The sequence below is a fragment of the Balaenoptera acutorostrata genome, chromosome 9 (genome assembly GCF_949987535.1).
Source record: "Balaenoptera acutorostrata chromosome 9, mBalAcu1.1, whole genome shotgun sequence".
Lineage (NCBI taxonomy): Eukaryota > Metazoa > Chordata > Mammalia > Artiodactyla > Balaenopteridae > Balaenoptera > Balaenoptera acutorostrata.
This window is the reverse complement of record NC_080072.1, coordinates 61,161,040-61,305,218: the sequence shown is the minus strand read 5'-3', so window position 1 is coordinate 61,305,218 and position 144,179 is coordinate 61,161,040.

Genomic DNA, 144,179 nt, shown 5'->3' with positions numbered 1-144,179 from the left:
CACAGGAAAGAAGAAAAATAAAATCAGAAAAAAGAAAATGTTTGAAGAAATGGAGATACATTTACAGGAAATGAAGAAAGATAAATTATCTCAATGGACATCATGCCAAGTGCCAAATAAGAGAGTTAAAAAACTCATATTAGATACATTATAGTGATATTTAAGAGCATCAAAAACAAAGATAGCATTCTAAATGCTTCCAGAAAGAAAGAGCAATTCTCTTACAAAATAAAAAATGTATCATTACATTTGACATTAGCTTCTCAGACGCAATACTAGTTGTAAAAAGACAAGGAAGTAATATATGTTTCTTAGTCACTGAATGAAACTCTTTGTTGTACAGTTTATGTAAAAATATAACTTCCATTTCAATATTAGAGGCTAATAAAATTATTTCATAAAAAAAGTCCTAAGAAGATTTTACCAATTACCCAACTGAAGAAAATGTTGGAATAAGTTCTGAAATAAGATCAAAAACAAAACCAGGAGACACTGCAAGAGATAGGTACAGTAGGGGTAATCAAATATCTTACTAAAGTCTCTTGTTGTTGAGGCAAACATATTCACATACACATACTTACATGTACACACATAAAGATGAAACAAAAATGAGAAATTCTGTCTCTAATAACTCAGAATTAAAGTTATATAAAATACCAACATGCTAAGTCTTTCTTTTGCTGACGCTTTTAAAAATGTTTTTAGTAACTTGTCATGTTGGACACATTGGCAAATTTTTACATTTATATTATAAGTTATTTAAAGCTTTAAGTTTTCTTTGATTTTTTATATATATAATTATCTTTGTCTAAGTATTTTTATAATTTCTATTACTCTTTTTTCTTTGATCAATAAACTATTCAAGTGCCTTCTTAAATGTATAAATTATAGGAATTAAAAATGTAATTAACCCCTGGCTTAATTGCGTTACGGTTTGAAAATATGATCTGTATGATACCAGCTCTGTGTATTTGTTGAGGCTTGTTTTATGGCTGAGCATATGTGTTTATCTGTTTCTAAATGGTTTATGTGCACTTGAGAGAATCTGTATCCACTAAAGTTTGTTTACAGATATCTATACTTACATTTCTGAGTAATTTTAAAATATATTAAGAAATTTAGATAACGGCATTATGTCTAGTGATCAAACTATAGTTATAACCTTTAAATGTAGAGAAAGGAAAAAGCAGCCAAAATATTGATCTATTTAACCAATTAGAACAAAAATAATAATCAAGTTCCATGACTTTTTGAATACATATAGAAGTAAAATGTATTACAACAATAGCACAAAGTCTTGAGGCAAAAAAAAGTGGAAGCACACTATTTTATGGTTCCTATTTTATATGTGTAGTGTTATAATATTCGTTGAAGATAGACTGGGGTAAGTTAAAGATGTATGCTACCACACAAACATATTTACATGAAAAAATAAAGACTGAAAATATTAAATTTTGGAAAGGATGTGGAGCAATCAGAACTCCCACACATTGTTGGAGGAAGACAAAAATGGTTGAAATCAATTTATGTTGAGTGAAAGAAATCTTACAGGAAAAAGGTATACAATGTGAATATTCCATTTAGTTCTAGAATATTCTAGAATAAACTAGTAAAACTCATATATGGTGAGAAAAAATGGAATTCAGTGATATATCTGAGGGAATCTGCTTGAAAAAGAGCACAAGGCAAATTTTTTGGATGATGGAGGTATTCAGTATACTGATGGAGTGAATGCATTTGCCAAATCTAATCAAACTGTGTGCTTAACATCTTATGCATCTTACTGTATAGAAATTTTAAGGAAAACAAACCTGAAAAATAATAACAGATTGGAGTGTGCAACATGGGGATATGTCTCTACCAACACTAGCTTTCCTCCCCCGCCCCAACATCTCAAGACGCCATCCCAAAAGTGAGGAAAAACATAGATTAGAAATGTGACAGATGACAGTATAAAAAAATCCACCACAAGTACGATAAACCAGCTGTGTTAATTGTGAAAAATAATTCACAACTCTATATGGTATGAATGATATAAAATGCATTTTTAATAGTTTTTATAAAGAAAAATGATCAGTTCCAAAATAAAGAAAAATGTATCACTAACTAGCAGATAGGGCTGTATGTAACATTTTTGGTCATATAAATGCTTCTTTAATACAATGCTACTTGTATAAATTCCTTCCATTTTAAACTACCAGGTCCCATATTCAAAGCATTCATAAACATCACCATTTTTAACAACAATCACAGGTGTTAAGGAAATATTATTCTCACTTTGTGATTCACCAACTAAGGTTCAACACGGTTAACTAAAGCTGGTAAATGACAGATCCAGGTTTGAATCTAGGCCTTCAAAGTGAAAACTCTACCCTCTTTATAATTCTTCCTCCATAATTGAGTTCCACCATGATTTCAGATACAAACACTCACCAGGCCTCTTATTTCTTTAGTTCTGGTGCTAGAATCCAGTTTCTCCCCAGGCTCCAGCCTTTTTCACTTAACTTTTCAGGACCTAAAGGTTCTTACTCCGTTTTTCTCTTTCTTTCCCTCTTAGAGATGGGTCTTTTCTCTCCTAACATAAACCAATCGTTTGAAATATACCACCTATTCTGACATCTTGCCTTGCAAGACCTTACTGTTCTGTCAGACCTCAGAGGTAGACATTCTGTTCTTACTGAATTTTCTCCAGGCCTGTGCCCTTGGTATAACCCCCTCCTTCAATTGGTCAATCTATTTCCAGGTTTTGTCCCATCTCCTTTCCTCTGACATATGACATGACGTTGACAACAACATAGGTTTAGGAGATATACATATTAACTTCCAAATACCAGGTCTGCCAATAACTGTGTGCTTTATTTAAGCTTCAACTTTATTTAAGCTTCAGTTTCTCACTGTTAAATATAGATACATGCCTACTATATGGAACTATTTTAAAGGTTACATTCAATGAAATTACATAATTCCCTAGCAGAATGCTAGTAACAGAGTAGGTGTCTAATAAGTTGCACTGTTATTATCATCATTACGATATAATTTTTCTTATGTATGGACCCAAGCTGCTTGGGGGAAAAATAAGTGTCCCTGGGCCAATGTGTTTTAGTATCCCCAATTTGAGATGTGAGAAACATACACATATTAAAGATATTGAAATAGTTTTTGGTAAATTCACTTACAGCTTATAAATATCCCATATAACACAGAATAAACTTTGCAAGATCTTGTCCTCAGAGAAGCCATCCATTGTCTTCCATTTGCTCTTCTGCATATGGAATCCATGCTGCAGGCACCAATATTCTATTAATTTATAGTGGCACTAGAAGTAACCATAAAATAAGTGCTATGGGTCATACTAATAAGACATGTCTGTTCAAAGTGAAGAATGCCGACTAATGATGAAATGCCTAAAGCAAACATATATTGATAAAAACCATTTCAATTGTAGAACATGACAAGTTTCTTAAATATCAAACTAGGTATTGCTGGAAGGTATAAAATCAAATTTTATTAACATTTATTTTTCCACTGGGAAATTTACTTATGCTGAGAGTACTGAACAAATGGACAGGGTTATAAAATTTTGTTTAGCTTTAGATTCAAAGACAAAACTACTACATTTTCTTTCCATTATTATTGTTATTAAGAACAGAAAATTTTTCCTAAATAAATACAAATTAGACCATGCTTCTCTTCTACTTGAAAACATCCAATAGTTTTTTCAGCTTAACATAAAATCACATCCTATAATTTGTCCCTTACTGACCTCTTGAGCCACAGGTCCGATATGGCCCTTTATTACAAGCACTGCGAACATTTAATGTCTCCCTGGGACAATATAGCTGGCCGTATCATAATTTTGTATCTTTCTATAGGAATTTTTTCTGATGTTTAGAATGTCTATTTCTCTCTTTATTTCCCAACTGTATTATTTTACTTCAAGCTCTCATTCCATTAAGCACTCCACAACTGCTGAAAGCCTCTAATAATAATGCCTGACATGTGACAGAACAAGATTTTTTTAGTATTAGGGAAGAGAATTTGAATTCCAGATCTTGCTCCTTCTACCTGTGTGAATATGGATAAGTGGATTAACTTCTTTGAGCTTTGTTTTCCTATTTTTAAAAAATGAGATACAGGAATAATGCCTACCTTAAAGATATTTTCTAATTGTTAAATGAGACGTGTAAATGTCACAATGTCACAGACACACAACTTTACTCTGAGCGAGCATTTGGATGACAAATGTCACATCTATTCATACTATGCCTCCAGGGTTTAATATGATGTTTGTCATATTCCTGTTGTTTAAAAATGGTTATTTTAAATGAAAATATAGTGATAATGATAGTAGTCATCGTTGTCATCCTGACAACTTACAAACAGCTTCTATCCTGCCTTCTTATAAACAATGATGAGTATGATGATTTTTAAACAATAGAAATATGACAAACATATTAAATCAATTATTAACTCTGTTTTCCAGTTCCCTCCTCTCTCTGAAGAATGGAGGCTGAAAGTTCCAAGTTTCTAATCATGGATTGGCCTTTCTAGTGACCAGCCCCCATCCAGGAGCCCACCAAGAGTCATCACCTAGTAGAACAAAAGATGCTCCTATCATCCAGGAAATTCCAAGGGATTTAGGATCTCTGTGTCAGACACTCCTATCATTCAGGAAATTAGAAGGATTTTAGGAACTCTGTCAGGAACTGGGATCAAGGACCAAATATTAGTAGCAGGGGCAGAGACAAATACACACACATACACACACACACACACACACACACACACATATATATAAAATATTATTTCACAACATAGTATTCATCAAGAAACTTTAAAAATTGAATTAGAGAATAATCTTAAAATTCTTAAGATGTTTAAATACAAATGCCCATTCTAAAATGGTTGTCTCATATGTATTTCTTGTACTTCTATGTGCTTTTTGACTTTAGTAGGATATTAAAATATAATAAGTTATTCTGCCAGGCATGAGTATGATAGAATACTAAACACAATATAGAGAAAGCAAAATTCCTTTTATTTATAATGGCCCACTGCTGATAGTCTCAGATTCAGCCTCTTTTGACTGCAAGACATCCGACATGGCTTACCAACAGACACAGAAATCCATGCATAATTTCTTCAATTACTCTGGCTACCTACTGCTTGATATTACATATAACTGACAATGATTTAAGGTATTGATTTTTTTTTTTCAGGCTGTAATTTTTAAAGAGGTTTTTAGAAGAAAAGCACATTAACTAATCAACCATCCATTCATCTTTTAACATGACAGAACTGAGGGAAAATCCTTTAGGAAAAAAAAAAAAAAAAAAAACAAGTAAAATGCCCAGGGACTGTAATTCCAGTTGAAGATCTATTTCATGTCTCTTAAATATTTGTCTCTGGGAATTGCTCTAACAGTTCAGACTTTGAGAGCAGAAACTCTGATATAGATTACCAAAAAAAGACCTTGCAAAAACAATAATTAAACCATATAGAGGAAAGTTAACAAAAGTTAAAAAAGAGTTAGAATAACAATAGTAGATAATATTTGGATATTGCTTTTATCTGTTACTCTGCTATGAGAAATCTAAGACTAGTTTTCATAATCATCAAGTTATATATATAATGTTAAGATCATTTTAAAAATGATGCAATTGAAGCTCAATGGGACTAATAAGGCAAAGTCCACATACAATGGCAGGACCTTTTTGTCAGTAAAGTGGCAGGGTTGAAAGCCCAGGATTTGGGTTCTCTGTGGAGACCTGATTTAGAAATCTGAGTCTGCCCCTTATAATTATGTGATTTTATCCAGTTTTCTTAACCTTTCCATATTAAATATCATGTAATTCCCTTGTAAAATGGGGAATATATAATTAATAGTTTTCTTTCAAGGTTCAGTATTGTTCCCTTGTCACTGTTGAGTGTAGTTTTACTAAAAGTATAGATCTATATTCTCTGTATATGTATTTAAATTGAATGAAAACAGAGAACTGTTAATAAGCCTAAAAGAAGTAGAGGCTCTAGCCAGAACAAGAAGGACCCATCAGACTCACTGTTAACAGACAGAAGTCACAAGAGTTGGACTAAACAGGTGTGAGAAAGAGCTGTTTGTAAGTTAGATCACCTGTTCCCTGAAAGATAAATCTTCTGCATGGCCTTACTAATTACAATAGGGTAGAAATAAAGTATAATGAAGCAAGTAAATCAAAGCAAGAAAATCTGTGACCCAGACTTGAGGAGGAAAGATAAAGATGGCTCTGGCTTAGGAAGAAGAGAAGGCGAGGTGTTCAAGTAAAGGAAGAAAGACTATTTGTATATAAGACAGAATTTTCTCCTAGTCATCGAGTCTTGCCCAGGCTTAAGCTAGTGACAGGGTCCCTTGAAACAGAAGGGAAAAGCAAGAAGAATGAAGTGAAGAAAGTTTGCCACTGGGGTAGATTTCATATGACAGGTGAGGTGTCAGTAGAATCTTTCTGAAATGGTTTGCTTGGTGTGAATGGCTTAATTCCATGAATTGGTGAGGCATTTGCTAAAGTTAGTTACCAGTGTGCAAAGCAGAAATATTCAACATATTGTGAGAACACAATACTGTATTTAAATTACCTGACACATGGTAAGAACTCCTTAAATAATGTTCCTTTATTATTATTTTCTTCTAAATCTATGCTCCTTCTAATACACTGTGTTTTCTGCTTACATAAACCCTGTACCCAAAAGTCAACCTGACATGCCTTTTCACCAATCCCCTACAACTCAATAAATAGATCTACAGATACCTTAAGAGTGTTTAGTGTGAAATATAGGGATGTAGAAAAAAAATTGAGGTTAGGTCATAAAGAGTCATCTTAATCATTTTATAGAGTGCAGATTTTACAAAATAAAAGGGGAATGAAGATTGCTGCTAGATTGTTGTCAAGAGAATCTCACAGGTCCATACTTGAATCCAAAAGAGGTCTCGCACTCTTCTGGCAATTTGAGTCAGTTTCTTTAGATGTGATCAGCCAGACATGCCATGGACACCCACGGTAAGAGGTCACAAGCCCCTCTTTGGGGCCCTGAAAAAACAAATTGACTTAGAAACAAACTAGAGCAGATAAACAGGAACCTTCCACTACCACTCCTTTCCTCATTTTTTTAAAGTAGGATTAAGACTAGTTGTTGTTGGAATTGGGAAACTTGAATTTAATAGTGAGTCCTTAAATACCACTAGCCTCCATTTCCTTATTCTAAAAGGATAAGAAATAACACCTTAAAAATGTGTTCTTAGAATTAAGTAGAATTGAGGTTTCAAGTAGAAAATCTTTAGCCCATTAATTGGTGTTCATAACTGTTTGCTGATTTTGAAGGTTAAGCCCAGCAACTATATGAAACCAATCAATACAAGTAGCAACTTAAAAAAGTAACATTTAAGATAGTGCTTATAAATTAACTAGAACCAAAAAGAAATAAATGTTTTCTTGCATCTTTGTGTACTGATTCCTTGTAAAGAGAGTAATTTCAGTGCAAGTCTTCGTAACAGAGATGTGATTTCCATGGGTGTATCTTTGGAACTTTGAAGAGGACTTATTTATTAAGTACTTATTATTGATTGATTATCTGCTTTTTCCATTCAGAAAGTTTTTCAAATGCCTACTATAGGCCAGAAACTCTTCAGGCAATTTTCTATCTGAAAATATTTTCAATTCCCTTTCATTTTATACCATTTTGTCAAAGTTAACCAAACAAATCCCAAATGCACAAATTACATGTGAACAGTTCAATTAATTTTCACAAAGGAATATTCCCGACATAACAAGCACCCAAGTAAATAGAAAATCACCAGCAACCCAGAAGTCATACCCTCTTTCAGTCATTTACCCCTGTCCCTTTTTATGGGTTGTCTTTTAGCATTGAGCTGTGTAGTTCTTTATATAAAAATGTAAAAACCCTGCTTTGTCAGATATTTTTTTTCAAATGTCTTTTCCCTAACTATAAGTTGCCCAATGTTCATACCATCTGCAGTTGTCAGATGATAAAATCCCAGAAGAATGCCTGGAGGCTGTTGAGGCTTTAGTTCCTTTCTTGAACCAGAAGCCAAAACACAGAGGGAGAGGCAGGTAGGCGGAGGACAGAAAGAGAACTGTCTGGGGGTTGGGGGTAGTGGTGGTAGTGGTGAGGGGCGTCATAAATTGCCTGCAGAGAGGAATGGATGGAAAATAGAGAGACTTGGGGCACCAGAGATGTTGAGGCTAAATCGGGTACAGGGTCTCTGCCACCGTGATGGGTCTCACCTTACTTGGATAGTCTGACTTCCCACTCTTCATGCTCTTTGATGAGACATTAAATTCCTACTTACGGAGCCTCTACTCTGAACAAGACTCAGCCCTTGCCCTCCATTAGCCCATGGTGCAGTGGCGGTGGCTGGTGTCAAAAGAGGTGATGATTTTAGTGCAATGCGGAATGATCTCTAATAGAGGTCTGGACTGAGTCTAAAGAGGAAGGAGGGTTTAGGCAGCATCAGTCACAGAAAGGCATAGATCAGGTAAGCTGCTGTAAGGGACAAGAATATTTACAGTTAAGGACCATTTGATTTCAAAGTGCAGCTCAAGGACTCATTGGATATAGACTACTTAGACCTTGCACATCCACCTCAATATCGGAATCACAAAACAGGGATGCCGTCAGGAGAACGTGGCTTCACATGTTGCTGAGTAGGCTCTTATTACAATACAGACAAATGCCCTCATGGTGTTGTCCAGTCTGCTAGTTCAGTTTAAAAATTTGACTGTGTTGTACTAGAATTCCGAAGCCAATTGGCTAAAAGTATTACAAGTAGCTTCACTGAAATCCTTAGGACACTGATCTATGGCTATAATTTTCTTTTGCCAGGCTGGTAATAGATCTGTATTTGTGTAATCTTAATGAGAGTATATTCTGGAGGCTTTTTGGTTGTCTTTCCAGTGGGTTTCCTCAAATGGTGAATCAGAGTTCATTTATGTAGGCGCTCAGAGGAGAGCCCCAGGGTTAGGGAGAGGAATGCATTTATTTAGGAAAGCTTCCCAAGCCACCCCTCCCATGTCCTGATAATGTCTGAGCTGATAGCCTGACACTCTGAAACTACTACATCCCTCCGGAATTGAGAGACCTAATCCCTCTGATTAAAATAATTCAATGACTTTCCCATTGCTCTTGGGACAAAAGATGAAATGCCTTATCTTGAATTACAAATTTCTTCATGATCTAGTCCCTGCTTATCTCTTAAGCCTTACCTAAAACTAATTTCCTCTTCATTGGTATGTTCTAATCACAGTATTTTTACTTTCTTACACTGAGCCATGCTCTCTCCTATCTCTGTCTTCCTGTTTGTTGTTCCCTCTTTGCTACCTCCACTGTGTCCTCTTCATCCTGTTCATTCCTGCTTTTTTTGTTCAAGTCTCACCTTAGGCATCACCTCCTCTGAAAAACATATAAAATCTTGAGAAGAGTTGAGGTGTCTCTCCAATGGGTCCATGCACAACTTATCAATTATTTTATAACCCCAGTTATTTGTGTGGAATTGAGAATCCTTATTCACATGGCTTCTTCAGTCTATCAACTACTTGAAACCAGAAACCTTAATCCTCTAACCAATGAATCTCCAACTCCTAGGACAGTATCTGGCTCAGAACAGATGCTCAACAAATATTAAAATATTTGAAGAGATGGAAAGATGAATGGAGGACTCTACTCTAGAAAAACATCCTATTTTAAGCAACTGGCTTTCCCTACCTATTGTGGGTGACATTTTCCACTTCCTACCAAGGGACTCACCCTCTTTGTAAACCAATGATAGACTCATAGGGGCAGGCACTGCTCATTTTATAGTCTAGATGTGTTCCTGTTAAGGTTTATTTTAATTTTTTAAATTTGGATTCTAGTTTCCCCTAGATCTATGATGTAATTACCTTCATTTCAGATTGTTCAAAAATCACCAATCACTTTTTATATTTTAGTTGAAATGTTACTGCTATTATCCCCCGCTCCATACATTTCTCTAAATGTTACAGTCAGTAAATGAATCCTTGTATGCATAAGGAAAATACACTTTTACAGAAGGCATAGGATGAGCAAGTGAGCAATGCTTGCAAATTCCAAACAGTTTCTCACTATATTTTGTGGTTTATTAATTTGCCTTTTAATATATTTGGTTTTATTAATGTGCAGCTTAACTATATGATTTGCAAGTGTGTTTGCAGTGTGTAAATTTAAGCCTGAAACTCATTTCTATTAAAAGTTAAAATGGAAAACTTGAAAAAAAAAAACTGTAAGAGTGGTGAAATAATGATTCATTTTTCTTCTTTCTTCTTTTGGCATTTCGTTACATTTCTGTATAATGGGTAAAGAATTTTCTTTAGAAATAAGTAAAAGAAATTTATTGGGCTTCATTACAGACAACTCAAACTTGCCTGGGTTTCTGTGTTTGTGAGCCTTCTCTTCCCTCGGGACACTACTACTCTTTATCATGAGCAGCTGAGAAATCAATTGAATGGGGACTGTGACATTCACACTGTCTGTCTCCTCTGTCCTGCTCTTGGAACTTAAAAGAAAGTCATTTATTCTCTTGTGACTTTTCTGCCAGTACATGATGAAGGCTTTGCAAAGCTTCATTTAAGTGGGACATCCATCACTTACAGCCTACTCCTTCACTTGCCAAAGACTCTCACACTCCAGTACCTGGGATGTAAACAAAGATAATGCTTTTGATTTTCTTATTGATCTTGTCTGTCTTAGAGCCTGGCTGCCTCCACAGGGGCTCTTTCCAGACCAAATGGCCTTCCACTGACCTCACCTGCCACAGCCGAGGATCTCTGCTTTCCCAACCCCTTTTCTGTGAATGCGAATGTACCTACTCATGCTTTCCTCCCTCTCTTCCCCTCTCCTTCTTTTTATCTCAGACAATAAAATAAGTGATGATGATTCCTTAATTTGGATGACATCTTACAGTTTATAAAGAGCCTTTATGAAAGAATAAGTACGTTTAGTGGGTACAGTAGCAGTATACAAAGAACTCAGACTCTACAACCAAATTTTTAGGGATTTGCAAACTGTTTCTACCATTTATCTGTTTCATAGCTAGGAAAGGTTATTTAAATTTTTATTTTATTATTTGTAAAATGGGGATAATTACTTTATTATCTTGCTGTAGACACTTATTTCTTTGTTGGTTGGTTTATTTATTTATTTAGAAAGTAATTATTAAGTTCCAGAACCTCTTCCAGGCACTGGAAATAGAGCACTTTCCAAGACAAATCAAGTTCTTCTTTTGTATAACTTTCATTCTAGTTGATGAGTGAGACAAAGTAATTATAAATATTTGATAATATTAGATAAATGATATCACATATGTCAAGTAACTGGCACATAGTAGGTTTCAATAAATAGTATGTTCCTTTTTATTTCTATTGCTAATACAGGTATTAAGATTTTAATCAGTTTATTTTTCTTTTTCTATTTATAAAAGGAAAGTGATGGCTTTGTGATGTGTCTACTTGGTTGTTCTGAACTACAGTCTCCCAAATTCCTTTTCTAGCATGTTTCCACTTAGAGTTGGCTACAGTGACATTCTTTCAGCGAGCTAGGAGATGAAAGGGAGACAGCAGCCATTTTGTAGCAAACACACACACCTTCTCCAGTTATTCAATCAAACGCTAATTCAGATGCCGCTGTGAAGGGATGTGCAGATACAATTAAAGCCCTTAATCAATACATTTTAAGTTAATCAAAAGGGAAACTGTTTGGGGTGGGTCTGCTTTAACCAGTTGGGAACCCTTTATAAGAGTGCATAGGCTTTCCCTGAGCTGATGGACGTCAAATAGCTGGATCTGTCATAACCTTCTCTTCCCCCTTCCTGGATTTTCGTTCCTGCCTGCCCGCCTGCGGATAACAAGCTTCAGCTCACGCCCGTGGCGTTACAGGCTGCTCGTGGTCTTCCCTTCCTGTTCCCTGTCCTAAGGACTTCAGGCTTTCAGTATAAGACTTTAAATATATTTAATACAATTGGCTTATGCCATATATAGATATATATTTTACCGGTTTTGTTTATGTGGTTGAACTGTACCTGATACAGGAACATATGTTCATTTTCAAAAATTTCCTAAAATTCTAAATGGTAGATAGAAATTATCATTTTAAATATTTAAATTCATCTGTTTCCACAAAAAATATAACATATGCATTTTCCCATAACATTACAAACTCTCTGAAAACAGAATATTATGTATTCCATGATAGTTATTATGTGAATGCCTTTAGGATGATTATTCTGTTTCATTCATGTAAATAATATTAACATCTTTGTGCATAAAGCTTAGTTTGTATTTTGTATTCTTATTTAAGGACAAAGCCCTAGAGCTAGAATTGTTAGGTTTAATGGCATGGGCATTTTGTAGCTATCAATAAATAACAGTTTTTGAATGACTGTAACCTCTGTATTCCCACCAAAAATGCATAAGTAGCAACTGAGATCTTGCCTAAAATAATTACATGTTCACCTAAATTAACTAGTCCTCTTCAAATTGTCACAACTTGCAAATAGCATGGAGTAGAGTTCTGCTACAAATTTCATTCCTGTCTTTACTATAAAATTTGTGAAGGTCTTATCAAAGTTTACATAAGGATATTTTCCTTGAGTTGGTGCTGTTTGGTGTCCATTATTTGTCACTGTCTTGTCTTTTTATATATGCCACAGAGTTCTTCATCTATTTTTTACTGCTTTGTCGTAAGAGAAAATTATTCTAAGTGTTTTTGCTATAATTGCTCAAAATTTGTACTTCAAGTACACGGTCTTTCTCAGTTAGGTATATAGTATTCCTATGACTAATTTGTTACCTAAAAATGTTCTGCTTCTCCATTGAGCACTTAGAAAAATATCACTATTCTTTCTTCCTCTCCCCTACCTCATATAACAAACATTTTTTGGGCACCTAAAGGAAGCATGCCTGGTCTTTACTTTCAAGGTGATTAAAATGTAGCTAAGGAGGCAGAAGTAAACGAACAAATATAATTAAAGTTTTGAAAGTACACTGATGGAAAGAATCACAGTGCAATCATAGAGAATTATGAGTGCTTGTGTATTTAAGAGGGAAGATTCCACATAAGTAGGGTGACCAGGCAAAGCTCTCTGTGGGAGTAACATTTAGTGAAAGACCTAAGGACTAAGAGAGGTTAGCTATGTATGAAATTTACTAGAAGAGGAATGTCCCTGTCAGATAGAAAATACAAGGTTCTGAAATTACCTGTTGGAAGGACTGAAAGTGGGTCAGAGTGAAACACTGTGGGCAAGAAAAAAGGCATAGAGTGAGGCTGGAGAGATCACCGGAGACATGGAACTCAAGGAAACCTGAGCGCCAAGTATAAGTCTGGATTTGTTTTTGAGCACAGTAGGAAACCAGAGAGAAGGGCTTTTAGCAAGTGAATAACAGGATCAAATTTTCATTAAAATAATCTGATATTTATTGAAGTGTCTATTTGCTAAGCACTTTGCATATACTATTTTATTTAATCCTCAAAATCTCCCCAAAAGTGATATTATTATCAATTTAATTTCATGCATGAAAAATTGGAGGTTAAGGTAGCTAAGTCATTCAATTAAGGCCATGTAGTAACTAAGGGACAGAGCCAAGATTTAAGCCACTGCTCTTCCCACAATCCCAAACTGTCCAGTTTTCTGAAACCAATTACATATCTGTTAAACTATATTAATTTTATCTGTTTTTCCCCCTAGCTCCTTCTATCTCTCTCTTCATCTTTCTCTTCCCTTACCTCACTCAGGTTTTTTATCCCTTGTAATTGGGTCTTCGTTTTAATGTCTAGCTTTTAAGTGATTAATGTGGCAATTCTAACACTATTTTTTAAACCTACAAAAGAGAAACATGAATCTTCATTCAAAGTTGTTGTTAAGCTTTTTCTTTAGTTTAGAACACTCTGGGTTTAGATATTTATTTCAAAATGCTTTGCAGGGGACTTCCCTGGTGGCGCAGTGGTTAAGAATCCACCTGCCAATGCAGGGGAAACGGATTCGAGCCCTGGTCCGGGAAGATCAAGCCCGTGTGCCACAATTACTGAGCCTGCGCTCTAGAGCCTGTGAGCCACAACTACTGAGCCCGCATGCCACAACTACTGAAGCCCACGTGCCTAGAGCCTGTGCTCTGCAACAAGAGAAGGCACCGCAACAAAGAGTAGCCCCCTCTCGCCGCAACTAGAGAAAGCCTGTGCGCAGCAAAGAAGATCCAACACAGCCAAAAATAAACAGATAAATAAATAAATAAATAAATTTATACAAAAAAATGTTTTGCAGGCTGGGGGTCCTTTCTTAAGGCTCAGACACATGAAAAGAGCAGAGCCTGCTTATCACCTTTCAAGAGCCATTACAACAGACTGAGGACAGGTGCTCTTAGCCCATTTGGTAGCACTGAAAGCACAAACCTATTTCCCTAAGACTGAATCTCATTTTAATCTGCCTTGATTTCCCATACCAATTACCTTTGTCTCTAAGCTGGAGCACAAATAAGCATTTCTATTTAATTATCAGCAGGTTGTAATAAAAATGACTTAGCAAAGGCACCCTACTATATACATTAAGCTTTTGAAGTAAGCCTTTTATGAGATGCATGCCAAGATACTCTGAGTTGGAAAGTCTTTGCTTCATATCCAGAATAAAGCTTTCATAAAACCTCCTGGCATGAATTTATTACCTTTTAAAATATAATGTTCTGCCCTATAACATTGTATTTCAATATCTGAAAATATTAAAAAATCAAAATTATAGTTGATAGTTGGCCATAAAGAAACAATTCTATTTTTCTATTCCTTTTACATATGAGTTAGGTTTTTGTTATTGTTGTTGTTAACAATCACTCAACAAAAAATTACTGAAATCTGAATGCTGTGATAGGAGCTAGGGATTTTTTGAAATCTAAGAGAAGTGTCTCATCCTCCAGAGCTAACAGTTAGGAAAAGAAATAAAATACAATCACTATAGTGACACTTTAAGGAAGTTTCTAGTACCAGGCCCTGTGGGGCTCAGAGGAGGGAGTAAAGACCTCATCAAGATGTTGAGATTTGAGCTGAGTCTTGGAGTCTTCAAACTGAAGAAGAAAGGATAAGGAAAGTCAAAATAGAAGGAATAGCTTGAGCCATGAAGAACGACAACACATTCATGGAACTGGTAGCATATCCTTTAGAATATGAACTGAAGCACAGAAAATATAAAGGAAACACTAAGAACTTGAAGTTCGGAACTAAGGCAGGATCATGTTAAGGAGTTTGAACATTCAGGGAGCAGGGAACAATCAGGGAGAGTTAAGAAGGGAGTAAAATGCAATTTTTACTTTAATAAAATTATTGAGTTGCAGTTGTATAATGCATTTTTGATAATATCTTACCCAGTGTATATTACTTCCTGCGAAGAATGTACCCAGTAGTCACCCCTTCAGAATCAAATTTATACACTGATTTACCACAGTCACTTAGGTACTGTGGTGCAATAGTAAGATTGTTCAAAATCAACACTGAGTACCTCAACCTCTGGGCTTCTTGGACAAGCAATAGCTGGAACCTGGGGCTCCCTCACTTCTTCCAGGAGGAGGAGTTACACCAAACTCAGCTTCTCACAGCTACCAGATCTCCAGATAATTGGCAGTTGTCATTCTCAGAATACACTTATAAAAACTGACATCTAACCCACCCCCCTAAAAAAAGGGCTGGAGTTGTATTAAGAAAGGTTGTTTTGAGAAGGTAAAGTTTGACCTGGGTCTTGCACGTTTGAGTGGAAAAAAAGATGGGTTGGGTCATTTTAGGGAGAGGTAGTATTTCCGTCAATGTCATGGGGACAAGAAGTATTGTGACAAATTGATATGATTTGGAAGTAGGTTATAGATAAAGGATACCACTGAGGCCTTGAAAAAGATTTTAAACTTATGTATATTAATATTAATATTATGCAATTCTTTGAAATCTGCTTCTCTGGAGATACTTCCTCCTAGTAACTTTAGACACATTGGATATCCAAGCTACATAGATAATTTTGCATATTCATGTAAATAGATCAGTTTAGCTCTTTATGTGCTTTATATTTTCATTCAAGAACTTGTTGAATGTCTATTATATTTTATATTTTGTGGAAATTAAAAGATAAATCAGACTTGGTACTTTCCTTCAAGGGACTCATGGTTCATTAGAATAAAACAATAAGTTTATAATTAAACATTTTAAAGTTATTACAATAATTAAAGCAAGGAAGGCATAAAAAAGTATTATGAATGCCCAAGTCATTATGGAAAACAAGAGCTGAAAAAAAATGGTTATCTATGACATCTAGGTTGTCAGAGAGGCCTTCATAGAGGAAGTGACTTTTTAGCTAGGTCTAGGAAGATGAGTAGGGTTTTCAAAGGTAGCTCATAGAAAGGAAGATCATTTTAGATGAGTAATTTTAGACATATCTGAAAGATTTTATTTCTAATAATAGAAAATTTCTGGATCCAAACTAAGTCTTTTCTTTCTTTCTTTCTGTTTTTAAACTGTACCATGATGTCAAAAGCATAGGGAATACTGAGGTCAGGCATAAAAATAGTATGCTGTGAGGAATGTAGACTCATGATTTGAATTTTAGCCCTTTTTCAATTAGGTGCTGCTTAGGCAAGTGTGTCTTTATCTAATGCTCAGTTTCCTTAGGTGTAAAATAAAGTTAGTAATGACACTGTTTTGTAGGGTTGCTGTGAAGATTAGGAGAGAAGACATAAAGTCCAAAGCACAGTGCTCGATACATGTTAGTTCTTCTTAGTATACCTATCCTACACGTTTGGTTTGTCCCATCTTCATAATAACTAATCAATCTGGCATGTATTTCTTTGGTGTCGTTACCAAGTCATAGATACAACTTTTAAATGAAGGAAAGTGGTCCATGGACAAAGTTCTCAGCTAAATCACTAGAAATCTCATTGTAGAGGAAGTTGATTAGCCAATAAAAACTTGTTTTCATGATTCATTTAGTTCCTAATCAGACTTATCATTCTAGGTTCTGTTCCACATATTTCTTTTTCTCTTATATAGGGTGACTGAAACAGGCTCCTTCAATGGTCTTGCTGATGTCCAGTTACACTATGACCCCCTAAATGCCACTGCTTCATCAGGTGTAAAGAAAGAATACATTAGGCTTTGGGAAGAGGATCATGCCATCTTCGTAAATCATGACATGCAGCTATTTAGAAATACATCGTCTTCCTTAGTGTTGTACTCTAATTTTGGTATTCTTTTCTTTTGTCAGTACCAAAATGTTGGTGTTTACGAACCAGATTTTTTTCAAAATATGCAGAAACACCAGAATTGGGGGACCTATTTCAAAAGAAAAACTAATAACAAATCCATTATCTTTCAACTTTTACTGAGCCAAGACTTTTTCATTATTATCCCTAAGTCTTTGAATGTCTTCTAACTCAAACTATTTTATTTCAAAATATAATAATTGGAAATGTACCATTTTGTCTGGAACATAAAAGTAATTTCTGTTTACATTTTAGCCCATAACACAACGTAAATACCAAATATTATGCCACAGAATTTTTATATGTAGTATTTAATAAACACAAATCAGTTGTCTTTTTCAACTAATTTCTTTTCTCTTTTACATATAAAATTCAATGAAGGCCATATATTTTTCAAAAGATGAATTTACTTTACTCTCTCTTCTTTTCCTCACAAAAATCATCAAGATTACATTACATTACATACAATAGGATTTGGCACTTGAGACTCATGGAAAGAAGTGTAGATGAATTATTCACATCTGAGAGGAAAGCCAATTGGAGAAATAAACATTAAAATGATTTGCAATCTGCAGTTATTCAAGAGAGGCAGAATCATCAAGTGTAAGAAAAAGATGAGAACACCAGGAAATAAATGGCTCAACTGATTTAAGGGATGTTTTCACAGCACCCAAATTTTGAGAAAAGGCTTGGATCGATTGAAAAGTCCCATTAATGTCATTAAGATGGTGAAATTACATATATTATTACCATTTTGACTGTTATTATTAAATAAGATTTTCTCAGAGGCTAAAATCATTTCTTGATTAAAACTTAGAAAAAGTTTTTAAAGTTGTATTAACTTTGGTATAGCTAAGATATAATTCAATAAATTATCCTTTTGATATCCTAAATGGCAGGCAACTAATGTCCCAAGAGTCAGAACTACGTCCAAACTTGCCCAAGAAAACCAAGGAATTACTTGTGAATGATAAGAATACAACTTTAAACGTACACAGCATAACCTTCCTTCCCAGAAAGAAGTGAAGCAGCTAATTGAACAGAGAACATGTTGGCCTTGAAAGCCAACAGGCCTGTGCTCTAATTCTGGCTGTGCCCTTGACCCGTGGGCAAATTACTAAACCTCACCAACCCTGACTAACGAACTTCACTGAAAATGGACTTTCTGCTATTGAGCTGTATGTGAAGTACGTAGGACTTTGCCCAGAGCAAAGCAAAACACACAACCAATATTAGTTTCCTTTTCGTTCTACCTCTTGCCAAACACTGTAGTAGCTCAACATCACAAGTAGGATCACATTTTCCCTTAGCATTTCCAGTCCGCAGTATATGGGGAAAAAACTATTCATCTGGATTTCCAAACTGGCTAAGTCAGAGTAAGATGAGCTTACATGAGAAAACACTAAACAATAGAATGATGTGTACATGACAATTGTTTCATGGTGGCAGTGGTGAGGTCTGAGTGATGATTGTGTAGTTCTGGAATTCAGGTCTTTCTGATTCAACTCTCATGCTCTTACCATTGGAAAAAAACATTAACATGTCACAAGGAATTGATGTCAAGCAACTTAGCAGTGTCTTGGTCGATTTTTCTGTTTCTGTTTTTGTTTTTCCCTGAGAGAACTGATCTTACAGAGGAGTTTTGCAAGAAGTGATTCCACACCTGCATTAATGATGATCCTTCTAAAGAAAAATAGCTGTTTCTAGCTTACAACCAGCAAGAATTAGGAATGAAGTGAATTTTAGAGCAGTAGCTCTACTATAATCTGTGTCACTTTTATAGCAGCATGAGAAGTAATGCTTAGATGTAGCAGATTTGATGTTGGAGCAACAAGAGATGGGATGGAGAGAAAAGGCAGAGAGTGAAGGAGAAAGAAAAGAAAGGGGGGGGGGGAGAGAGAGAGATTTATTTTGAGAAAAATCCACAAGCAGTGGATGGGATGGATGGAGGGGGAAGTCTCCATGATGAGTATGGTAGTGATATTTTCTTTATGAGGATGTTGTGAATATTGATTGAGATTAAGCACACAAAGTGCTATGAACAATGCCTGACACATAGTAAGTATTTAGTAAACACTAGGTATTGCCTTTACCTTCACTGTTGTTGTTATTGTTATGATTATGATTAGAAAAGACAGAGTTATGTGAAAGGTTATGTATATAGAAGGCAAAAGAGTAGGGAGGAAGGAGGGAGAGAGAGCAAGGCAGGAACTCCAGAGAGGAGAACATTCACCACTGAAAGGAAAGCAAAGCAAAGACTTTCAAGAAAAAAAGATTTTAAGCGCAAGAGCAGGTTGTAAGGATTTGTAGCAATGGTAAAGTTTGGTGCACACACACTTGCACACTCTGAATATCAGGGTCTTTCCATTCGCCATTTACAATTTGCACACAAGTACTATTCCCAAAAATGTTTTCTCATTTGGACCTTCCAATAAATCTCAAAATGGGGCTGAAAGAGTATTCTCGTTTTACAAATAAGGGAAAATCTGAAGATTAGGATGTGAGTGTTTTTCTGAAATTTGTGTAGTGAGTAAGAGGTGCTTACACCCAAACTCAGCCTTGAGGCTCAACCCTCACACTGCTGTCCATGGAGCCATGATTCCAAATTGCACAGGAGGAAAGTGCATAGAGACTCGAAGAGAACAGTGTCCCAGACATAGAGGATGTAAAAGTGGGCCTGATCTTTTCATAAACAGTGAAGGGAAATTGATATTTTATTCAAAACTTCAGCCTGCAGAAAATATCCACAATTTTTAGTTTTTGCACTAAAATATTATGCAGAATGTAGCCAGTGACCTGATGAATTATGCATTATAAAGTTAGGCAGAATGTAACCATTGATGTGATGTTTATAAATTCTACCATAGCATAAGCAAATTATTCTTAAGTTACCACTTTTTGTTTCAATTTCTAATTAACAAAATCTAATTAGTTCTAGTAGAAAGAGTGGGGTCATTAATTACAAGACTGGTATCCAGGAAAGGAGAGGTTGCTCATGGTCTATTTTAATTTCTACTGATGCCAACCAAAATGATCAACTATGGGTGTGTAGGTATTTGTACATGTTATTGTCTTTTGAATAGGAAGCCAGTAATTAGGGAAGGAAGAGCCAGGTGCAGTATTGCTCTTTCTGTATTCTCAATTTTCCTAGACTTTTCTGTCTTAATTTTTTATTACATCTTATCTTCATCACAGGAAAATACAGTGTAGCAGTAAAGAAGAGTAAAATTTCTGGAAAGAGAAAGGTCTTTGATGTCAACCATATCTGGATTCAGATCTAGAGTCAATACCTTACTAAAGGTGTCAGGCTGGGCATGTTATAATTTAACTTTCTAGAAACCTTGTTTCCCCATCTGTGAAGTTAATATAATAATAAGGAGGGTTATTTTGAAAATTTAAGATACTATATAAAGCACCTAATGCAGGTTTAGCTATTGTTATCTTCCTCCTTCTACTGAATATATTACCTATATCACATATAAATAGGAACATCGGTCATTGTTGTTACATTCTAAGAGACATTACCTAGATTTCTTATAAAGCATTTTTTTCTGGCAAATATTCTTATTAGGACTTTTTAATTGTAGTTTTTTTTTGGAAACAGGTGTATAAAGAGCTATAGATAGACATTTTCTATTGCATTGTCTTTATTCTCTGGAGTGAATTATAAGCAAGGTTGATAATTTAAAAATATTTTTATAACAAATTTTTAACTCATTTAAAAAATGTAAAATATCAGCAAAATCTCATTTTGCTTCAAATGGTAGCTAATATAGGAAATGGAAGAACTTACAGAATTGCTGAGTGCTTACTGTATGCTAGGCATTCAATCCTCATAACATCCCATGAAACAGATATTATCCCCACTTAACGGATGAAGAACCCATATGTCAGAGACATTAGTTGCACATAAAACAATGGAAGACTTGGATTAGTACCTAGTCATACTGCCACATCCAGGCTTTTTTCTAAACCATCTAGTCTCCTAGAAAAATTATCCCTCTCCACAGGAGTGGTGGAGAAAGGAAGCAGTACTAATTGACTGCCTATTATATGCCAGGCTCTAAAGAAGGTTCTTTAAGCCAAGACCCAGTTTGATCCTCAGAGGAAACTTAGATTGTTATTATATATGCCTTGGAAAACTAAAACTTTGTTAGATTAGTTTGATGATTACCACATCACTGAAAGGAGTGGCAGAGGCAGAATTCAAATCTAGCAATGTCAAGCATTAAAACCTGGATGCAAAAAAGGCCATGATGTTGCCACTCACAATGGTAGAGTCTCATAACATTCAGTGGTACATTAAAAGAGATGAAATCTACATTCTTATCAAAATAATAATTAGTATAGAAGAACTGCTTAAGTGATTAGTAATATACCATTCATTTTGGTATAGGCGAAAATGTTCTGGATTTAGAAACAGAGACCATGGTTTATTTCCAACATTGTTTCTTAATAGGTGCATTGCCCTTTTTATAAGCCACTGAACACATCTGAACCTTTTTCCTCATATGCAAAGTATGGGAGTTGGACTGAATAATATCTAGGGTCCATTCCAAATTTATGACTGTATCATATCAAATTCCCAGATGATTTTTTGTTTCTGATAAATATCTTTCATTTAGCTAAAACCAATAATATTCTCCTTCTTGTTGTCAGTTTCTGATCCAGACACCCATAACAGACCAAAGCTAATGTTTTGGTGATGACTGTTTATTTTCTATTTCCTCTATCCTTTCTCTAAGGGCAAAATGGATGAGTATTTCCTAGTATTACAGTTAATAATAATATCACAATAATAAAAAGGATATAATTAAGCAGGACAATTGTCCAAACACAGTTCTAAATTCTTTACCTCATGAAAGTGACCAACAGAATAGGTGGGTCTTGATATAACAGAAACATTTATTGAGCATAAAGCATTACGACAAGTAATGTGGTAGATATATAGATGAAAAAAGTAATGTACTAGTATCTCTGCCATTTTTCAGTAAATTTAAAACTATTTCAAAATAAAATTTATCTAATGAAGACAACACAATTCTTAATAAATGTATTTCCTAATAAGTATGCATAAAATATATACGGTAATAGCTACAATACAAGGCAATCTATATTTAATTCTATGTGAGAGCATGATAATGATTTAGGATGTTGTGAGGACTAAGGAATATATGTAGCTATATAGATATATCATTTATATATATAAGAGAGCCAATAATGATCACAGTGATAAGCATAAAGTAAATGTTCAATAAGTAGCAAATAAATGAAAAAACTACTAGTAATGAGCCAATAAAATCTTTTAAAAACTTAGGAAACTTAAAAACTTTGAAAGTAAATGTGAAGGAATTATAGTACTTAAAGGCATATGAGGAGCAAAATACAAATATTTTCTATGACTACTAGGAAACATTGTCCTAAATGTTTTACAGAGAGTTAAGATTAATGAATCCAGAAGTTTGACCTTCTACTTAACACTATTATATGTTCAATTTGGCTTACAAAAATTATTTTTTTTTAATTAATTAAAAATTATGCTGTGCCAAACTTCAGAGAAGCCATGTTTGATGGGATAGTACAATTGAAAGAAGTTAGCAAGAGAAAGGTGGAATGTGACAGATATGCTGCTTTTTCCCTGTTCAATATCTTTCTCCATTACCAGGGCAACACAACCTCTGTTTCCCTGCGGTTTGGATAGAGCAGAGCCACCCATCTTTTGCCATGGGGGTGGCACTGTGACCTCTGCTTTGAAAATCAGAGAACACATTTCCCAGGCACTTCCTTTAGATTGTTCCTGGGATAGTATTTGTCCCATGCAGAGCTGCTCAGGCCTCAGACTCTCCTGGAGAGCACGAGAGAAAGGGCATCTTTGCTATTGCTAGCTGTGAAGATATAAACCTGGAGTTGTGCATGGTCACATGTGCCTGAGCCTAACTGAGAGTGAAGCCAACCCAGAGCAAAGCAGAGCCAATAGAAAGTTCAAGAGTCCAGGTGACATCATTTGAACTCTGACCCAGTTGTGTCTTTTACAGTTTACATTTGTTGTTAGTTTGAATTGGGTTTTTGCCTAACTGAAAGAAATAAGTATGAGATGATTGTGATTAATGGAAAGATAGCACTAATTTTTAAAAAAAGATATAAATGATACAGGTCCCTTTTGTCTGTAAAAGTTATAACTTAACTGTGTGAAAAGAGGACTATAAATGGCAACCAGCTGTTGAGTGGAGGAAACTCGTGTCAGTTCCTCCCCAAGGGCCCAGAAGCTCAGGCTGGTCATGTTTCAGGGATGAGGGTCTTATGCCCTCACAGTCATTCTTAACTGTTCTGGGAGACATACAGCCAGTATGTCTATGAAATAACCTGCTGATCTGGAATAGCTAGGTGCAAAATAGAAACTGAAGATCTTAAGGTACAAGGTCATTATGGCCTAGGAGTAACCATAGGTAACGTTTTTAAGTGCTTATTTGTGCCAGACATTATTCTAAGTTATTTATATGTATAACTTATTTAATGCTTACGAAAATCCTATAAGATAGGGGACACTGTTATTCTCCATTACACAGATGAGGAAACTGAGGCATGGAAATGTAAATGACTTGCCCAGAGTCACATAGATTGAACACAGGCAATTCAGCTCTAGAATCTGAGCTCTTACTCAGCAGGTATTATTATCTCTGTCGCTCTCACCAGCTGTGGAGATAATATGAGCTAGTCCCAAAACCTTTCTGAGCAATTATTATGGGGGCCAGTATCTGATTATCTCAGGAAGAACTAAACTTCATGCCTGCCTGGAGTCATCTAAACCTAGACTGTAAAATAATAACTTAAAATGAGAAGCACTTTACACAATATAACTTGAATTAGTTCCTTATGATATATATGTGCATTTAATTTCAGTTAATTTTCATTCAGGCAATGAAGTTGTTATTGTTCTGGTAATCCACTTTACATATGAAGTCCTTTAAATCTTCTGAAAATGGTTTGTTTTGAACCATATTTTACCTTCAGCCCATTTGTGACCCTAATAAGATTATTATTTTTATAACAGGCACTTACTTGCATGTGTTTTTCCTCATTAATGGAATTAGAAACAATGGAAAATGCATTATATCTGGGCAAGAAGATAGAGAATGAGAGTGATTGGATCATTTGAAATATATAAGGTCTGACAGCTCTCTTAACAGTGATTTCATTTCCAATATTGAAAGAACAGGGAAAAATGGCTTGGTAAATAAGACTTCTTGTAATTTCCATCTGTAGTAATGCAATTGCTTCTCTCAAAGGAATAAAGATTGTTCCTGTGTGCTTGACTCCTTTTGCTTTCTAGGAATTTCCACATCACATTGCTTTACATCATTTGAAAGGTGTTAGTTTAGAGCCAAAAGCAGTTGTATGAAAACAGTAAAAACTTTGGGGAGGGAAAAGAAAGACAAAAAGTCTTAGGGGAAAATAAATCCCGATCTTTGTAGCTATTTTATTTAAATATGATATTTCCAGTTTTGTTTTAACTTTTTTGTTTTCATATTTGTAAATTACATTTATAAGCTACTCTTTTTAAGGACAAAATAGAATTTAAGAACTAGAATTGATTACTTTTTCTATATTTGTAGAAACACCCTCACAAATACCATTTTCCTGCATTTCCCTAATAGCCTTAGAAATTATATATTAGTTCCCATTTTACAGAAAAATGTTGAGATTTTGAAAAGGTTTAGTCATTTATAGAATCATAGTCATTAAAGGATAGAATCTGAATTCCTTTATCTGGCCCAAAGGAACTTCTAAGACAATTGTTATCTCTGTGTTCTCATATCTCATATGTCTTCAGATGCATTGAAAAGTTAAATTTCTCTAAGGTCAGTGGTGTAAAAGAGAGTACATTTTTATTCTATGTAATTATTTTATGTTAATGAATGTGATAAAAGTACGTCTCACTGTTTTCCCTGCATAAATCCATTGTAATTCAGTATTTGTGCAAATTGATCTATGGTTTGAGTTTTATGTCAGATATTATTCTTCTTTCTCATATTTACTCATCAATCAGTACTTTGAGTGTAAAATATATTGATTCCATGGCACTCCAGTCTCCCTAGCTAGTGTTAGTTTGTTTGTTTTATCTATAAATGGATGTAAAGGGACTCAATTACATTTTTATTAATCATGTTATAAAGGAAAATATAATTCTGGTAGACAAATTAAAAACAATTTCAGTGTAATTACATGTGTTGCTCCCAGCTCTAGCAAGTAAAGAGAATCTGGAGAAAGCAGCCTCAGTTGGACACTATTTAGGGCTACCTCACAATGGGTAATTGCAAAGCTTTGGCCACATCCTTGGTAAACTAAAGAGAGGGCTTTAATTATTTGGCAGTAGGGTCTGGAGATTCCAGTGCAAAAGAATATGGGTGAAACTGTCTCTTTCTTCCTAAGGCACAAAGATTAGAGAATAGGGTAAGAATAGAGAGGAGACCATCATCAAAAAATCTACAAACAATAAATTCTGGAGAGGGTATGGAAAAAAGGGAACCCTCCTACACTGTTGGTGGGAATGTAAATTGGTACAGTCACTATGGAGAAGAGTATGGAGATTCCTTAGAAAACAAAAAACAGAGTTACCATATGACCCAGCAACCCCACTCCTGGGCATATATCCGGAGAAAACCATAATTTGAAAGGATACATGCACCCCAATGTTTACTGCAGCACTATTCACTACAGCCAGCACATGGAAGCAACCTAAATGTCCATCGGAGAAATGGATAAAGAAGATGTGGTACATATATACAATGGAATATTACTCAGCCATAAAAAAGAGCTAAATAACACCATTTGCAGTGACAGGGATGGACCTAGAGATTGTCATATGGAGTGAAATAAGTCAGACAGAGAAAGACAAATATTATATGATATCGCTTATATGTGTAATCTAAAAAAATGGTACAAAAAAAATGGTACAAATGAACCTATTTACAAAACAGAAATTGAGTCACAGATAGAAAACAAACTTATGGTTACCAAGGGGAAAGGAGGGGGGGATAAATTGGGAGATTGGGATTGACATATACACACTACTACATATAAAATAGATAACTAATAACCTACTGTATAGCACAGGGAACTCTATTAAATACTCTGTAATGTCCTATATGGGAACAGAATCTAAAAAAGAGTGGATATATGTATATGTATAACTGAATCACTTAGCTGTACATGTATAACTAACAAAACATTGTAAATCAACTATACTCCAATTAAAAAAATTAAAAAAATAATAGAGAGGAGAGAATAAACTGAGAGAAACAGAGAGACAGAGAGGGAGAAAGACTGACTAAATCCCAGGACTTCAGATACTGGATATATTGGAGTCAGAGCTGAAGAAATAATTTCTTTTCTTTTTTGAGTTTTACATGTTTGTTTTTAAAAATAGGAATATAGTTATCTAATAATCAAACTTAAATTTTTACTGTGGCGAATGCGACCCTCTGTCTTCCCTCAATCCAGTCACATCTATTTCACATTGGGATAAGTGACATCAAGATTCTTTGAGGAAATTAGTCAAACGGTCTGTGTTTCCAACTTGATCCAATGGGTGGGGAAAAAAGACAGCCCATAGAGAATGGTCAGACCATCCCTGCAGTGAGCAGTATACACGGGAAAAATAGTGCTGAGCCAGGGCTAAAGATGAAAATGAAAGTTTCCAGACAATTGAAGGGATTCAAAATTCCTCAGCATTGGATTTTCTTAATGTGGAGTCAACCAGAAGATGATCTAAGTGTAACTGAGGAGGACCCTATGGGGCCTTCCTAGGAGAGAAACCCCTCCCTCCGTGTCCTCCTCCTGCCTCTTGTCTGAAGAGAAACTTTAGCTGCCTAGGGCTTCCCCGAGTTCCAAAGAGTAAATTTAATCAGAGAAGTGAGAAAATGCAGAAAGAAAGGAAAACAGTCAAGCAAGACAAAATAAGGATAGTTTAGCCATTCAACAAAGTCCAGGACCTTTAGTTCCTCCTCAAGGGCTATAGATAATATTCTGAGCCATGTCCTTTGAGCTGCTTTGCAGATACAGAAACCCCCACCAGGTGGAAGTTAACTGCATGCTGCCCACAAGCATGTAGATCCCAGACCAGTTGGAACCAGGTTGATGCCGCTGACTACTGATTACCTCACCACCAACCAATCAGAAGAATGTCCACGAGCTGATCACGCACCCCACAACCCCCATCCCTTACCCTGTCTTTAAAAACCTTTCCCTGAAAGTCTTTGGGGAATTCAGGCCTTTTAAGCACTAGCTGTCTGGGCTCTTTGCTTGGTGCCCTGCAATAAACACTGCACTTTCCTTCACCAAACCTGGTGTCAGTAGACTGACTTCACTGTACAGGAGCAAGCAGACCCAAGTTCAGTTCGGTTACATAAGTAAAATACATACATCTGTAAAAATCACTCCTTTTCTGCGTTTACTTTTGTCCCTCCTGAATCAGAATCTGGTGATCTAACTAACCCTTCATGGGCAGAATCTTCAGCTCACTAATTGACTCGTCTTTTTGCCACACCAGCCTGAAAACGCCCAAGTAGGAAACAAACTGCTGTCTCTGTTTCTCTCTCGACACTATAAACTGACGAGCTGCAGCGCCTTCAACACCTTCCTTACCTTTATCTGTTTCTTCAGAACTTTTTTATTCTCTGTGGCTTCCTGAAAGATGATGGAGTTTGTCATTCAATGGAAGGGATAATAGAAGAGGAAAGGGAGGTAAACATAAACTAGGTGAATCTCTAAGATAGAAGCAGCACAGAATAATATCCAAAATGCTGAAGATAAACTCAACTTAGTATTCTATAACCTGCCAAATAGGGGTGAAAGAAAATGAAAACGTTTTCCTATTTACCAAAACTAGCTGACTTTAGCAATCCAACTCCCTCACTAAAGAGAGTAAGTCGGCGAGCGCCCTGGCGCAGAGACGAGGCCTGAGCTCCTGCACTCTCGCGAGATCCAAGGGGGTCACGTGACAACGCTGGTGCGCGGTGCGGCCTCGGGTGGCGCGCTGCCAGCTCTTTTTCGCGCCGGGACCTGCTGCCCTCACGCTGGCCTTGTCAGCCCCTGGCCCGCCGGCCCTGGCCCAACCGCCGCAGACCCTGAATTAAAAAAAAAAAAGAGTAAGTAATACACATTGATAAGAGAAATAAATGCAGAAATAAGTTGTGGGGGAAAACGATAAGCACAAAAGTTGATAATATGCTAGTAAAGTCAACTGCTGGATACCTAAAAGTAGGGATTTTTAACAGGAACGATGAGAAGAGACTTTCTATCACGGTAACGACAGCAGAAGAGCGTCTGTTAAATGTGTAATTAAACATGTAAACAGCTCACATATTTGGTAGTGTGATAGGGACAATGCGTTTCTTAATTTTGTTAGAAAAGTTTAGAGGCCAATTTATAGCTTCAAAACTTAAGGAAAACCACTGAAAAATAACTAAAATCTATACCTTCCAATCAGTAGAGGAAAGAAAATACAATTATCTCGATAAAACTAAAAAATACATAAATAAAAATGGTGATGGAAATAGGGGCTGGGGGTGATTTGTTGAACTGCAGGAGGAATTTTGGGAGAACCGAATCTGTTCAGGTCTTTGGGAACCCTTGTCCCTAAGCCCCAAGCCTAGTGGCTGGATGAGGAGGAAGGTTAACCTGAATGGGAGCCAGGTTAAAATCCGGGGATACTCTGGGTTTCTTTGCCCTCTGAGGGAAGAGAGAACCTGGATTCAAGAGTCCAATTGGCCCAACTGGTGCCAGTACCCTGTAGGGCTGAGTCTCCTGCCATGGTGATGAGTCCTCAAGAGACAGACATATTCCTGCTTCCCAAGTTATCCTAGAGGCTGAGTCTTCAGACCTGGAGGCCCCCTTAGGAAAGGCTGGAGTTGGGTTAGGTTAACAGGCAGGCTAGCCATCAGCCCAGAGATGTCCCTGAGGCTCAAAAAGAGTCTGTGAAAGAGTCAATTTGCCCCTAAGTCTCCAGGATTATTTTAAATTATGGTAAAAAGTGCAGAGATTCTCAAGATGGGCTCCTTTAAAGGGCTGACACCATATGGAAAATGACTTCAGAGACACCCATCCGGGCTCTCAGGACCAACCCTGGGGAAGATGGACAGTTGAGTTGCATAGAAGGATGAGGTGAAAAGCCAATTTTCTGGAAGTCCAGGTAGCTTTGAAAGAAGGAGGCAAGTGCCCTCTAGGGAGGGCAGTGGCTTCCAGAACAGAGCCCCCGCGTGTGGGAGCTGTCGACCTCCAGGCTATGCTAGCTGAGGTGGTAGAGGAGAGGTGCATTTGCCACTGCAGGTATCCTGTGGATTTCCATGCAAGGGATTGGCTCAGTTTTCCTTGGCCAGAATATCCTAAAGACAGGACCTGTTCTTTTTCAAAGAAGTCACACTAAAATATAATACAAGAACTGCTTCTGCTAACCCTCCCTTCTCTCATTCTTTGTTGAATATGCAACCCCTGCTATGAGTAAGTTTTTTTCAAAAACAAAATGCTGGGCAGTAAATGTCCCTGGACAAGTAAAGAGAAAAAGAAAGTAAAGAAGTTAGTAAAATAACAAATCCTGATAAATAAAACTAATTAAATACAGAAATACTAAGTAAAGTTACTTAATGTAAAATGAAGAAATAAAGTCAACAAAAGCCAATATTTCTTATTTCTAGAAAAAGGTGGACAGGTCTAAGAAAAAAAAGAAAAGTCAGTAATATCAAAATAAAAGAAAACTATAAGTATATTTAAAAGAGAATTTAAAATCATAAGGCAAAACATTTTAAACTCAGTTGAATTTCTTAATTTCCATAAAAATATAAAGAACATCATAACTGCTGTATAATGAATATAAAAGCTGACCCAAGGATCTCTTAATGAATTGAATAAGTAATGAGTCTACTGCTCCCAAAAGAAAATCTCTTTGATGTTTAAAGATTTATTTTAGAAAATAGAAAACAGAACTGCTACCCTGCTAATTTTATGAAGCTAGTAAAACTTGATAGCAAGGCAGACAAAAAAAAAAAAAAAAGCCACCAAAAATAACATTTACAATTGTAAGAAAACATGAAGATATCCAGGAATAAATGTATCAAATATTTGCAAGGGCTTTGTAGACATAATTACAAAATACTATAAATCATGTCAGTGGATTATGAGTCAATACCATAAAGATACCAATTGTCCCCAGATCAATCTACAAATTCAGTACAATTCTAGATAGAATTCACCATAGAATTTCCCATAGAACTTGATAAGTTGATCCTGAAATTAATATTGGTGAGTATAGGGGCAGGAATAGCAATGACAATTTTGAGAGACATTTTAAGAAGTGAGAGATGCACTAACATGATATTAATGTGGTATAAATCTAAAGTAATTTAAAAAGTATAGAATTGCTTAGAGGATTAACATGGATGAATGGAATACAATTGAGGTTTGATGAAAATTTAAGTAAAAAGGAAAACTCATACCCTGCTTATGAGAATGCAAATATTTACACTTTGTTGAACAATGTAGAAATATAGGAAAGTTGAGGAAGTGTATATTGAATGAACCAGAGATTACAGTTCTGGGTGCAGGTCCTAAAGACATTCTGGAACTTGTGCACAAGGAGACACACAAAAAGACCATTCAGCGTTTTTAATCACAGCAGCAGATCTAATTCTTCTTAAATGTCCATTAGTAGTAGAGTGAATAACTTGTGTTTTATTCATAAATATTACGTAGCACTTAGAATAGTGTTTAGTCATTAACATACATTTTGAAAGTATAGGGTAGGATAAAATAATTAAATTGCAATAAAATTCATAGTATTAACATGTTTAATAAAATAAAAATAACATTATATGTTGTTTATGGAACTATACATTCAAAGTTGAAATATAAAAACATAGAAGAGAAGATTAAACACCAGCTTCAAGAAGATTCTTCCTTTGAGGATGGAGAAGGAGAAATGAGGTCAGGGAAAGATAGTAAGGATGCTCCATCTGTAATAATTTACTTCTCTTTTAAAAAACATCTAAAGACGATGTGGAAAATATTTACGTTTTTTAGTCTGGGGGAGTGGGAACCCATTTTTATTCTCCGACAGTTTAAAATATTTTATAATAAAAAAGCAAATATATGTTAACAAATTACTCTTCATTCAGTCATGCATTTATTGAATCATGTATCCACTCATGTATTCATTTTACAATTCTACACTTAGTGCCAGGCCTGGTGCCAGGCACAAATGATGAGTAAGAGACAGAGTCTCTCCTCTAGGCAGTCTCCTCTAGGTGGTTCACAGCACCATAATTCTGCAAGTTCACACTGGAGTCCAGAGGAAATATTTGAAGTATGCAGTTTACTAGAGGTAATTTAGATAAGGAAAATGATTCTGGAAATGAAATTTGTAGAGATTTGACAATGAAAGTGAGGGAAGAGCATTTATAGATACAACTTGTTTAGATCTCTAATCATCTAAAAGGAAGGAACTTTATGATGCACAACTTTATTCTAGGACTCTGGGCCCCCTGTACAGATATAGTATCTCATCTATTATTGTATTGCATGTACCTGGCAGAGTCCTTGGCTTGTGGGAAGCTTTCAAGAAATATTCAGTTAGCTGAGTTCAAGCACTTTGTGCTCACTCTTGAAGTATTTCAGCCCTGAGAAACCACAGTTGGAATGTTTGCCCTGTATAGGAGCTTCAAGAGTGATTCTATAATTTCCTTATCCTTGCTTTATGGACGCTGGACAAATGTCAGATCTCTTGTCACTCCATGGGCCATTTCGAAAAGATTATGAATTCTGCTTGTGCCACCTTGCAAAAGTGCATGGTACATTATCTTTCTTTTCATATCAATCCAGACAATCAGACTTATTAAAGTATAAAGTTCCTAACCTCTTTCATGGCCTCCAAGCTCAGTGGCCCTAAAATTGTGATGCATTTAAAAATCAGGAGTGGATGTACCTTAAACCCCAGGCATCTAATGGAATTGTAGTTCCTAGTTCCATTAATCTATTGTAATCAACAATTTCAAAATATCTTACAAAAACATCTAATTTCCGTAAAATCCCCCAAAGGAAAAGGCACATTATTTACTAATATAATTTTTATTGAAATGAGACAAAGTCAGGATTATGTACATATATATAAATTAGACAGTATTAGAAATGTTAGGGGGAAAAAAGGATTGCCAAGCTAATAAGCAGAACATTTTAAATCTCAGTATCTTTCCATTCCTTGTTTAATGAGTGCCTATTATGTGCTCTCTGGTGTGTTCAAATTCTGGTGTGTAGAGACAATAAGGTAAAGATAGGTCCTGGTAGAGCCTGGGGTATAACAAGAAAGTAACACACATACAGAAAACACAATAAAGACACAAGGGTGGGAAACACTGACTCTGCCTGAAAACTAGAATAGAGAACACTTGCTTGAATCTTGAGGCCTGGGGCTAGAATATAAAAGACCTCGTGAGCCATGAACAATCCAAATTTATTATGAAGATAATTAAAAACATAATGCAGATTTTTAAAAATTAAATCATATAGAGAATAAAGCTTTAGTTGCAATTCTTGCACAAATTGGTTACATTATCTGCAGCAGAGTCAAGCCTTATTGGCTTAGTCATTCAATCATAATCAATTGTATTAAAGTTTTGGATAAAACCTTCTGTCATAGCTGCCTTCTTCTAAAGCTGACTCATTTTTTTTTTCTAACATGCACTCTTTATTGTTTTCACCCCAGTTATTGATTTAAAGAGCATTTATTGCATTTCAAAGACCTTCCAGAAGCTCTGTGATAAGAAAATACATCATTTGTTTCCATAGAAATACTCTTGTATATGCTGTTCACTGTATGTGCTTGAGCAAGATTTCAGAACATTTGGTGTTCTGAGGTTGAAATGTGCACCCACAAAGCAGAACAACTGCAAAATGCTGCCCTCTGTTGAAAAATGCCCAGTATGCAAATCAATCCTTGGAAGGTAGATCAAAAAATTACACCTACACTAATAAGAGATGATTTGAAGAGCTGAAAAAAAATGGATAGGATCTGTGAAGAATTGATAACTTTTCCAGATTTGAATCAAAAAGTACAAGATCAAAGGAAAAGATGATAAATTTGAATAGTTTAAAAGGATAAAACTACATTGAAAAGTATTAAGCTAAAATAGAGTAACAACTTACATGGAAAAATATTTTCTCTGTGTATGACAGATGCGTGGATAATTTCTATAATTTTAAGTAGCTTATATAAAGCATCAAGATGCCAAAAGATAATTAAGGAAATAATACTGAAGGTACTTCACATAGGAGGTCACAGAAATCATAATATAAGATTTATATATTTAATATATAAATGTTAATACTCTAGCAATTTTAGAATTGAAATATACATCTAAAAATATTTACACTCAATGCTGGAGAGGTAGTTATAAAACAGTAAACTTCTAGGGCTGAATTTTATTAACTGGTATAAACCTATTGTAACTCAATATAGCAATAAGCTGAAATTGGTATTTGATTAAGGAAATAATTAAAAGCTCTAGGTAAGAAGATATCATTTATAATTGCAAAACACAAAAATTAGAACAAATATATATCCTAAGAAATATTCTTTAATATTATGTTATATCAAAATTATGAAGTTTCTTGGAATTCTTTGGGGATCCAGTGGTTAGGACTCCACGCTTCCACTGCAGTGGGCATGGGTTTGATCCCTGGTTGGGGGGAATTAATATCCTGCAAGCCTTACAGCACAGCCAAAACAAAAGATAAAAAACAAAAAGACAACTATTTAAACAAAATTATGAAGTTGCTAAAGATGATGAATGCTGTGATAGGATGAATAATTGTCCCAACCAAAGAAACAAAAGAAAGATGTCCACCTGTGAATATGTTACTCTACATGACAAAACAGGTTTTGCATATATAAGTAAGGTCACAACCCTTAAGAAGGGAAATCATTTGGCATTATCTAGGTGGGTCCAGTCTAATCACATAAGCCTTCAAAATCGGAGAAAACTCTCTAGCTGATGTGAGAGATGGCAGCAGAAGTAGAATATAGGTGACAGAAATGGAAATCAGAGAGATTCTGAATGTGAGAAGGATTTGACACGGCATTGCTGGTTCTAAGATACATGGGGCTCCAGGCAAGAACCAGAGAGAAGACTCTAGGAACTAAGGCTGCCCTCCCGCTAGCAGTCAGTAAGAACATGTGACAGTCTTAAAACCACAAGGTGCTGAATTCAGCTAACAATCTGAATGAAGTTGGAAGCGGATCCTTCCACAGTCTGCAGTAAGGAATAAGCCCTGCCATGACCTTGATTTAGACCCTGTAAGACCTGGGGCTGAGGAATCAACCCAGCCTTGGACTTCTGACCTACAGAACTATGAGATGATAAATTTATGTTGTGCGAAGCCCGAAATTTACAGTAATTTGTTATGGATATAACAGGAAACGAACATACATATGAAGATTATGTAGCAAAATATAAAGTAACCATGCCTGTATGCTTCATGAAAGAGCAGAACACTAACACTCAAAAACACTCTCTCTCTCTCACATATATGCACACACAAAAATAGCAAAACAACACAATACACAAATCTATACACAGACCATTCTCTAACTAAATAAAATATAGAAAAACAACTATGAAAGGAAAAAAAATGTGTTTAAGTTCTAGAATTGGTTTAAAAAATGATTATTTGCAATTATTAATTTATTATTGTGTATTGTTCCTTTATTATAAATTTAAACATTAGTATAAAGTATAGATAATAAAAATATGAAAAGAAAGGTTTTCTTAAACCAGTACCTTTGATGAGGGTGTGTGCTGTCTTCCTGAGACTATACGTCCTCCTGTAGAGAATGTGAGGCAGCTACACACAGATATAGGTGAACTTGTGTGTGTGTCCAGACTTCTAAATTGTTCAACTCTACACAGCTGCTGCCAGGTGATTCCTGAAACAAAATTAGCCCCACTTTTAGTTTTATGACCAATTCTCCACTCTGTCCACAAAACAGATAACTCTGGAGAACTAGTTTAGCCTGAAGAAGAGTCATTTTCTGATCTTATGCCTCAGCTTTGATGATTAGACTCATGATGTGCTCCTTGAGAAGAACCCTTCCCAGAGTCAGTTCAAAAAACAAGGTATGCTTCTTTTCGTGTGTGTGCCTGTGTCCCAATATTGGAATCTCCCCTTTCTCCCCGAATAGATTAGAAGGGCAAACAAGGGTGCTGACCAGCTATAGATATGAGGAGTTTGATCCAGAGAGACTCTGCTATGGCAGGTATATGAACTGAGATACTTCAAGGTAGGGAAAGCCAATGATAAATTAAATCCAGAGTCATTGGAGAGGATTGAGGAATTAACTCAAAGTAATAGAAACAGAATAGAGACATTAAATACTGAAGCAGATCTGAAATAAGCTAGGTAGGTCTGGGATGATATCCACAATCACCGGATTTTGGAATTGTGTGTTAATGGGCATGCAGCACTCCATATAGGGTCAAGCTACATGTCAAGTTAAGCATTTGTCCCAGTAAACTGCCAGCACTCCGGCTCTTCTGGTTCTATGGCCATGCTTTGTTTTCATTTGAAGTTATGCAATTCTGTTCTCAGTTGTTGACCCCATGGTCAAACATTGATGCCTGTTGAGATCTCCTGTGTATGGCATTTTCCCCAGTGTCCTGGTCAGCTGCAATTTGAGGGCCAGAAAATTGTATTTGAATCAAAGAAAACAAAAGGCAGTAGGAATGCTTGAGTAGCCTTCACCACTCTGCTGAGCTCTCTTCTGATCTATGACTGCATTATGCATTTTCAACTCCCTTTCATTTTTACTATTACAACATGTGGCTCTCATCTTTCCCTCTCTGAATCTGTCAGAGCTTAAAAGTAAATACCTCAGAAATTAGGGCAGGCAAAGATATAAAAGAGTGAAAGAACTTCCTTGGGGGACACAGAGAGAAACGCATCTTCCCTACATGTGAGTGGGATTGAAGAGAGCTGTCAGGAGGGAACAGACCAAACAAAGGCTGCCCAGGGACACTCATGTCCCTTTATGCTCAGCTAATGAATCAGAAGTTGGCAACAGACTTTGATGGAATGACTTTGTCAGAGCCGGAAAGTGACCAACTTCTGTCCTTGAAAGTTCTAAGGAAAAAGAAACTTCTGGGATTATAAGGTATTTATAGCTACTGCTATTACCTTAGTTCAAATCAATGTCTTGTTGTCTGAATGACATAATAGATGATATATCTACTTTCCTTCTGCCCCCTCCAATGTAATCTATTAAAAGCTAAATCAGATGATACCATTTCCCTAAAACTTCTCAATTACATCCAGAAAAAAATTAAAACTTGACTATGACCTACAAGACACTATATGATGTAGCCCAATCTAACACTCAGACTTCATCTCTTATTATTCACTTTTTACTCACTAAGCTCTAGGAGATTATATCCCCATCACCTTACGTCCTTCATAATTCTTTGTAATATTACACTTTACATAGTAATCATGTCTAGCTAAATTTATTTATTTATTTGCTTATTATTTACTTACCTGCTGTTTCTTATGAGTTGTGAAAGTTGGCTGGTAACATCTTTGTTCCTCAGTTTCCATAGCTACAAAATAGGGACAATAATAAAAATATCATCTGGGCATTTTTTCCTGCCTTCCCTAGATGTGCCTTTCTCAATTTTAACAGAAGGTACTTCGTGATTGTGTCTGAAAAAATGCTAGACACTTTCTATATCACGAGGTGGGAGGTATATGGAAGCAAATGAACAACCATCTTTATTCTCTGAGACATAGGTCCCTTGGTGAGAGCAACATGAACATGTATGATTATAAAACAAAACAGAATGCAACAAATTCTGGCTGTGGCTCTATTTGTTAAGGACCTATAATTGAATTTGAGGTAGACTTTGTATGGGAAACAAAGTAATTACAATAATTAGGGCCATATATCCTGTGCTAGGTAGGAGACACACATCATCACACTTCACCCTCTCAACAATCAGGCAAGGTTGGTTTTACATCACCTTCTATAGAGGAGCATAGTCTCAGGAAGCTGAGACTGAAAGTTAGATGATCAAAGTGATAAAGTATAGAGCAAGGCCTGGAATGAGAGCCTATTGATTCCCAAACCCACGCTTGTTCTTCCTTGTCATACTCCTACCCATGACTCTACTGGGTTTAGAAGCAAACCCACATGAAAGAATTGAAGGGCACATAAGAAATTGTATGGGTCAGGATCTATTTCCAACTCTGCATGCATAAGTGTTTTATTTATTTATTTTTATTTATTTTTAAATTGAAATGTAGTTTATTTGCAGTACTGTATTAGTTACAAGTGTGCAACATAGTGATTCAATATCTTTATAGATTTTACTCCATTCAGAGTTATTACAAAACAATGGCTGTATCTCCTTGTGCTGTAAATATGTCTTTGTTGGCTTATCTATTTTACACATAGTAGTTTGTATCTCTTTATTCCATATTGCTATCTTGCCCCTCCTCCTTCCCTCTCCCCACTGGTAACCACTAGTTTGTTCTCTATATCTGTGAGCCTGTTTCTGTTTTGTTATATACATTCATTTTATTTTTTAGATTACATATATAAGTGATGACATACAATATTTGTCTTTCTCTGCTTTATTTCACTAAGCATAATACTCTACAGGTCCAATCACGTTGTTGCAAATGGCAAAATTTCATTCTTTTTTTTATGATTGAGTAGTATTCCATTGTTCATATATATGTGTGTATATATGTATATCTCACATCTTTTTTATCCATTCATCTGTTGATGGACACTGAGGTTGCTTCCATATCTTAGCTGCTATAAATAGTGCTGCTATGAACACTGGGGTGCATGTATGTTTTCAAACTAGTGTTTTTATTTTCTTCAGATATATACCCAGGGTGGAATTATTGGATCTTATGGTAGTTCTATTTTTAGTTTTTGAGGAACCACCATACTGTTCTCCATAGTGGCTGCACCAATTTACATTCCCACCAACAGTGTACAAGGGTTCCCTTTTCTCCACATCCTCACCAACATTTGTTATTTGTAGACATTTTGATGATACCCATTCTGACAGGTGTAAGGTGATATTTCATTATGGTTTTGATTTGCATTTCTCTAATTGTTAGTGATGTTGAGCATATTTTCATGTACTTGTTGGCCATCTGTATCTCTTCTTTGGAAAAATTATTCATGTCTTCTGTCCATTTTTTAATTGGGTTGTTTGTTTTTTTGATATTGAGTTGGAAGAGCTGTTTATATATTTTGGATATTAACCCCTTATCAATCATATCATTTGCATGATTCTCCCATTTATTAGGTTGTCTTTTTGATTTGTCAATTTTTTCCTTTGCTGTGCAAAAGCTTTTGAGTTTAATTAGGTCCCACCTGTTTATTTTTGCTTTTATTTCTTTTGCCTTAGGACAAATATTCAAAAAAATATTGCTACAATTTATGTCAAAGAGTGTTTTACCTGTGTATTTTCTAGGAGTTTCAGGGTTTCAGGTCTTACATTTAGGTCCTTAGTTCATTTTGAGTTTATTTTTATATATGGTGTGAGGAAATGTTCTAATTTCATTCTTTTACATGTAGCTGTCCAATTTTCCCAGCACCACTTATTGAAGAGACTCTTTTCCCCACTGTCTATTCTTCCCTCCTTTGTCATAGACTAATTGATCACAGGTGTGTTCGTTTATTTTTGGGCTCTCTATTCTGTTCCATTGATTTATGTTTCTGTTTTGGGGACAGAACCATATTATTTTGATTACTGTAGATTTGTAGTATAGTCTGAAGTCAGGAAGCATGACATGTCCAGCTTTGTTTTTTTTTCTTTTTCTCAAGATTGCTTTGGTAATTTGAGGTCTTTTGTGGTCCCATATAAATTTAGGATTATTTGTTCTAATTCTGGGAAAAATGTCATGAGTGTTTTATAGGGATTGGGTATAATCACCAGGGTAAGTGCCACTAATGACTGACTCCACCGTGCTCAGACACCATTCTGAGTTGGAGCCACCTCCGTGTCTGATGGCCAAGTTCTTTCCTCAGTCATGGTAAACCTCACTCCAGCATGGAGCTCCAATGTGAAGTAAGCAGGGCTGGAGAGTTCACTCGGCTCAGGCTGTGGCACCTGCTAGGGCGGTCACAGGATACAGTCAACCACCTGTGCAATCTGCTTTCTCCACCGTGTTTCAGGAGTAAGCAAGTACGCATGCGTGCTCCTTAGGAGGGGAGTCCAGGCTTCCCACAGCCCTCCTGTTATTACCACTGGCCCTCCAACCAGCCAAGGAGGTTTGTCTTTCTTGTATCAGACCCCAGGAATATGGCACCTAATGTGTGGCTAGAACTACTCACTCCCCAGGGAGGATCTTTGCCCGTGTGTAATCTCCCTTTTCCTCTGGTCTCCTTCCTGGGGCACAGGCCCCAACCTGATCCCTTCTCTTCCTTTACTACCTCATTCTGTGTGGATCTTTATTACTGCCTTGGTTGTACAGGAGCCTTTCTGCCAGTTTCCAGTTTGTTTTCAGTGAGAATTGTTCCTCACGTAGTTGTATTTTTGATGTGTTCATGGTGGGGAGGTGAGTTTCAAGTCCTCCTACTCTTTCATCTTGATCTCCTCCCAGCTTAAGAGTTTTTAAATGTACAGTTAATGTTGGTCCTCTTCTTCCTCCTAGAGAGCAGGGATTAAAGCATTTTTTGTAACCTCCCTTTAACTCTGCCTGTGCTGGCACAGGCAGTGTGGAATATCAGCTTTGGAGTCAATTGAAGCTCAATTCTGTCATGTGTTAGTGTGTGATCTGGGCTGCCTACTTATCCTTCCTAAGAATCAGTTTCCCATCTGTAAAGTGAAATAAAACATACATCAAGCTGTTATAAAAATTAAATCATCTGTGTAGCTTTGACATTAAATCACCTATTATTATTTTATCATTATTTTTCTATTAGTATTACAAAGGTCATTAAGCACTGATGGAGTTTTCAGCCCCATTGGCCCACATGAGGCAAGGAAATCAGGCTGGCATTCTAAATATCTCACTAGTCTTAGTATGCATCTGATAATTTTTTTCTTAATCCTCGTTTAGGCTATTTCCCTCCAAAAGAACTATGACCCTCCCATATCTCCCAATTCTATCCACTCTTAAAATCTTGAAAAATAGTGGATACCCTACTCAATACACACACACAAACACACACACACAGTTTTTTCCAGGCAGCATTCTCTGAATATCGTAGCCCACACTCATTTCTCCTTCCTCTATATACTAGTTATGTAGTATTATCCAAGCAGGATGTACTTACATTTTTATTATTTCACCTGTCTTTGTTCTGTTCCCCAAGTCGAGGTTGAAGAACCTTAAAGTCAGGGAGTATACTTCAAGAGTCCATAATATTGTCCCCAGGGCTTAGCTGGGTACAGAGGGAGCCTGTGTGGAGGGAGCCCTCCACACAGGCTATGCTTAATTAATTCATTTTGATAATATATGTTAGTGATATAATCTGAATTCTTCTCCCGGTTTGATTTCATCAGATGGCTGACGCTTCCAGATTCTAGGACCCATACGAACTCAAAGTTTTTCTATGTGTAGCTTTGTATCTGTTTCATCTGATATCCACTTTAGAAAGCATTTTGACCATTTCCAAGTGTGAAGAAAAAGGATTTTTGTTTAATTAATGAAGCTTTTCTCAGGTCCAGATTTTAGTCTTTTAATGCACTTTCGGCTGTTAGAAAGATACTATTAAAATGCCTTAGCTATTGACTAATGCTTAATTATTCTCTTTCTGGAATAAATCACATTTTTAATGTAGATCAATCCTTGGCTTTCTTAGCAGGAAATCCTTTAGCTTAGTAACATATCAATGATCTGTGTTTATTTTCTATTTCTCCTTGTCTTATTTTAAACGGGAGATTTGCAGTTGGGTTGCACTTATAAAAATACATTAAGAAAGCTTGTGTCTATCTAGAGTCTTGTGCAGGGTGAGCTATATGGTTAACTAAATATAGCCAGACCACTCTCTTCACCAAAGGATGTATATGTATGTATGTATATATACTTATATATATATATGTGTGTGTGTATGTGTGTGTATATATATATATATGGAGTATATGTATTTTATTCATTTGGTGAACCCAAATAGGCTGAGGTTATTAGTTAAAGCAACTTTCATTCAAATGGATCAAGAAATAAATAATCTGGTTATTTGAGTTGTCTGTATTTAGCAAAAATACAGATATTAACATAAAAAGAATGCTCAAATGGTTTAGAAAAAATAAACATACGTAATAACCAAAACTACATATATTCCAAGATAATTTATCTTAAAATATTCCATGTGTCAAGCATTTTTTTTTCAAGTATGAATTTAGGCCATAAAAAGAGGGGAATTTTGGGTCAGTTTAGTAAGTTTCTAGCAATTTCTAATGCAAGTGACCAAAAATCCTACTTTCAGTCATTTGCTGAAGCCAGCTGTATACATATGTTCCCAAATATGCATTTAGTGATATCTAGTTTATAGTTTAAAATCATTCATGGTAGGAGCACTTATAGTATGTTGTGAATAAGCACTTTATTGTCTGCAAAGATCCAGGTGCAGAGATATAACACATACACAATTAAAATGTCCCTAATCTTAGGAAGTGTACCCTCAAATGGAGGAACTAGGACTTAAATGTCATCCAAATGAAATATATTACTTATTATGATAAGATATCTGGAGAAAAGCATATAGTGCGATTGGAAATTAGTGCAGGGTTGACTTTTTTTTTTAATTGCACGTTTAGGTTGGAGGGAAGGTGTATTAGGACAGGCTACTCTGAGGAAGTGGGTTAGCACTAAAAGCCAAAGTGAGGAAAAGGAGCTAGTTTGATGAATCCAGGTAAGTGGAGATTTCCTGCCAGAAGTTCTTTGATATTGCCTAGGAAGAAGTTTAAAGAAACTATCCTGATAAGAAGCATGTTAAAGCTGTCAGGATAACCAGTAAAAGATTAACAAATGAGTGTTTATCTTCTAAACAAAGAAGAAAAATTGAATATTTAAAAAAAAATCTAAAAGAAGACAAGGAAAGAGAAAAAAAGGTCAAATGCTAGCTAGGATAGACAAAATAAGCTAAAATATAGTTTAAAATCAATGTATATCAATAATCACATTAAATATAATTGCCTACCTATCTGCTCCAAGTAAAAGATAATCATTGCCAAATTGATTTTAAACAAACACATATAAAAAATAAACACATCTAAAAATAAGTGTATATAGAGTCTGAAAGTACAGGGTGGAGAGATAAACACTCCAATATAAATAAAAAGCAACCAAACGAATAACAGTGCAACCCAATCATTATTAGATAAAGTAGATTTTAAGAGAACAAGTACTACAAGAAGTAAATAGGATCATTCAATAAATAATCATGGGATGTTTAAATGTATCTAATGCAATCCAAATATGACAGTAAATTGATAACCAGGAAAATCCATTTTAAAAATGTAAGGACAAGTTTTTTAACTTCTTTTGTTCCTTGATATTATTTCATCATTCCACTTGTCCCTCAGAATTTTATCCCAATGTAATACATTTTTACACCCGAATATTTGTATCTCTTATGGGTCACACTATCATATTTTACAACAAAAGTATGTAATCAAATATATATTTTTATTTCCTGAAAATTTGTATAACAAAAATTTTAGACTGCATTATGGTTACAATTATTAATAGTACACAGTTGAACCAAATGACTTAAATTCTGGTACTTATTAACATAATAATTTAAATTTTATTGGAAATGTATCTTGTATAGATATGGTGGGTGAATTATAGAGCTTTGATTAAAGGAGACTTTTCTAGCACCAATATTTTTAATTTTCTGTGACATTCTAGAGATTTTGTTTGTTTGCTTGTTTGTTTTCTGTCATTTCTGGCAGTGCACTATGGTAATTCTAGATGTTTCAGTGTTATATACTTTTCTGTTGTAGTGTGAGAGAAAGGCAATTATGAAAAAGAACATAGAAAAGAGAACCACAGATAAGTTCTCAGGCAGATCCACTGATGGCCTGGAAATCAGGTTCCTCCAATACAAGATGCATCTGTCCAGTTTAAGACCACCAGTCTAGACCAATGTATCTGATGCGTTAATCCTCTCCTACACATCTCTAACAGATAAGTCAGTGGTTACATACATGCACAGTATCCTTCCCCCTAGACTAGTAGAGACCTGGAGTCTTATATTATTCCTAGCCTGGAGCACAGGAATGATATTAAACTGATATATGGAATAAATTCAATAAACATTGATTAAATTGAATTAGGATTATAGTGTATTTGCAACAACCCCTTGTGGAAAAAACCATATATTTCATTAAAAAGAGGTTAGATGGTAAAGCGTTAAAGCCAATACATTGTGTAAAAACTTACATTAAGTTTTTAAATTTCAAACAACACTTGGTGTCGACTAGGAATGAATCAGTTTCTGAAGCACAGGGAGAGAGCCAAAAAAAGGGGAGGGGGGACAAAACAAATAGCAGATGGCGATTTAGGCCAGCCACCCACTCTCCCCACAGGCCCTTTTGAAACCACAGCAGCTCCTTTTCAGATTCCATGTTCTGGAAGTTATTCTGCTGCTTTAGAGATATGTCCCTGGCTCAGTCAACCCTGCCAAAATCCAGATCAGAGGAAAAGAATAGAGAAGTATAGGATGAGTTAGGGAAATTAGTCTTGAAATATTATTTATCCATACTTCCATCTCCCCTTTGAATCCCTGTAACCAAGCTTTGCTTCGTTTATCTAATTTCTTAACTGATCAATTGGGTGAACCCCACATCTCTTTGTGCTCTCTGCTCTTTTGCTTACTTTGCTTGCTGTAACTTTTCTCCCCCTTTTAGAGAACCTTTCCTCCCATTCCTATATAGTTAATAGGTCTTCTGGGATTCCTCTCTTTAAATAGGGTTGATTGATGCATCTCAACCCCACTTTCCATTGACTCTGTCCCAGCAAGCTAGATTAAATGGGGCCAGATTAAATGCTTACATGCTTTCTGATGCATTGCATCAGCTGAAGAATCTTTCTGCAAACTCCCCACCACCACTATTGTTTTTGGCCCATTGTTACTCATTTTGTGTAACTGCTTATACTGTAGAAGTAAAATGAAAGCCAAGTTCATTTTAGTGGTGTCATTGCATAAAGACTGCTGAACTTTTACGGAGGCGTAATCGCTAAATCACCCTTATTCTTTTCTGAGATAAATTAATTCTTTCTCAAATACCTATTTGTCTTCCTGTGTCAATATTTTCATTTTCTCTTGCTTCAAAGTAAACAGTTCAGTTGTCACAAAATTAATGAGCTCTGATTGGATTCAGGCTTAAGATATTTTCCTCCTTTCAGGTTGCATTCTCAAGGAACTGGGATGAAACTCTGCTTTTTAGTCAACTGGTAAATGTATTTCCTTTGATCGGTCCAACACTACTGATGTGAGTGATAAATATTACATTTACTCTCTCTTTCCCTTGTGTCTTCACAGCATAAGGTTTCAAATAAGAGGCATGTTGTATTGAACCAAATGAATGTATTTGGTTTGAGCTTAACTCAGAAACAGCCTTTCTATCAAATAGCTCTGTTTTGGTGCCCCAATGCCTGCTATGTACCAAGACCTTCACGTTATTTATAAAAATTAATGCTACAGCTACATAGTGTTCCCCCATGTTACAAATATTGCAGCTGAGGCTTACAGAGGCTGCATACTTGTGCAAAGGTCCAATTACTGGTAAGTGACATAGCCGAGGCTTTGAATTTTGTCTGTCTGCCTCCACAGAGAGGACTCAAGACTCACTTATGGAAAAAGTACAACCAGAGTAGTCTCTACTTATCTGTGGTTTTGCTTTCCATGGTTTCAGTTATTCAGTCAACTGTGGTCTGAAAATATTAAGTGGTAATTCCAGAAAGAAACAATTCTTAAGTTTTAAATTGTGGCCATTTTGAGTAGCGTGATGAAATCTCAGCTGGCCTGTGCCCTCAGATCCATCTCACCCTGGACGTGAATCATCCCTCTGTCCAGCATATCCTTGCTGTATACCCTAATCTTCTGTTCGTATAGGAAAAAACAGGAAAAAGCATAGTATATGTAGGGTATGATAGTATTTGTAGTTTCAGTCATCCACCAGGGGTTTTGGAGTACATATCCTGCAGGTAAGTGGGGAAAGCTGTATAACTGTGTCATACATTTGTGCTCCACTCCAAACACTTATTAATTTATTCATTCATTCAACACATATATACATTTTTTTTTTTTTTGGCTGCGTTGTGTCTTCATTGCTGCGCGCGAGCTTTCTCTAGTTGCAGCGAGTGACAGCTACTCTTCGTTGCGGTGCGTGGGCTTCTCATTGGCAGTGGCTTCTCTTGTTGTGGAGCACAGGCTCTAAGCACGCGGGCTTCAGTAGTTGTGGCTCACAGGCTCTAGAGCGCAGGCTCAGTAATTGTGGCGCACAGGCTCTAGAGCATAGGCTCAGTAGTTGTGGCGCGTGGGCCTAGTTGCTCCGCGGTATGTGGGATCTGCCCGGACCAGGGATCGAACCTGTGTCCCATGCATTGGCAGGCGGATCCTTAACCACTGCACCTCCAGGGAAGCCCCCACATATTTTTATAATACCTTCTTCAATTAATGGTTAAAAAACCATACAATTAATAAAGTAATGGGTGAGGAAAACATTGTAAATGTATATATACCAGCCCTTATCCTTTGCAATCTGGCTTATTTATCATGATAAGAATCCCACATAGTCCTTTTAAAGGTACATGTCAGAAACTGTAGTATTAGCACTTAGAGAAATCCTTTGTACATAGTAGTAACTTAATAAATAAAAAATATTATATAAGTGAATGAATACTGTTGGTGGTTTCAGGGAGGCTAATGAATTAGAGCCCTTTTCTCTGCCAGGATTCCTGCACAATTTTAGCAATAACATTAAAAAACAAAAGATAAAACCAAAATATTACCTTTATTTCTAGAAAGAAACCAAGTTGGAACACGCGGCGTTAGCACTCCTGGATGATGAAGTGCGCTGTACACCGCAAAGAGCACCTAGGGAGTTAGCAAAACCTTCTCTCAGGGCAGTACACTCCCCCAAAAGAGGAGAATTAGTGAGAAGAGTCTCTTCAATGGGTGTGTATTTAGGGTAAAAATCTCTCTTCATGGAGCTGAAAAACGTTGTTACTGTCCAGCAGCTCCCAAGGTCGTAACTAGAAAGGGCAGAACTCTTAACCCAGACTTGCCTCCAAGCAGAGGGTCTATTCACCGTTTACAATGCAGTGAAAGTGGTATACAGGTCAATATTATTTACTGAGATGTCTCTCAGAAATGTGGTTTTTACATGTAAAAGAACTGCCTCTAGCTCAGCCATTTCTGCCTCTCCACTCATAATGTCTAAGATACTGTTTCTTGCCTCTCCTCACCATCATTAGCCATTCCTCCAACAAAAACATCTAGTGTTCTGATGTTATGCATTTCAGTATATTGGTATTTATTTTTCCATGGAGGAAAGTTAAGCCTGATATTGCAGGATCCAAACTTTTCTGAATGGGAGATGGATAGTAGACAAATAAGAAAAGACAGAGAAAGACATTTCATTTATTCTTTATTATTCTTAGATAGCAACAAAGACATATATACAGTAATCCCTTTATTAAATTGTTCTGCATATATATGAAAAGAGCCTGAAACAAAGAAGATGTTGAAAATGTTTTATATCACTTCATTATTATGATTATGGGCATTACTCTGGCCAGAATAAGGCCTTGTGAGGCACAAGCACTGGATTTCTAGAGGTAATTCCTAGGGGATAAGTTTCCGAATTGAACTTTTGATGTCACCTAGCATGCGCAACTCTGAATGATGCAAATCCCACATCTGGGCAAAACTCAGATGAAATGGTTTCATCTTTTTGAGTTTTACTTTCTCTTAGGAAGATAAAAGAGTTCTCTGACTCAGAAAAGAGATGAGGATATATGATGTGCCTTAAGCCAAAAAACAGATTTCACAGAATCCATAAAGTTCTGAAATTCAGTATTTATTGCTTTTGTCAATCCCCCTCAAAAGTGTTCCTCCTTAACTGTGAAAAGATAATGTAGCGCCACGTATTTGTCAAGAAAAGGAAAAAAGTCTTTGTAAAATTCTGAAGATAGTAAAATAGTTCAGAGAGATGATAGAAATTGATTGATTGATTTATAGTTTTGGGAAGAAAGGATTTACTTAAAAGTTCTATACTTATATCTTTATTTTTAAAATGCCTTGCTTAGAATTAAATATATTCTCGATGAAATCTGAACTTTCACTTAAGTGATTTGCAGTAGAGATGGATTAAAATACTAAATTCTTATTCTTGGTGTAGTGGAAAGATTATTGAATTGAAGCCTCTATTTTGGATCCAACCACCAATTTATAGGAATTGAGAAGAGCAGAGAGCCTTGTTAAATTATACCACAGTGATGCAACAAAATCTAGAGCTGTGCTATCCAATGTGGCAGCCACGAGGCACTAGCACACATAGCTATTTAAATTTAAATTTAACATTAAACATTAAAACAAACCAAAACTTACTTCAGTTCCCGGGCCACACTGTCCACATTTCTTTCAAGAGTTCATTAGCCATATGTGGCTAGTGGCTACCATACTGAAGAGCCTAGAACATTTATATCATCTCAGAAAATTCTGTTGAACAGTGCTGCTCTAAACTGTGCAAAACACTACAGACCAATATCAGTTTCTTCAACAATAAGAGAGTGAAGAAGAGAGCGTCAAGAGAGTGAGGGAGGGCAACAGCAAAAGCAATAAGAGAGTGAAGAAGAGAGAGTCAAGAGAGTGAGGGAGGGCAACAGCAAAAGAGAGAGAGAAAATTTATAGAGACTTATAAAATATACCCATCAATTGTAACCATACTCAACATATCAAATGTGAATATATATTATAAATATAAATGACAATAAATATAAGAATAAAATATTAAAAATGCTTTTTATGTGTATTTTATGAAAAGTTATTATCTTCTAAACTTTCAAAAAATCTAGTGAAATGAAAAGGCCAAACAAAAATAACATTTAAAAATATAATATTTTAAAACATAAATGATTGCAATAATGCTGTTTTATTCAATTTTTAACATTTTGATTAAAATTTATTAATACTTATAAAATTAAAATCTTCACACTTCTAGCATCCAATTAACATTCATTTGCCAATATGAATATCACACTTCAGGTATGGTATGTATAGATTTGCATATATATATGTTTTGGGATGATATATGAATTGTTTAACATTGTGCAATGATTTTCAGCTTCCATGTACTACCACTGTGAATACCACTCTAATTTTTGTGTATTTCCAGAACCACAAATTAGGGCACAAAGAAAAACTAGAAAGTGGGTCTTTGACACTACTCTGAAATTATACTTTTTAAAATGTAGGAATCTGTAACATTCATACTATTTGAGAAGGATTTGTCACTTTAAACAATTTACCTTTTTTCTTAAACATCTTCTCTCCCACTCGATTCTGTGTGGCACCTCAGAGTGCACTAATGTGGGCAGTAGCATATTTCATAAACAGTTGTAGTGTTTATAGTTAGTTGCCTTTTGTTTTGAAAACATTAGTCAAAAATATGGAAATATCTCTCCCTAGGAGACATTATTTCATGTATGTTTGCACAGGATTGTCACATGCTATACCTAAGCCTACCAGTTGATAAGAGGAATAGAAATAGGCTGATTAGCTTAAATTAGAGAGAGAGTAATCCTATTCTGTACCTAAGGTTGTACAATGCTCAAACTTGAACAAAATCAGTATTCTCATAGTAAGAAACAAAGGAAGCGTGGGAAAGTAGGGTGTTGGCTGAGTGAGCAACAATGTCTGCCAGACTCACCTGACTAATAAATAGCATCTTAAAACATTAGAGATGGCTATAAATGACAAAAGGTGCATTTCTAGAAACGGAATGAATAGAAATCACTATCTGATTGATTGGATGTAGCTTTTACTGAAGTGGTCCACCCAAGAAATGGTCCAAGCCTGGACACAGGTAAAGAAAAATCAAAGTAATATGATCATGATCTTGATGCTCCTTCTCTTCTGCATCATCATTATCACAATTCTCATTATCTCAGTGTTTTAAGAAAAATTTAATATTTGCATAATCTCTTTAAAGCAGAGGTCAGCAAACTTTCACTGTAAAGGGCCAGATACTAAATATTTTTACATTTAGGATTTGCAGTCCATATGGTCTTTACTGCAACTATTCAACTCAGTAGTTGTAGTGTGAAAGCAGCCAAAGACAGTGCATAAACAAATGAATATGACTGTTTCAATAAAATTACTGGATACTTTAATTTGAAGTTCATATAATTTTTGCATCAAGAAATAGTTTCTCTTACCCCATTAGAGTGCAAGCTCCTGAAAGTGAGATTATTTATTAACTCATCTTTTATGTCCCACGAAAGCATAAAACAGGCAGACAACACATTATTTTCCTTAAATGGAGAGGAGAAGGTAAAAATAGTTCTTTAGAATTAGGGACCAAAATCTGGAGACAGGATCCTGTCTACTCTCTACTCTTTCATCACGTCAATTGCATCTCTATGCAAAGTAAATCAGTAAATCCTGAATCCACCCTCCCACCAAAGCACTTAGGCCCTTGCTTATACATAGTGTAAATATTTAATTATATGTTAATTACCTCTTTAAAGCCGTTGTGTATCAGTGTATGCCAGTGGCAGCAAACTCTTGGGGATAGGATTGGGATTTAAAAACTTTCTTTGAATTGATTGCTTGCATGTCTCGTGAAAGACGATTGGCACTTCTAGTTGCAATGTCTTTGACCTGCATACTACAGCAGGGAAAAAATCTGGTTTTTCAGGAAGCAAAATTCTCCTATACAAGAGCAGATTCTTCGGTTGGTCATACTTTTTGCAGTATAGGTGACTGATAGCAAGAATATCAGGAGGAGAATAGTGGTTGGTAAAAGCAATCACCAAGAAAAGCAAGGATACGTAGATTATCACTGTATTAGCATAATATGAGAAGCAGCAACTGACTCAATGTAAAATGCATGAATGATTTTTCCCAGTACTTGCACTCAGCTGGAAAGCTGTAAGCAAAAGCACATAGGATTCTTCCCAACTAATATGTTACGTGGCCCCACTGGACTCAAAGTTCTGTGAGCGCCAGGCATGCGTATGTCTCTTTCAAAATTGCCCATTTAGCTCCTAAGAAATTCTCAATATAAAGCTTGCACTAGACATTGTAATTGAATGAACGGGCATGCATCATTATGTGGTTAACCTACATTGTTTCTTCTATATTTCAATATAACCAAAAAGAAAAAGTATTATTATCCCCATTTCATAGATGAAGTAACTGACGTTTAGTGGTTTACCAATGACAACATAAACTGTAAGTGATAAAACAATATTCAAGAATAAGTCTGTATGACTCTAATATGCTTTTTCCAGAAAATAATTTTGGCTTTAAGGGAAACTGAAAGCTAAGAGTCACGCTGGTAAACAAAAAAAAAAATTCCATAGAGTAGTAAAATACACTGCCTCTGAAAGTTTGGGTTCTCCATCATGAGTAATGAATAAGTGAAGAAACTATAGGACCACTTACCAAAGAAACAGCTGTAACAACAGTAAAAAAAAAAAAAAAAGTAATAAAAAGATAAAATAATAAAAATAGTTCAACTAATGTATGTTAAAAGACAAATACTTTCCTCATTTAATCATTACAACAACAATAGGAGGTAATACAATTTTTATCTGTTTCTTCAGGAGACATTAAGCATGAGAAAGCTGAGGTTTAAAAATAGTTAATAACTTGCCTAAGTTACAAATAAGACATAGTTAATAGATAAATAGGAAGTCAATTATTGCCAAGTGGTAACGGTGGGTATACTATAGATTTTGGAACTCTGATTTAAATTAATGTTCACATAATTTTAACACCAGATGTCTTGAGAAAAATAATTCTTACCCAGAGTGCTCATTTAAGTCATTCAAACCGTGTATGAGACCTCTAAAATTATTTCTAGGGTATGTGTGTGTGTATTCACATAACATCAAAACTAATACATCTAAATACAAAATATAAACAGACCAATCACAAGCACTGAAATTGAAACTGTGATTAAAAATCTTCAAACAAGCAAAAGCCCAGTACCAGCTGGTTTCACAGGCGAATTCTATCAAATATTTAGAGAAGAGCTAACACCTATCCTTCTCAAACTCTTCCAAAATATAGCAGAGGGAGGAACACTCCCAAACGCATTCTATGAGGTCACCATCACCCTGATACCAAAAACAGACAAAGATGTCACAAAAAAAGAAAACTACAGGCCAATATCACTGATGAACATAGATGCGAAAATCCTCAACAAAATACTAGCAAACAGAATCCAACAGCACATTAAAAGGATCATGCACCATACCAAGTGGGGTTTATCCCAGGAATGCAAGGATTTTTCAATATATGGAACTCAATCAATGTGATACACCATATTAACAAATTGAAGGGTAAAAACCATATGATCATCTCAATAGATGCAGAAAAAGCTTTTGACAAAATTCAACATACATTTATGATAAAAACCCTCCAGAAAGTAGGCATAGAGGGAACTTACCTCAAAATAATAAAGGCCATACATGACAAACCCACAGCCAACATCATTCTCAATGGTGAAAAACTGAAACCATTTCCACTAAGATCAGGAACAAGACAAGGTTGTCCACTCTCACCACTATTATCCAACATAGTTTTGGAAGTTTTAGCCACAGCAGTCAGAGACGAAAAAGAAATAAAAGGAATCCAAATCAGAAAAGAAGAATTAAAACTGTCACTGTTTGCAGATGACATGATACTATACATAGAGAATCCTAAAGATGCTACCAGAAAACTACTAGAGCTAATCAATGAATTTCATAAAGTAGCAGGATACAAAGTTAATGCACAGAAATCTCTTGCATTCCTAAATACTAATGATGAAAAATCTGAAAGAGAAATTAAGGAAACACTCCCATTTACCATTGCAACAAAAAGAATAAAATACCTAGGAATAAACCTACCTAAGGAGACCAAAGACCTGTAAGCAGAAAACTATAAGACACTGATGAAAGAAATTAAAGATGATACAAACAGATGGAGAGATACACCATGTTCTTGGATTAGAAGAATCAACATTGTGAAAATTACTATACTCCCCAAAGCACTCTACAGATTCAGTGCAATCCCTATCAAACTACCCATGGCATTTTTCACAGAACCAGAACAAAAAATTTCACAATTTGTATGGAAACACGAAAGACCCTAAATAGCCAAAGCAATCTTGAGAAAGAAAAACGGAGTTGGAGGAATCAGGCTCCTGGACTTCAGACTATACTAAAAAGCTACAGTAATCAAGACAGTATGGTACTGGCACAAAAACAGAAATATAGATCAATGGAACAGGATAGAAAGCCCAGAGATCAACCCATGCACATATGGTCACCTTATCTTTGATAAAGGAGGCAAGAATATACAATGGAGAAAAGACGGCCTCTTCAATAAGTGGTGCTGGGAAAACTGGACAGCTACATGTAAAAGAATGAAATTAGAACACTCCCTAACACCATACCCAAAAATAAACTCAAAATGGATTAACAACCTAAATGTAAGGCCAGACACTTTAAAATTCTTAGAGGAAAACGTAGGCAGAACACTCTGACATAAATCACAGCACCTCCTAGAGAAATGGAAATAAAAACACAAATAAACAAATGGGACCTAATGAAACTTAAAATATTTTGCACAGCAAAGGAAACCATAAACAAGACAAAAAGACAATCCTTAGAATGGGAGAAAATATTTGCTAACGAAGCACCTGACAAAGGATTAATCTCCAAAATATACAAGCAGCTCATGCAGCTCAATATCACAAAAACAAACAGCCCAATCCAAAAATGGGCAGAAGACTTAAAAAGGCATTTCTCCAAAGAAGATATACAGATTGCCAACAAACATATGAAAGGATGCTCAACGTCACTAATCATTAGAGACATACAAATCAAAACCACAATGAGATATCATCTCACACCAGTCAGAATGGCCATCATCAAAACTTTCACAAACAATAAATGCTGGAGAGGGTGTGGAGAAAAGGGAACACTCTTGCACTGTTGGTGGGAATGTAAATTGATACAGCCACTATGGAGAACTGTATGGAGGTGCCTTAAAAATCTAAAAATAGAACTACCGTACGACCCAGCAATCCCACTACTGGACATATACCCTGGGAAAACCATAATTCAAAAAGAGGCATGTACCATAATGTTCATTGCAGCACTATTTACAATAGCCAGGATGGGGAAACAACCTAAGTGTCCATCGACAGATGAGTGGATAAAGAAGATGAGGCACATATATACAATGGAATATTACTTGGCCATAAAAAGAAATGAAATTGAGTTATTTGTAGTGAGGTGGATGGACCTAGAGTCTGTCATACAGAGTGAAGTAAGTCAGAAAGAGAAAAACAAATACCATATGCTAACACATATATATGGAATCTAAAAAAAACAAAAAAAAGGTTCTGAAGAGCCTAGGGGCAGGACAGGAATAAAGACGCAGATGTAGAGAATGGACTTGAGGACACGGGGAGGGGGAAGGGTAAGCTGGGATGAAGTGAGAGAGTGGCATGGACATATATACACTACCAAATGTAAAATAGCTAGCTAGTGGGAAGCAGCCACATAGCACAGAGAGATCAGCTCAGTGCTTTGTGACCACCTAGAGGGGTGGCATATGGAGGGTGGGAGGGAGACGCAAGAGGGAGGGGATATGGGGATATACGTAAACCTATAGCTGATTCACTTTGTTATACAGCAGCAACTAACACAACAATGTAAAGCAATTATACTCCAATAAAGATGTTTAAAAAAATAAAAAAAATAATACATACTTCTGGTGTATTATTTACTTAGCGCAATGGTTTGCAAACATTTTGGTCTCAGAGCACAATTACACTTTTAAAAATAATTGAGAGCTACAAAGTGCTTTTGTGTAGGTGATATACATGTATATACTATATATATGTGTATATATATAGTTAAAATTAACACTGAAAAACTTTAAAATATTTAATATTTCATTTGAAAGTAGCAAAAATAAACCCACTACATGTTAACTCATTTTTAATGAAAAATTATATTTTCAAAACAAAAAAATACTAAAAATAGTTGCATTGTTTTATATTTTTGTAAATTGTTCTAATGTGTGACTTAATAGAAGACAGTTACTATCTCATACCATATACAAAAAGAAACTCAAAATGGCTTAAAAACTTAAATGTAAGACCTGAAATCATAAAACTTCTAGAAGATACCCTAGGCAGTATGCTTTTTGACATCGGTCTTAGTAATAATTTTTTGGATGTATCTCCTCAGGCAAGGGCAACATAAGCAAAAATTAACACATGGGGCTACATCAAACTAAAAAGCATTTGCCCAGTGAAGGAAACAAAAAGAAAAAGGCTACCCACTGAATGGAAGAAAATATTTGCAAACCATATATTTGATAAGAGAGTAAATGTCTAAAATATACTAAGAACTCATACAACTCAATATCCAAAATAAAAAATAAAAATAAGCAGAGGCCCTGAAAATAGGCATTTTTCCAAAGAAGACATAGAGTTGGGCAACAGGCACTTGAAAAGATGTTCAACATCACTAATTATTAGGGAAATGCAAATCAAAGCCACAATGATCTATCACCTCACACCTGTCAGAATGGCTATTATCAAAAAAACAGCAAATAACAAGTGTTGGCAAGGATGTGGAGAAAAAGGAACACTCGTGCACTACTGGTATGAATGTAAATTCATACAGCCACTACAGAAGACAGTGTGAAGATTCCTCAAAAAAAATTAAAAATCGAACTATTGTATGACCCATCAATTCCACTCCTGAGTGTTTATCCAAAGAAAACAAAAACACTAATATGAAAAGATATATGCGCCCCTAAGTTTATTGCAGCATTATTTACAATAGCCGAGATAGGGAAGCAACCTAAGTGCCCATCGAAAGGTGAATGATTAAAGAAGATGTGGTATATATATATACAATGGAGTATTGCTCAGCCATAAAAAAGAATGAAATCTTGCCAAATACAAGAACATGGATGAACCTAAGTTAAATAGGTCAAAGACAAATACCTTATGATTTCACTTGTATGTGTAATTTAAAAAGCAGAACAAATGAACAAACATAACTAAACAGAAAAAGATTCACAAATACAGAGAAGAAGCAGGTGGTTGCCAGAGGGGAGGAGAGTAGGGGAAGAGGAGGAATAAATGATGGAGATTGAGGTCAAACTTTCAGTTACAAAATAAGTGAAATCACAGGTATGAAACATACAGTGTGGGGAATATGGTCGATAATTATGTAATACGTTTGTATGGTGACAGATGGTAACTAGACTTATCATGGTGACCATTTTGAAATGTACAGGAATACTGAATAATTATGTTATGTACTAGGAACTAACATAGAGTTGTAAGTCTATCATACTTCAAACACAAACAAACTGACAAATTCATAGAAAAAGAGATCAGGTCACCAGACGTGGGAGGTGGTGGGAAGGTAGATTGGATGAAGGCAGTCAAAAGGTACAGACTTCCAGTTATAAGATAAATAAGTACTAGGGATGTAATGCACAACATAATAAATGTAACTAACACTGCTCTACTGTTACATATGAAAGTGTTAAGAGAGTAAATCCTAAGAGTTCTCATCACAAGGGAAAAAAATTCTGTTTCTTTAATGTTTCTACGTACGATGATGGATGTTCACTAAACTAATTGTGGTAATCATTTCATGAGGTAAGTCAAATAATTATACTGTCCACCTTAAACTTGTATAGTGCTGTATGTCAATTACATCTCAAAACTGGAAACAAAAATAGAAGACAGTTAAATTCTTATCGCTGTTCTGCATTCAAATTGTGGCTTGTACTTCTTGGCCGAAAAATAAAAATATTCAGATAATTGTGGGTATTCTTTTTAGATACTACACCAAAACTTAACCAGTAGAAATTTCTTAAAGATTAGTTCCAAAGTGGAATCTGATTCCATGTTAGTAAACTTTTTTTCTCTGTTGCATGAAAATTTATTAATCTATCTTACATTTTGAATGGATCTCTTACCTATGTATTATTTTATAACAATATTCATCTGTCATTTGGAAAACAATGGTTCCCTGAGTTATACTGATCTTCCAAATATTGACATATTTCATTATAATATATAAAATTTTCATTAAGTAATTTTGCCACCAATCTCATCAGAAAAGTTTTGAGTATTGGGAAAGCTGTCAAGTTCATGGTGGTATACACAAATTTTCTAAAATTCTACTTTTTCTTGAAAGCTCAAATTTTATCATTGGCAACAAATTATGTTACTTGCTTTAACAGAAATGGTAGGCTCACTTCACACATTTTTTGAGAAAGTTTCTGCCAATTATTCCAGTGTGAATAACCATAGTTTGTAAGTTGTGCTTTCAGGTGAAGAAGGTTTCTGTGAATAAAAGTGGCTATTACTGGAAATTACTGGCATTAAAGAACACAAACTGATCGTTTGGTGCCAGTGCCTTGAGTGGTGTTAGAGCACCAGTTGTTTTACTCTCTGTAAATGACTGGGCAGTGATGAAGTTACTGGATATTATAGTCCAGATTAAGAAAGGTTGAAGATTTATCAAGCAGATGTTCAAGAATTTTACTAGAGTGTGGTCTAATATGGTACCCCGAAAAGAGCAGTGCCACTTAGTGAAAACTCCACATATTATGAATATATGTGTAAAGAAAATCAATGGACAAATTGGCTCCTTTATGAAGTCCATCAGAGGATATACTATCAGCCATGCTTCCCTTGTTGCAGAATATCAAAGTGTATTTCATTTCATATCAGTGAAGTCCTATCAGAGAGTGGTGCAAAGATCTTCAACCTGAATTACTTGGTGTTTTGAAACTTTGATATAATTGAGGTGGGAGTGGGTGGAAGGAAAATAACAAAATGGGGTGTGTCTGGCTTAGGACTTGAATAGAAAAGATTTGTTGTTTGGACACTGGCTCTGCTGTCAAGATTGTCTTTGAAAAGAATCATGTAGCTAATTCACATCTTGAGGGATAGTTCCTTGAATTAAATAGCCCATGAGGGATAAATGTGCCTGGGATGTATAACATTAATCTTTCCTGTGTTCAAGTGGAATTCCATTTCCAAATGGAAAGTTTCATTTCATGTATATGAGGTAATATTTGTAATTCAATTAAAAAACTACTGTCAGAAAAAAATTATACCATTACTACAAATGTCTACACAGTAAAACAAATAGCATTGCAAAATTATTATTGAAGTAGTTCCGCCTCATTGACCCATTGAAAGGGAGCTGGGGACCCCCAAATTTTGGTGGAACACACTTTGAGAACTGTTACCTTATAGCAATGACCTTAAGCCTTTCTGAATTGGGATATCCTCTGATTTTGTTAAAGTTCAATTTGATGCTTCTTTTTTGCTTTGGGTAATTCTGAAAATATGCTTTGGATGTTTCCACTGGTAGGCTAAATTTGAGTTACACTGGCTTTAGAAAGCCAATTGTGTGTATCGTTTTCCAATTCTGAATTCAGTGATGTCATGTTGGTGGCTTAAAAATCAATCACTGTATTTATATCACAAAATTGAGAAATGCTACAAATCAGAGCATTTTGCCCCTGGGAGCAACTTGTTAAACATATACCTGTATACTTTGGATGCATATTTTATATCTTCACTACTAATGTCTTATCGGTATCTTCTCAGAGAATTCTAAGTAGATATAGATGCATGTAAGTAGTCCAGGGGTTCGTCTGCTACAGGAGAGTTGAGATGATTTTGACTTGGAAAAACCCCTACCCTTCACTTGCATTTATCTCTTCGTACCTCTGATATTTAACCAGGAGATATAGCACAAATGGACACCGTCCTTAAAAAGTTCATACTCTCCCATTCCATTGGCTAATTATTTATTTGTTTAATACTGAAATAAACACACAAATTGTAATATTTCCAGATGTTATGTCTCTGCCACGTGGGATTCTTAATTATAATGAAGAATTAAGAATAAAATAAAAAAGAATCCCAAAAATGTAGAATCATAACTCCAATAATTTAATTAAGAAACTTATGAACAAATAACAATTATTATTAATTAGTAATCTATGTGCGTATATATATGTGAAAAACACAGAAGGTGCTAACAGTGGGATAATTCTTACCTATTGCAGGTTGTTTCACAGAATGACCCAATTTAAGCCACTTAACTTTTCTCAGATTTTTTATTCTCATTTTTAAATGGTAGGGAATGTATGAGTTAAGCTGGAACCTGAACATAATTCTTATCTTCTTTTTTGTCTAGTTAAAGCCTAGTCATTATTTAAAACTCTCCCCACATGCTATCTGTTTGGAGAAATATTCGTTGATTTCCTTCTGATTAGAGAGTACCCTATTTATTGCATTGCCAATATCCACTTAACTATGAACTACCTGAGGACAGAGCCTATGCCTTTCATTTTTAAATTTTCAGGGTAGAGCGTTCGAACATAGTAGGTGTTCACAAAATGTATGAAGGATATATGAGTGAATAAGCATTTTGATGAAAGAAATTCCATGATTCCATGGCCCAACTCCCTCGTTCACTGCCCTGCATTTGCAAAACTATAGATGAAATAACAAATGAACCTTGTTTATCCTACCATCAAATTAGGCAGTTTCCTATTTTAAAAGTGCCTTTAAAAAAATCTATAGAATTAACATGGATGGGCTCTGAGCAACCAGTGAATGGAAACTGAGGTGTCAGACACACAGCATCCATAATTAACAGGTTTGAATATTTTAAAATGCCTTTTAGAAGCCCTTTATTAGGAGGATTTTTTAGTGCATTTTAAGATTAATGGTTGCTTTCCTGTGTTCATGTTCTGTTTGTGGAAACAGATGGAATTTTAAAGCAATAGAGCTGTAATAAAATTTGTTACTTACTATGACAAAATATTCATTATATGCTGTAAGAGGAATACAGAATCTGAAAAGTTGGCTTTTAAGTAGTTTTCAGGCATAAATGCTTAATTTACTTACTGAGGTAAAAAGTAATGGTGTGAGCTATTGCAACTGTAAACTATATTTCTCTTTGCCTGATAATCCTTTTTATTAGTCACAGAACTGTGGCTGTGTGGGGAGACACATTTGTTCAACCACAGGAGGGATTCTTCTTTATTAAATGCATGTTTCCAAAGAGGAGAGATTATTTACTTTTCTGTGGAAACAACCACATCATCCACTCAAAAGCAAATTGTGTTTTCAGGGCAAAGATATTAAATAGATATTAATAGGCATTCTATTCTTGAGTAACTGATTCTGTTGGTTCAGTTACTGCTCCACCTTCGGAAGATTGCAGAATCGTTGACCTAAAAGATTTCTTAGTCTCAGATATTTACGGTTTGGATTTTTAGTGCCTTTAAAAAAATATGTAATTTTTCCCCCTTAAAAGCTTTACCCTGTTTTTGTTTCACAGCTTGGAAAAAGCTCTGAATTGATAAAACAAAGAGAAAATGAAAGGTTTAGGTGATAAAGTGTATCAGAAAATTCAAACAGCCTGGAGGTACCAGATTTTAGAGAAGATAAATACTGAAGTTTTGAAAGAAATTTTTAAAAATAGCCACTATTATATGACTTACTATCCATCTTTCAAGTCTCCTTTACTGAAAGATTCTGAGTGATGAAGTTAAATTACATACACCAGGGTATCCAACTGGAGATGATGTATGTAGTGGTACTTTGTGAGCCATTAAACTCTATAAAAAGAGGACAGGCTGTTTGTTGCTCTTCCTATGGGTTTAATTACTGATGATCTTAAAGCTTTAGGATAGGGTTGATGATGGTATCCCAAATTTCTAACCTAGAGAATACAACTCTTGGAAGGAGAGAGGAAGAGACAGACAAAGAATTTTATGAATTTTATGAAGAAGTGGCTCAGAAAACATTATTTGAATAACTAACATATTGTTATATATAATGTTATATATTGTGTGTGTGTGTATATATATATATATATATATATACACATATGTATACACATATACATATACATATATAGTGTTACATGTAATATTTATGTAACTACTCCCCAACACCTTAGTGGATGAAGAATCCTACAGTGATGTGTATATCCATGCTTATGCTCCAGATGTCATCCTTAAATACTGTGAGGTTCTTGGGATTTATCAGTTCCCTTCAGCTCCAAATGTTCTTTGATATCTTAAATCCTCTTAAGTTTTTAAGGTTTACAAATGCTCCAATTAAAAATCTAAAGAATCTTTGATTTGGAGTTGATAGACATAGGTCTGCACTTATTTGATATGTGTTAATGTACAAGGAACTTAAGTGTTATTCTATAGTTCTTTGTGTTTTCATCTGTAAGATGAGAATCATATCGCCTAGGTCACAGATTGATTATAAAGTTTCTGTGAGATGTTTATAATGTCCATAATATTTATAGGCATGTAGCCATTCAAAAAATATTTAATTCCTCAAGACCATGCTAAAAATCATGTGAGGCACCTTGACTGATTGGTCCACTCTCTTAGCCATATTACATACTTCCAGCAGGGTTGCCTTTCTCCTTCCTTCCTCTCCCTTTCCTCCCTCCTTCCTTCCTTCCTCCCTCTCTCCCTCCCTCCCTCCCTCCCTTCCTTCCTTCCTTCCTTCCTTCCTTCCTTCCTTCCTTCCTTCCTTCCTTCTTTCTTCTTCTGTTGATGTTGTTGCCGTTGCTTCAGTTATAAGCCAGTGTGTTAAAACAGGTTTCAGCAAGTCAGGAAAGTCTATCCCACTCACCACCTTCAAAGAAATGAACAGGCTCATGGGTGACCAAGAGGTTTAATTTCACAAATAGCTGGATTGGGAAAAGGGAGATCAGTGAAGTTGGTTTTCATTTCAACCTAACAGGTATTTTTGGATAATAAAATTACTTACATGAAGCCCTGAGCATCATGTCTAATACATAATGCATTCTATATATATGATCTTTTCCCTCTTTTCCACCCAGCACTTTATGAGGGCAGAGCAACATTTTATTCTTGTTGGCTTCTCCAGTGTCTAGTGCAGTGCTTAGAATATATTATCCCTCAATAAATGTTGAAAAAATTCTGTTTCCTGGGAGAATATCAGGCTGATCTGACATATGAGCAAGGACAGGTTGGAGTTAGGTCTTGTGAAAGTGAAAAGTCCACAGAGACTGAGGCTCTAGGAATGTTAAATGAAAACAACCAGAGGAGATGAAAAGTATCAGGGAGCAGTGCCAAGGGACTAGCTGTGATCCAGGAACACAGCTCTTCACTAAAGTCAAGCAGAGGATGTTGTGGTTTGTGCTGTCTCCAAGGAGACTGAGAGCACTGAGGACAAACTAGGAACTAACCTCAGCATTGCCCGTAGCCTAACGCCCATAGAGACTGCTTTCTCTATCTGTAGAGTCATCTTTGAATATAAGCCATATTATGTACAATGGTTTAGTTTAAACCTTTAGGCTAATGCCTTTTAGCTTCAATAGCCTTGCTGAACATAGATTCCTGGGCAAAACATTACTGTTCACTTAAACTAAGGATGAGTTTTCTAAAAATATTAGATCCTTAGCAAGACAAAGCTAAATATATAATTTTAGCAATTAATGAACATCTCATATAGCTAAAGGCAACTTTGGCTTAAATATTTAATGATGGGTTTGTATATTGTGAGTAACAGAAAGAATTGCTCAAAAAAATCCTGTTTTGTCCTGCAATTTGTCTTAGCTTGGGGAAGAACTGTCACCCCATATACTTAGCCACCTATTCCATTATTTCATTTTACTTCAAAACTTAAGATTTTTGTTAGGATGTATGCATATTTTCATTCATTTTTTATGAATTAGAATGCTGTTGAATCTTGGTATGCAATGATACAGTGTTCAGTTTTTTCTAAATGCATTTAAATAAAGCTCATTTGTAATTCTGGTCAGGAATATATGCTGTGAGATTCAAAGCCAAGATGTAGGAAGGATTTGGCTAATTGCTGAAGAAGTTTACCAAGACAAGCATCCCATTTTAAGAGTTTCATTGTTCTCACTTTATATTAAACCGTACACTTCTCACAGCAAGCCTGTCTTAGCCCTATTTATGGGATAAAGGATGGGGAAAGTGTATGCTCTAGAGTGTTCAATAAGTAATTGCTGAATAAATGAATGAATGAATGAATACATAATATACAGCATACAGAGTTCTTTGGAAAGAGAAAGTTATAAGAAAGTTCTTGCCCTTGCTTTATTTAAAACCACCTTCAGACATTGTTATTATTTTTCAATTTACTAACTGAGGACTTTGGAGAATACACTGGGGAGCCCAGAGAGGAAAGGTCAGTCCAAAGAATGTGCTTGAGTCTTAAGAAATGTCAAGAAAATAATTTACAATAGGAATTTTTCAAAATGTGGAATTAGTGGCAATATAAGGAAAAATAAAATGAGAAAATGTGAGTTAATAATATGAAATAATTTTATTTTTAACATGGATTTATTTAAATATTTTGAATAAGAAGACTAAAGGAACTAATATTATCCAATAGCACATTCCATCATACTGTGTTGACTTCCATATATCTGAATTTTAGCTATGCCTTTTACAAAAATTTGTTTTTTAAAACGCAGAGAATTAGAATGAGTTTAGCTTGTATATATCACCCAAAGGTATGGAGAAGATCAATATTTTTCTCTTAAGAAAATTTTTAGATAAAATATATGACAGAGAATTATTGTTTTTAATTTTACGAAAAACCGAAAAAATTTTGAAAGCTAAACACGCAAAGATAAAATTTTCCAAAGCCCATATGCAAGTAAATCATTTAAAGAAGAAATACAGAAGGTCAATACACTTGAAAAATATTTAATAGTCAAAGAAATTCAAATTAGATGCCAAGACATGATTTTAAAAATAAGTTTATTCAGAAGAATTACAAATAAAATAAATACTGAGGTGTGAGAGACAATTAAAAAAAAAATCCCCAAACCCCAGAGAACTACGAATGGAGGGACACACTGGGAAGTATGTATCAGAAGCACTGAATTTTTCACAACTTTTCTCCAACTGTCACACTGAGGTTATTAATATTTATTAGTATTTTAAAAATAGCAGTGCTCTTATAGTGAACAACTGGGGAAAAAGTGAATGTACAACAGTAAAAGAAGGATTATTACTCATCCATTTAATAAAATGCAGTAACGAAACATATAGATTGAACCACACTGAGCCCTGACAAGTGCAATGGTGAAGTGCTCTATGAATTTGTGAAAGTCACCAAACTTCTGTCTTGGTTTTTCCAACTGTAAAACTGAGATAATAGTGTCTCCTTGACAGGGACAATGTAAGAGTTACTTTAGGTCTGTGCTTTGAAGATGTAACATTCTCCCTAAAAAGGCACATATTTAATATTCTGCACTTTAATCCAGCATTTCTTTTATTTTATATAACATAATACTCACAATGTAAAAACAAGAATGCAATGATAATATAACACTTCCCTAGGAAATTTATTAGGTCAAGGTTTATTATAATCATGCTTTCTAATAAGCCATAAAACATTTATGGTGGACATGCACATATCATAAAATTTTAATGTGTACACGCATAACTTCGGTTTAAGAAAAAAAACTTAAAGGACATTAATTTAGTAGTATTGAGGATCTTAAATATCTCAGTTTAAACCACAGTGTTGTACAGCTTCCACTGAATTACTTAAGTGTTATGTTTGGCATTGTTTTAATATTTCCCTGTTTTGGAAGCATAGCATGAAAACAATGAGGCAATAACTATGCACTAAAGGCAATGATGATAAAAGACATTTCCTTTAAATTCATTTTTATTTATTTTCCTCCTGTTATTTTTGTTTCCTAATTTAAAAAATTTTCTTAACAGCCTTGTATAATTTTACTTCCAAATAATCCCCCATGCTTAACTGACATAATAGACCCCCACTGAATATTTGTTGAATGAATGTATGCTCCAAAGTGTCAATCTATTCACATTATTTCAAAATTCAGTCCAAATGCACTTCCATCAGGAAGTGTTCAAAAAATTATCTTTTGCTTCTGCCTGAGCTCTAAAGATATCTGCTTTCTATATTCCTCACTTGTCATTCTTGTCATTTATTGGCCGAATTATTATTTCAGACTTAAAGTTGTACCCTTAGGCTTACAGTCTAATGGGAGAGAAAAGCATGTGAACCACTAATTGCAATGTAGTTTAGAAGATGCTAGGATAGGTATGTCCAAAGTACTATGGAAAAGGAGATGATGAGACAAGCTTCTGATATATTTATGAAAACTCTGTAGAGGCGAGGCCATGTGGACAGTATCTTGTTGTTCAATGAGAAGAATTTTGACAAATGAGAACTGATAGGAAATTCAGTCCATTCAGGGCCCCAAGTCAAAATGTCATTAAGGGAAGACAGCCTGAATTTCCTGCTAATTTTATAATTGCCTTATATGCAACGTGGAGATATATTCTCTCTTTCTCTCCCCCTCCCCTGCTCTTTCTTCTTCTTTTTTTTTCTTTCTTTCTCATTTTAAAGCAAGGTCTTAAGCTGTTTTCTAAACACAAGTCTTTCTACAACAATGAATTTGGGAGGGTATTGGCTGTGTAGAATTTAGTAGCCTACGTTCCCACTTCTCTTCTGTCACCTATCATATTGCAAATCTCAAAAACAGGACAAGAATCACATAACAATTTTAACTTTATATTGCTATTTTTTCCCTCCTCTTCTAGATTTTGACCCTGATACAAAGTACTCATATCATCTCTTTGCTTTGTACTTTCCCTGATGAAAGCAGCTCCTTGACATTTTCTGATTGAAGAACTTGTTTTTGTTCTTACGTTGCACCCAACAATTTATCAGCAACACGTTTGTGATTGGTGTGTAAATTTTAAAAAGGGGTAGGAGTTGTGAAAGCATGACAGCTGTACCAAGAAGGAACCAGATAAAATAGCCAAAACCCATTGCGCTAACAAATTTTAAACAGTGTTTTATAAACAAAAAATTATTTATTCTCATATTAATTAGAGTTACCATGATGAAATACTACAGACTGAATGGCTTAAACAGCAGTTTATTTTCTCATAGTTCTGAAGGCTAGAAGTCTAAGATCAGGGTTGACATCCTCTAAGGCCCCTCTTCTTGGCTTATAGATGGCCATCTTCTCCCTCCGTCTTCACCTTGTCATTTTTCTGTGCGTGTCTGTGTCTTAATCTCTTCTTATAAGGACACCAGTCATACTAGCTTAGGTTCCACCCCAATGCCCTCATTGAAGCTTAATTACCTCTTCAGTGTCCGTAGTGCTAAACACATTCATGTCCTGAAGTACTGGATGTTAGAACTTCAACATACACATTTTGGAGGGACAGAATTCAACCCATTAACACTCCCGTTCAGAAGGAAGAGGGCATCTAAACCTGCTCAAGAGCACTTTGGGAGTAGAGTGAATGTGGTTAACTTCCCTGGAAGTTTCTCTAGGAAGGGGTAATGGGTGCTGAACTGTCTGGGGGAAAAAACCACTTGATAGAATGGGATCAATTGGAAAAGGTTACTGTGGCAAATGACCGTGTAATATGATCAGGAGCATTGAAGAAGGTGAGGGCCAGAATTCATGTTTTTACTTGTTCAGTAGTAACGGAAACTCTGCTGCTTTTTATGAAGGCTTTAGTTTTTGTGCTAGCTTCCCTTTTATCTGCTTCTTTCTTACTGCAACTTTAATATTTCTGGTGCTTTGTAAGTAATATTAAGAGTAATTTTATTTCACTGATGCAATTGGTTTGAAGGCCAATGATGGATATTGTGACCAAAGGCAATGGCAAGATGGGAGCTAGTCCAGTCATCTCTTGGGTTAAAGGGAGATAGAGGGCAGGGGTTGTGAAAGGCAGTAACTGAGAATGTGCAGAAAAGTATGTTTTCTCATTGCAGTTTAAACAAAGAAAAGGTGTTGGAAATGGTGGACATCTGGCCACCCACTCTACTTACACTAATACTGGGTATCTTACAAAGGATGAAACACATTTACGAAAAGAAAAATATTTGGATAGAGCCTTGATTATATTTATTGTATTCTGTGATGGTTCACCATGCCTTATTAGTTCATATACTTACTTAAAATATTCAGTAGTGAGTAGTTATACAGACAGCAGCAGTAGCGTTCACCAAGTTATTAGAAAATAACTTGGGTATATAGAGGATTGAAAATTAAAACATAAAATAACTACAAAATCTCCAAGGTTTCCAACTGGCATGCTTTATGTATTTTTTAGCTTCAGTGTCAGTGTAATAACAGCTCTGAAAAATCTGTTTTATGCTTCATTCACACCCAGAATATGAAAAGAGAAAAATATGGGCTTTTTAAAGATGCAGTTTTAAATAGATCACCATGCAGCAGTAAAAACCACTATAACATTGAAATGTTTCTGGGTCTGGGTGCATATTGTTGGAGGGAGATGAGGGGGATTTACATTATTCTTAGCTTTCATTGTTGGTGACCGTGTTGGTTTATTTCCAATTTTCAACGGTCATTCATTCAATACATAAAAATTGGTTACCTCTATGTGCCAAGCTCAGAGAAGGACAAAGACAAACCAAATAATTCAAAATTTAAAGAGTTTGATAACTGAAGCTGTTCTGATGGGCTCCTGGCCCATACTCTTTTTTTCAAGGCTGGTTTTTGGGGACTGGGTATTATAATGTTAATTGGAGGTCAAAGCAAGACCCCGTGGACTGAAGCTTAACAAGTGAAACATATGTTTGTGCAAATACTGCTGATTTTCCAAGATGTGCAGCTGAAGGGAAAAAAAGAAGTTGGAAGGTGTTAAGTTGCCTCCTTAACACATTCATTGTCTCAACTTCGAATTTATTTAGTTAGTTTTACATGTTGTTGGTTTTTTTTAACATCTTTATTGGAGTATAATTGCTTTACAATGGTGTGTTAGTTTCTGCTTTATAACAAAGCGAATCAGCTATATATATACATATATCCCCATATCTCCTCCCTCTTGCATCTCCCTCCCACCCTCCCTATCCCACCCCTCTAGGTGGTCACAAAGCACAGAGCTGATATCCCTGTGCTATGTGGCTGCTTCCCACTAGCCATCCATTTTACATTTGGTAGTGTATATATGTCCATGCCACTCTCTCACTTCATCCCAGCTTACCCTTCCCCCTCCCCGTGTCCTCAAGTCCATTCTCTACATCTGCGTCTTTATTCCTGTCCTGCCCCTAGGTTCTTCAGAACCTTTTTTTTTTTTTTTGAGATTCCATATATATGTGTTAGCATACGGTATCTGTTTTTCTCTTTCTGACTTACTTCACTCTGTATGACAGACTCTAGGTCCATCCACCTCACTACAAATAACTCAGTTTCATTTCTTTTTATGGCTGAGCCATATTCCATTGTATATACGTGCCACATCTTCTTTATCCATTCATCTGTCGATGGACACTTAGGTTGCTTCCATGTCCTGGCGATTGTAAATTTAGATGCTGATATGCCAACACTAAAGTGATCAGGGAAATTGTTGCAGTTTTTGAATACACAGCATAATGTGAAAGATAACATTATGTATTTGGGGCTGAAAAGTAAGTCTAATCAGAGAAGGAAGTTTCAAATTGGAAACAGGTAGTTTTAAAAAATCCTCAAAAATCTTTGGAAAAATTATTCGTTGATACCATTTGAAATCCAAAATGAACACATCTGGATGTTTTTAAAGTGCAGTTTGTGTGTGACTCAGTTTTACCAAAAATAAAACTTTGTCTGCCAAACAATCAGCAGAAATCAGTAAGGGTAGTTTAATAATTAAAGTTGTCCACAGGAACTGAGAAGATTTATCCACACAACATTTGCCAATGTAGAAGCCAGGCTGTGGTTCTGCTTTACACAGAAGTTGGAAGTGAATCCTAGGAATTATCATCTTTTTCCTAAAGTGATCTAGCTAAGGTAGCTTTTCATCTGATCTTGAGGTTAAAAAAAAAAAAAGAAAATTCTGAGTGGTGACCAACGAATGGCAGATCATTCATTCATTCATTCATTAAATTGCCTACTTACTCTCCTTCAGAGAGGGAGTTAGTAACTATGGCTAGTTAGTTCATTGATAAGAATGCCTGTGTTGAAGAGATTAGATACTGTTAAATCCAGAAATTCTCTCAAATTGTTATACCCTCCTTTCATCCATTCTTCCCTTCTTCCTTTCAGGCTTCCTTCAATAAGCATGTACTGAAAAGCAGCTAATCCTAGGCAAGCATTAGGAGGAAAAAAGTCAAGTCCCCTGTACTACTGATGAAATACAACAGGGGTCAGGAATTTTTTTTCAAAGGACCAAAGAGTAAATATTGTAGGCTTTATGGTCTCTTTCAATTGCCATAGTGAAAAAGCAGCCACAGCCAATACTTACACATGTAAGTGTGGCTGTGCCTCAGTGAGATTTTATTTACACAGACAGGCAGCAAGTTGGCTGGCAGACCTGATATTCCAGTGCACACAAAATGCTGGGGAGATGGTGGGGTGTACAAAGGGCTCTGGAGCTCAATCCTAAGCTGCATCCCTTTTTAGCATTGCTAATTACCTAATTCAGTTACCTCATTTATAAATGTAGATATTGCTGTTTGCTTGCCTGATTTCAGTTATTATGAAGATCAAATTATAAGAATGAGTGTATTTCAATTTAAATCTATCCTTCTCTCTTTTTAGATTCATCTTCACAACCTTATAATATACTATCACCTCTAATCTTTGAGGGTAAGTTATATTCTTCTTTGTATATAACTCTAGAGAGCAGTAGTGAGACCAATCAGAGAGCAGAGATCACCTTTCCATATCTTCTGTCCCTTATCATGCACTGTTTTGCAGTACATGTACATCAATATTCAATTTGATTCATTTTTCTATTTTCTACCATTTTTGAAACAGAAGAAATGCGGCACAGGATCACTAAAATGACAGGTCCAACATTAGAGTGGCCTCAAAATAAGAATCTGCATTTTCTTATTACCTAACCAATTACAAAAACAAGATTTTTTAAATGAAAAGAAAAAGTAAAACAGAGACCCCCTAAAATTGTAGTATGTATACAGAGAAGGCCTACTTGCTTACAGTGAGAGTAACTTTACAGTATATAGGCATGCTTCTTCAATTTGCTAAGTGAATAATTTTAGTGACTGAGAAAGATTTTAAGACTGTTAATATGATAATACAAGACAAGAAAGATATTTTCTGGTAAGATAGATTTGTCCCTTCACAATTTACTCCAAATAACAAAATGTCTGGAGTTTTTGCAAAAAAGTACTCCCTACCTCTTTATCTAAATTTCCCATTTTCTTTATATGTGACATTTTGGCTCAGTGTTCTTGCTGTATTTTTTGTTTTTTCTTTAAATGGAATCTGTAGCATGTACTAATAGTCTCTTAATGTGTAAGCTGCTTTTAAAATCCCATTCATCTTGAGGCCATTGTACATTTATCTTGGCTTCTCTGATGTAGCTTCTGGGCTATAATTTAACCTTCCTTCTGTATAACTGCTGCTTATGAAGCTTCCAAAATAGCCATATTTTATTACTTGAAGATTTTAGCAAGATTGAGTATATCAAATATTCACTCTAGAGAAGAGTACTGGCTCATATTCTGCTCTATTACTGTTTATTTGGAAAATGCTCTTTTTGCATTCTTCCCTACAGTCACACAGCCCCATACACAAACTCTGAATGTAGACAGTGTGATGATGAAGAAAAGATTAGGAATAAGAGCTCTGTATCTTCATGGAGAAGCACTCCAATTTTAATTTCCAGTCTTCCAAACTCTTAAGTGCTACCCCAAATGATCTTATCCATCCTATCTTCCTCTAATCCTCTTGTGAAGAAGATTCATTCCAGCCATACTGAATAGCAGTTCCCAACATGGCCAACACCTTCCAACCTCTCTCTGTTTTTTGTTTTAGTGTAGATTTTTTTTTTTTTTTAATGAACTCTGACTTTAGGCAGAAAAGTCACACAGATAACCCTGAAGTATGTCCTAGTGTCCCAGGGCCATCTGTGTGTTCATCCAAGAGACTGGAACTGCATGCTCTCTTTATGAACTGTGAAATTAGATGATCTGGAATAATGGAATGGGCCAAGTATCTAAGATTGAGCTAGTTTCTCTCAGCTATCTCTTACTTAGAAGGGCTGAGGAGAGCTTTGAAATATTGGATAGAGTACAAGTATTTAAATTTGGCCTCTGTAGTGCATCCGTGTGCCATTGAACAAGCTGCAGTGATGCTCTAAGACTCATTTGCTGTCTATAGAGTGGAGAAGGTGATAAAATAAGGCAGATGCTACTTGTGCCATTTACATTTGAGAGCCATGATAAATATTCTTTCTCAGCCTCTGGTCCTATAAAAGCACATCCTGGGTTTCCTAGGCAAGTAAGGGCCACCCCCTTTGCCTTTTAACCTTGAGTTCCTTTTAAAAGAAGGCACATAACCTTTCTGTATATACTGTAAAGAATCTCTCGAAACTGCTTTTCTCAAAAGTGGCAAATGTAATTGGAAGGCATTTTAAAACTTTTTAACCTATCCAGTGGATTCAGATGTACACTTTCTTATTTCACAGAATACCTGACTCTAAAGGAACATATGTCTGGCATTTTGTTCTACTGAGGGTACTGCTCTTGATTTCCAGGGCATTCCCTTACATCTTTCTGCTAAATGTGTATTTTTGGCTAAAGAACATTTAGCTAGAATGTCAAAGCCCTAACTCTTGCACCAACTGAGGGGCTATTTATTCAAATATCCAGTCTGCTATCAATTAGGGTTTTTGTCTCCACCTTTACGTAGACTTTTTTATCTAGTAGGCTAAAAATCCTTGAGTGGTTACGTTCTTTCTATATATACCCCAAATAGATTTAAGTAGTCATGCTCATGGCTTTACTGAATACTACTTTGATCCCTACTTCATCATCTAAAAAGTTTTGAGGGGAATGTTGTCTCTAAGAGGTGGCCTCAGGCATTTTCATCTAACAGATTCATTTGAGAAACCACCAAAAGAAAGGAATGCCCATAAAGAAGACCCTCACTCTTTATCCTCAAAGCTCCAATCCCTACACTGTTAACTTTAAAAAAAAAAAAAAAAACCCGAAATTCCCTTAGAAGTTAGATCAAGATAATAACAGCATTCACTAAGAAAAACAAAAAAAGCAAAAAAAATGAAAAAAACCCACAAACAAACAAAAAAAAGGTTTTGGCCATCTGCTCCTCCATGGGAAATCACCTGCTATACTCAGGACTCGTGTTTTCTAAGGGGTGGGTCCGTGGCCAATTTATTTACCAGGAAAATCTCACTATCTTGAGTTCTGAGTGCTCCTTGGGTCTTCATACACCTCAAGAACCAGTCCTCATGACCAATTAATTTGATGGTCACTACACTAAATCTTTCTTGATTTGTGGTAGGTATAGGGAATCATTGACAACTTTAACAAAATTGTATGAACAATGAGTCAGAAAGAGACAGTATCGAAAAATCCTCCTATAATAAATCCTTACATTATCTTCACAACGGTTTATTTTTTCAACGATCATGGCGTGGCTGTGTCAAATATCACTTCTTCCACTTTTCTGTCCTGAGTAAGAAGCAAGAGAGGCTTGAGTCCACATTACCCATCTCCCTCCTAACTACTTCTAGGCAACCCTTATAGCTTACAGGTTCACGTTTACCCAAACTTCCCTGTACACAGAAGTGATTAATTTTACAAAGAAAAAATGAAAGATGCAATGGAATAAAAGGGAACTATTTACTATCTATGAATTCAGGTTCAGTATACCCTAGGCTATTTGCTTTTTGAGACTTGTGCAAGTTAATCTAAAGATGGAACTGACTCAGATAAGTTGACTTTTGCAGATGGAAAAATCTCAGAGGAGTATATTACTCTTAAAGAAGCATTTATAATCAATCTCTAATTCAAAATCTAGCAAAGTTTCTCAGTTTTAAATCATAGTTTTACGCTTTAAATATATCTTCGTATGTAAATTGTTTGTTTTTTCTAATACCCTGGTCATAATATAGTCTATGTCTCTTTTAAACTAATCAACTGTAACAAATTACATGAAATGGAATATCTGGCCCTGCACAGTTCCTTGGGTGCACACTGGGTGGTGATTGCTAAGATATGACTGGTCCCATCCTGAAATTCCTTTGGTATATTCTGCTAACATCTGAAACTTCTGTACTGTCAGATGACTCTTGTTCAAAGCTTGAGGACACCTCCCTTGCTGTTTTGGCCCAAGATCTTCTCTCATAGGTACTTGTTGCTGTGTCATTTGTATCTTCCTTTGGATTTGGTCCTGGAAGATCATCCCAAATTTGTTTTGTTTTCTCTACTTGCTCCCCCCAGAGAATGCTTTGGCAAGCCACACACTTTCAAACAAGTATCCACCATATAGGAATTGAGAGAGTCTCAAGAATCCTAGGTTAACTTCCCCACATGCCCACTTACTGGGTGATTATGAATTTCTACTTTTTTTAACTATCCTGGGATGGCTCACTTAGCCAGATCCCCTGCGTAACAGTACCCTTCACACTTCCCAGTAGGATGGTGAGGCAAGAATCCCTTGTGAGTTCCACTTCCAGCAAGACAGCATGAGGAGCCTGTGTTCATCAGGATTATCCAGAGAAACAGAACCAATAGGAGATATATATATATATATATATATATATATATATATATATATATAGTATATAGGGAGGCTATACAGATATAGAGCTAGAGTCTAGAAAGACATTGAAGTTCTAGTTCTCAGTAATATGCTACATGACAAATAGAATTAAGGTTACCTATCAGCATACTTTATAATGGAGAGATTATCCTGGATTATCCATGTGGGCCCAATGTAATCACAAGGGTCTTTAAAGGTAGAAGAGTATGGCAGAAGAACATAGAGATGTGATGAAAGGATGGTGAGAAAGATGTAACATTGTTGGGGTTGAGATGGAGGAAGGGGGCCATGAGCCAAGGAATGTGGATTGTTCTCAAGAAACTGGAAAAAGTAAGGAAACGGATGTCACTACAGTTTCCAGAGACAAATAACACTCCCTTGAAACCTTGAATTTTGTCCACTGAGAGCCAGTGAGACTTCTGGCCTACAGAACTGTAAGATAATAAATTTGTGTTGGGTTAAGCCACCAAGTTTAATGGTTATCTGTTATAGTAGAAATTTTAAACTAATAATAATTTTAAAAAGCCTATGTTCTTCTCTTCTTTTAATTTTCCTTATTCCCCTACTATTTTCTTACTGGTTGAAAAATAATTAACTGCTTTACAAAACCAATCTGGGTTCTGTTTGAGCTGACTATGTGAGCAAACCACATTACTAGAAATAATGTTTCAGGCACAAGCTTTTAAAAAAAATCTATCATTAAAATATCAATTTTAGCCTTTGTAGTAATTTAATAACTTTCCCTACCTAAACACTAGAAAGTATCCTTTTCATTTATAATAAAGACCCCATTCTTGATAATGAATAAAATCTGTTATCACTCTGCGGTGAACCCACAGTCTGGACTCAAATCCAGTTGTGATGAGGATTTGCTTAACATTCTAATTCTTGACAGAATAGTGCTGTTATGGGTTGAGTTGTACCCCCCAATTCATATGTTGAGGTCCTAAGCTCCAGTGCCTCAGAATGTGACTTTATTAGGAAATAGGGTCATTGCAGATGTAAATAGTTAAGCTAAGATGAAGTCATATAGGAGTAGGATGGGCCCCTAATGCAATATGACTGGTGTTCTTATACAAAGAAGAAATTTGGATACAAACACACACAAACATGTATAACACTATATAAAAATGAAGGCAGAGATTGAGGTGATGCATCTGCAGGTCAAAGAATGACAAAGATTATCAGCACCCCACTAGAAGCTAGGGGAGAGGCAATGAACAGATTCTTCTTCACAGCCCTCAAAAGGAACCAACCTCATCAATCTGTTGACCTCAGATTTCTCACCTCCAAAAATATGAGACAATAAATTTATGTTGTTGTTTTTTATTTTTTAACATCTTTATTGGAGTATAATTGCTTTACAGTGGTGTGTTAGTTTCTGCTTTATAACAAAGTGAATCAGTTATACATATACATATGTTCCCATATCTCTTCCCTCTTGCATCTCCCTCCCTCCCACCCTCCCTATCCCACCCCTCTAGGTGGTCACAAAGCACCGAGCTGATCTCCCTGTGCTATGCGGATGCTTCCCACTAGCTATCTATTTTACATTTGGTAGTGTATATATGTCCATGCCACTCTCTCACCCTGTCACATCTTACCCCTCCCCCTCCCCATATCCGCAAGTCCATTCTCTAGTAGGTCTGTGTCTTTATTCCCGTCTTGACACTAGGTTCTTCATGACCTTTTTTTTTTTCCCTTAGATTCCATATATATGTGTGAGCATACTGTATTTGTTTTTCTCTTTCTGACTTATTTCACTCTGTATGACAGACCCTAACTCCATCCACCTCATTACAAATACCTCCATTTCATTTCTTTTTATGGCTGAGTAATATTCCATTGTATATATGTGCCACATCTTCTTTATCCATTCATCCGATGATGGACACTTAGGTTGCTTCCATGTCCTGGCTATTGTAAATAGAGCTGCAATGAACATTTTGCTACATGACTCTTTTTGAATTATGGTTTTCTCAGGGTATATGCCCAGTATTGGGATTGCTGGGTCGTATGGTAGTTCTATTTTTAGTTTTTTAAGGAACCTCCATACTGTTCTCCATAGTGGCTGTATCAATTTACATTCCCACCAACAGTGCAAGAGTGTTCCCTTTTCTCCACACCCTCTCCAGCATTTATTGTTTCCAGATTTTTTGATGATGGCCATTCTGACCGATGTGAGATGATATCTCATTGTAGTTTTGATTTGCATTTCTCTAATGATTAATGATGTTGAGCATTCTTTCATGTGTCTGTTGGCAATCTGTATATCTTCTTTGGAGAAATGTCTATTTAGGTCTTCTGCCCATTTTTGGATTGGGTTGTTTGTTTTTTTGTTATTGAGCTGCATGAGCTGCTTGTAAATTTTGGAAATTAATCCTTTGTCAGTTGCTTCATTTACAAATATTTTCTCCCATTCTGAGGGTTGTCTTTTCGTCTTGTTTATGGTTTCCTTTGCTGTGCAAAAGCTTTTAAGTTCCATTAGGTCCCATTTGTTTATTTGTGTTTTTATTTCCATTTCTCTAGGAGCTGGGTCAAAAAGGATCTTACTGTGATTTATGTCATAGAGTGTTCTGCCTATGTTTTCCTCTAAGAGTTTGATAGTGTCTGGCCTTACATTTAGGTCTTTAATCCATTTTGAGTTTATTTTTGTGTATGGTGTTAGGGAGTGTTCTAATTTCATACTTTTACATGTAGCTGTCCAGTTTTCCCAGCACCACTTATTGAAGAGGCTGTCTTTTCTCCACTGTATATGCTTGCCTCCTTTATCAAAGATAAGGTGACCATGTGTGCATGGGTTTATCTCTGGGCTTTCTATCCTGTTCCATTGATCTATGTTTCTGTTTTTGTGCCAGTACCAAACTGTCTTGATTACTGTAGCTTTGTAATATAATCTGAAGTCAGGGAGCCTGAATCCTCCAGCTCCATTTTTCGTTCTCAAGATTGCTTTGGCTATTCGGGGTCTTTTGTGTTTCCATACAAATTGTGAAATTTTTTGTTCTAGTTCTGTGAAAAATGCCATTGGTAGTTTGATAGGGATTGCATTGAATCTGTAGATTGCTTTGGGTAGTAGAGTCATTTTCACAGTGTTGATTCTTCCAATCCAGGAACATGGTATATCTCTCCATCTATTTGTATCATCTTTAATTTCTTTCATCAGTGTCTTATAATTTTCTGCATACGGGTCTTCTGTCTCCTTAGGTAGGTTTATTCCTAGATATTTTATTCTTTTTCTTGCAATGGTAAATGGGAGTGTTTTCTTAATTTCACTTTCAGATTTTTCATCATTAGTGTGTAGGAATGCAAGAGATTTCTGTGCATTAATTTTGTGCATTAATTTTGTATCCTGCTACTTTATGAAATTCATTGATTAGCTCTAGTAGTTTTCTGTTAGCATCTTTAGGATTCTCTATGTATAGTATCATGTCATCTGCAAACAGTGACAGCTTTACTTCTTCTTTTCCAATTTGGATTCCTTTTATTTCTTTGTCTTCTCTGATTGCTGTGGCTAACACTTCCAAAACTATGTTGAATAATAGTGGTGAGAGTGGGCAACCTTGTCTTGTTCCTGATCTTAGTGGAAATGGTTTCAGTTTTTCACCATTGAGGACGATGTTGGCTGTGGGTTTGTCATATATGGCCTTTATTATGTTGAGGAAAGTTCCCTCTATGCCTACTTTCTGGAGGGCTTTTATCATATATGGGTGTTGAATTTTGTCGAAAGCTTTCTCTGCATCTATTGAGATGATCATATGGTTTTTCTCCTTCAATTTGTTAACATGATGTATCACGTTGATTGGTTTGCATATATTGAAGAATCCTTGCATTCCTGGAAGAAACTCCACTTGATCATGGTGTATGATCCTTTTAATGTGCTGTTGGATTCTGTTTGCTAGTATTTTGTTGAGGATTTTCGCATCTATGTTCATCAGTGATATTGGCCTTTAGTTTTCTTTCTTTGTGACATCTTTGTCTGGTTGTGGTATCAGGGTGATGGTGGCCTCGTAGATTGAGTTGGGGAGTGTTCCTCCCTCTGCAATATTTTGGAAGAGTTTGAGAAGGATTGGTGTTAGCTCTTCTCTAAATGTTTGATAGATTTCGCCTGTGAAGCCATCTGGTCCTGGGTTTTTGTTTGTTTGAAGATTTTTAATCACAGTTTCAATTTCAGTGCTTGTGATTGGTCTGTTCATATTTTCTATTTCTTCCTGGTTCAGTCTCGGCAGGTTGTGCATTTCTAAGAATTTGTCCATTTCTTCCAGGTTGTCCATTTTATTGGCATAGAGTTGCTTGTAGTAATCTCTCATGATCGTTTGTATTTCTGCAGTGTCAGTGGTTACTTCTCCTTTTTCATTTCTAATTCTACTGATTTGAGTCTTCTCCCTTTTTCTCTTGATGAGTCTGGCTAATGGTTTATCAATTTTGTTTATCTTCTCAAAGAACCATCTTTTAGTTTTATTGATCTTTGCTATTGTCTTCTTCATTTCTTTTTCATTTATTCCTGATCTGATCTTTATGATTTCTTTCCTTCTGCTAGCTTTGGGGATTTTTTGTTCTTCTTTCTCTAATTGCTTTAGGTGCAAGGTTAGGTTGTTTATTCGAGATGTTTCCTGTTTCTTGATGTAGGCTTGTATTGCTATAAACTTCCCTCTTAGAACTGCTTTTGCTACATCCCATAGGTTTTGGGTCGTCGTGTGTCTGTTGTCATTTGTTTCTAGGTAGTTTTTGATTTCCTCTTTGATTTCTTCAGTGATCACTTCGTTATTAAGTAGTGTACTGTTTAGCCTCCATGTGTTTGTATTTTTTACAGATCTTTTCCTGTAATTGATATCTAGTCTCATAGTGTTGTGGTCAGAAAACATACTTGATATGATTTCAATTTTCTTAAATTTACCAAGGCTTGATTTGTGACCCAAGATATGATCTATCCTGGAGAATGTTCCATGAGCACTTGAGAAAAATGTGTATTCTGTTGTTTTTGGGTGGAATGTCCTATAAATATCAATTAAGTCCATCTTGTTTAATGTATCATTTAAAGCTTGTGTTTCCTTATTTATTTTCATTTTGGATGATCTGTCCATTGGTGAAAGTGGGGTGTTAAAGTCCCCTACTATGATTGTGTTACTGTCGATTTCCCCTTTTATGGCTGTTAGTACTTGCCTTATGTATTTAGGTGCGCCTATGTTGGGTGCATAAATATTTATAATTGTTATAACTTCTTCTTGGATCGATCCCTGGATCATTATATAGTGTCCTTCTTTGTCTCTTGTGATAGTCTTTATTTTAAAGTCTATTTTGTCTGATATGAGAATTGCTACTCCAGCTTTCTTTTGATTTCCATTTGCATGGAATATCTTTTTCCATCCCCTCACTTTCAGTCTGTATGTGTCCCTAGGTCTGAAGTGGGTCTCTTGTAGACAGCATATATATGGGTCTTGTTTTTGTATCCATTCAGCCAGTCTGTGTCTTTTGGTGGGAGCATTTAACCATTTACATTTAAGGTAATTATCGATATGTATGTTCCTATTCCCATTTTCTTAAATGTTGTGGGTTTGTTATTGTAGGTCTTTTCCTTCTCTTGTGTTTCTTGCCTAGAGAAGTTCCTTCAGCATTTGTTGTAAAGCTGGTTTGGTGGTGCTGAACTCTCTCAGCTTTTGCTTGTCTGTAAAGGTTTTAATTTCTCCATCAAATCTGAATGAGATCCTTGCTGGGTAGATTAATCTTGGTTGTAGGTTTTTCTCCTTCATCACTTTAAGTATATCCTGCCACTCCCTTCTGGCTTGCAGAGTTTCTGCTGAAAGATCAGCTGTTAACCTTATGGGGATTCCCTTGTGTGTTATTTGTTGTTTTTCCCTTGCTGCTTTTAATATGTTTTCCTTGTATTTAATTTTTGATAGTTTGATTAATATGTGTCTTGGCGTGTTTCTCCTTGGATTTATCCTGTATGGGACTCTCTGTGCTTCCAGGACTTGATTAACTATTTCCTTTCCCATATTAGGGAAGTTTTCAACTATAATCTCTTCAAATATTTTCTCAGTCTCTTTCTTTTTCTCTTCTTCTTCTGGGACCCCTATAATTCGAATGTTGGTGTGTTTAATGTTGTCCCAGAGGTCTCTGAGACTGTCCTCAGTTCTTTTCATTCTTTTTTCTTTATTCTGCTCTGCAGTAGTTATTTGCACTATTTTATCTTCCAGGTCACTTTTCCATTCTTCTGCCTTAGTTATTCTGCTATCGACCCTGTCTAGAGTACTTTTAATTTCATTTATTGTGTTTTTCATCGTTGCTTGGTTCCTCTTTAGTTCTTCTACATCCTTGTTAAATGTTTCTTTCATTTTGTCTATTCTATTTCCAAGATTTTGGATCATCTTTACTATCATTATTCTGAATTCTTTTTCAGGTAGACTGCCTATTTCCTCTTCATTTGTTAGGTCTGGTGTGTTTTGACCTTGCTCCTTCATCTGCTGTGTGTTATTCTGTCTTCTCATTTTGCTTATCTTACTGTGTTTGGGGTCTCCTTTTCACAGGCTGCAGGTCCGTAGTTCCCATTGTTTTTGGTGTCTGTTCCCAGTGGCTAAGGTTGGTTCAGTGGGTTGTGTAGTCTTCCTGGTGGAGGGGACTAGTGCCTGTGTTCTGGTGGATGAGGCTGGATCTTGTCTTTCTGGTGGGCACGTCCACGTCTGGTGGTGTGTTTTGGGGTGTCTGTGGCCTTATGATTTTAGGCAGCCTCTCTGCTAATGGATGGGGCTGTGTTCCTGTCTTGCTAGTTGTTTGGCATAGGGTGTCCAGCACTGTAGCTTGCTGGTTGTTGAGTGAAGCTGGGTCTTGATGTTGAGATGGAGATCTCTGAGAGATTTTCGCCATTTGGTAGTACGTGGAGCTGGGAGGTCTCTTGTGGATCAGTGTCCTGAAGTTGGCTCTCCCACCTCAGAGGCACAGCCCTGATGCCTGGCTGGAGCACCAAGAGCCTGTCATCCACATGGCTCAGAATAAAAGGGAGAAAAAATAGAAAGAAAGAAACAAAGAAAGAAGATAAAATAAAATAAAATAAAATAAAGCTATTATAATAAAAAATAAGAAAAAAATTAAGAAAAAAACATTTTTTAATTTTTAAATATAAATTTATTAATTTTTTATAATACAAAATAAAAAATTATTAAGAAAAAATTTATTAAGAAAAAATTTTTTAATTTTTTAAAATAAAAAATAAGAAAAAACTTATTATGAAAAAAAATTGTTTTAATAAAAAATAAGGAAAATATTATTAAGAAAAAAATTTTTTTAAGTTAAAAAACAAAAACAAAAACAAAAACGGATGGACCGAACCCTAGGAGAAATGGTGAAAGCAAAGCTATACAGACAAAATCTCACTGAGAAGCATACACATATACACTCACAAAAAAAGGAAAAGGGGAAAAATTAATATATCCTGCTCCCAAATCCACCTCCTGAATTTGGGATGATTCGTTGTCTATTCAGGTATTCAACAGATGCAAGTACATCAAGTTGTTTGTGGAGCTTTAATTCGCTGCTTTTGACACTGCTGGGAGAAATTTCCCTTTCTCTTCTTTGTTCATACAGCTCCAAGGGTTCAGCTTTGGATTTGGACCTGCCTCTGCGTGTAGGTCGCCTGAGGGCGTCTGTTCTTCGCTCACACAGGACGGGGTTAAAGGAGTAGCTGCTTCGGGCTCTGGCTCACTCAGGCGGGGTGTGGGTAGAGAAGGGTATTGATGCGGAGCAAGCCTGCAGCTGCAGAGGCCGGCGTGACGTTGCAGCAGCCTGAGGCGCACCGAGTGTTCTACCGGGTAAGTTGTCCCTGCATCACGGGACCCTGGCAGTGGCGGGCTGCACAGGCTCCCAGGAGGGACGGTGTGGATAGTGATCTGTGCTCGCACACAGGCTTCTTGGTGGCGGCGGCAGCAGCCTTAGCGTTTCATGCCCGTCTCTGGGGTCCGCGCTCATAGCCGTGGCTTGCTCCGGTCTCTGGAGCTCGTTTAGGCGGTGCTCTGAATCCCCTCTCCTCGCGCACCAGGAAACAAAAAGGCAAGAAAAAGTCTCTTGCCTCTTCGGCAGCTGCAGACTTTTTCCCGGACTCCCTCCCGGCTAGCTGTGGCGCACTAGCCCCCTTCAGGCTTTGGTCATGCCGCCAACCCCAGTCCTCTCCCTGCGATCCGACCGAAGCCCGAGCCTCAGCTCCCAGCCCCCGCCCGCCCCGGCGGGTGAGCAGACAAGCCTCTCGGGCTGGTGAGTGCTGCTCGGCACCGATCCTCTGTGCGGGAATCTCTCCGCTTTACCCTCCGCACCACTGTGGCTGCGCTCTCCTCCGTGGCTCCGAAGCTTCCCCCCTCTGCCACCCCCATCTCCACCCGCGAAGGGGCTTCCTAGTGTGTGGAAACCTTTCCTCCTTCACAGCTCCTTCCCACTGGTGCAGGTCCCGTCCCTATTCTTTTGTCTCTGTTATTTCTTTTTTCTTTTGCCCTACCCAAGTACGGGGGGAGTTTCTTGCCTTTTGGGAGGTCTGACGTCTTCTGCCAGCGTTCAGTGGGTGTTCTGTAGGAGCAGTTCCACGTGTAGATGTATTTCTAATGTATCTGTGGGAAGGAAGGTGATCTCCGCATCTTACTCTTCCGGCATCTTGCCCAGACCCCCTATGTTGTTGTTTAAGCCACCCAGTTTGTGGTACTTTGTTATGGCAGCCCTAGCAAAGTAATACAAGTACTAAAGTGATTTGCTTGTATGTCATCATTGAACAAAGTTGCATGGATACCAACACCAAGCACAGTGATGTCTGCAACAACACATCAAATTCAAAGGCCTTCATAAGAAAGTCTAAGATTACTGAGATCAGATCTGCTGCAGAAACTTCAGTCTCTTTTGGTTGTTTATTGAAACTCAAGTGCCTACTTCTCTTTTGTAGGGATTTTTGCTTCATGACCATAAACTTGGCATTTTCAGAATGACCTTTAATAAAATCCCTCTTTCTTTCTGCATTATGAAACTCACTGAAATATATACATTGGAGTCTAAAGGAGACTAAATGTTAATATCTGCTTTATTAATAGTAAAGGTGGATTTAAGATGGTGGCTAGGTCTGGTGACCCAGCTGGGACTTTTCTACGTCTTCCTAAATTTAGACATATATCCAGTCCACCACATGGAGTTCTGACTCATAACGTCTCAATTCTAAGAGGTAGAATTCTACATGGAGTATGGGGCCAAGCTACAGCTTTGCCCCCATCTCAACAATTAAAGTCAGTCCTTCCATGTGGAGGGTTTAGAGAGTGGTGAAACTAGTGTAGAGGCTGTCTCCCCTCTTTCATATATCTAGTGAAGGAAGAAAAATCCATGGTTAATAAAAGAATATTGACAGAATAAAAAAAAAAACACATACTGACTTAGTATATTCAGGTTGCTATAACAAAACTACCATAACCTGGGTGTCTTATAAACAAAATAAATTTATTTCTCACAGTTCTAGAGGTTAAGGGGTCCAAGATCAAGGCATCAACATATTTAGTGTCTGGTGAGAGCCTGCTTCCTGGTTCAGAGATGGTCTCCTTCTTGCTGTTACCTCACATGGTAGAAGGGGAAAGGAAACTCTCTGGGGTCTCTTCTATAAGGGCACTAATCTCATTCATGAAGGCTCCATTTTTATGGCCTAATTACCTCCAAAAGTCTCTGCCTCCAAATACCAACACACTGGAGAGTATGTTTCAACATATGAACTTGGGGGGTACAAATATTTAGTCTATACCACATATAAACAAGTGAACAAAACTAGACTGCATGTATTTTACACTGATAGTAGGGTCAGTCTCTGTCCTAAATGCTAATTTTCTCATGTAATCCTTACTAGAACATTATGCAGTAGGATACATAATAACTCTCCATTAAAGTTTTGTAAAGTGTTCAAATTATGTCCTTTATAGGAAAATAATCCAGTTCTGAGTAACCTTGCATTGAGTTGTCATGCCTCCTTCATCTCCTTCAATACAGGACACTTCCTCATTCTTTATTTTGTGATTAAGTGATTACAGATCACTTATTTTATAGAAAATTTCTCAACTTAGGTTTGATATTGTCTCATAAGGTTTAGTTTATTCGTCTTTTGGAGGAAGACCTCTTAACTAAAGTTCCATATTCTCATTACATTCTGTAAGATTGCACATGATTTTGTTTTTTCTCATTACAGTTGATTTTCACTTTGATCACTTGATGAAGGGGCTGTCTGCCAGGCTTCTCCACTTTAAAATTACTTTTTGTAATTAGTAAGCATTTTTTGATAGAGTTCCTAAAGTAGCTAAGTATCCTACTTCTTATCAGACATTTTTCTCTAACATCCCATGCTGGTTTTTCTCCTGCACAAAAGCATTCCTCAACCTGCCCTGTTCACCAGTACTTTGCCCCATGCCTGCATCTCTACTTGTGGACACCCTCCACACTTGATCACGTTCCAATACTTTGCTCTGCACAACCATAGCTCTCCAATCCCCACCTTGGTTTGAACACTTATCTTATTCGGTCCCCCTAATGGTTTTGGGGCTGAATTGTTAAGAAAGGAAAAGGGAAGAAACAGGAATAATTATTCCAATATAAAGATAAAGAACAGTATAATATGATGGAAGAGAATTGAGATGTGGATACTTGATTCAAGCTAATTTACTACTTTCTTCTACAGACTAATTGAGTGCTGGAGAGACAATAATGAAAAATAGACCCTCCATAGTGTTAGATCAAAATATGATATTTTAACCCCTGCTTTACAGTGTACATGGTATTTTATCTTAGAAAAATTCCTTTTCCTCTCCCAGCAACAGTTGCCTCAGTTGAAAAATGAAAGGTTTTCCTGAGGATTCTCCATAGTCTTTTATTGCTATGATATTCTTTGTTTTACTGAAGGTCGGTGAAAAGGCCCTTGATATAGAAGCTCTATTTCTTCCTACCAGCATTTATGGTTTTCATTGCGCTTTTTAAAGAGCTGTCTCATTTCATATCCAAATTAAGTTACTGATAGTGTTGAAAAAATCAATTCTTTATCATTATTCTTGCAGTTGAATACCTCTCTGACTTATGACTTCATTATATCAAGTAGAACTGGGACCTGTTATTAGATTTTCATCTTGTAGTGGGAGGAAAGTCTAGGGTACATGAAAATTCAATTATGCATTTAGCAACTGAGGAAATAACTACAGGATGAATCTGTGGACCCACTGTGACTTAAATGTAGGCATGAAACTGTATCACCTGGCTGCCAGAAGACTACGTATTGACTAGTGGACCATCATGGCATCTTGGGTTTGCAAGGATTTGTCAATTTAGTATCAGTTTAAGTCCTTCAGTGCATTGTCACGTCACCTCAGTAAATGGCTGCAGTTCCCTTTGGAGAATTCTTGGGGGAAGATTTAAAGTACAAAGTTGCAACACTTTTGAGGAGCTTATCTCAATGGATCCAACCTTCAAGCAAGGTATTGTGGTCTGTGATCTGAGTTAAAATCTAGAAATCTCCATTTTGGCCATCAGGCTGATAGTTGCTGCTATATATACTGTGGTAGGTTTAAATCATCATAAATAGACTGTTGGTTGAATATAGAAATTCAGCAGTAAATGGAGACCATGTCATTAGAACTGGAGGAAAGAAGTTTCTTGCTATATAGTATCAGGAAGCTTAGCAGAATTGCATCCTACAGTTATGTGAAAAGCAAAACGTGTCAGTGATTACCTTGGATATTTAGCTAGGAAGATTTATATGTAAAATGCTGAAGAAATGTTCTAGATTATTCTCGTTGCTAATAGTAAAATAAGAGATAAATTGAGGGAAGAACTGTTAAGTGATAAAGAACCAGAACTTGATGATTTGGGAAATTCTTAGCCTATACAGATTGCCAAAGATATGAAAATTAAAAGATTCACTGTTAGAAAAATGTATTCTACAGAGAAAGCCAAGTGTGTAGATGAAAAATCCCTTGCTAGTGCCTCAGAAGAATCAATAGGTCAAAGCATTCTATCACAGAGAGGGCTTTTTAAAGAGATTAGGCATGTGATTCAGGGATCCCCAAAGCTATCTCAGCAGAAGCTAGGAATAGAGATAAAATTATCCAGGAACGATCTGTGGAGGAGCCTTGTGCCTAATGGAATGAATCCCATGACATTTATGGGAGACTTGCAGAGTTCTTAAGAATCATCTAACAGCAGTGACACTGCCAGCTTAAACTGAAAGGGATAAAGAGAAAACAAAACGGAAGGATGCAAGACTCACAAAATTTTACAGGTAGTAAACAGGCTGATAAAACTACTCAGCTTCAAACATGTACTGTCCTTCATTAAATAGGAATGACGACTCTGAAATTGGAGCCACAGACTCGGAGGAGCCCTGATCCAAAAAAGATTATTCTCAGACCTTGAAACCTAATGAAGTTTGCCCAGCTGGATTTCAGAATTGCTTGAGAATGATGACTACTTTTGGCCTTCCACTTTCCCCCTTTTTAACAGAAATGTTTATAATTTTTATCTTATGTCTGTCCAGCCTTTTTGTTTGGAACAGATAAATTTTCTAGTTTTATAGCTCTGCAGATGGAGAAGAATTTTGCCTGATGTTGGATCATAGTCAAGAGTCTCACCCTTACCTGATTTTAATGATTTAGTTGATGAAATGTGAGACATCTGAGTTAATGCTATGTAGATGAGATTTTGAACTTTGAGTTGATGCTGTTAGACTTGAAGTTGAGACTTGTGGAAATATTGGGATGAGGTGAATGAATGTATTTGGCATGTGGGACAGACATAGTCCGTGTATTGACTCTGGTTAACTAAATAACACCCTCCCTACAAAATCTCTGTCTGAATCCCTTGAACCTGTGAATATGCTACCTTACATGGCAAAAGGGACTTTGTATATATGATTAGATTAAGACTGTGGAGATGGGCAAATTATTCTGTATTATCCAGGCAAATCCAGTGTAATCACAGGGTCCTTATAAGGAAAGGAGATGGAACAGAGTCAGAGAAGGACATGTGACCATGGAAGCAGAGAGAGAGAAGATGTGATGATGGAAGCAGAGGTCAGAGTAGAGGTAGAGAGAAAGGAAGAGAGAGAGAGATAAAGAATCTATGCTACTGGCCTTGAAGATGGAGAAAGGGCCCATGAGCCACATTATAGGTGGACTGAAGAAATTGGAAAAGCCAAGGAACAGATTCTTCTCTAGAGCCCCTATAAGAAATGCAGCCCTGCCAAACCCTGATTTTAGGACTTCTGACCTCCTTGACTGTAGTGTAATACATTTGTGTTCCTTAAAGTCACTAAGTTTGTGATAATTTGTTAAAGCAGCAATGAGAAATTAATACATACATCAATTAATACTTAAAAATACTGCCCATTTTTCATTCCTAGGGACACTGTAATTGATTAGTTATTGCTAAACATCTCAGGGGTCGAGACATTCTGATTACCACTTTGTCTCTGCTCCCCATGATGATAAATGTGACAGCTGTGTCAATGGTACTGATGCACTCACTGACAATCTCTGCTGTTTCACAATCTCATTAGCACCATTGGCATCAAGGATAACTTCTCTATGGTGGCATCTCCTGCTGTTCTACCCAGCCTACAGAGGTAGCTCTCAATGTCCTTTTCTGGGATATTGATGCTCCCTCGCTAGTTATTTGTCTATGCCTTAGTGAAGGAAATATTCTTTAGACCCTCTTGGAACATGTAAATGGCAGGGGGTTGGGGCTATATAGTTCATCTACAATGAATGAACTCAAATATTCCTATCTTACAAAGCTGTTATATTCTATCCTCTACATTATGACAGGGAGTTCTAGCGTCTCAACTTCATTAAATTTAGGCCAGTCACTATCGAACTCTAATTTCAGTCAGTCAGCCTTATACATTTTTAAACTTCCATCTCTATAATGTAACACACAAAACCCAGAATCTCTGGTTAAGTGCAATCATGAGGAAATTTGGTCAGATTAGATGTAAATATTCTATTTTCCTTGGACTCTTAGAATCTATCCCCACATATAGTCAATGTGCTTTGTACCATATATTTTGTGACAATATACCTTAGAAGAAATATTTTAATTATATTTTGAGTATAAACTACTTCTTCTAGATTCAGACTTTGTATATTTTTTCCCCTGGAACATACTTAAATCTGACTCCAGTTAAGAATCTAGTGGCAGGAATTAATTGTGTTGAGTCTTGAAGAGAATAGGCACTTCCTTACAAGATAACCACCCCAGGTTGGGTTACTGCACAGTATCCAAGGAAGAGAAGACTAATATACTCAGACCCAAGAGGGTGGTACGGTTCTATTTAGAAGGGAGTCTCGGGGCCTGGAAGTTCAAGATTATCAATTTTATCTACTTAGAAGGGAATCTTGGGGCCTGGAAGTTCAAGATTATCAATTTTATCTAAGTTCATCTGGATGTTCTTATTCCAAGTATCATAGTTTCAGTACTTTCCCAGTCAATTCTTTTTGCCTGTTTTTCACATTAGAGGATTGGTGAGGCTGTGAATTGGTAACATGTTGGATTCCATGGGAAGCAAAGTTTCAGATGGAGATCACCATGCAGTAGTTATTAGAGAATGCTTTTGGCATCAACATTTGTGGGAAGTAGTGGGAAGAAGCAAGACTGGGCCACAGCTAACCTATGAGAAGCTTTGAAGCTGAACCACCTCTTCAGTATTATACCAAGTGGAAATCAGAGGACCTGGTCTTTATATAACAGCATCAGTCACTGGAGATGTAGAATGTCTCTGGAATGAGGCAAGGCCTTAGAAAAGGCATTTTTCTTCAGTCAAGGTATTCTCTAAGAGAATGCTACAGCTGAGGTCCCTCAAGCACTCAGAGCAGCTGGGAGACTCAGGTCTTCATTCCTCAAGGGAGATTTGGGTGGTACATCACAGCATCTACCAAAGAAATCAACTTATATAACACACACAATTACAATTTTGGTGAGATCAGCCTTGAAGCTCCCAAACTAAGAGATCCTCTTAAGGCCACCATAGAAACTTTCTGTCTTCCTGACTAAGACTTAAGAGTTTAAAGACTTGAGCTTACTCTTTTTATTTTTCTCCCTTAGAGTTTTAGTGCAGTCAAGAGAATATCTCATTCTGCTGTCCTTGTAGTAATTTCTGCCTACAAGGTAGTTAATAGCATAATAGCTTCTTGGTCCCTCAAGGAACTTGTTTCAATAAGGACATTATCACCATCAACCAGAGATGATAATTTAATTAATTATGATGCCATTGCATGACATGGATCCTTCGCATCCTCTTTCTCATTTTCACAAAGCTCAATTCCTGTTAAGTCCAAGGACACAATCAAACCAATCACAAAAAGCCCATCATTTATTGTCTGGGACCCTCCTGGTATGAATTTTTATATCAGTTAGTATTTCTGTTAGGAGATAGAAATTTAATATAAAAGAGAATTTAATACAAATAATTGTTTACCAAGATTGGAGAACCGGAAGAGCAAAAAGCGAACATTAAGTTAATGCAGAAGTGGTAACTGCAGAAAGCAGTTTTGTCTTCAGAATCAGGGAATGGAAGGAAAAGACTAGGATTATTAGAATTTAGAGATTTAGAGGAGGGTTCCTGCAGAGCTGGGATTCCAATCTAGAGGAGGGTTGTTGTCCTACTGGTGCTAGGACCACAGCATCTTGTACAAGAGCCCTTGCCAAGCTGGGCATCAGACAGATGATGCTGGCATCCTTACAGGAGTGTGATGAAGCTAGTTCTGAAATGTGGAGAAAAAAATTGTGCAGAATGGATCCAGGTGTTGCTGCCAGAGTAAAGGACAACTGATTGATGATAATAGCAAACAAAACAGAAAGCAGGGAATCCCTCCTCTGCTGACCTCCCATTCTCCCTCTAGCACTGCCCCATTGACAAAGCCAAACAGGGAACCAGCTGGTAAAAAGAAAATGTGATTTGCAGAATCTCAGCTCTAGTACTACAGAGAGAAGAATAGAGATGAGTTTGAAGCTAAGAGACAGCAACATAGCATCCTTTCATGAAGAAGTCGTATAGCAAATGTTAAGTTAAAATAGTGTATTTCTATATGCAAGAAACATTTCTTAGACACCTTTAATAGGATGTGAAAGTTGTTGACTCCCTTATCTCCCTTGCCCACCCCCTCCACTACAACTGCTCAAAATCAAAATACTTGGTTTTCACTTTCCCTTGCATTTGTAAGATGTCATTTCACTGACTTCTGACCTATGAGGACAAAATCACATGAATTAGAAGATGCAGTCTCACTTTTTCTTCTTCACCATTTCCTTCCATTCTGTGTAACTCAGATGTAAAACTCAAAGACCACTTATGGACTAAGAATTCACTAACTCAAGGATAGACTTAAGTGCTAAGACTGGCAGAGTAACAGCTAAGAGTTTGGGTACCAGATAGCACCTGTGAGCCACTGGATGTACTGCCTACATCCAGACTTCTTGTTTTGTGAGATAATAAACCTATATTTCTTTAAGCTGCTTCGCCCAGGTTTTCTATTATTACCTACAAGCTTTAATGAACCCAAATATTAATGAATGCAGTTGCATACGTTGTGAAAGATTCCAGTAATTTAGAGTAATCGATTTATAGTCTATTCTTGGAGACATACATTTTACATGGTGAGATTTTTAAGAAAATCAGGAAGCATTTTTTTTAGTTGTAAGTCATAAATTAGTTAGGTAATCTTGGAAAATTATTAAATCTTTCTAGGTCTTAAATTTTCCCATCTGTAAAATTTGCTGTAGACTTTGATGAAATCAGATTATCAATTATAAAGTTTCCTCTTGCATAGGGAAGGTTAGATAATAAGCAAATACTAAATTAACTGAGCCAAGAACCACAAAGCATCATTGATATACATAAAAATGGGGCAGAAGGTACAAAAAACAGCATATCATGCATAAGGTTAACTATATGGAAGGTACTACAACACCCCTGGGCTAGTATATACTAAGTAACCAAGAACTCAATTGAAAAGCCAACCTTGGAATTCTGGTTTTAGCTCTAACATGTAAAGTGCTAAGAAGTTTTCATTCCCAATATTACAAGAAAAAAGGTGGAAAAACTGAGTATTGATGACTTTTCTTGGATGCAACAGAGAGCTGAAAGCACAGGGCAAACTGACACCCTGAAATCTGGAGAGACAGATGCACCCATGTAGATAATAAAGATCTGCTCTAGATTCCCAGAGCAGAAACTGCTGGAGTAACATATACATGGTAATTTTAAGGAATTTCTGAAAAGGAATTTCTGAAAACTGACTGTGAACTAGTGTGAGGGTAAGAAAGTCCTGAGGCCATAGTTTAGGGGTCCGCTACACTGACATGGGATTTTCACCCAGAAACACCACCAGTTTCTCATAGTGAGAATATGAGAAAGATTTCCTTATGGTCCCAGGAAGGGGAAGGAAAGAGTAAACATTGTTCAAGACCTGCAGACTTATGTATTAAAACAGACAAACAAACAAACAAAAACCCTATAGTTCAGTGGAAAGGGTTTGAATAGAACACAATTCTGAAACCAGATCCCAGATGGAGGTTGGGTATTACTCCCAACTCAGCAGCACCAGCCTTCCTGTCTCCTTTAAGGGAGGAGACACTAAAACAGAAATACACAAAATTTATAAAACATAGTCAAGACTTCTGATTTCAACTCCAAAATGTAGTTTTTGGAAGTTGTCATTCCTGTCATTACAACCAGAAAAAAAAAGTGAACAAACTGAAAATTAATGTCTTTTTTTTGGACCCATCAGAAAACTAAGACCACCAAGGCAAATCACACCTAAAATCTGGAGACAGAGGCAAATACAGAGTCACAGCTGAGATCAATTTACCTAGAGTAGGGCAGTTACCAGATTAAGTACTTTGGGCCCTGCTCAGGATTTCCAAGGCTCTTTGCCTCTGCAGGTGAGAGTTTTTTTGTTTTAAGTAGGTGAATAACAAAACCAGAAGCTGAGGTCAACACAGCACAAGCTTTATTTGGTGGCCAAAGAATGGAAAAGCAGGAACTAAGTTTACAGATCAACTTCTCCCACCTGGTGAGACTGATTTAATTTTAAAGTGTAAAGACAAAGGGAGAAGGAGTGAGGCTAATGATGAGGAGGTAGATGCATTCTTCTACCTGGGAGGGGCTAGGGCTTCTTCTGAGGGAGTGGGATGCCACCTCCTTTTTTGTCCTTTTTTGGTCCTTAATGTCTGGTCCTGGTCATTGGTAGGTGTGTCATTTAGTACGCTAATGTAGTAAAATCAGCGTATAAGGAGACTCAGGGTCTTTTGGAGGTCAGGTTCACACCATCTTGGTCCCAGCTGGTTCCAACTGGTTTTGTTGTTGGTGGTTTGTAGCTTCCTTTCTTATCTCTGGACCTTTTAACTTAAAGATTTATGTTAACTCCAGCTAAAGGTGGGGAGTTGGCAGGTTTTGAGCAAGGACACTCCTGCTAATAGTGGAGGTTGGAGGATTGTGAGCAAAAACCTGGAGCAGCTCTGGCAACAGGGCTGCTATAGTCACAAACTGTTAGGAATATTTACATAGTCATTTTGACAAATTGCTGGAGGCCGAGTGCAGATTGGTGTAAGAGTGAGAAACTCTTGTGGGGGGGGGGGGCGGTATCAGTCTCAGTTGGCCCTTACTGTTCCTGGCTTTTACCTCCAGAAACCTCACCTGATTCTTAGGGTGTGAAAAACCAAAAATGATACCCTTGAGGCTGAGGCAAGGGGAAGGGGAAAGTAAAACTGTTAAATACTTCCAGAACATTCTCCACAACAAAGACCAACTCTCAAGGTAAAACTACTCTAATAGAAGCTTATCTGACCTGAGAGACTACCATTTCTCAGTCTCCAGCCCCCTCTAATCTCCGTGTTTCACATAAGAAGAAAAAGGAGAAGCTAAGGTATACTCCTTAAGGCCACTATCCAGGTACACAGTCCCTCTACAGAACTGAGATTCAGTCATAAGATAATAGAGCACTGAACCTCTCCCAGGCCTTCCTGCCACCAATAGGGCTCCAGTATACAAACAGAGGATTAAAGCTTACAGGGCTGCAAAATGCAGACTCTATTTAAGGAGCTGTCAAGCAATTTTAAAGACAACGGGTGGGAAAAATTTTAAAAAATAAAGATTGTAGAGGAATTTGAAGCCTCTAGAACCTACAGCTGTAGCAAAAACTAAACTTAGTCCAGCACTAGCCAGATAAACATACTTCAGTTTCTACTACTTGAAATACCATGTTCTTTCAACAATAAGTTGGAACATACAGTAGCAATTAACAAAAAACAGTCTGAAAGTATAAAAAATCATCAAATCTGACTCAGATATGATGAAGATTTTGGAATTATCAGGCAGGGAATTTCCAATGACTATAATTAAGGTTAAGAACTCTAATAGAAAAAGTAGGACTTCCCTGGTGACACAGTGGTTAAGAATCTGCCTGCCAATGCAGGGGACACAGGTTCAAGCCCTGGTCTGGGAAGATTCCACATGCCGCGGAGCAACTAAGCCCATGCACCACAACTACTGAGACTGCGCTCTAGAGCCCGGGAGCCACAACTACTGAGCCCGTGCACCTAGAGCCCGTGCTCCACAACAAGAGAAGCCACCGCAATGAGAAGCCCACGCACCGCAACAAAGAGTAGCCTCCACTCGCTGCAACTAGAGAAAAGCCTACGCACAGCAACGAAGACCCGACCCAGCCAAAAATAAATAAATAAATTAAAAAAAAAAAAAAAGTAAATAACATGCCTACTGAAAGAACTCCCAGTGGCCAAAGCTGGCACAAATTTGAGCTACAAAATCAATAATGTATGAATTATATTACAAAGTACAAAATAAATATCAATGATAAAAATGATTTAGTAAATGATTGAATAAATACGTAAATGGGGGAGAATAGACAAATCTGCCATATAGAGAGTTCCAAATAATTTACGTACATACTTACCCCTCAACGAGGTGGAGCATCACTCCTACCTCATAAGTATGAGCTGTGGATAATGACCTTCTTCCAAGGAATACCGTATTGATAGGGGAAAAAAGTAACCATACAGTGGAGAAACTAAAAACACCAGTTCAACCAGTCTCTCAAAGGCAATATCCATAATGATAAGTCCTGTTGATAGCGTATGCCTTTGACATGATGTTATGAGAATGAAACTTTACCTCTGTGGTTTTCTTCACAAAAACGCAGACCTCAGTCTGATCATGAGAAGAATATCAGAAAATTCTTCTTGAAGGACATTCTACAAAATACCTGACTGCTAATCTTCAAAAGTCTCAAGGTCATCAAAAAAGGGGAAGTCTGAGAAACTGTCACAGAGAGCCAAAGAAGACATGGCAACTAAATTTAATATGATGTGAAACAGAAAAAGGACATTAGGTACAAACTAAATAAATGTGAATGAAACATGGACTTTAGTTAATAATAATGTATTAATGTTGGCTATTTAATTGTGACAAATGTACTATACTAATACAGATGTTAACAATTGGGGAAACAGGGTTGGAGTACATGAGAATTCTTCTCTCGTTGGGTTTTTTTTTTTTTTTGGTAAATCTAAAACTATTTTTATTTTTTTTATTTTTCTTTTTTTAACATCTTTTTTTTTTAATTTTTTTTTTATAGCTACTTTATTTATTTATTTATTTATTTTTGGCTGTGTTGGGTCTTCGGTTCGTGCGAGGGCTTTCTCTAGTTGCGGCAAGCGGGGACCGCTCTTCATTGCAGTGCACGGGCCTTTCACTATCGCGGCCCCTCCCGTTGTGGGGCACAGGCTCCAGACGCGCAGGCTCAGTAGTTGTGGCTCACGGGCCCAGCTGCTCCGTGGCATGTGGGATCTTCCCAGACCAGGGCTCGAACCCGTGTGCCCTGCACTAGCAGGCAGACTCTCAACCACTGCGCCACCAGGGAAGCCCTTTTTAACATCTTTATTAGAGTATAATTGCTTTACAATGGTGTGTCAGTTTCTGCTTTGTAACACAGTGAATCAGTTATACATATACATATGTTCCCATATCTCTTCCCTGTTGCATCTCCCTCCCTCCCACCCTCCCTATCCCACCTTTCTAGATGGTCACAAAGCACCGAGCTGATCTCCCTCTGCTATGCGGCTGCTTCCCATTAGCTATCTATTTTAGGTTTGGTAGTGTATATATGTCCATGCCACTCTCTCACTTTGTCCCAGCTTACCCGTCCCCCTCCCCGTACCCTCAAGTCCATTCTCTAGTAGGTCTGTGTCTTTATTCCCATCTTGCCCCTAGGTTCTTCTGATCATTTTCTTTTTTTTTTAGATTCCATATATATGTGTTAGCATATGGTATTTGTTTTTCTCTTTCTGACTTACTTCACTCTGTATGACAGTCTCTAGGCTCATCCACCTCACTACAAATAACTCAGTTTCGTTCCTTTTTATGGCTGAGTAATATTCCATTGTATATATGTGCCACATCTTCTTTATCCATTCATCTGTTGATGGACACTTAGGTTGCTTCCATGTCCTGGCTATTGTAAATAGAGCTGCAATGAACATTTTGGTGTACGACTCTTGTTGAATTATGGTTTTCTCAGGGTATATGCCCAGTATTGGGATGGCTGGGTCGTATGGTAGTTCTATTTTTAGTTTTTTAAGGAACCTCCATACTGTTCTCCATAGTGACTGTATCAATTTACATTCCCACCAACAGTGCAAGAGGGTTCCCTTTTCTCCATACCCTCTCCAGCATTTATTGTTTGTAGATTTTTTGATGATGGCCATTCTGACCGGTGTGAGATGATATCTCATTGTAGTTTTGATGGTAAATCTAAAACTATTCTAAAATAAAAAGTCTATTTTCAAAAGTCAACCTACTTAAAGATTATCATAGTCTGAAATATTCAACAGGCTGTTTGTAAGTTTGTTGGGAGCACTATTTTCTTTGAGACATTTTTCTTTCTGTTTAAATAATTTGTAAAGAAATTATTCTTGGCTCTGAAAAATAAGAGAAAAACAAGGTAAAAGAAGATGATGTCCCTATGAAGTCAACATTTTATTTGGTGGAGGGTAGTGAGAAGAAGGGATCCAGGAGAAAACCCATAAATCACAGTAACATATACTCTGGCAAAAATAACATGTAAATGCAAAATTTACAATGAAGTTAAAATTCAATGAGATGGTAGACTGTGACTGAGTGTCTATTCTTGATAAAGTGATCATGAAAGTTCTCTCTGATACACATTGAACTGATATCTGATTTTTTAAAAAGCCAGCCATGTAAAAATTACAGTGAGTAGTAATTTCAAAGAGTAGAAACAGATGCTGCATAGACACTAAGGTGGGAATGAGCTTGTGATGTTTGAAAAGAGTAAGAATGGCAGTGTGTCTGGAGAAAAATGGGAAAGACAGGAGGCGGATAGGACAAGAAGGAGAGAGAGACAAAGAGGAAGGGGCAGGATGGAGAGAAAGAGAAGAAGGAAGATATGAATGAGCTCAAAGATGTGGGCCAAAGATAGGTTATGTTAAAGTCAAGAAAGCAATATGTGCATTTCATTCTTGAGTGCAATGGGTAACTTTTTAAGAATTTTAAGCAAGAGTATTAAGTAGCTCCAAACTAGTCCATTTTGGACTCTTGTGCCCTTTTTGGGGAAAAAAAAAAAAAAAAACTCATTATGTCTCATCTTTTCTTGACCATTGCCAATGGTTATCAGAATTTTTGTGTCTTCTTTACCCCTTTGAAAGCAATGAAGTCACAAGGCTGGTTAGAATTACATGTATAACAAGAGTAAATAGGCTTCAAAGGGGTTCTTAAGTTCATGAGGTTTAGTGAATTAATTATGATACAATTTGGCCACTCATAAATATATTTTTAATTGGCTTTCTGTGTGAGCCCTTTGGTGATTTTTTAAAAGACAATTAAGATTCACATGGTGGGCTACCCCTATGTCAAAGTCAAGTATTATTATTTTTAAATGGCTTCTTTACTTTGAAGAATATGTGTATTTTCCCAAAGGCTGATACATATTACCCAATGTTTTTCTTATTTTACTCACTAGACCGGTGGAAACTGGTTTTATTCAAAAAGTCAAAGACCTTTAATAAGATTTAAGGTACCCAAAATAGCAAAAATACACTGCTTAGGGGTCACTGGCTAAATATCTTTGAGAATCAAACTTGAGGTGGAACATCAAGGTTCAAAAGAAAAATTTTACTGAGATTTAATTGGAAGAAATACAGCAAGGCAGAAATTACAAATCAGGAAAACTGGAAAAGGGTAGTGAATTTGATTGTGTGTTAAATGAGTAGTGATTTTTACTGTAAACTGTGGATAATGTGTTGCTCTAAATAGCATATGTTTATGTGATGCCCAGTGCTTGTCAGTACCATGGCAAGACTAGGCTGATGCCCCTTAATCTGGTAACCCCTCCTGGGCTACTGAGAGATAGTTCCAGAGAACTCTAATCATTCCTTAAACAACTGAACCTAAACTCACAAAAGTGAGTCTTATTTAAATGCAGCCTCAGGGTAACCACACTACTAGAGATGCATGGTATTTTCTTTGCATTCTTCATTTCCTTCTGGTTTTAAGCATTTGGTGAATTGGATACAATAGTGTCTTTCACAGGATCATCTTATTTTAATTTTGTCCAGAAATCATCATCATATATATCTCTTCTGAAGGGTTAGGCAACCAACTCCAATATCTTCTAAGCCTTGGTAGCTTTATTTATTTATTTATTTATTTATTTATTTATTTATTTATATCTACATTCTTTAAATCCTTAGGAAGGATGAATATAAAGTATGTGATTCTTTGTAAGGGATATGCATTCTGTCGAATACTTTATGATCTTTCTAAGGCTTATAAAGCAGTTTAAAAATGCTAATACCCATCAAGAGAGTCTTTCACAATAGTATTCTATTTGGATCAGTATACAATTATCTATGTAATATTGCTACTGATAATCTACCATTATCTGGAGAATTGCACATGAAATCATAGACTACTTGAGTGGTAGAGTCTGGCCCAGGTTATCTAACCTATTCTTGAATTCCTCTAGTAGTAGCATACATATTACTTCCCTAGGTTACTCATGCTTCCTTGGTATAGAACTTATTGTAACAAACGGTATTTTCCAAATTTTCTTATGATCCCTTAGAGACTCATTCACCTAGACCAGCATTAATGTTGCCATGTTGAGTGTCATCCTGATGATTTTTTTTTTCTAGTCTAATACTTTCTTTAAAAAATTCCTTACATGATTTGGTAGAAAGTTCTCAGACAAGTGAAAATAAATTATTTGTGGAGAAAATTTGGAAATCTAAAGTACATACATATAGTGTCTCAACAAAGTGGAATTATGGACCAAGAATTTTACTTTTACACCTGAAATCATCCTTAATGTTCTTTTTAGTGTAGTCTGATTTCTCTCACTTTATCACTTATATCTAAGTATTTTCTGCTAATCTTTCCATTTGCTCACCCTAAATCTAGGTTTAGTTCATCCTGTTGGTAGTTGAATTTTTGGAATAATTTCTGTTAAGCAATTTCCTAAAACAATTTAGAAAGCGCACCGTCATCTTTTAGCAGATTCAATCTCATCATGTGTTTAAGCTGAGCATCGGATACCCTTAATGAGTCGCATGGAAAGGTTGTAGTCTGGCTCAGTAGCTGTGCTTCAGCAACATAAATTGTAGTGAAACGTAGAGCAAAAGAATCCAGGAATTGGCACTGACCAGAATTCTCTTACAAAAAAAAATAATCTTCAGTCAATTACTCTGAATTATAAGCACAAAGTACTCAGTATCTCATTTTATGAGCTTCAGCAAGAACTTGATAATAAATTTAAATTGATTCAGGGAATTTATTTTGAGGAATATAAAGTGTCTTACGTATCACAGCTCAGATGTTCCAAACTAGGATCATGTCTGGGTTCAGATAAAAATATTTGGAAATAAATTTGATCTTTACCAGCTGCTAAAGAGAGCCTTTATGGGGATTAGCATTTATTAACCTTGTACTATATGCTAGACAGTATGTTTACTATGGTAAATATTGTCAAACACACACACACACACACACACACACATGGGTGTCTAGTTTTTTCTATTAGTTCTCCAAACAATTTCACAGAGGAGAGTTGGACCCAGGCATACAGTTATTTGCCTAAGGTAAAGCAATGGTTACCAAATTATTAATTTAATGAAAGAAATGGCATTTTGAGAAAATAGATATTTCAAGGGATGTACAAAGAGATTGTCTTTCATCAAAGACATTTTCACATCATAACCAAGAAACATTCCATTTTTAATGAAAAAAAAATGCACCAAAATGGGTCAAATTTTTATTTTTTATTAGCACTCATTATGAAATCAAATGCTCATTCTAGTGGTAGCGTGAAAAATGCCTAACTTTGCCAGCTTTCCACATTTTTCCATGTACCAGTGTTTACACGGGTGCTCTGTTTAATGACCCAACTGTCATTGCGAGGTAATCAGTCTGCTACATGGTGGCCTCTTTTAGTGGGAAGAAGAAAGGATGTCATTGATCTAAGTAAGGGGAAATTTTGTGCTTCCTCATTAGCCAGACTCTTGGATGATATGCCTCTGAACCTTAACATCATAGAGCTAGATATGACAAAAGTTGTCAGCTAGAATGAGGCCTGAAGCTTTCAAAAAAAAAAAAAAAATGAAGCCAAAGAAGATTAGTTTTGCCTTATATTTACAAAATAATAAATTATCGACTAAAAGGACAATATAAAAATTAATTTATAAATTTTCCAAATATCTAAGAATTTGAAAATAGGTGGTGAATAAAACATTTTTGCAGTTGAGTTTTCATTTTTATTTTTGAGCTTGGATTTTGGTACCTAAAAGTCACATTTGTCTGTCTGACTGCATTTTGACTGATGCATTTTTCAATTCATTTTTTTCTTTTTTTTCAAAATGTAACTAATGATTCTGGTAAGTGTTATCTTTCAAAACCCATATGGCAAAATTTTCTAGGTAACCAGTGAAAGATAAAATCGTATTCTTGTATAAGGCAGTTCTAACAGTTAGGTGTGAATAGCAGGTACATACTTCATGCCCATGGGAGAAAGACCCCATAATTTAAATCTGGAAGACATAAATACAGTCTGTCAAACACTAGATAAAATATAAAGACAAGAACATTAATATACTTAATCTTTGTGATTCTCCTTAAAAATTGAATTCATCCTTAAAAATTGAATGAAGTGTTCAACAGGTCTCAGAAGCAAAGGGCACAGTTACTATTGAAAGGCAACTCAGTGGATAAATACTGTTCTTTACACAATTTATTTTATTCAGATTTTCTTTCTATAATATATCATTACACAATCACTTGTATACTTTATTTTAGTTCAATCTATAAACTGGGAGAAAAGGAACCAAACATTTAGTTCATAACAAGTCTTGATTTCTCCCTTAAACTCCAAATCTGTATATCCATTTGCCTGAGCCCCTACTATATTTTAAATCTGTTCAAAACTGAGTTACTGATATTTTCTCCCAAACCAGCTATTCCTTTAATCTTTCTCACCTTAGTTAAAGACAACTCCATGCTTCCTGCTAACCAGGTTAAAAATTGTGGTTATCTTATTTTATTTCTTTTTCTTTCTCTTATAACTCATATCATTTCTGCCAGAATATCTCCAGAATTTGACCACTTCATGCCACCCTCATCACTACCAGTCTGGACCATAGAGTCGTTATAGTTATTGCCATGCCCCTTAAAATTTCTTCCTGCCTCTGCCCCTGAAGCTAGAGTAATCATAGAATACTCTTCTCCCAAATAGATTCCTCTTTTTCTTAGACCTTAACTCAAAAGTCACTTTCTCTGTGGAGCTTTTCCTGGGCACCCTAACTAAATCCTCTTCCCCTTCTGTACTTTGTCTCATATTATACATGCACAGATATAGATGAAGATTTACATATATAATGTAGATAGATGTCACATATAGCTATAAATCATATATGTTATATATAACACATTTAACTTAGTGATTCTTTCTCATCCTCTAGAATATAACCTCCATCATGGTAAAGGTTTTGTTTATTATTGTATCCTCAGTACCTGAAATAGTGCCTGACAGAGTAAGCACTCAATAAATATTTGTTGAGTGGATCAATGAATAGATGAGTGAATCAATGGATGGATGAATTAAATGAGCTTATTTTGGATTCTGTGGAGAAATGGATTTTAGGGGGCAAGGGAGTTATCAGTTAAATCTTTCACAGTAGTCCAAGAAAGAGTTAAGAGTGGCTGGGTCCAGGGTGCTAATAATGGTGATTGTGAGAAGGTGAATATTTTGGAAAGATTATAGAGCCCAGGTGGAGTATGAAGACTGAATCTCCAGTGACAAGAAGAAAAACAAGTAGCATGAATAGTCTACAGATACTAGTGAACTGTCAGTTGATTAAAGGAAGATAAAGAAATGCCCTTCTAATTCTTTCTCTTTTTTTCCAATTAACTATGCTGTACACATGAAACTAACACAATATTGTAAATCAACTATACTTCAATAGAAAATAAAATAAAAATATATGTGTTTATCCATGACGTTTCTGCCAAAAAAAAAAATCATGAAACCAGTTTTATTTACGGATACTAATGAATGCTATTCAGAGCACCGTCAACTCCTCTTTACTAACTTGGTTGAAGGTTGTTTCTATATTCTTGATGTTGAATTTCACTTCATTTAAACATTTGCATATACTTATTAACTGCTCCTTTCTTTTCTGCATTAAACTAAGCATCTCAGTTATCTTGAAGAAATTACTGTCTTTGGGGGGAAAAAAAAAGCATGGAACTTGAAAATAGAAGACTGTGTATAATCAAACAAGGTCAAGTATTAATTTAAATGGTATAGATCTCCAGGGTCTCTGAGATCAGAGAAGGGAGAAATCAGAGAAGATACGGGACTTAGTTCCATTGAGGCAGCATAGGAATAGTATGGGAAAGAAGATTTCATTCAGGTAATATTATAATGGCAGGTGCAGGAATGTATTGCGAGGGACCCACTCCATTGACGAACCCTTCCACCACCTACAAACTGGATCAAATTAGTTAAATCTCTCTTTGCCACATTTTCATCATCTCTATGTTAGTCTAAATAATAGCAGTACCTATTTCACAGAGTTTCTCAGAAGCTTACATTAGATAAGTGACAGAAAGACTTACAGCATATAAGACATTGTACATGCGTTGTTAATTTACTGTCTTCTTCTCTTAAATTAATAGATAAGTCCAGAAAAAATTAGGATTTACTTTATAAGTAGTGAGTTCTTTCTAAATATCAGGGACCTATCATTATTCATTCATTTAGTTTTTAATCTTGTATCAACAATATTTATTCTGACCTGACGTTTTTCTAGTGCTGACTTGTGCTAGGACACAGTTCCTGTCCTCAAGAAAAGACAAGGAATCTATTGACAAAGCTTAGGCCACTAAAGGTCAGGGCAAAGAAACTTTTACCAGAGGTTTGCAAAATATTCCAGATGAGCTGATAGAGCCATGGGTAAACAATCATCTATGGTTGTCATTGTTTTTCAAAATCTCTAGGTAGTAGCAGAAAAAAATGCCTGCCAAAAAAATCAATATAAAATTTTTTTGTCAAATTATAGAAAGTGAGAAAATATCAAAATGTCAGAAATCTTTTAGCCAAGAGAGAAATTGCCAAATGAGTACTTTTTGAGTCTTTTTGTTTTCCACATGAAATAGTTTGCACAGCTTCAATAAAGATATTTGGTTGGGAAGCGAGGCAGAGCTGTAGGATATGATTGAGACTGTTCTGCATTCCTCAAAAATAGCATCTGATCAGACTACTGCGAGTTGTGAATCTATATTACTGTGCATCCTGCTGCTAGCCTTTCCTATGAAATCAAATAATCTGTTTCTGGAGAATAAAGGAGAAATTTAAAATACTCCTAATGCTTATATTCTATTTTCAATAAATTTTTGCTTGAGTTGCTTCACCAGCATGCCATGGAGCAGCCTAACCTTTGAGTAGGATCACCAAAAAATAATCTATACCTTTTTTTCACAAACACTTAACCATTTGACTACAGAAGCAGAGGTCCATAAAAATATAGACTATTGTGAATATTTATGATGTGCTGGTATGACTGTTTTCATATGCAATTTTCCAGTTTAAGTCTCCCAAATATAGATTATAATAACAGTATTCCAAAATTACTCTCTGATAGTTTAAGTAAATTGATCAATATAACACAGCTAATAAGCAGAAGAATTGAGATTTAAACCCAGTGTTCTATTCTCATTTCAACCTTGTATTCTTTCCACTAGGCTGTGCTATCTCATAGTATATCATATAGTATAGTATATCATAGTATAATTCTTAGCCTGTATTTGTCATAAAGTTATTATAGTTAAGATACCATGGTACATGCAGTGGGAGAGGGGGCACCAAAGAATATGAGCTTGCCCAGTCTTTACAAAGATTTTGAAATGCACAAGAAAACACACGCACACACACACACCCAAAATACAATATATGATATGTGTAATAAATAACAGAAAAAGTCTTCCATAACGAAGTATATATTTTATATATTGCATCAGGACAAATTTAGGTAGGTGTGACGTAAAAAATACATTTGTTTGGTCTCTGCTCCTGGACCTGACACAGAGTTCCTAAAACCCCTATAATTTCCACAGAGATGGGGATAATAGGAGCATCTTACATAAACCTCCTAAATCCTTTGGAATGTCCTGGCTCAAAGGAGCATCTTTTGTTCTAAAGAGGTGACTCTTGCTGAGCTCCTGAATAGCTTCAGGATGGGGGCTGGTCACCAGAAAGACCAAGTTATATAATTAGAAGCTTGGAATTTTAAGACCTGCCCCCCTGTCCTCTGGAAATTGAGTTAATCAATCATGTCTACACAATGAGGCCTCCATAAAAATCCCTAAACTATAGGGTTCAGAGAACTTCCAGTTGGTGAAACCTTGGAAGGTGGCACATTCCTGCTCCATGGAGACAGAAGTTCCTGCACTCAGGACCCTTCTTGACCTCACCCTATGCACCCCTTTATCTGGATATTTAACTATATTTTAAAAATATTTTATAAGAAATCAGAAAACATAGGAGAGTTTCCTATTTCCTGAATTCTGTGAGCCATTATAGCAAATTATTAAACCTGAGGAGGAGTTTGTGGGAACCCCTGATTTATAGTCAGACAGAAGTGTGGGTACCCTGGGGACACACTATTTGCCATTGACATTTGAAGTGGGGGGCGGTTTTGTCGGATTGAGCCCTTAACCTGTGGGGTCTGTGCTGATTCCAAATAGTTAAAGCCAGAATTAAATTAAATGATAGAACACCCAGTTGGTGTCCACAGAGAATCAGAGAATTACTTGGTTTGGAAAATTCACACATTTTGTTTCAAAAGTGTTGTAAGTAGAAAAACCGTTTTCTTTTCATAGGAGTCTAAGTTTGACCTGTAACTTGAAAAACAAGCAAAGTTTCAGTAAATAGAGTACAGAAACTTATGCACACCGGTCCGGACATGGGAAAACTCTAAGCATGTTTAGGTAATGACAAATTATTTGAACATTTATTTATAATACAGAGGAATTGGGGTAGATATATAGAAAATGATGAGTTCTGAAAAATAAATGCCATAGAAAAAATTCAGGATAAAGAATTTCAGTTAAATTCTTAAAAATATAAAAAGAGCTAACATAGAAATTTTAGAATTTAAAAATAAAATTACAAATTAAGAAGTCAATGAATAGGTTTAACAGTAGGTTAGAAGAGGCTAGATAAAGAATTATGAAACTAGCATACAGGTCAGTAGAAAATTTCCAAATTAAAACACTGAGTAGTCTAAGTTCCTTGGAGTTTCTGGAAGATGGTAAAATTAACAATTTATATCACAATTTAATTTCAAGGATACATGCAATAACTTTAGAGTAACGACTAAAAGAATAGTTACTGTAACAGTAAAGCTAGTAGAGAGAGAAAATATTAAATATATTTAATAGAGCCAAAAAAGAAAAAGACCATAAAATAGGTAGGACAAATATAAAAAATAGTAATATAGATAGCAAATCTAAATATATCACATATTATATTGCATATAAATATTCTAATTAAAAGACAAGATTATAAGACTAAGTTTTATAAAACAAGAAAACTATATGCATCATACAAAAGACATGATTTCAATATAAGACTAAAGAAAGATTGGATTTTAAAAGATGGGAAAATAAATTATGCAAATATATATAAAGAAATTTGCAAAAATTTTTGTTATAGTAATATGAGAAAAAATAAACTTTAAAGCAAAAAGCATTACTAGAAATAAGGAAGGACTTTCTCAATAATAAAAGATTCTCTTAAAAAGAAAGATATAAAAATATAAGTAAGAATTAAATACATAGATACAAAATATAAAAAGCAAAACAACATTAAAGAACATAACAACATGAAAGATAAATGGGCAAATCCATAATCAAAGTGGAAGATATTAACACTGTGCTGACATTAATGGATAAAATAAGCAAACAAGTCAGTAAGAATATAGATCTGAACAGTACAGTTAACTAACCTGAATTGATTGTCATATGCAGAACCCACATCCAACAAACTGAAATACACATCTTTTTCAAGTGTAAGTGACACAGTTACCAAAACTGGCTCTATGCTATGACACAAAGAACACTTTAATCAATTTTTAAAAAATTAAAATCAATTAAAATATGTTTTCTTACTAAAGTGAAAATAAGCTAGACATAACAGATTACTAGAAAAATATCAAATTGTTTGAAAATAAATGTTTAAGTAACTCACTGTTTAAAGAAAAATTTACAAGCAGAAATTTGAACTTGTGGAGGCAACTAGAGCTGTGGTTTTTTAAACTTTTTTAATTTTTAAAATTTTTATTGGAGTATAGTTGCTTTACAATGTTGCATTAGTTTCTACTGTACGGCAAAGTGAATCAGCTATACGTATACATATAGCCCCTCTTTTTTGGATTTCCATCCCATGTAAGTCACCACAGAGCACTGAATAGAGTTCCCTGTGCTATACAGTAGATTCTCATTAGCTATCTATTTTATACATAGTATCGATAGTGTATATATGTCAGTAGCTGTGTTGAAAAAGAAATGTATAACTTTAACAAACAAATTAGAACAGAGAAACTTCTAAGCGTTCATATCAAATTATAAACAAACAAAAAATCAAACTGAAGCAAAATAGGGGAATAAAATGACAAAGGTTAGAACAGAAGTGAATAAAATAATAAATGTAAAATAAGATGATCAGCAAAGCCAAAATTGTTTGTTTGGAAAGATTAATAAATTAGATTATACCCTGGAAAGAATGATCAAGTAAAACAGAGATTAAACACAAATTACCAATACCTGAAATAACAAATGGATGACCACAACAAATCCTACAGTTATTAAATATATAATAAAATACTATTTTGAATAATCATAAAATAACATTTTAAATTTAGACTAAATAATAAAATTTTAAGAAAATCACAATTTACCAAAATAAAAAGTGGAAAATATAATTTGTTATATATCTCTTAAAGATATAGAATCTGTATTTCAATATTCCCACAGAGGACCGTTCAGGCCCAAATTGCTTCATCAGTGAATTTTACCAAACATTTAATAAAGAAATAACATTAATACTAAACAAACTATTTCAGAATAAAGAGAGGACACATTTTATAAAGCCAAAATAAACTTGAAATAAAAGCATGATGTGACCATTATGAGAAATAAAAATGACAGACTTTTCTCTCATGAACATAGATAGCAAATTGGAGAATATTGCCAAACCACCAAATCCAGTTCTCTCAGTTTCTCTCTCTAATTCTTCAAGGATGCAAATTTGGTTTAATATCAAAAATAAGTTGATGTTATTTATTCAATTAACAGAGGAGAAAAAAGTTTAATAGATGCAGATAAAATTCAACATTCATTTGTTAAGGAATCTTTAAGAAAAATTGGAGTGGGAGATATTTAATATATAATGGAAACTTTATAAATAATCTTGCAAAATTTTGGAAAAAAGGAATTTTAATAGGAGATGCCTACATTAGATGCCATTATTGAATTGCGTAACATTTCTTTTTTTTAAATTTATTTATTTATTTATTTTTGGCTGTGTTGGGTCTTCGTTTCTGTGCGAGGGCTTTCTCTAGTTGCGGCAAGCGGGGGCCACTCTTTATCGCGGTGCGCGGGCCTCTCACTATCGCGGCCTCTCGTTGCGGAGCACAGGCTCCAGACGCGCAGGCTCAGTAGTTGTGGCTCAGGGGCCTAGTTGCTTCGCGGCATGTGGGATCCTCCCAGACCAGGGCTCGAACGCGTGTCCCCTGCATTAGCAGGCAGATTCTCAACCACTGCGCCACCAGGGAAGGCCTAAAATGTATAAATTGTACTAGGTATGATGGAGAATGCCGCTGCTTTTGGAAGACCTATGCTGAAATATTAAATATTAAGAGGTGAATGAACTTTCAAATGTTTCATATGAGAAAAGGTATATGTATGTATATATATAGTGTGTATATATATATGTGTGTGTGTGTATGTATATATATATATGAAGTAAAGGATACACGGCTGTTCCTTGCTGAATTTTCAACTGTTATGTAAGTTTGGAATTTTTTTCAGAATAATAATTTGTGGAATAAAATAATTTTATTTTAAACTCTTTGTCATAAGAACTGGAGAGAAAATAAGAGGGTCTAAATAAATTAAGAGGTAAATCATGTTCCTGGATTGGCTACTTAATTTTGGTAAGTGTCAATTTTCCATTTTGTTCTGTAAAATCCAATGCAATATCAATTAAAACTCCTAGATTTCTTGTGTGATAACTTACAGGCTGACTTTAAAATTTATATGGAAATGGAAATGGCCAAATATTGCCAAGACAACATTAAAGAACCACAAAGAGGTAGGCGTGGTGCCACCAGATATCTAGTTCATTATAAAGTTACAGAAATTAAAAAGTGTGTTATTGGTGTAAAGAGCAAATAGACCTATGCAATAAAATAAACAGTGTAGATACAGAACCTCATGTGTATGAACATTTGACTTACTATAGATGTGAGACTTTAGATTGAGGAGGAAGAAAATTAGTTATCCATGTGAAAAAAAAATTTTGATCCGTAACAAAAACTAGTAATATATATCAACTCCTAGTAGTTTATAGCTGTAAACATGAAACATGAAATAATAATGCTTCTAAATTTTAAAATAGGTGAATATCTTCAAGACTTTAAGATTAGGCAAAAAATTCTTAGGACACAAAAAGTACAATCATAAGAGATAGAAAAATTAGATTAAATTAAACAAAAACTTCTGCAAATACAAAACATCCTTGGGGATGAAAATCCAAGTCAGAGGAAGGGAGAGAACATACAAAGAACTTCTTTTAATAAATAAGAAGAGAAGAAAAAAACATAATAGATAAATGGACAAAGAACTTGAAAAGGAATTTTAGAAATTAGTACATCAAAGTAGCTAATAAATATATGGCAACAGTATTTCACATGTTCTTTTTCTTTTATTTAAGGCTGAGAATTGCTAAATTTAAAATTATTTTAGCTCTAGAAAGATTTAAATTACTAAAAAGAGAGAAAAACAAAAATTCAAAATGCTGTTATTGCAAGGCTGCTGAGCATGGGGATTCTCATAGATTGCTTTTTGAAAGTGTAATTGGTGCAACCACTTTGGAAAATAGTTTTATAACATCTACTACAATTGAATATATGCATATACCATGACTCAGAAATATAATTCTTATGGAAACATGTCCAATTGAAATGTGCACACATGCTCTGTCTTAGTTCGGGTTGCCATTACAAAGTACCATAGACTAGGTGGCTTATAAAAAACAAATTTATTTCTCGTAGTTATGAAAGATGCATGTCCGATATCAGGGTGCCAACATGGTTCTGATAAAGGCATTCTTCCTGGTTTCAGAGAGAGGAAGCAAACTTTTTCATGACCCTTTCAAGGGCACTAGTTTTATTCATGAGGGCTACATCCTCATGACCTCAGCTAATCCTAATTATCTTCCAAAGGCCCTACCTCCTAAAATCATTATTTTGGGGGGTGGGGTTTCAATATATGAATTTTGGAGGATACAAACACTCAATCAATAACTTACTTATTTAATAAGTACATATTATTTAATAGCCTCAAATTTAGAAACATCCATATATCCTTGATGAGTAAAATGAACGATTAAATGGTTTGAATAAATAAAGAGTAGTAAAGTAGTAAAGAACATAAATCATCAGTACATGTGAAACTGTAGATGAAACCCACTTTGAGTGGATTAGAAGCTAAAAATAAACAAAAAATAATTAGTGTATGATTCAATTTACACACAGTTCAAAAACATACAAAACTAATCTCTGTTTATCTGTTTTCTTTAGGGAGAAGGTGTGGTTAGTAATTGAGAGGTTGTAAAATACAGACCACAGATACATGAAGGTGTTCTATTGGTCAAAAATCATCAAGCTCTACACTTTTTCCACTTTTTTATATGTATGATGATTCAATGAAGAGCTTTAAAAATTTTAGATCAAAGAAATGAGCTACATTGTCGAAAATGATTCAAATAAGTCAAGCCAAAATCAGTAATTCTCACCTGTGTGCTTGCACTACACTTTGTGACTGCTTCTATAGCACTTAGCTCATTTCAGTATCTTTTTTTACTTGTGATTCTGTGTACCCTTGAAGACTATACAAGCATGGGAGTCCTTTCTTAATCTTTCTATTTCCAGGGTTGAGTACAGTGCCTGCACATGCAACGTATACTTCAGATATATACTAAATGGATCCACAAGTTTAGAGTTGTTGTCTTCATGATTAGAACATGTAAAAGGTTCAGTCTCCTTACTATTATCTACCAGATTTTCACATGTGATTTAGCTCATTTTGGAAACCCAATTAGATTCCAGCTAGGTGAGGGAAATCATACTTGAAGTGATTGATTTCCTCCCCCGAGAACAAATAAGTGCCTCATGAGAAACTATCTTTTAGTAACAAGATATTAAAACTTCTGCTACCAGCTGTGGCCACAAGGTATCAAATTCCCTTTTTTTAGTAAGCATAGTATTACATATATAGAATGCCTAATATTATATAATAAAAATCTTCCATAGAGCCTAGCTCAGCAATGGACTCAAACCGAGAATTAAAATTGACTCAAAAGTAGAATCGGTACCATTCATTATTTTTGTTTGAATTTTATGACATTGTTATGTTTAAATGTCTGATACATTTCTAGGTAATACAAAACTAAATGAGATTTTTGATAAAAATGGTTAAAAGATGAAGACAAAATGGAACAGTGTAAACAACGCATAAAAATAAAAATATAACTGAGTCAGATGTTATCCTGATACAAAAATGCAGTTATGAATAAGAGTCCCTCTTCTTAAATAATCTTTAGATGAATGAAAGAGGCAAAATATTAAGTAAATATTTTCTGTTAACTCAGACTAGGTTAAGTCTGTTAATTATTGTATATGTTCCAACAACCCTTCATTTCATTTCCTTAATGATATCCATTATCCTTATAAACATTCATTTTCTTTCCTTCTAGTTTGTGTAATCTTTGAAGATAAGGAATAAACCTGTCTAGTTTATTTCAGTCTCTTCAGAACCTAGTAAGATTTAAGAGATGAATTATTAATTGAATAAATGAATAGTTGGAAATCAGGGAAGAAAATTTTAAGTATAAATAATATTTCTAAGAGTTGAAGTATACAAAAGTATAAAGGGCATTCTTATAAAGTAGAGAAGTCCCCATATCTTGATATTTCTACCAGTTGGATTTCATGTCTATTCTGTAAGCCTCTTCTAATTTGAAGTTTCCCTAGTTCACAAATTGAATATATTGATGTAAATTGAATATACTGATGTGAGTTGACGAAGTATCTACAATGAAGGGGAAAGAATATTCTTGGGTTAAAGTCATTCTGAAAGTCATATTATGTAAATGTCTGTGGAATAAGCCACAGCTGTTAAGAAAAAAATAGTAGACTCAGAGTTGTAAGGAGAGGATAAAAGCATGGGATAACAGGGAAGGTCATGAGGATAGACAATTGTTCAATACAACTCACCGGCTAATTCTAACACAAACTGTAAAGATGAATCTGACTTTTCTCAAGTAGAAGGTGAAATTTAAAAAAAGGTTTGTCCTAAACAAGCTGCGATAATAAAACTTGCTTTAATTTGTATTTTATACAGTTTTTGGAAAGAATTCTTCTTTAGTAGAAACATACAAACTAAAGATACATTGTCTCACATTCCAGTACTTCCATTTTTCATCAAAAGTAAAATATAATAAAATAGGGCTTCCCTGGTGGCGCAGTGGTTAAGAATCCGCATGCCAGTGCAGGGGACATGGGTTCAATCCCTGGTCTGGGAAGATGCCACATGCCGTGGAAAAACTAAGCCCGTGCACCACGACTGCTGAGCCTGCGCTCTAGAGCTCGCGTGCCACGACTACTGAAGCCCACGCACCTAGAGCCCATGCTCCGCAGCAGGAGAAGCTACTACAATGAGAAGCCCGCACACCGCAGCAAACAGTAGCCCCCGCTCAGCTCACTGCAATTAGAGAAAGCCCGTGAGCGCCAACAAAGACCCATCGCAGCCTAAATAAATAAATAAGTAAGTAAGTAAGTAAGTAATAAAATAATGATTATGCCCATAATAAAGACCTAATGGTCCTGCCAAACTATGTTATGAATAAACCATCCAAAAATAAAGTTCTGTCCGGTATAGTATTAATGTTATAATATCCATCTATGCAATTTTTTTTTACATTAGCAACCTGGGTCATCTAGGAACCTGGGTAATTAAATCAGATTTTTCATTTCTCCCACTTGGGTTAATAATTACTTTTAAAAAATGATATTTAAAATGACAAAGCTGAGTACTCTGCATACCTTGTTTTTAATCTCACAAGAATCCTCACAGCAAATCTGAAAGATAGATTTAATTATCCTTTTGCCAGAAGAGAAACTGAGGTTCTGTAAGTATCACTACTAAGAAAATCAAATACCTTTAAGATTTCAGTTCAGGCAAATAAATTGAATGAGTGGAGGAGGGAGTAGTAAAAATATACAGAATCAGAGAAAGAATATATGTTCTTTATAGAAGAGGCAGCTTTTACAAAGGACCTACAATGGATTGTGACTTCTAAGCCCTACATATTTCTTTTGTCTTCTAAATGCACCCAAATTGCTTCCCTTCAACTCAGGGAATAGGCAAGGGTACTTGTAAACAAGTTATCAGATTTGGTAAGGCAATGGTATTTTTTCAAATATCTGCTGGTAACAACTTTAAGACAATAATTTATAAAGCAATAAACATTTTTAGTATGACATAAACCACCTTTGAAGGCAAGTTTAAAAGAAGAGATAGAAATATTTTTTAAGTGGTGATAGTGTTAAAATAAGTGCATGGTTATATAGATTACTATTTGGAAAGATCTATTTATTTGGATGTGTAAGTCATTATTTGTTAAAAATGTCACTTTTTTCTATAAGCACAACTTATATTTTCACATACTGTGAATTTATATAAAATGTTGTACAAGGTTAAAAAATATGCCACTCTGATATTACTGTGATTGAGTCTGTTATATCTGTGGAACTGCATTAACCTTCTGCCTTTAATCTCATGCCCTCTAATTCATCCTCCACACTGTCTGTGAGCAATCTTCTAAATGTAAATTGGATGATTTCACTCTTTTCCTTCAAGTTATTCAGTGTTTCTCCACTGCCTTGAAGATAAACCTAAATTACTTTGTGTGTCATACAGTCTTCCGATACTGGTATCCATCAGGTCACGTACTTCTCCTCCAACTCCTATACATACCCTTTAATAATCCCACCATAAACATCCCACACTGTTAAAAGTTCCCTGAGTGTGCCGTGTGCTCTCTTATTGTCCTTTCTTTGTTTAAGATTGTTCTTTCTTCCAACATCCATCTAATTCTTCCTGGTATCTGGAGCTTCCATTTCACCCTAATCTTGGACTTTATCTTCAAGAACTGTGAGAAAATAATACCCAAAAGGGTTGAAGATAGACTAAAACAGGTATTTTTACGTGAATGCTCATAGCAGGAATATTCTCAATAGCCAAAAGGAGGAAAAAACAGAAATGTGCATCAATAGATGAATGGATTAAAAGAATGTGGAATATATATGTAGTGGAATATTATTCAGCATTAAAAATGAACGAAATACTGGTAAATGCTGCAATGTGAATACACCTTGAAAACATACTAAGTGAAAGAAGTCAGACACAAAAGGTTAAATATTGTATGATTCTATCTATGTGAAATATCCAGAATAGGCAAATCCACAGAGACAGAAAACACACCAGTGATTGCCAAGGGCTGGGAGGAGGAGAATATGGACAGTAACTGTTTAATGGGTGTGGAGTTTTGATATTGAGGTGATGAAAATATTTTGGAACTAGTTAGAGTTATTGCTTTCACAACATTGTGAATGTTCTAAATGCCACTAAACTGTTCCCTTTCAAATACTTATTATTATTATTATTTTATTAAATTTATTTATTTATTTATTTATGGCTGTGTTGGGTCTTCGTTTCTGTGCCAGGGCTTTCTCTAGCTGTGGCAAGTGGGGGCCACTCTTCATCGCGGTGCGCGGGCCTCTCACTATCGCGGCCTCTCTTGTTGCGGAGCACAGGCTCCAGACGCGCAGGCTCAGTAATTGTGGCTCACGGGCCCAGTTGCTCCGCGGCATGTGGGATCTTCCCAGACCAGGGCTCGAACCCGTATCCCCTGCACTGGCAGGCAGACTCTCAACCACTGCGCCACCCAGGAAGCCCCTCAAATACTTATTTTTATGTTATGTAAATTTCACTCATTAAAAAAATCCCTATTTGATAATCATCATAGTAACAACGCAATGGTATGATGCTAAAACTTGTGTGTGAATGTGGAATAGGAACAAGATTTTACATAGTCTCAAAGCATACTTCCACAAAATATGCATTTATTTCAAATGAGATAAAAATGTACATTTACTTGGAGAATCTCGAAGGCATCATTATGATGAAATTTCATCAATATGATGAAAGCACCATTAATGGGACATTTCCACATGTGTGTCATTCAGCAAGATGCAGTAAAGAACTCGGCATCACTTCTGTGATATGCAGGACCAAAATGCATGACCTCTGTCTAATCATGGGAAAACAGAAATACATGACAAGTGGCTGGAATGCGTGATTGGATCCTTTTGCTCTAAAGGATTTTTTGGGAAAGTGAGCAAAACATTTGCTGGGCAAATGATACACAGGTGTTCTTTTCTCTGCTTTTTGTGTCTTTCTGTGTATTTTAAATTGTTTCAAAATAAAAATAAACCACAATGGCAGTTATTATAATCACTAAGGTAAGACATAGTATCTCTGATTCAGAACGCAAGTAGGTGCCTTGCAGTTTAATGAGCATTTCTGAAAAAAAATACTTTGACATTAAAAATCATCTGTAAACCATAACCAGTCATACGACTACTTCATAAGGTATTGTATTAAATAAGATAATGCACGTTAAGTGCGCTGCAAATTTCCTGGCTTATGTTAATGACTCAATAAATGTCAACTATGATTACATAATAATGAAGGAAAGTCAGGGCACGATCTCAACTGAGTTCTTTCAGAATAAATTATTTTATAAATTGAAATTTAGATCATATAGCTAAGACAGTCACAAATTATTTTTAATCATCTTATTAAAATTATACCATACTTTGTAATGTTCTTAGCTAGACCAAATAATTACTTCTTACATCTTTATTTTTAGCATTAAAACATTACATATTTTATTGAAGAAATAATATATGCACAAGTTTAAAATGTTTTGAAAAGTATTAAAAAAGAGTAAACAATACACATCTCTTTCAACAATTACTCAAGTTAAACACTTCAGAAGAAGTAGTTGTAAGCATTATCTTATATACATTTTCAGAATTTTTCTTTGCAAAGACACATACTCATATATGTACATACGAATTCACATCATAAATAATGGCATACACATATATCTTATTTTATCACCTAAAAATAAATGCTGAGAATATTTTCATTAAGTACATGTAAACCTCCTTCCTTCATGATATTCCATTGTATTTTATTGTAGACATGCAGGGTATTTATTAAAAATAGTTAATAATCAGTACAAGCATGTCCAATCAGAATGGCTGGCTGACCAGTCAGAACAAATACTGATGTGATAGTGCCACAGAACAACAACAAATATATTCAGTAGCTTATAATTTCAATTACTTAGGTCTCATCCTTGAGTTTACAGATCCACTGATTTTGAGATCAGATAGCTTCTGTGTTTCCTACTCTGTGACCTAGGCTGAAAGAAAGGAGACTCATTGGGGAATGTCCTCAATGTGCACAGCAGGAATGCAAGCGTTTGCCTAACTACACATGCCTTTAGAGGCTTTATGCCTCTAAAGAGATCATTGGAGAAAGCAAAACAGGTGACCCAGGCACAGCACTGTAAGAACAGGATGTAAAGAAACGTTTGTAAACAAATGCTTTATCAAAATGAATGTTGATTCTGTATGGATATGGCACAATTTCATTAAACAAATTTGATTGATGCATGTAGTTACTACTTATTCTCTATTATACACAATGCAATAATGAACAACTTTTTACCTTCAGCTTTCTATATTTCTATTTGTTATCCATTTTCCATTGGATTCTTGCCTTTTTTTTTTTTTTTTTTTTTATTCATTTATTTTTGGCTGTGTTGGGTCTTCGTTTCTGTGCAAGGGCTTTCTCTAGTTGCGGCAAGCGGGGGCCACTCTTCATCGCGGTGCGCGGGCCTCTCACCATCGCGGCCTCTCTTGTTGTGGAGCACAGGCTCCAGACGCGCAGGCTCAGTAGTCGTGGCTCACGGGCCCAGCCGCTCCGTGGCATGTGGGATCTTCCCAGACCAGGGCCCGAACCCGTGTCCCCCGCACCAGCAGGCAGATTCTCAACCACTGCGCCACCAGGGAAGCCCGGATTCTTGCCTTTTAAAAATTATTTGTTCTGTTGTATGTATTATGAATTATTTACATGTATCTGTAAATGAAGTTTACCTTATTACTATGTACGTGGGCTCATGGAGAAGCTTTCCCTTACTGCAAGCCTAAGCAAAAGGGCTCAACGGTACCACTTGGGGAGCTTGTAATGTGTCTTCTGTAGTTAACGGATTACAGTTCACACTTGATGTCAAAGACGTGAGAAACCGCACCTTATAGCTGCTCTGGATAAAAGAGAGAGTTCCGTGCTGGAAATGGGTGCATTTCTCGAGATTGTGGCTAGGAATAAATAAATATTATTGAGGAAAAGATGTGAACCATATAATGGAGAGAGCAGAAAAGAGCTGAGAAAAGGATCTTAAGTGACCAGAAAAAATCCTAAAAATTACAAGTATAATACAATGTTATGCCAAAAGAAAAATAAAGCAAAAATTAGTAGGTTTTAGTCCAGTAATCAAGAACTATTCAATATTATAAAACATACAACCTTACATGTGCTACCATAATATACTTATTTTCTGAATAAAAATCTTTATGAGAATAGGAATACATGGGTCATTTCTCAACTTGATTAAATGTATGTATATGTGTGTTTGTATACAGGAATATAGGAGCGTGTAACACATATCTCAAATCATACAACAGAACCATTAAGTAAATAATAGAAGCACCTCCAATATATTTGTAAATAAGATGTGGTTACTCATTGCTCCTGATACATATTATTCTCGTCTCGTTATTCAATTTGAATCAACAAAGAAACTGAAATATTTTTATTCTTTGTCAGCTTTGATTTGCTAATATCTTATTGGTTGTTTTATTTTTATTCATGAGAGATATTAGTCTGTTAAATCAGTTCTGGTTATGTGTATCTGCTTTTGGTATTAGGGTTTGCCTCAAAGAATTAGGAAATATTTTCTGTTTCCATATTACGAAAGAGATTGTGGAGACGTGGTACATTTATTCTGTACATTTTTGGTGGAATTTACTAGTTTTGCCATTTGGGATTGTGCTTTCACTGTGAGAAGGTCTTTTCATTATCAGTTCAATTTTTATGATAGATACAGGTCAATTATGATGACCTATTTCTTCTTGCATGAATTTAGGTAGATTGTGTACTTCAAAGTGTCATTCCATTTCATCTAAGTTATCAAATGTGTGGCATAAACTTGTTTGTGATATTCATTTATTAACATTTGATATACATTAGTCAGTACTGATGACTCCTTTTTCATTTCTATCATTTGTAAAGTATGTCTTTTTTTTTTTCTTCTCTTAGTAAGACTACATAAAGGTTTATCAATTTCTGTGATCTTTTCAAAGTCCAGTTTTTGGTTTTATTGCTTTCTCTATTTTTCTCTTCAGTGTCATTGGTTTCTGTTCTAATTTTCATTATTCATTTTATTCTGCTTGCTTTAGGCTTAAATTGCTCTTTATTTAGTTTTCTAACAAGGAAGATTCAGGTATTGATTTTAGATCATTCCTTTTTTAAATATATGAATTTTATCCTATAAATTTCCCTCTAACTACTGCTTTTGCTGTATCCTAATGATTTTGATAAGTTGTGGTTTTATTGTGATTTAAAACATTTTAAAACTCTTGAGTCTTCTTTGAACCATGTCATCTGAAAGTGTGGTGTTTAGTTTCCAAATATTCGGTGATTTTCCATCTATTTATCTTGTTATTGATTCCTAATTTAATTCAATTTTGACCTGAAAACATATCTTGAAGGATTTCTATTCTTTTAAACTAGTTAAGGCATGTTATGGGCCAGAATTTGGTCCATCTTGATGAATGTTCTATATTAGCATGAAGGGAATATACATTCTGCTGTTGTAAGATGGGAAATTCTATAAATGTCAGTTAGATCAAGCCGATTGATAATGGTATTCAGGTCAGCTATATCCTTAATGATTTGGGGGACTACATGATCGATTAATCATTGAAAGAGGAATGTTGAAGTTTTCTAACCTACAGCAATGGATTTGTCTGTTGTTTTTTTAAATTCTATCAATTTTACCTCCTATATGTTTGCCTCATAATATTCTATTGCTAGGTGCATATATGTTTAGAGTTGTTATATTTTCTTGGAGAATTGAATACTTTATCATTATGTAATTCCCCTCTTTTTCATTAATAATCTTTATCATTTTGAAGTCTGCTTTTCTTGAAATTAATTTATCTACTCCAAATTTTGTTTTATTAGTATCATTTTATATATTTTTCTCCAGTCCTTTACTTTAAACTTATCTGAATATTTAAAGTATTGGGACTCGTTTGTTTTCCACTATGACAATCTCTGTCTTTAAATTGGTATATTTAAGCCATTCACATCTAAAGTGATTATTGATAGAGTTGAATTAATACCTACTCTATGTATAACTGTTTTCTAGTCATTGTACTTTTTCTTTGTTTGCCTTCCTTCTTTTATTGACATCTCTGGTTTTTACTGAACATTTTATACAGTTAAATTTTATCCCCTCTCTTATGTATTAATTATATTTATTTTTAGTGGTTACATTAGCGTTTCCAACACTTTTAACTAATTAATCTACCTTCAAATAACACCACAACTTTCATATGTATAGCAGAGTATTTTCAATTTTTCTTTTCCACTCTCTATGAATTTTCTCATTTATTTCATGTATCTATTTTGTAATCATCAATACTTGTTACTATTATTACTTTATAAAGTTATCTTTTAGGTAACTTTAGAATAAGAAAAATAAAAATATTTTATTTTACCTTCACTTATTGCTTCTCCTATACTCTTCCTTCCTTTATGTAGACTGAAGTTTCTGACCTATATTATTTTCCTTCTCTTTGAAAAACTTCTCTATATATCTCTTGCAGAGCAAGTCTGCTATTAATGAATTCTTTCAAATTTTGTTTGCAAGATAATGTCTTTATTTCTCCTTCACTTTTAGAAATCAAAATTACTGTGAATATAAATATTTAAAAAATATTTTATATTTGTCCTCCTTGTTCTCTGTGTTCCTGAATCTGTCATTTGTTGTCTGTTATTAATTTTGGGAATTAGCCATTATTTCTTCAAATATGTCTTCTGTTTCATTTTTTCTTTCTCTATTTGGAATTTTCTAATTATACATATGTTATATCTTCTGAAACTGTTCTACAGTCTATAAATACTATGTTTTCTTTTTCTTTTATTCTTTTTTATACTTTTGGAAGTTTCTGTTGACATATGTACAAGTTTACTGATTGTTACTTTGGCTGTGTCAAGTCTGCCGATGCGCATATAAAGGCATTTTCCCTTTCTGTTATAATGCTGTTTTATTTCTAGCATTTTATTTTGATTCTTTCTTAGAGTTCCCATCACTCTGATGGTTTTATCCATTCATTCTTATGTGGTTTTTTTTTTTTTAATTTTATAGCTACTTTATTTATTTATTTATTTATTTTTGGCTGTGTTGGGTCTTCGGTTCGTGCGAGGGCTTTCTCTAGTTGCGGCAAGTGGGGGCCACTCTTCATCGCGGTGTGGGGACCGCTCTTCATCGCGGTGCGCGGGCCTTTCACTATTGCGGCCCCTCCCGTTGCGGGGCACAGGCTCCAGACGCGCAGGCTCAGTAGTTGTGGCTCACGGGCCCAGCTGCTCCGTGGCATGTGGGATCTTCCCAGACCAGGGCTCGAACCCGTGTCCCCTGCATTAGCAGGCAGATTCTCAACCACTGCGCCACCAGGGAAGCCCCTTATGTGGTTTTTTTACTCCTTTTTTCATTAAAGCTATTAACATATATTAGTATGCTATTTCAATTTATCAATAGTTATTTGAAATTTCCTGTCTGATAATTCCAACATCTGCATTATATATGAGTCTGGTTATGCTGCTTCTTGCTTCTTTAGACTGTGATTTTTTGTTGTTGTCAATGTTGTTTGTTTGTCTTTTGGCATGTTGATAATTTTTTGTTGAAAGCCATACATGTTGTATTAGATACTAGGAACTGAGGTAAATAAACATTTACTGAGATTTATGTTAATTTGATTAGGCTGGGCTATATTTAATGCTTGTTGTAGCTGTAGATATGAAAGGTTTCAAATTCCCCTAATATCACTGATTTTTTTCTACTCTGTTCACTTTGGACTTCCCTATGTACTCCTCCTTAAATAGAATCTGCCCTATGTAGCTCTTTCAGGTGTGATTTATGTTATTATACTTGAGCCCTGTTGGTGTGGTGGGAAGGTTTGGAGGAGGGGAAGAATTCTATAACCTTATGATTAACTCTCATTCTTTTAGTGGCCTTGAGACTTGGGACTGTGACATTCCCAAGTATTTCCCCAGTGTTGTATTTTACTCTTTCTCTCTCTCTCTCTCTTTAGAAATAGGAATGCTAGTGGGGGCTGAAGTAAGAAGAATGTCCTTGTGCCAATTTGTATAAGACTCTGGCAAAGTCTTTTTCCTTGGTAGGGAGAATAGATGTTTGCTATGGAGTTTATTCTGGGCTTATTTCACAATGATTCCTGTTTCCTGCCCCCTGCCTGAATCACAAAGGGATGGTTCTCAGATCTTCACAGTGAGAGCCTGATGGAGTTCCTGAATGCAAAAACTAATGAAAATGTTCCCAAGACTGAAGCCCAGAGGAGTTTCTAATTTTCACACTGCTCCACACTCAGTTTCTAACAATTCATCAAAATTGCCACTTTCTGTTCTAGGTAAATAGATCTTGACTTTGACTCTCTGGATTCACCTGTCTCTCCAGGTTCTAAGGTAGCAGTACTCTGCAATCTGTGTTCTTTTATAGGTCCAAGAAAAAGCATTGCTTTTCAGTTTGCTCAGCATTTTTCTTGTTGCAAGGATAGGACTTATGACTTCTTCTTACATGTTGGAGCTGAAACTGGACTTCTGCCCATGAATTTTTGAAGTGCAAAATTTTAAATAATATTACCCATGAAGCATGAGGAATGTCTAATACTATCCAATGGCATTTTCTTACTTTTTAATATTTCAAACAGACTATGGCTAAAATCTTTATTATCTAATGCAAGACATCAAAGATTCTAAATTGCGTAGATACTTTGTACACAAGATACACACACACATTCTTTATTATTCCCAAGCCCTATGCTTGCTCATTGATGTGAAGGAAATATGTCACTTAACCTTTAGAGAGATATTTGCTTCAATTTTCAGGGAACAATATACACAGGTTGGCCATCAACAGTAACTGGCCTCTAAGTTAAGGTTATCTACTGGGTGAGAGCTCACATTTGACAAAAATTGTTACTTTTCTGAAGGTTATTTTCTCAGACCTGGGTATGTTCACTAACATGTTTCAGGGGTGGTTGTTCACCATGCATGAAGTGTAGAATATGATGGAGAGAACTGGTGATAGGTGGGAATGCCACAGTAATCAGAAGACATCTTGACAGCTCTTAAATGGCATATTAAGGTGTTTTGGCTTTACTATAATTACAATAGTGAGTTATTGAAGAATTTTAAATGAGGCACTTAAACATTTGAAAAATTTTCTTTGACTTCGATGTGGAGAATTGATTAAACTGGGGCAACACTGCATCAAAAATGATCAAATAGGAAAATCATGCAGGAATTCAAGCAAGTCAAAGTAGCTTGTTTTGACCCTACTTCCTTTGTAGATGATGTCCGCATCAGCTGAATGGGAAGGTAAATAAACATGATTCATGTTTATTTTCTAGGACAGTGACTTGATTGGAAGATTGAAATATATTACTACCAACTATAGATACAATGAATGCTTGATTAATTTAATTTTTATTTATGCTTATTTTTGAGAAAAAAATTGTATAGTGTTTCTATGATAACTTATCATTATTTAATTACACTGGGATTAGATCATTCCCTAAAATTAAAAAAATAGAATGTAACTCATTCACGTAAGTTGATGGAAATGTGTCTATGTACCCAGGTGAAAAAGTGTAGGTTTTCCCAGCTTCCGTTACATCACAGGTACACAGTTACAAGCTCAAGACCCTGCCTGACAAGTATGTATAGTGGAGGAGTGGGTGATATCACCCTGTGGGTAAGGGTAGTTTTTTATACAGGACTCAGATTTCTCTTTGGCAATAAATATCCACTTCCATCCACATACTTTTGAAAATAGGTGTTTACTGTTGGGTGAATATTTGGCTTCAGCTATGCCAGAACTAAACTTCATAGGCTGTTACAAAGGGTAGGGTGCATAGATAATCCTTCTCACTCTCTCTTTCTATACCCAAGTAAAAACTCAGAGAATTTAAGTGACTTATCCATACAAAGACCAGAGGCGACTATGTTTTAGTAGAAAACTAATGAGTTTTGATATTGTATCTGGTTTCCACTCTCAGCTTTACCACTTACTATGCATGCTTTGATCATAGTTATTGAAATTTAAAATTTTAGTTTTATCATTTGCATAGTGGTGAAGATAATCACACCTATCAGGGTGTGAAGTTTACATGAAATAATATGTATAATGTGTTTAATTTCCTTCCTGGCACATAGTAGACACCTAATATTACTATTTTTTCATTAATTATTATTACTATTATTAAGGATAAGGATAGTTAGATCTCGATTGGAGATATACCACTTGAAACAAACACGCATGAATTAGAGAGCTGAGGCTAAACCAAAATGATTAGAAAGTATTGAGGCCAAGTTTGGAAACTAAGATCATTTGAAAAGGGCAAGAAAGGCCAAAAGCAAGGGAGAAAAAGGAAAGGAAAAAAAAATGATCAAGTGACCTTTCAGCAGCAAAAGAGGAGTATCTTAACAGATAAAATAGAATTGAACTGTTTGGACTCTAATTTTGCTGGTACTGATATTAGGTAGGAACTTTCAGTGATGTTGTCCAGGGTTGGCCCCTGATTTTCTGACCCCTAAACAATGTTGAACCCCAATTTTCTGGAATTTATGATCCCCAACTAAGAACATTAAAATTTTACCAGTAATGATTTTTTAATATTAATGTGTTGTATGGAATGACATTCATTTCATAAATATGTATATTTATGAAATGAACGTCATCCTATAAATTAACTTTAAATTTTCAACCTAAAATGAGCAATTTTTTTCTCAATAACATGAAAGTCTAATCTTATAATTTACCTTATATATTCTAATATGAAATTCAGATACTGGAATATGGTAAAGCAAATACATTAGACTTTAATAAAAATCTTAATTTAGCAACATATTAAAAGAGCAACTTGTTGGGAGTTTGGTTTTATTTTTAAAAATGAAATATCTTATTTAATGCTCAGAACATACCTGGCATGTAGTTATTATTTTTAATTAAGAGAAGACGAAACAAAGTTTTGAAAGTAAAGAGATTTGCCCAAGTTTCCTGAGATAAAGAAACAGGATCAAGACTGGAGGAATTTCGCTCAAGTATTCTGAACACAAAATTCCATGTCCTCACGGTAACTTTATATTTTCTGTTAGACAAGTAGGCTAAATTAGACAAAAGGATGCCAACATGGTAAATCTACTTTGCACATACTTGTCATGATTTTTTTCAGTCATTCCAGGTTGAGTCCAATGAGAAAATGTAAATTTATGGCAGGTGATTAAATCTTTTGTAGTGGACACTTTTCTGATAAAATTATTTTGGCCTAGATTTTTAAGTAGAAATCTTCAAACTTAGTTTATCACTTGTTTGTGTATTGACATCAACCTAATATTGTTTACTGAGAAAAGGCATGCCTTTAAGAAGTGACACAGAATAATAAATAGAACTTGAATTTTTTAAATCAGGAAGAAGTGGGTTCACATTTCATCTCTGCCACTTCACTGTGTGAACTATATGAACTTTTGTCTGTATCCCTTTTTTTTTTTTTTTTTTTTTTTTGCTGCACTGGGTGGCTGCAGGATCTTAGTTCCCTGACCAGGGAACCCCGACTAGGGATCAAACCCGTGCCCCCTGCAGTGGAAGTGCAGAGCCCTAACCACTGGACTGCCAGGGAATTCCCTGCATCCCTTTTCTGTAAAAAGAGATAACTCCTTCAGAGATTTCTTTAGCACTTTAATCCAAAGAATATGTTTAAAATGTCTAGGAGAATTTGTAGCATATAATCAGCAACAAACTAGTCTTCTTCCTCTTTAAGTATTTGTGTTCCTCATCTTTCTACGGAGATGAGATGGTATTTCATCTGGATGAGAAAAATAATTTTATTTCTAAATCTTAATAAAATACCAACCCTGATGTCCACTTCATTTTTCTAAAGCATTTTGTCAATGTGATTTCTGTATTTGTTAGTTTTGTTCAAGGGCAAACAACCCCCAAATTTTAAGGCCTTATATCAACAAAGACTTATTTATCTCTTATTTAACATCTAGGTGGTTGGTCAGTGGCGATTCTGTTCCAGGATCCAACTTACTCAAGGTTGTATCTCTGTTCCATGTGTCTTCTCATTCAGAGACTTGGGGTACTGGAGAAACCATTTATAAGGGGCATGGCCCTTAGGAATACTCTTAGGAGTGCTATTTAGGGAAAATATATATTTAAGGAAAAATATGTCCAGTGGCTCTTCCAGGAATTTTATCTATTGAACATTCTAATTTTTCAAGATGTTTTACTTTTAAACTAAGGTAGTTTACTTCACTAAGTTGCATGTTAAAATTATGTCCTTGGATTTTATTGAAAGTCACTACCAAAATGAGTAATATAAATGCTCTATTTCAAGAGCTGTTAGATTCTCACTATAAAGTAATAGATAAGAAATCTTTTGGAATTCAGACATATAAAAGGTGTTATTTCTTTGACTAATGGAGATATTTTCCTTCTGATTCATTTACTGTTTTGCTTTGGCTATGAGGAAGCTCAAAAACAAATATAAAGGTCATCACTGAAATTATGTTGATCCTTATGGTTGGCCCATGTTAACGTTTACCTCTATTGGACACCAATTTTCTACTCGTGTGTTTTATATTTATATCCATTCATATATATTTCTTATTACTAACTAACCTCTTTGTAAAAACAAGATGCGCATGTTTGTGTGTTTGAAGTTTAGCAGCATAAACTTACTGTGCTTCTGATAACTGGTTGATTTTAAAAAGCTGTCACATGTTTAAGTTGATGATTTTATTTATGGAGATGGCCAAATTAAATAATCAGGACAAAAAGATCCCTGCTTCTACTTTTTAAAAACCAGGTTAGTATTCTCAGTGTGATTGGTGTCATTAGGTATTTCCAGGTGAAAGGCTATGCATGCAATCCCTTCAGGGAAAACTGTTAATAGCTGTTAAAATAGAAGCTATTAAGAAATATAAATCATATTCACTATCATTTCAATGGCTATGCTTTTCATTTGGGGCCTCAAATTAAGTTACTTTAGGCTTTGAGAGGAGAAAAAGGAAAAAAGAGAAGGTCAGTGATCTGGAAGAGTCTGTATAAGAGGAAGAATAAATATAAAAAACATGAGTTTTGGAGGCAGGCCAACCAGGTGTGGCAGCCAAGCTCTGCCAACTATGAACAGTGTGAATTTAGACTGATTTCGTAACCTCTGTAAATTTCAAAATTCTCTATTTTTGTAAACTTCGTGTTGATGTATAACGTACAAACAGTACATACAGCGCATAAGTCTTAAGTGTAAAGACATGAATTTTTGTATAGGTTTATTGCCATTTAACCACAACCTAAAATAAGATTTGGAACATTTACAAGACACAACACTCAGGTGCCACTTCCCAGTCAATACTCCCTCTTTATCTGCACAGAGGTAACCATTTTTCTAACTTCTTTGAAAACGAATTTGTTTTGCTTGAAATATATATATATGTGTATATATATATATATATATATATATATATATATATATAAATATAAATATAAATATATATATACACACATACATGCATATATTCACATAAATTCATACAATATATATACTTTTGTGTCTGGATTCATTTACTTAACATTTTGTTTGTGAGGTTCATCAATTTTATTAAGTATACCAGTGGTCCTTTTTGTTAATGCGTAATATTCCATTGTATAACTATGCATTTTGTTTAGCCATTCTACTGTTGATGGGAATTTAGGTGGTTTCCATTTGGGAGCTTTTATGAATGAATCTGCTCTGAACGTCTTTTGTGGACTGCGGACTTAGAATCTCATTTTTCTAAAATATAGACCTAAATATTGGAATCATAGAGTAGGCATGTGTTAAGCTTGAATGAAACCGATTTCAAAAATAGTTGTATCAATGTACACTCAATGGATGATACTTCCGTTTGCTTCATATCTTTGCCCACACTCGATAGTGTGAGTCTTTTTAATTATAACCATTGTTGAAGTGGTATATTCGCATATCATTTTGGCTTTAATTTACATTTCCATGAAGGTTAATTATGTTGTACACTTTTTCATACAGTAGTCCCTACACATCCTCTTTTAGGAAGGACTTCTTTCATCTATTGTGCCCGATATTTTTATTAAGTTGTTGGTCTTTTTTATTGATATTTAATAATTCTTTGCATATTATCAATTTTAGTCCTTTGTCAGATATTTGCATTGATACTACCTTCTCCCAGTCTTTGGCTTGATTTTTCATGTACTAACTGGTGCCATATGGTAAACAGATGTTCTTGCTTTTAATAAAAGCCACTTTATAAATCTTTTTTGATATTTAGTAAATTTTGTGTTCTCTTTCTGAAATTTATGTGTACTCAAAGGTCAGAAAATATTTTTTATGTTTTCTCCTAGAAGTTTTGGTCTTTTATCTTTCACATTTAGATGTATGATCTATTTCAACTTCATTTATGAGGTAGATAACACGGTTCACTATTTGTCATAAATATATCCAATTTTCCAGTACATTTATTAGACAAACTCTACATTTCCCCACTAAATTGCAGTGAAATCTTCACCGTAAGTCAACTGAATGTTTAATTATGGGTGTTTCTGCATTTCCTTTTTGGTTTAATTGTTGCTTCACTGTCTGAATTACTGTCGCTTTATAGAACATTTTAAAATTTGGTGTTAACAAGTTTTTCAAATTCATTTATTTTCAAGATATGAGAGTCTAGAACATTCCAAGTCATTTGCATTCTCATATAAACTTTAAATTCACCTTGTTGATTTCCAAGACATATATATACACACATCTTCTTGTATCCATTCATCCATTGACAGACACTTAGGTTGTTTTCACAGCTTGGCAATTGTGAATAATGCTGCAATAAATATGGGAATGTAGGTATCTCTTTGAGATCCAGTTTTCATTTCTTTTGAATATATACCCAGAACTGGGATTGCTGGATCATACAGTAGCTCTATTTTTAATTTTTTGAGGAACCTCCATAATATTTTCCAGAGTGGCTGCACTGATTTTTAGTGCACAAGGGTCCCCTTTTCTCCATATCCTTGCCAGCACTTGTTATCTCTTGTCCTTTTTTTTTTCTTTTGTGAGTGAGTGTGTGTATGTAAGAGTGTGATAGCGTGGTGTGTAAGTATATTTGAGTATGTATGCGTGACTGTGTGAGTGGGTTGTTGTGTGAGAGCGTGTATGTGTGTGTACATGATAGAGTATGTGTGTATGGGATAGTGTGTGTGAGTGTGTGCATGTGTGTGCCACACATTCACACATGTATAGGGTACAAGGTAAGCTCCGTGCACTCCCGGGTGGACTGGACAGCACAGGGGTTTTCTAACTGGTAAGGACTCCCCAGATTGGCTGGTCTCGCTCAGAGGCAGCGGGAGAGCCTGTGCTCAGACAGGCCCTGAGCCTCTTTCCCAGTTTAGTTGGTGGGTGGTTTGGGCTGAGAGCAGGGAGAGGAGCTCTCTGAGACGGCTCGCCCCTGATCTAAAATTTCTGACCCCACCAGAAGGCAATAAAGAGAGATGGAGAGTCAAGGGTCGGAGGTGAAACTGGGACACAGGTGAAACCTCGGAGGCCAGTTGCCTCTGCAGGCAGCAGCTTGTTCCCAGACCATCAGAGAGGAGCTGGACTAAGGATACCCTCTTAGAATCAGAAAGCTCGCAGCTGCAGGACCCCTCTGTGTCAGCCAAGCCCTCAGGATACTGTGAGAACTGCAGCATTAACTTCGATTTTGGTTCTGATTAGCCGGAGCAAAGACAGGGCGGGCCTGAGAGGCAAGGAGGATGCACCTGCCCCTGACCATCTCCGCGTTGTGCCTCTCTCTGCAGGAGGAGCCATGGGGGCCACCGTCAGTGCCGTGGCCTCGCTGGGGGACCTGGCGGCGTCCAGTCATTTGACAGTGCCCGGCTTTTTCCTGACCACAGACGTCTTCCTGGCACTCTGCCTCGGGCTCTACCTGCTGCTGCCGCTGCTGGGCTATACCAGGTGAGGCGCCACTGCTCACTCTCTCCTCAGCGTTCTTCTTTGATGTATGCTATATCTTTACATTATCTACTTGTGTTCTTCTATCATCTAATTAGGGGTCATGTTTGTTTCCTGGTTTACTGCTCGTCTCCTGCTGGAGAGTGACCCATCGTGAGGGCAGAAATTGTGTGAATTTCATTCTCTACTTTATCTGTGCCGGGCTCATAGTAGTTTCTCAGTAAATCGGCTGGGCCTATGGATGTGAGAAGTGGGCTTTGCACTGCGCCCCCAAGCAACTGGAGGCTGCAAGTTTTCGGTCAAGGAAGCAGGCAGCAGAAGTGGGACCTGAGAAACCATAATCTCTCTTGTCTTTTTGGTGATAACTATACCATTATAGGTTAGGTGATATCTCATTGTGGTTTTGATTTGTAATTTTCTAATAATTAGTGATATTGAACATCTTTTCATGTGCCAGTTGGAGGAGATCTGAATGTCTTCTTTGGAAAAATGTCTATTCAGGTCCTTTGCCCATCTTTAAATCAGGTCATTTGTTTTCCTGTTGTTGAGTTGTATGAGTTCTTTATACATTTTGAATTTTGACCCCTTAACAAATATATGACTTGTACTATTTTCTCCTATTCCATAGATTGTCCTTTCAGTTTTTGAAGGTTTCCTTTGCTGTGAAGAAACTATTTAGTATGATGTAGTCCCACTTGTTTATTTTTACTTTTGTTGCCTTTGCTTTTGTTGTCAAATCCAAAAACTGTGTGCCAAGACTGTTGTCAAGGAGCTTACCCACCATGTTTTCTTCTAGGAATTTTACCCTTCCAGGTATTATATTTAAGTCTTTAACCCATCGTGAATTGGTCTTGTGTGTATGGTGTAAGATAGGGTCTAGCTTTATTCTTTTCCATGTGGGTATACAGTTTTCCAAACACCATTTATTGAAGAGACTATCCTTTCCTATTGTAAATTCTTGGCTCCTTTGTTGATAATTAATTGACCGTATGTACATGGGTTTATTTCTGGGCTTTCATTTATGTTCCATCAATCTACGTGCCTGTTTTTATGCAAATACCATACTGTTTTGATTACTATACTTTGTAATATTGTTTGAAATCGGAGTGTGATGCCTCCAGCTTTGTTCTTCTTTCTCAAGATTGTTTTGGCTATTCGGGGACTTTTGTGGTTACATACAAATTTTAGGTTGGTTTATATTTCTGTGAAAAATGCTATCAGAATGTTCATAGGGGTTGCCTTGAATCTGTAGATCACTTTGGGTAGTATGGATATTTTACCAACAATTATTCTTCTAATCCATGAGCATAAAATATCTTTCCATTTATTTGTGTCTTCTTCAATTTCTTTCATCAATCAAAGATTCATAGAAGCAGAGAGTAGAATGATTGTTGCCAGGCACTAAGGGATGGAAGGATATGGGAAGATGCTGGTCAGAGGTTACAAAGTTTCAGTTATAAGATGAATAAGTTCTGGGAATCTGATGTACAGCATGATGATTGTAGTTAATAAGACTGTTCACTTAAATTTTACTAAGAGAGTAGATCTTCAGTGTTCTCACCACACACACACAAAAGCTAATTCTGGGAGGTGATGAATATGTTCATTAAGTTGATTGTGGTAATCACTTGACAACATATACATATATTAAGTCTTGTACACCTTTAAAAAAATCACATGTACAACCTAAATTTTAAGAAAGGTTCTTAAACTTAACCATATCTACAAATGCAAAAACCATTTTCCCAAATAAAGTAACAGGGATTAGGACCTGATATCTTTGAGGTCACCTCTCAGCCCACTACAATAATCAAGAGTTGTCTTGTTCTATTGACACTAATGAAATAAGTGTCAATGATGAAATAAAATTTTAATTTTATTCAAAGTATATACAGTTGAGCTTTATTTTCATCGAAAGTGTAAATTTAAATAAGTGTAAAAAAAGTTTAAAAAAGAAAAAGCTTTCTCTCCATGTTTTCTTCTTTGAGTATGTTTTTTTAAAATCTGAGGAAATCTTTTAAGATTTCCTCTGTTTTTCTTTTCTTTTTCTTTTCTTTTTTTTTTTAGCAGTTTCACTATGGTGCGCTTATATGTGATTTATTTTATTTTTAATCTGTGTAGTTTTTTGAGTTTCTTGAATCTGGTGGTTGATATTTTTCTTCAGTTTCAGAAATTTTCAGCCATTCATTGATTTAAAATATCGTGTAATTTTAACTTCTTTTGGGAATGAAATTTCTTTTATGTTAGGCTGTTGGACTGGGTAGCACATATTTCTCAGGGTCTTTTCTGTTCTCTCATTCTTTTTTTCTTTGTGTTCATTTTGGAAAACTTCTAATAATGGTCTTTGAGTTTTCTAATGCAGTCCTGCAAAATTCTGTCCATTGAGTTCTTAATTTCAAATGTTGTATGTTTCAGTTCTAGATGTTCCATTAGATTATTTTATGTTTTTCTTTTGACATTTTCTATTTTTATACATTTTAATCCATAATGCTCTGTATTTTTAACTTTTTTACTTTACAGTTTTAATGTTTAAAGTCCTTTCATAATGTTTACATTATCTGACAAATTGGTGTTATGCTTCTTGTCTTGTTCTTGTATTTCTCTTTGCAATTGGTCACATTTTCTTTCCCTTTTGTGTGCAGCTTATTTTGAAAGAATTATTATATACCTGATATTTTGTATGACAAGACTATGGTGTTTGTTGTGTTGGTATTTTTCACCAGGGAAGGATTCCACGTTGCTTTTTCAATCAATTAAAGTAAGTGGCTGATTCCCACAGAGGATTTTGTTGCATCTAAGCTGGGTTACGATTTTGTAAAGAGTGATTATAGCTCTAAATCCTCAGATGAGGATCTCCCAAATTTTCGTTTGAGAACATAGCAGTATTTGTCTTCTCAGACCTAGAAGACTGATGGGGGTGGGGGTTCAGATCTGCCCTTTCAATGTTTTGGCATTTCATTCTTCGTTTAAATTTAAATTTTTTTAAATTGAAGTATAGTTGCTTTACAACGTTGTGTAAATTTCTGCTGTACAGCAAAGTGATTCAGTTATACATATATATATATATATATATATATATATATGTATATATATATATATATATATATACACACGTTCTTTTTTATATTCTTTTCCATTATGGTTTATCACAGGATATTGAATATAGTTCCTTGTGCTATACAGTAGGACCTTGTTGTTTATCCATTCTATATATAATAAGCATTTCATTCTTTAGTCTCATCCCATAGAGACTCAAAATATGTCAGCTGTCTTCAGAGGAAAACTGGTCTTGTGTTTGAGAGAAGTCCTCTTCCTCTCACTGAGCATCATCTCCTAAACACTGTGAGGCTTAAGGAGATTTCGCTCGCACCATTTCCTACATGAAGCTCCGAGTCTCAGCATATTTCCCATGGAGAAATCTGGCTGTATATTTGGGGATTCTCCAGATTCCAGTACTTAGTGCTAGCCTTTGTGATTATCAGAAGCTCTGCTGGTTTCTCTTTTCCCCCAAATAGTCCTTCCCTTGGGCCAGACAAATCTTCAGTACTTGTCCAAAATTGATGACTTCTGCCAGGGAAGAATATTTTCAGCAATATCTTGCCTAGGAAGGGCTGGGGGAAATTACCAAAATATAAAAATTATACAAATTTAAGGATATTCAGCATATCAAATAAGCTTGCCCAATTTAGATAGATAGATAGAAAGAGGGTAAATAGATAATTATTTAATGGAATAGTGAAGATTTTCTGCATCCTAGTAAAATAGGATATTTAAACTGAAACAAATAAACAAATTCAGCTTATTCTTACAAATGTTTGAATGTTTATTGAGCACCTACTGTGAGCATGGCTCCATACAAGGCAATAGAGTGTGTGTAATGCAAGACATTGGACTTGACTTCGTTGGGCTCATAATTCTTTAAGTAAATCTGACGTATCATATTTTTACAAATACAACAATGGAGTCATGCAAAAGGTTCAGAGTTAATACACTAAAGAGAACAGATAAATACATGAGATGTGGTTACACAAAGTAGGTACTATAGATTTTATGATATTTGAGGTGGGATTTGATAGTTAAACATTAATTTGTCAGAAAAGTAAGGAAGTTGTAAAAAGACGAATTTTTTCACAGGTGAGAAAACATGTACAAAATCATACAGTGTGAAATAGCTGAATGTGTTTAGGAGTTCTAAACAACTTAACATAATTTTTTGGAAGTATAGTAGGTTATAAAGTTGGAGAGGTTAGCAGTTATTATAACTTAATGGCTTATGTCCTGTCCTACAATTATTGAGATATACATTTTAGAAACACAGGACCAATTGAAAATTTTATATCTAAAATTATAAAGGAAAATAAAAATAGATAATACAGTGTTTGATCTGTCCTCACTCTTCCCAGTGCAGTCTGTATAAAATACTAACACATCCATATCATAGCCCTGCTTAAAACTTCAAAACAGACTCATCATGTGTAAGCCAAATTCTCCTCCTACATTACCATTTCTCTTTCTCCATTGGCTCTTTCCATCAGCACAAAAACACCTTCTAGCATCTGTCGTCTTAATACATAAACATACAAACAAATAACCCACATGCCTCCACCTGCCTCTCAGCTACTACTTCTATTTTTTTTCTGTTATATTTCACCAAAGAAACCCACAAAAGCCTTTTAAATATTTATTATTTTCTGTGTCTCTCTAATTTTTCAATTCCTATTTATGGTAGGTGGAAAATAGCCTTCTAGAAGATATTCACCTCCTAATCCCTGGGACTTGTCTTTGCAGATGTAAGTGACTAAAGGATATTGAGATGAGATTATCTTGGGTTATCCAAGTGTGTCATAAATACAACCATATGTGTTTTTGTAAGAGAGAGGAAGATGGAGAGTTGATGACACAGAGACAGAATAGGAGAAGCCAACGTGACCACAGAGACAGAGTAGAGAGATTCAGCTGTAAGCCAAGGGATGCTGGCAGCTACCAGAAACTGGAAGAAGAATGTATCTCAAATGTAGGATGTCCAGCAAATAATTATTGGTTTACTATCCATCTCCAATAGTTCTTTCCCCAATCTTCTTATATCTCACTCTATGGTATCACAGCCCTCACAGTTACTCAGGTGAAAAACCTGAGTTATTCTTCCCTGTGCTTCACCTTGTACTAAAAACATGAGCAAGCTTTGTCAATTGTTCTTCATAATGTAATTTCAGTTTTCCTACTCATCCACTACACCCCCTAGCCCATGATACCATTATTTCTAATCTGGACAATGTCACTATTATTCCACCTTGGTCTCCCAGCTTTCTATTCTATTCTACAGTTTAATCTCCACTCAACAGAGGGAGATCTTTTAAAAATTAATTAGACTGTATTACTCTTCTGTTTAAAATTCTCTGTTTATTTCTTACTTCAGTTAGAATTAATATTAACTTTTCATCACGAATTCTAACGCCCCCAATGTTACAGCCTGTGCGTATACACATTACTCTCTACTTTTTAGTAACAAAACTCTTATGCCCCCAAGCCTTTGAGCTTGTAATTTTTTCCTTCCTTGAATTTCCATCCTTCATAACTTCTCACGGTCAACTTCATTTTATTAATGAGATCTCACTCAAATATCATTAAAGTTTCTCACTTTGGTCATCCAATCTCAGTATGTGACAACTATCATCCTCTTGTCAATCTTTTATATTTTATCCTATTTTAGTGTCTTCAAAGCACTTAATACTATAGAAAACTTTATTGTTTGCTTATAGTTTTATTTTTGCCCCCAACTCAGAAAAATCTTGGCATATAGCAGATGCTTAATAAATATATTTGAGAGAATGAAAATTCAAACTTATTTTAGCATTGCAGATAAGACCTTTATATATTGAGTCTCTTCTTTTACAAATTCATCTACAAATTTACTACTCTGAATACACAATTTATACACCTGCTTATCGTAATTTTATTTCTAAAAATGTCTTTCCCTCTTTCCTTACCTGAAAAAATCCAGTCCTTTTGCATGGTGATAAAATCTTTCCCAGAAACAACCCAACACACTTTTCTTCACAGCTCATTGGCAGGAGTTGTATCTCATGCCAAGCTCAGAACAGATCACTGAGAAAGGGAATGAGAATATCAATACTGGCTTGAGCTAGTCCTTTGGAGGAATGGATACTCAGTCAAAACCTGAACTGTGCTAGAATAGAAGATGGAAAAAATAGCTGTAGGGTAGAACTAACAATGTCGGCTATACATATTACCACAGAAGTCACTGCAGGATAGAGAAGACATTGTGTAATTGTCACGTTGATAATAGAACTGTAATTTACACATTTCTACTTCTTGTCTAGGTAAGATAATATCTGAGCTTAAATATTTATTTTAAAAGGTCAGTAGGAGAGTTTGAAAATCTTATTGGAAATAAGGAAAAATGATTATGACACATTTATTACCATGCAAGTATATTCACTACAACATATCTGTGAGACAAAAAAGAAAATTTGTTCAAGGTTAAAAATCTCATTTTTCATGCAAGGATTCTGTTATGCCTTTATTATTTCCTGTGAGTCTTATATCTACTGCCTTTCCGAAGGAAATAAAAAATATTTTATGCTGAATAAAATATGCTAATATCTCTGTTGGCAATTCCCATTTTTTAGTTATATTACACACTGTTACTATTGAAAGAGACAGAAGTTTTTCCATGTGCCTAATCTCTTTGCTATCTTCTTCGGGTCTCCTAGAGGCAGATGTGTTACAGTGGGAAGAGAATCGGAAGTGGTAGCAGATGATGCTCCTGAAAACATAAATGGGTGCAATCTCTTGGAAAACAATTTAGGAGCATGTATGTGGAGTCTAAACATGTATATGTTCTTGCTAGTAATTTCAGTTTCAGCAGCGCATCTTAAGGAAATAATAGGTTGAAGAGAATGACTTTTATATGTAAGGATTTTCACTGCACAGTTATTTATATTACGGAATAAATTGGTCATGACCCAATTACATAAAAGTAAAAGATGGGTTAACTATGGCATATCCATATAATGGAATACAATACTACTAATAAAAATGCAATGTATTAATATTTAATGCCATGGAAAGGCATTCATAATAAATTATGTGAAAGTGCTGGCTACAAACCTGCATGAACTGAAAAATTCCAATTTTGTGGGAAGAGATTGTATATGTCTGTGTGTGTATGTGTGTATGAGAGAGGGGGAAATGACAGAAAAAAATATTTTTAAATTATAGTGGTTTTTCCATGACTGGTGGCTTATAATGTTTTTGGGTTTATAGTGTTTTATAAATATGTCCATTAATTTATATATATACAAATATATACATGCTTATATATATAACATTTAATATATAAATGTATATGTTTGTGCATGTTACTCTGTGTGTATCTGTGTGTGCAGTGCATTTTCTTTAAGAAAATGACACTGATTTGGTGTTAGAAGAGCAGGATTTGGAAGCTGACCTTGTAACTTGGTAACAATCTGAATCCTTCTTTCTCTTCTTAAAGCACCAGGGTTGATCCAGCTGTATGGAAGCTGAGGGTCCGCATTGTGCTTGAGTCCTGAGTGGTGAGGGTTGAAGGGTGGAGTCCTCTGGTACCAACAAGGGAGACAGTGGGGTCAGGTGAATCAAACTAGGCCAGAGTTCACTAAGCGATACAAAGTCCAAGTGCGAGATAATGTAAGAAAAAGGGCATAGCTCATGGGTCCAAATGTGGTAATAAAATTTGTAGTTTTAGAATTATGGAGTCAAAGCTTTTCTGAATAGATCAAACTTTGTAAGCACCAGAGTAATACCTTTATTTTTCGCATTTCTTGTCCCTAACATCTTTCTAAGTTCCCATACCTCTCTGGAAGCCCTCTTTTACTGCGCAGGGAATTAATTCATTCACAATGTTCTTTGAATGTCTACTATGATACTATAACACTGGAAAATATACACCATCCTTGAGATCATGGAATTCATCTCTCTAGGCTCTACCTTTCACTGTGAAAATTCCCTTTTGTTTGGTTTTCTTGTTGACTTTGGTCTAACTTCTCTCTTTCTGCCTAGTAATTTCTACCTGCCTTATTTGATTGCACATTTTCTTCAAATGCTATGTTTTGATTATATCTTTTATTTATAGGCAAGTAGCACATAGGAAAATCAGACAGCAATCTAATGCTTGACTTAGGATCCTGTATGCTGGAGCAATACGAAGTTCTGAGTATGGAGAACTTATTTTTAAGAGGAGACTGATGATGATAATAATGATAATACAGTATGTGTGAGACATTCTTCTGCATGCTTTATTTATATTAATTTGATCTTTACAGCAACTCTATGATATAGATACAGTTATTATCTTCATTTTTTTTTTTTAAACTTTTTTTTTTTTTTTTTAAGTTTTATTTATTTATGGCTGTGTTGGGTCTTCGTTTTCTGTGCGAGGGCTCTCTCCAGTTGCGGCAAGCAGGGGCGACTCTTCATCGCGGTGCGCGGGCCTCTCACTATCGCGGCCTCTCTTGCTGCGGAGCACAGGCTCCAGACGCGCAGGCTCAGTAATTGTGGCTCACGGGCCTAGCCGCTCCGCGGCACGTGGGATCTTCCCAGACCAGGGCTCGAACCCGTGTCCCCTGCATTGGCAGGCAGATTCTCAACCACTGCACCACCAGGGAAGCCCTATCTTCATTTTATAGGTAGAAAGACTGAAATATAGAGTCTTGCCCAGGGCACAAAGTGTGTTACTGGTAGAACTGTAGTTCAAACCCACGTAGTCTGACTTCAGAGGTCACACATTTAACTCCTCTGTTACTGTATCTCCTTCAAACATCTGACCTCTCCTTGGTTTGGACACCTATGACAACTTTATTTTCTGATCTCTGTTGAACTCATCTGGAAGTCAAGTATCCAGGTCACACTTTTGTATGTGTGAGATTTCAGCTCCCTTCACAGACATTGAGGTTTCTCCATGTGGCAGGCACTGTACTGGGCATTGAGAATAACAGTGCTGAATCAGACACAACTGTTGACTTTGAGTTGTTCACATCTTAGGAGATAAAAGCAAATAATAATATATGTATTTTAAGAGTAAATATTTGCTGGGTAGGTAAAATGTGACAGATACTGAACAGTTAAAGAATATATTCATGACACAGAAGTCTTAAAGGGAAACTTTCACTGATTTAGAGAGTCTAATTTTACTAATCTAGAGTCAAATCCATAAAGAGGGAGCCTTACTTTTTCATTCCTTGCATCTGTATCATAGTGTTTGGCATGCAGTAGACATTCGATAAATACCAAATGGTTAATTAAGTGAGATAGAGTATTTTAATAATATTAATAGTTACCAGTTTTATTTATCATCACTTATTCTATATAACAACTGGGCTATATGCTTTATATAGATACTCTTTTAAAACATTGCAGTAACACTACCATGTAGTTAACTATTGTCTTCAGTTTTCCAGATTACAAATAGAAGCTCACAGAAATTATCTTAATCGAGGTCACATTGATGATAATATTATCAGGTTTGAAGCAAAAAGACTTGTTCTTAACCATTTGCATGATTGTTTCTTTTTTTTTTTTAACATCTTTATTGGAGTATAATTGCTTTACAATGATGTGTTAGGTTCTGCTTTATAACAAAGTGAATCAACTATACATATACATATATGCATGATTGTTTCTTAATTAGAAAGAATAGATAGTAGAGTTCAACATAGTAGGTGCTCAAGGTCTGTTTGTTTTCTTTTCATTCATTCATTTTCTTTTTTATTTAGCAAATGTTTATTGAGTGCCCAATATGTGATAGATTCTACCTAATTTCTGTAGATACATCAATGAATAAAACAAAGAACATCCCTTTACCCTGTACTTATTAAGTTCATATTCTTCTCTTCTCCTTTATGCCTGCAGCCAACACCCCTTTCCTTTTTTTTTTTTTTTTTTTTTTTTGGTGTTCTTTATTGTAGTATTTCTTTTCCCAAGCACCTACTATTCAACTTGTCTTGCATTTTACTAGTTTAGCTCTTATTCTTTATGCTACAGACACCTCATTTCCATCCTGTGCCACTTTATTATTTAATGTAAGTTGATCAATATATTTTGATTATAAATTTGGTAATTGTAATCAATTCCACTGTTCACTGTTGCCATGCCTACTAGCTCTCTGGCCAGGGATAATCATCATTAATTTTGCTTCTTTAAATCCCTCATTCATAGTCATGCGGCAAGGGAAATTCCTAAGTTCCTAACCCCCTGGGTATTTATGGGAAGAATTTCCAAGGTACTAAAATAGCATATTCATTTAAAATATGCATCATATTCTGAACCATATTCCACTTCTAAGAATCTATCTTAAGGAAGATATTTGTTCTTAGAGTTACAAAAACACCATTTGCTTTCTGTTTGTTATTGCTTTCTGTGGTTTGCCTAGAACATCTTTGCCTTGCTCCAGGTTATGCAGATATTCTCTTATGTCTTCTACTAAAATTTTTATAATTCTAGCATTTTCATTTAGATATCTGATCCATCTTAAATTAATTTTGTATACCTGTGAGAAAAGTATGGAGTTTTGTTTTTTCTTTTCATACTGATAACCTGTTGTTTAGCATCAATTACCAAAAATATTTTACTTTCAATTTGAATTGATTGGTGCCTTTGAGGAAATTATAAATGTGGATCAATTTATGGGTTCTCTATTTGGTTCCAATTTTATTTTCTACTTGTTGTACAAATACAAAACTATGTTGATTACTGTAGCTTTATGGAAAGGGCTGAAGTCAAGTAGTGTTTGTCCTACAACTTCATCATTCTTTTTCACCTTTTTGGTCAATTCTATGTTATTTGCATTTCCCTATTCATTTTAGATTTAGATTAACAATTCCTATTAAAAATCCAGCAGTGATTATTATTGAAATTGCATCAAGTCTATAGATTAATTAGGTGTGATTTTTCATATTAACGATATTTTGCTTTCTGCTCCATGAACACTTTATCTCTGTCCTTTTACTTGGGTCTAATTTAACTAAGCAATATTTGGCTTTTTTCAGTGTAATAATTTTTCCCAGTCTTTGTTAAATTTATTTCATTGTACTTTAAACATTTTGAAGCTATCTTAAATGGAATTTAAAAAATATTTTCCAACTGTTTGTTGTTTCTGGTACCTAGAATACAATTGATCTTTTAAAAGTGAACTTTTATTCCGGAACTTTGTAAATTTGCTTATTAATTTTAGGAATTTCTTTGCTAATTTTTAGGACTTTCTACATAAACAATCATGTGAGATTAAGGATTGTTTTAACACATCCTTTCTCATCTATATACTTTTATTACTTTTTCTGTTTTCTGTCCCCTCCATATTATGTTAAATAGAAAGGATGAGAGAGAACCAAAACAACCCAAATGTTCATCAACAAGTGAATAGAAACATAATTTATGGTATATTCATATAATACAAAGCTACTTAGCAATAAAAATAAATGAACCGTTGATACATGCAATAATGTGCTTAAGTCTCAAAATCATTTAGGTCAGTAAAAGAAGTCAGAAAAACGAATACATACTATATGAATTTATTTACATAAAATTCTGGAAAATACAAACTCATCTATAGTGAAAGAAAGCAGATTAGTGTTTGCCTGGTGATGGAAGGAATGGTGGACAGAGGAAAGCAGGATGCAGGAAATACAAAGGGACACAAGAAACTTTTCAAGGAGGGATGTGTGATACATTTATTTTCTTGATTGAGGTGATGGTTTCCACTGGTGATGTCAATTTTTTTCAGATTTTATACTTTAAATGTAATTTATTAAAAGTGAATTATAAATCATTATGGCTATAAAAATGTTTAAAAAATGTAAAAAAATGAACCATCTGAAAATTAAAATCCTTCTTCTGAACAATTCTTGGGTAAAAAGAAAGTGTAAGTTATTAAAACATATTACAATACCTTCGTAAGTAAGTTATATAGTATGGGTACTTGATTAGACAGTCAGACTAATGGAATAAAATGGCAAGTCCAGAAATAGATAGAACCATATTTAGAAATATAGTACGTGACAAATCTGATATCTCGATCACTGGGTAAAAATATAATTTTAGTCGTTGTTAGGACAACTGAATAGCCATTTGGAAAAAAATACAATTAGATCCATTTCTCACGCTATACCCAAGTATAAGCTTCAAACGAATCATAATTCTATGGGTATTCCTTTAAAATGTTTCATATATCAATTTTATTCATTTCTATTGCTGAGTAATACACTAACAGGCCACGATTTAACTATTCTTCTGTTAATGTACATCAGAGGTGTTTCAACTTTTGATTATTATAAATGAAGCTTCTGTAAACACTCATGTACAGGCCTTTCTGTGTACATAAGTCTTTGTTTTTCTGGGATATCCGGGAGTTCAATAACTGTGTCGTATGGTGGCTATTAATCACTTACAAAGCTAATATGAAGGTTAAAGACAAAAGTGGCTAAAAATAACTATAACTACAACAATTAGTAAAGGTATACACAAAATAAAAAAAGATATAAAATGTGACATCAAAACATAAAATGTGGGAGAAGGGGAGTAAAAATGTATAGTTCTGGAATGTGTTCAAACTTAACTTGCTATCAACTTAAAATAGACCTTTTTATGTATAAGGCTGATATAAGTGAGCCTGATGGTAACCACAAAGCAAAAATCTATAGTAAGTACACAAAAATAATGAGACTGGAATCTAACTGTAGCACTAAAGAAAGTCATCAAACCACAAGGAAAGAAAGCAAGAGGAGAAAGGAAGAGAGAATAACTACAAAACAGCCAGAAAACAGTTAACAAAATGGCAGTAAGTATACACTTATCTATAATTACTTTAAATGAAAATGAACTTAATGATTCAATCAGAAAATATAAAGTAGCTGAATGGATAAAAAACAAAACCCATCTATATACTGCCTATAGGAGACTTCAGTTATAAGGATACACACAGACTGAAAGTGAAGGGATGGAAAAAGGTAGTGCATGCAGAAAGAAACCAGAAGAAAGCTGGGGTAGCTATACCTATATCAGAAAGCAGACTTTAAAATGAAGACTGCAATAAAAGACAAAAAGGGCATTACATAAAAGGTCAATCCAATAAGATATAACCTGAACCTAATCATTAGGAAACATAAGACAAATGCAAAATTGGAAATTTTTCCAAAATTGGAAATTGGTTTATTAAGAAAAAAGAGAGAAGTGAATTCTTCAAAAATGTCATAAAAGCCAAAGAACAGCTATGGAATTTCCAGATTAAAGGAAACCAAAAAGACATGACAGTCAAATGCAACAGCTGACCCTAGATTGGATACTCTCCTAGAGGGAGAAATGCTATAAAGAACATGCTTAGTTCAAGTGGCAAATTGGAAAATGGATAATATATTAGATTAAGCCTATATTAGTGTTAAATTTACTGAAGTTGATAAAAGTACTTGATTATATAGAGAAATATCACTACTCATAAAGTGTATAGTGAAATAACCACTAAAGGAACATGATATATCTATATTATCCTCAAATGGCTCCTGTCTCTCTTTCTCTCTCTCTCTCTCTCTCTCTCTTTCTGTCTGTAGAACAAATTATAAAGCAGATAGACTAAATGTTAATGATAAATAAATCTAAGCAGAGGATATACAGGTATTTTGTATTATTCTTTTTCTTGTGACTTTCCTGCATGTTTGAAGTTATTCCCAAATTTAAAAAAGTTTTTTTCAATTAAATACTTTCCATAGTTGCATAAATTAATAAAACTGAGCCCTGAAAAAATTGTTAGCCATTGACTTTCCTATTCTCTCTCTTGCTGTCCTAATCTGAAAAATGGGGATAATATTATTATCCACCTCATGATGTTGTTGTGAAGGTTAAAAATATTAATAAATGCAAAAAGATGCTTAGAAAGTGCCTGGTAGGTAGTAAGCACTCAATAAATACTAGCTTTCATTGTGTGCTTGCTGTGGTGGTGGTGGTAGTGATGGTTAGTACCATTCTCATTGTTAGAGACCAAAGCTTAGGGATCAAGAGACTTCATGCAGATCAGACTGACACCTAGTACTTTGATTCTCATTCTGCTCTTTTCTACTGTGTGGCATTTCTTGATTTGAGTTTGGTCTAATATTGCTAGTGGCAAACCCTGATTTGAAGGAAGATAATTCCAGCCTTTAAATCCTTTTGGCAGATATAGGACATGGTAAGCAATATATGTTCAAGGACAACTTCTGTTCTGGCTTTACAGATGTGTTGGTTCTAGAATCTGAAATAAAAGGGAATAGCTCCAAGTTCAGCAATGCAACTTGCTAATATCATTTAGGGTACAGACTCTGAAAAGGCTCCTTTGTGTCTCATAGAGCCTTGCACAATTTTTTGGCAATTTTTTTAAAATCCGTAATTTATGGTTAACCCTTTATAGCTTACAAAGCATTTTCATGTGCACTTCAATAATTCACTCATAGCACAGGGTTTTCCTCATACTTGGCATTGGATTAATGATTAAGAAAAACCTGAGTTGGATTCTGCCTCTAGTCCCAAACATTTACACTCGTGACATGGAATCCCTGATTTTGAAAATACTTCATTAGTTTAAACCATCATAATTTGATTGTTATAAATCCAAGTCTGCATCTGATAGATTTCTATGGGATAAATGTTCTGAATTGCCTTCTAGGTAAGAGCCTACCCTGCTTAGGAAAAAAACGTGGAAAGTTTTTTGTTTGTTTGTTTTGTTTTTTGTTTTTGCTTTTTTTAAAAAAGTTTTTTAACTTAGGGACTCATCCATTAGACTTTATGCTCAAGACATGGGAGCTTAAAGGGAAAAAAATCAATTCTAAATATAAAATGTTGAGTAGAGATATCTTTTTTTTGTTGTTTATTAATTTCAGTGCTTATGAGGAAAACACTTGTCTCTATCTCAGGCTTGATCCCATCTCCTTTATTTGATTGATTGTTAATACTATTGATGAGTGAGTTGTTCAGCCAGCATCCCCAGCAGCAAGGTCAGTGGACTGATTCTTCAGCGGGGAGGATGGGGTCCCGGTAGAGGAGCCTCCTTCCTGCACGAGCATTTTAAGCATGCAGAACACATCAGCTCAGGCTGAAGCTGGCAGTTAGTGCACGCACACACACACACACACACACGCAAGCGCGCACGCACACACACACAAACACACACACACAGAGCGCAGCGCTTTCCCCTCAAGCGAGGCGGCGTTAGTAACTGCAGTCCCAGAATCCTAGGCTGAACGACCAGCGGCCACTGGCTGATTTGTTGGAGGAGCGCTGGAGCCCAGTTTCTGAGGGACCCAGTGACACGCTGCTGTCACAGCTAGTGGCAGACGCAGACAGCTACTTCTTCCCCGCTGCTTCCCCAGCCCCTGGCAAGAGGGCACCCTCTTTCAAAAGCCAGGCAGCCCGAGGAAGATGCTGCTCCGTGCTGAGAGCGCTTCCTAGTCGCTCTCTCCTAACGCGGTGCCTGCGACCTCCCTATCCGCTTTCAGGTAGGCGCTTGCAATTTCTTGTTTTAGGTAAGGGAAAACCTTCTCAATCACAGCACTTACTTTAACAAAGACTTTTTCACTATGGGAAGCAGCACAATAAGGTCTTGATAGTTAAGGAATGATTTTTCTGATTAAAGTTTAGATGCAGATGGTAACTCTACTCTCTCCCCACCTTTACAAATCTGCAAATATGGAACTCGGCTTCTACATTGAGCACGTGTGCATTTCTCAGCTTTTGAGTTAGTTGACAATTGTTATGCAACTCTGGGTGTGTAATTTAAAGACCTTTAAATATTTTCTTCTCCAGTGGTGAAAAACATACCTGTCTTCAAAAATAAAAGACAAGTGATTCAAACTCTTCCTCAGCATTTAACATTCAGTGATGTAGACAGGAGTGAAAGTTGCTGAATCACAGAAGTTTAATATTCATGCAAATTGCTGTATTTGTGAGAGAAAGCCAGGAAGCAAATATCTTTTCATCTTTCTGAGCTCTTATACATATCAGGATAATGTGGCTTTGAAGCGGGGAAGTTTTGCATTGAGATAAGTCTGTCTGTTGTGATAAGGTGGGTAAATTAATTATTTGACAAGGTAAAGAATTCGCTGGAGGGGATTTCTTCTAAAATGAGCTAGGTTCTAGGATCGCATTCTTAGCTAACAGATCTATCATCATAAAACTCCAAACAAAAGTATGGTTTCTTGATTTGAGTATCCTTGCCTTAGTGATGTTAATCTGCATGTTATTGCCCCTAACATTTCTTGACTTGTTTTGTTAGCCAAAATTCTAAATAAAAAAATTTAATAGAGAAAATTTTCAACATTTTATCATCTCCATCCCTTAATATTTATTGCAACTGTTTCATGCATATCATCCCACAGGAAGTTTTGTGAGAGAATAATAGCTGTCATTTAGGCATCTGAGTTGAAATAATCATAAGGAAAATGTTTTTTAGGAAACAGGCATCCTATATATCAGGCTCACAGTACCTCTGAGTTTTCATTGAGTTCAAAAGTGAGGTTTTAAAGGAGTTTGTGTATAAGCAGCAAATTAATCAGAGGATGTGGGTTTTTGTGACTGTTTTTACAGGCCAGCTTTGCATTCTGCTGCACTTGTAAAAGTTAGTGCCTTTTTTTCATTACCCTTCTGGGAAGTGCC